The 101,545-nt window shown below is 45.7% G+C and overlaps 2 protein-coding genes, 1 long non-coding RNA gene and 1 pseudogene across 3 annotated transcripts; 2 read left to right on the forward strand and 2 right to left on the reverse strand.

The window, feature by feature from the left end:
- Positions 1-14,140: 14,140 nt before the first annotated feature.
- On the forward strand, positions 14,141-15,797 carry LOC144129620 (uncharacterized). The gene is made up of 2 exons (XM_077663740.1): positions 14,141-14,590; positions 15,165-15,797. The coding sequence occupies exons 1-2, from the start codon at positions 14,198-14,200 to the stop codon at positions 15,795-15,797; spliced, it is 1,026 nt and encodes a 341-aa protein (XP_077519866.1). The 5' UTR covers positions 14,141-14,197.
- Positions 15,798-21,540: 5,743 nt separating this feature from the next.
- On the reverse strand, positions 21,541-23,268 carry LOC144129621 (uncharacterized; annotated as a pseudogene).
- A 21,672-nt stretch (positions 23,269-44,940) lies between these two features.
- On the forward strand, positions 44,941-59,553 carry LOC144129622 (uncharacterized). The gene is made up of 6 exons (XM_077663742.1): positions 44,941-44,959; positions 45,252-45,515; positions 46,184-46,260; positions 49,548-49,669; positions 52,057-52,138; positions 59,467-59,553. The coding sequence occupies exons 1-6, from the start codon at positions 44,941-44,943 to the stop codon at positions 59,551-59,553; spliced, it is 651 nt and encodes a 216-aa protein (XP_077519868.1).
- Positions 59,554-61,626: 2,073 nt separating this feature from the next.
- Positions 61,627-75,122, reverse strand: LOC144128105 (uncharacterized). The gene is made up of 2 exons (XR_013313689.1): positions 74,938-75,122; positions 61,627-62,121 (listed from the first exon to the last, which is right to left on the reverse strand). It is a non-coding gene; the product is annotated as an uncharacterized LOC144128105 (long non-coding RNA).
- Positions 75,123-101,545: the final 26,423 nt, after the last annotated feature.

Consider the following 101,545-nt stretch of genomic DNA (forward strand, 5'->3'; position numbering starts at 1 on the left):
TAATTGACGTTCACAGAATCAAAATCTGCAAGTACAACAAAGAAATAGATACTAAACACATGGTCCTTACATTTAACTCCAGCACCTTGCTCGAAAATATCGAAGTTGGATATCCCCCGCAAGGGCGCCTGCAGCTTGCAGGCGTTGGTGAGTGGCGACACCACGGGTTGTTCCCGAGCATCCGCAGGGACATCTCCCACCAGGGGGATGATGGTGAACAGTCTTTACTTGAGTGCAGTGGTATAAGCAATAACAAACTACACGAATTATGAAAAGAATACACTGGAATGTTTGTGACAAGTAGAGACAGGATGCATGCACGCTTGTGCTTCCCACCTTTGAAAAACTACATCCATTTTCCCTTTGACTATTTTGAACAGGAATCCGTTCACTGCTGAAAAGAAAGTATTTCCTCATCCGTGCCCTACAAAATGCACAAAAGGCCGTGAAGTATTCATTATTTAGTTATAGTAAGGTAATGTGCAGTCTAATAGCTAGCTGACAATTGAGACAAAAAGAATGAAACATTCTGAGTAAGAAATATCCTGCCATTTCTTCCATGCTGAGCGTTTCTGTTGCAGCTGCCATCCTTAGTTTCCTCAGAATTGAAGTGTGTGAGCAGGTACAACACAGAAATGAATACATAGCGATAAAAATACATGTATGTTCATTACAGCTGGCAAAAAAAATAATACATCAAACTAATAGTGCCTTGCCTGCAGGAAGAGTATTCAGTATGTTAAGTGTCGGTACAGAAAATATTTAAAGCTGCAAAATTGTTGCATAGTGGTGAAATAGCTAAGCGCAGAAGCACACCTTGCCATTCGCTTAAAACGGCATGTGCGATTGGGTTACTGCTGCTACGGGCTGTTTAAAGTATTGTATGCCTGCCACAACAGTGAACATCATGCTCATTGAAATTTCAGGCATGCTTGTAATATATTTCTGTTGCAGAACTATATTGACAAAAGCTAAAAGCACATCTTAAGCGTTGTGCAGGGTTCATTGCTTTTTACTGAAGGGCACACTGGAGAGAGCGTAAAATTTAATGAGATAAGATACACTTCAAAAGAAAAAGCACTGTGTACACTACAAAAGAAAAAGCACTGTGTATTTTAAACAAATCTGTGCTATTTTACTGAGGTGTCGTCATGTGATGGTGTGCACTAATAATGACAGTTTCATAGCAAGATGGCACACCAGTTTGTTTTATGTGATTTTCAATGCCAAGTTCAAATTATAGACAGTCATTTCTTCGATATTGCAGTGGTCAATCTTTACAATATGAGGCACGATCTTTTCATTTCTGGCATAATCTCATGACACGTTTTGGCCACTGGTTGGTCCTTTTAAGATCCGATTAGTTTTGGTAATCTCTGAAGTGTGAACAGCCCAAGACATGATAGTTGTGATACAAAGTGGGAAATACTTGTATCGCCAAGCCACTGGTTGTGAAGGATCTTTGTTAAAGTATGAAGTCGGCAAGGTGTGCGATGTTCTTGATATGCATGTCCTTATCAGCCAGTAAACATTGTTTTGAAGGGTTCTTGTCATCGGTGCAGGTATTTTGCAGCACACTACATAATATTGCCAGAAAACACATTAATGTGCAGAGGAACAGAGGGAGGTGAGCCACTGATGTACTGCCTTTGCCAAATGTTAAGAGGCCAAGCAGTTTACTCCTTAGCTGCCCAACGGGTCTTGTAGCAATTGCGGAAATAATTCCCCGTGGGCAAGGGTGATGGTGCCTGCCTCCTTCGCGAGGTTTGGAGCACCACCGCAGCGGTGGCCAAGTGATTGAGCATGCGGCTCGCATGCAGGAGGTGCGGTGTTTGATCCCCAATGCCGCCGGGTACCCACCAGTGAAACAATGGGTACAAGCTTCCCCCTGGTCTGGTGCTCGGCTTATTTAGGGTGAAATGCTTGGGAAACGGGTCTTTGACCCTACCTTGAGAAATCGAAAATACCTTGTGTCATGGCGCTCTTTGGCCATAGATGCCCTTGCGCCATAAAAATCTATAATCATCATTGTTTGGAGCACTGCAGATTCATGCCTCTCAGCATATCCCAACACAAACCCCTTGGGCTCTTTAAAACTTTTGACAAAGGCTGTGCCACGGAGCAATATAGATAGGAGTGCTGACACCGCTCATAAGAGGTGCTCAGTTTTGCTACATCGGAGAGAGCTCGGTGTGGCATCTGATAGATGGTGCTCAGATTTGGCATTGGGGCTGGTCCAGCACTCCCCGTGCCACTGCTCTGGCGGCGCCGGGGTGTGGACGCATAGTGGTGTGGCATGTATTGTTGTTGTCTGCTTCATGGCGCAGCACTGGGGCCGCCACCTGCGTTGCAGCGTCTGTCGCCTGCTTTTGCATGCTTCATACACCTCACCTGCCATGTTGCGCTGGGTCCTATATATGCGCACTCCCCATGCAGACGAGTTTCTCGTCTGTTCTTTCAGTCTTTTCGCTTGCATTCCATAGACAGCCTTGTAAGTATTATTACTGCATCAGGAAAAGGGTAAATTATGTTAGGTTGAACGTCTGGCACCTGCAAATGAGCTAATGAGAAAGTGTAGTGAAGGGCTCTGGATTAATTTCGGCCACATTTGGTTCTTTAATGTGTGCTGACGTCGCACAGCACCCAGATACTGTGCATATTAAGGAAATTTCCGTAACTCAGCTTTGTAGATGCATCATCGCTTGCAGAATGGCTCTTCTTTGCTGCATGAACAACTTTCCTATATCCTGGTTTATAGCCGACAAAACAGCTCGTCTACCCTCACACACACATCACTAGTATTGAAATAACACTGCACAGCGTGCACTTCTCACGTTTGCGTGGTCGTCTGTGTACTAGCAACCTCGTGGGCTCATTTGTCACCTGCGTGCCCCTGTGGGTTCATGTTCATGGGTACACACAGATGGCACAGCAAAACAATGCGGGCGGTACGCAGACAATCTGGCATCAAATGAGAGTAGGTTCAATTGTGGCAGTGGCGGCCATATTTTGTTGGAGGTGAAACACAAAACTGGCCATGTGCTGTGTCATGTAAGCGCAAGTTAACAGATCCCGAGGTGGTCTACATTAATCCAGAGCTGATGATGATAGTGGATTTTTATGATGCAAGGGCATCTGTGGCCAAGCAGCGCCATGGCACAAGGTATTTTCATTTGCTCAAGGTGGGGTCAAAGACCCATTTCCCAAGCACTTCACCCTGAATAAGCCGAGCACCCACAGTGGAACTCTCCACCGTGGCGTTCCTCACAGTCCATGCATTGCTTCAGGATGTTAGACCCCACAGTTTGAAATTTCAAAAAAGTATGCCAAGTTCAGTCGCTGGAGGTACTGTGAAGTGTAGAGAGTACTTTTGTCAGTATTCACATTAGGGGGTAGGTTGGAAAGAATTTTCAAGCAAGAACATTAGGCTCAAGGTCAAGTTATAATGCAACTTGTGCGGTAAAGACCAGTGTTGTATACTTCGTGAAACAATGAAACTATTTTTAAAGATGTGAAAAATGCAGCTGTCCAATGAGGAATGATCATGATCAGGAATGGCATTAAGTTTGGGGCTAAATGATACTAGTAGTGTCCCGTGCGTGCATCACGTGCGGCTATGACCATGAAAGAAGTTTCATTCCAGTCATATTTTATGCGCTCTAAAATTATCGCACAATACTATTTTCTATCTGGCCACAAGACGATTTCATCCATGTGCAGAAAACAACACGGTAGGAGATCTCAATGCACAAAGCATATCGTTAGTTAAGCCGAACTGTCATTTATGACCCTGTGCCACACAGGTTTTATCGCTTTCGTCATATTGTTGATCAAATTTTTTCATTGCATGGTGAAGCAGTGCTGGGACTGAACCGTTAGAAGCACTGGGTTATAGCGTACTTATGCAAATGCAGTACTTGTACAAAACCTGACTGTTAATGAAATTGTAAGCTATTTTAGAGTGTCATGTCTATTACATTCAAGGCACAGCTCATCATATGCAGAAATGAGATGAAGAGACCAGCTCAGCTACCCACATTAAGTCACCGCATTGGTTTTACATGCCAGTAAAAATAATACATTTGCTACGTTGGTACACCGGCCTCCATCTAGGAGGACTGAGTATTCTCCTTTAGTGTCCCTTAAAGATGGCCCAGGTGGGGTGTTCTAATTTGATGTGATGATATCTTTTTGTAGACTCTGGACTTATTAATGGTTTGAAAAATCTTCCTTTTCCTGTCCACAGCACTCAAAGTCTGGAAGGATGGCGAGGAAGCCCGAGAGACAGCCCATTTTATCACTTCTGGTGGGCCAAAACGGTCAACCGCAGGAGCGACAAAGAATATCCTTGTTTGCCATGGCTCTGGCTTCTATGAGAAAAAGGGGCTAGGTAAACGACAGGCCAAGTCGTAGGGCAGTGTGAAGTGCAACAATCACTGTTACCACAGCTAACGATGAGGTAACGGTGGTGTAACTGGCAATGCAGCCACGAAATATGGCCAGAAATTTGAAGCAGTGGCTCATGCACAATTTGTAAAAAAAACAGGGCACAGTGTGACACGGTGCGGCACAATATTATGTCCGGATATGCCCTGGCTCTCTGCGTCTCCCGATGGCCTCCTTGAGGCAGCTGCCGCAGTGCTAGAAATAAATTGTCCGCATGTGATGAACTGTCTGGACCTTGTGCGTTCTGGAAGGCACGACGTTAAGGTTGATGGAAAGTACATGCAGTCTGAAAATGGGCCGAACGGTTATCTTGGCCAAGTGCAGCTGTAGGTGCTGTGCACAGGCAGCGGACGCAGCGGACCGAGCACACGCTCATTTTCTGCTTGTTTCGCAGGCGCACGTGAACACATACGCCTCATATCAAGTGCAAGCCAGCGGGAACCAAAACAGCTGATACTGACGAACTGGTGCGACTGTGCTGGACGCCGGAGACGCCCCCTACGTCTGACCACGTGACCATCGTCTTCACCCGAGGCTGTGAAAAGGACGACGCAGCGGCTTCGAGAGACACTTGGCAGCGGACGCAGCGGACCGAGCACACGCTCATTTTCTGCTTGTTTCGCAGGCGCACGTGAACACATACGCCTCATATCAAGTGCAAGCCAGCGGGAACCAAAACAGCTGATACTGACGAACTGGTGCGACTGTGCTGGACGCCGGAGACGCCCCCTACGTCTGACCACGTGACCATCGTCTTCACCCGAGGCTGTGAAAAGGACGACGCAGCGGCTTCGAGAGACACTTGGCAGCGGACGCAGCGGACCGAGCACACGCTCATTTTCTGCTTGTTTCGCAGGTTGGAATTCTCACAACTTTGTTGCATTACTATTTCTAAGTCTTTCCCGTTGCTTCTGCTGCCAGTTGCTATTGCCAGTTGCTATTACCTACGACCAGTGTAAACGTGTTTGTTGTTCATCATGGGAACTGAGATAGCTGATTTCAAGCGTGAAATGCGCAAAGAAATAAGGGAACTGAAGGCTAGTCTAGAGCACATGAACAAAGATGTCGAGGACTTTCGTAGAGACTGTGCTGATCTGAAAAAAGAGAATGCCGCTCTGAAAGTGACAAATGAGGAGCTGATCAAAGAACTTGAACAACTAAAAAAGATGGCAAATGAAAACTCGGTGCGGATCACCGCACAGGATCAGTACTCGAGGAAAAAAAACCTTGAGATTAAAGGCATTCCTGAGAACAAAAACGAAAATTTGATTGATGTTCTTGGCAGGCTTGGTGACGCACTTGGCGAATCTATAACGCAAGAAGATGTTGAAATCTGCCACCGGGTACCTGTGCGAAGCACTGCCGCTGACCAGAAAGACGGCGACGACGATACTGTCGAAGAAAGACCGCAGCAAAACACGAATAGAAACAACAACATTGTAGTAGCATTCAACAACCGCGCTAAGCGCGATGCCATTCTTCAGAAAGCACGGAGAATTCGGTTCGGTGCAGATGAACTAGGTTTCTCAGAGAAACAGTCTGTCTTTGTTAATGAGCATCGGTGCCCAAAAATGAAAAAGTTGCTTGGGATGACAATTGGCAGGAAACGGGAGGTGGGCTGGCGTTACGCATGGGTAAAGAACGGCAGGGTTTACGCACGGAAAACGGAAACGTCCCGAGTTATCCGAATTGATTGTGAGTCCGACCTGGATAAGTTGCGCAGCGCAACCGCCTCTCCCAATGCAACCGCCTCTCCCTGAGTGCCTACGGCCTGCTCTTTTTGTACTTGTCTGATTATTTTTGATGGCTGCTCCTAACGATGTTACCTGTCCTTCTGGCAACAGTTATATCAGTGTTCTGCATTGCAACGCCCAAAGTGCGCGAAAGAAAAACGACGAACTGGTTATTTTTCTTGCCGAATTCCGTTTCAAGTTTCAAGTTATTATGGTTACCGAAACGTGGTATTCTTCTACAGCTGATGTTTTGAATCTCCCGGGATACGATAGTTTTTTTCTGAATAGGTCCCACCGACGTGGTGGCGGTGTACTACAGCTGGTATCAAAACAGTTCGCATGTGTTGTACAGCCAGACTTTTCTGAAATTAATGCTGATTACGAGGTTATAACAACTCAAAGTGAAAATAAGTTGTTTGCTGTCATTTACCGACCACCTAATGGGAACATAAACCGCTTTTTTAAGTTTTTAGAAACGCTCTTGAATTTCACAATTACAAATAAGCTGCAAATCATTATAGGTGGTGACTGTAACATTAATCTGTTGGGTAACACTGCTGCCTCGCGTGAATTTCAAATTTTGCTTACTTCTTTATCTTGTGGCAATGTCATAACAGAGCCAACACGAATCACCGATCATTCAGAGAGCCTTTTAGATGTATTGTGACTAATAATATGAGTGACTGTGTTAAGTCGGGCCGAATAATCACGGGACTAAGTGATCACTTTCCTATATACATGATCTACAAATGTAATACATTTCTTAAGAGAAAGATTAGCCACTCCGATTCGTACACTGTCAGAGATATAAGTTCCAGGACCCTAGAGGTGTTTAAGAATGAAATAAGCAGTATAAAATGGAGTCCGGTTTTTGCGTGCCAAAATGCTCAGCAAGCATATGAAATATTTCTCTCATTATTTAAGTCATGCTATCACACATGTTTTAGGCTGAAAACTGTAAACAAATCTAAAAAGTTACGCAAGCCTTGGATGACAGATGAGTGCTTTAAAATGATTAAGAGAAAGGAACAACTATACGCAAAGTTCGTGAAGACAAGGAGCTTAGATGACCTCTCAGCTTTCAAAAAATACAGAAATTCTGTCACAACCACGTTGCGTAAAACGAAAAATGCGTATTTTGAAAACTTATTTAACAATTCAACTAGTCAGACTGATGTTTTATGGCGCGAACTTAACAAAATATTGAATACTGGTACACGCAACAATCAAGTACTTCAACTAACTGTAAATGCTAAAACACTAGAAGGGAAGGACCTAGCGGACGAGTTTAACAAATACTTTACAAATCTTTCCTCGGGAACACTTATACAAGACAGCGCTGAAATTAAAAAATATTTAGGTGCACCCAATCCTAAATCTGCCTTTTTTGAACCGACTACTGATGAAGAAATTTACTCTACCTTTATGTCCTTAAAGAATAGTAAAGCCCGGGACATTGATGATCTTGAAATTAAACTCGTTAAATACGTCTTAGACCTGCTGACTCCAGCTCTTTGTCACATTTACAATATGTGTTTACATACTGGTACCTTTCCAGATATTATGCAGTGTGCAAGAGTAGGAGTGATATATAAATCAGGCGATCAAAATAACTTTTCAAATTATCGACCGATCTCAGTGTTACCCGTTTTGTCCAAAGGTCTAGAAAAAATAATATGCAAGCGAATCACCAGTTTCTGTGATAAGCACAAGCTTTTATCTCCACAGCAATTCGGGTTCCGTCGAGGTATGTCCACTGAATTAGCTTTGTTGACGCAGAAGGAATTAATACTTAGAGGGTTTGAAAATAACAAAATGACCCTAGGTATTCTGATCGATTTCTCGAAAGCATTTGACAGAATTGACCACAAAATTTTATCTACAAAGTTAGAGCATTATGGATTTCGAGGAGTTTCTGGTAACCTTCTCAAGTCATATTTAAACCACCGTAAACAATGCGTCGTGATTAACAAAGCATACTCTTCCCTATTAAATGTCACTTCAGGTGTGCCGCAAGGCAGTATACTCAGACCGGTTTTATTTAATATTTACATAAATGATATAGTAAACACCAGCACACTTGCATCTTACATCATTTATGCAGACGACACAAGCATTTTTTTCCAGTCAGCCAGTATTGAAGAACTCACTGATTTCGCAAATGTTACACTTGAAAAATTCTCTCAATGGACTCAAATAAATAGTTTACAAATTAACGTTGCTAAAACAAGAGCCATATTATTTACTCCTGTACAAAAGGTTATCAGTCGGGATATCGACATAAAACTCGGTTCCGAACAAATAAAAGTCGTTAAAGAAATACAAACATTGGGTGTGACGTTCAATCAACATCTAAACTGGAATGCCCACGTGGAACGCGTGGCGGGAAACCTGGCAAGAGCTTGTGGCGTACTGTGTAAGTTTAGAACGATGCTTCCGACTAAAATTAAGTTAGTCCTTTATAATTCAATTTTCGCTCCCCATATTAACTACTGCAGTCTTGTATGGACGGACACAACTCAATCCAACCTTACCAAATTGATGCTATTACAAAAGAAAGCAATTCGTCATGTAGCAAATGCCTCATATGACGCCCATACAAGAGAACTTTTTGCTTCGTTTAATGTACTCCCCATACACCACATACATAAACTTAACCTCATTATGAAGTACAAACACAGTGTTCAAACTAACAACGAAACTTTCCTCAACTTATGTAATTTACATCGACCTTTAGAAGTGCCCTACATATTCAGAAACAGAGAACACTGGTCTATACCTTCTTCCCGCACTAATCAGGGTCGGCACATGCTGCAGTACCACATGCCTACATATTTGAATTTCCTACAAAATAAAAATATAGATATACATAACCTTAGCAAATACAAGTGGCAGAAATACCTTATTCTTGAAGACATATGAGTTTAATTATGTTTCTCCGACACAAACTGCTTTTGTATTGCGGATGTATTGTATCTTTTTATCATCGTCTATTTTCCTGCTTCTATTATGTGAACTTGTGTACACCCGATTATATTTGACCCTTTGGAGCTGTTGACGCGATTTTTTTTGTTTTCCTGCTAGATATGTTTCTTTCATTTTCTGTGCGTTGAATTGTAATCTTCATATGTATAAATAGTCTGCGACGAGTTAACACAGATACATGTTCATTTCTCACATCAAAACTATTTCAGATATAGCACCTGTCTTACTGCACATTCCACTGCATACTTTTTTTTTCTTCGCTGGTTCTAAGTCCTGCATGTATATATATATATATGTGTGTGTGTATGTGTGTGTGTGTATATATATATGTAATAACGTGACAGTCTGTTGGCCTTGTCAATTAGGGGTGGGAGCCTCGTCAAGCTACTGAGTTTGTGGCTTTTTGCTCCTACCCTAGCATTTTTTTCTGCTCTTCAGGATAAAAAATGCTGAATAAAGTTGATTGATTGATTGATTATTTTTACATGCGGAGTAAAGAAGCTGAAATTGTTGTTGAAGTGCCTTTTGCACCGATGTTTGTGAAATCAAACTTGCCACGACTCCAACAGTTTTACTTCCGTGACCTCCTGCCAGAACTGGAAAGGCGCCATGTGTCTGGACGGCTTATTATTTCCGCAGAATACTCAAGGTTCTGTGAACTTGGTGTTTGAAATGGGAGTGCTACTGGAATAAATATTCTTGAGTATTATCCAGTACCTCCTTTAAAGTGCGAGATACTGTATATCTGAAATGTGCTTGCACAGTAGGCAACCCTGCAATTCGGAGGCGAAATTCTAGAAGCCCGTGTACTGTGCGATGTCAGTGCACGTTAAAGAACCCCAGGTGGCCGAAATTTCCGGAGCCCTTCACTACGGCGTTTCTCATAGCCTGAGTCGCTTTGGGACGTTAGACCCCCATAAACCATAAACAAACCCTGCAATTCATGAATTGATTCCAGGTTCAAGACAGGTATTCAACAAGTTGTGGCCTAATTGTTGCTCTGTGTGATCTATAGAGCGTCAGATCTGCTCAGTGCCAAAACCATTGTTATAATCCATATCTCTATGACCAATGCACTGTTACGTGTAATGATGTCGAGTTTCCACTTGTTTCGTGTGTGCATTGCTTATGGCCATTGTGTTCACCATTTGGGATATATGTGCAAATAAGTGCACATTGCATTGCTTGCACAAATGGCACAATGTTATTAGAAAGTGACCAAACCCATTTCAGTGAGTGTAGCACCATAATAAGGCCTTTTAATTACAGATGCATCCATTTAGTTCCACAGTTATTGTGCATTCATAAACTGGAAAACTGTGTGTGTGAAACACCTCAAGTTCAAATACCTTGCAGTCCAGTCAGCTGGGACAAGTGTTGACATTGGCTGCAAGCAGTACCAATCTAGAAAATGATGTGAAGTAAGGCCACGTGCACGTGTGCAGTGTCCCCACATTTGCATTGCCGGTTCTTTGCTTCATATGCACATTGGGGATTAGAATGACCTCTTCTTTAAGGTATTAGTGACAAATTTTGAGTACGTGTAAGGTGCAATTTTTGAAATGCCAGCCACGTCATTGCTTTGAAATGAGGTCCTTTCCAACTTTCAGTTTGGAAGGCTACTGCAACATGGCTCCAGCCATATGGTATGGCTACTTTATTTCATCCACTTTCCACACATACTCTTGTACTTGGTAGTGGCATAGCCAGAAATTTTGTTCCGGGGGGGGGGGGGGGGGGGGAGGGGGGCTCATGTTGCAGTGCGGCCTCCTCACAGAATTTGTGGAAGAATCAAATGCAACAATAACTGTATTGCCATTGACAATGCTATTGTGTATTAGATAACGCTCATTGCAGCTGGAGGAAAAAACTTGTCTGAAAGAAGCACCCTCTGGTGAGTTAACTACGCCGAAACATAATACCAGCACAGTCTAGTATGTAAATTATGCACCCATGTACAGGAGAGGAAGAGAACATTTTTCAGGGCATTCACTTAATGCTGCACGTGCACTTATAAACTCTTCTGCCCATGAGGTAGAGGCCTTTCAATGGTACTTGTCTGGCTATGAAACAGTGCAAAAAAAAAAAACGGCAGGTAATTTCCGAAGCACATGAAAAAGTAAAGTAACGTGCATCTGGTTTCGACGATTCGCGATGTCGCTCAACCGCGCAAGCTCCAAAACCTAAACGAGCATGCCATTCTCTCTCTTGATTATTTCGTTGCGCCTGCACTGTAACAGTCAGAAGATAATAAACTTACTAAATCTGGACACGCTTGCGCGCCAACGTCAGTTATCTGTCCAGCTTCGCTGCACAACCCCGTCTTGGCGCCAGTCGATCTCCGCATCTACAAAGTGGCACGGGCTGTCACACTTTCAAAATGTACGTGAAACATCAAAGCGTACCTTCTTCGGTTGCGGTGTGTACGTCTGTCTGACTAGGCGGCGGCGTCCAACAACCACCTGAAAAAAATATGCTGGTAAATCGTCGTAGCAGAAGCGTGTGCGCTCATCTGGGTCGCGAGCGAAAGACGACGGAAACTTACTTCCTTCTCGTAGCCCATATCCAGCATGGGGACAGCGTTTTCCTCCGTCTTCTTTCCTCCGACGAAGTGTCGCGAGCACACACGGGAGGCTTCTGTCGCGTCAAAGTTCTTCCTGTTGACGGCAGCGATCCACTGCTGCCGCAGTGCAGGCGACGTGGGGAAACGATGCAAAGTAAACATATCACATCGACACTCCTCTCGCGGAACGCTGTGCTGTGGGCACACGATGATGCCTAGAATGTTTCTTTTGCGCTGGTTGTTAGTGCAGCCGTACACAGCGCAGTTCTGGCCAGATGATTTTCGATTACAGTACGACATAGTAGAAGCACGCCGCTTCGAAAACCACACACAGGGCCGTGGAACCGCTAGGCGAGTCGGCGATGTCACAGCTCGGAGAGAGGTGACTACTATGGTAGGATACCCTCAACACCAGGGACGCCAGCGCCGGCGCGCTGGTTCAAGGGTAGGCCGTGAATGAAATTTTGCACACAGCCTCTTCAAAGTGTGTAGAATGTTGTTATCTATCTGATTAAAAATATCTCTTCAACATTTTTTGAAAAAAATTCAGAATATTGACACATGGTGCCCAAAATATACACTTTGGTGTTCCTGAATTTTTTTTGCAATTATGGACTAAAATGAATAAATTTGAAGTAGGTTTCAACATACTAAATTACCAAAGCAACACAATGAGCTACTGCAAGCGGCTCTTAACATATATTTCATTATCAAAAACGTGTGCACAAGATGCCCTATATTGTGCTTGTGTGGACCCTTTTACATAAAAACTAATATATGTATGCTGAAACTAAATACATATTTCGAATTAGCATTAAAAACTCTATCAGTGGCCAGAGTTTCATAACCTTAGGTTCAATATTAAAGAAAAAATGTTTTCAATGAGAATGTCCCCTTAAGCCGGACGACGTGCACAATTTCAGGGCGCGGGGAACGACGAGATGACGGTCGCATTCCTTCTGGCAGCACCTCGTAGTTCAGGTCACTGATGCAGTGATGTGATAGCTGCGCCAATTGTGCCAAAGTGCGCCAAAAGGCAAAACGTGCTACATCCTGCTACATTTTTGCTATTCTGCGCCAAACGCGTATTTTCACATTCCAAAAGCGAAACTAAATCTCGAGGTCGAAACGTCGATACGTCGATGCGCCCCACAATTGCGAGCGACATCAATCCTCACGTCGACATCGATCTTCATCGCCATTGCGCACTTCGCCCGTAAAGCAATGAAAACGTGAGCGCGTGTGTAGGTCAAGTTGAACTACCGGACAATGACGTGCTTGGACTGCTGCAGCACAACTCATCATTGAAATGGCGCCTTCGAAGCTTAAGCGTGAGTGCACGGAACTTTCTTAATACAGTCGACGATTTTTTAGACCCTCTAGGGACCGCGAAAACGACCGAAAAAAAAAATCAGGCAGTCCGGAAAATCAATTTTCACCGAAAAAATCACGAACTTATTGCTATTATGCTGGAGGAAGAGGTCAGTTGTGTTGCACACAATCTAAAGCCTAATGACTAAATTTTGAGGCACGACACGTGCGCAGGCGACGGGCGGCGACCGCTTTCACGAGCTCGGCCTGGCTGTGCTGCCCTCGGCATGTCACTGATGAATGCACGGGTTTGGACAAAGCCTAAACGGGAAAGCGAACACGCCGCTGCGGGAGCTGCATTGCGCCCGCAGTACGATAGGCCTGAAACGAGAACACGAAGCTGGAGAAACAATCATAACCGAGAAACGGCCGAAGCAAGCGCTCCGTCGGCGTTGGTCACCGTCATTAGGCCTAGCGACTAGAGCAGAAATCGGCATCGTATATCCGGCGATATGCACTCTGCGGTTGCTTGCGTATAACGAGGGGCGTCTTGCCTGTCATCGAAACGCCACTTGTTTAAGGTTTTACGACAGAAAAGTCAGGGTTGCGGCGCGTTTTGCCGCGGGTACGCTGACCTCGCTTTAAAATGCACCACCATTTCCTCCCGCGCTCGCCGTCTCCGTGAAGCCGTATGCCTATCACGCGCTTCGCTCCTACCTCTTTCCGTATTCGAAACGAAAGACTCGGCATAGATGAGTTCCGCGAACTCTGACTGCTTTTAAAAAGTTCGTGCGGCGGAAGACGCTCAAGAACCGTACGAATTCAAAACCACGCGGGCGCACTGTGCCGACTCGCGCAGAATTTCAGTCTCGCAAGAGGCCCCCTGTAAGCTTGAATTTCGTTTTATTTGATCAAGTTTTCGATCTCTCCTGCAGTTTGAAGTAATGAGGTTCCACTGTACACATTATATAGCGGCTTGGGTATTGGCGGCGAGTGCGAACGAGGTCCGAAATGTCGAGCAGTCAGTTGCGGTGCGTCCGAAATTTCAGGCGCTGTTATACATCGCTTGCACGTGACGTCACATCCGCCTGCTCGTTGACCCGGCGACCATGCTTGTGACCCAGTCGCTCAGTCTTCGTTCAGTGCTGTGCTGCCGCGGATGCTTTCAAATTCGTGGCACCGGCACCGTTCACAGCTCTTCTTCATCCGATTTGTGCCTGCTATGGCGCCGCATGAACCTTTAAACGCGGGTTATTACTCTGAACTCATCGGCAGTATTCGCCTTCGTTACGAAGACAAGTTGAAACTGTGCGATGATATCGATCCATACACGCTGCGGCCCGGAGTGGACACAAGTGCCGATGTGAGTGGCTTCCCCGAGATTTCGCACGGCGACATCGTCACGTATCTTGTGTTTTCCGCGAACTTTGTGACTTTGGAAAACATGGAAGCGTACAAAGCTTTGGAGTCCCACAATTATTTTACAAGCGGCTGGGTGAAGCACCTTTCTGCCAAGGAATTCCAGGACGGCAAAGTTGTCCTGCTCGGCGAGGTAAGCATTACGAATCCATTTGATGATTGCAAACCTTGTTAATCTGTATGAGCAAAGCTGTGACGAATGGTCCGTACGCCGTTTGCGCTAAGCGCTCTGTGCGGCGCATCTGAAGCGCGACATTCGGTTATGTATGTACGCGAGCACGTGAAGTGCCCGCAAAGCGTGAAAGGAGGCGGAAAAACCTTATCGGTTCCAAAAAACAAACAGAAAAACGGAACTTGAGGTCAAATCTAGGTGATCAGAATACTTTGCTTCGTGATGACCTCGGTGGCTCGCTCGAGGACCCGGCGTTGAACAGCTTATTTCGAGCTGGGCAGCGCAGTCTCCCACAGATTAAAAGAACCGAGTTGCAGCTCCCATTATGTGCCTTTGTTTTTATTTTGCACAGTCTGAATGGCATTGCAAATGAGCAGGTTCAGACAGACAAGTTCGTGCACCGCAACTCTGAAAAAAAAAAACGGCTGAAATGTTTTGTTTTAAGACGACATCCCTAGGCAAAGTGCAACTGAAACGCAGCAATTTTGAAACGATAGGTCAGTAAAGCCGACGTTTTTTCTCGTTGTCTTCGCAGGTGAACCACTCACAGAGGCTGGGGCACAAACCTCTCCAAGTGTGGATTTTGTGCAAGAAGGATGGCGCTGTGATCACTGTGCACTGCACATGTATGGCTGGAGCAGGGGAAGCATGCTCCCATGTTGGAGCCTGTTTGTTTGCAGTTGAGACCGGCATCAAAATGATGAAGTCAAGAAGTTGCACCCAGAAGGATAATATGTGGCTGCCCGCTTATGTCGAAAAAGTACAATATAAGCGACTCAAGGACATAAACTTCACATCATCTAAAGGGAAAAAGCGGCAGCTTGATAGCAATTCCTTTGAGGCAGGTCCAGTCAAGGAGCGGGCTCATGTCCCGCCACTTTCAGAGCAGGAGCGTACCAAGCTTTACGGCTCAATTCAGGATGCCGGCATTGTTCCTTCAATTTTTTCAGTCCTCCCCGGATATGATGGACACTTTCAAAATCCTGTACCGATGCAAGATGCCCGTTTGAGAAACCTCTACTCCGAAGAAATGTTGGCGCATGATTTGGATGTTTTGGTTAAGAAAGCCAATGATGTCATGCCATCAATAATTATAAGTGAAGAGACCGTAAAGGCCGTTGAAGCTTTGACAAGGCAACAGAGCAGCTCGTCTAATTGGTTTTTGTAATGCTATCCTGAAAAGCGGTCGCTGAAGACGCCTGCCATCACATGGGGAGTGAAAAATGAGCCCCGTGCCTTCAGGGCATACCAAACCAGTGAAGCCGAGAAGCACGACATGTTCAAGTGCTCCAAGTCGGGGCTGCACCTGAGTACAAGATATCCGTTTGTTGGAGCAACACCAGACGGTCTTGTTTGTTGCGCATGCTGTGGGAAGGGGGTTGAACTTAAGTGCCCATTTTCGCTCAGGGAAGTGAAGGACGTTGCAGAGATGGCTACTGCAGGTTCCTGCCTGGAGACTGTCAATGGTGTAGTCCAGCTACGGCGACAACACGGACATTTCTACCAAATGCAGACACAAATGGCTGTATGTGATGTTCAGTAGTGCGACTTCGTGGTGTGGACACCTAATTTGTTGCACGTGGAGAGAATACAAAAAGACAGGCACTTTTGTGAGGAAATTCTGGCTGCTGGAAGAAAATTCTTCATTCATGCAATCCTGCCTGAGCTTTTCAGCACCTACTTCACCAGGCAGCATGCTGGTCCAGTGGTAAACTCTCCCAGTGATCTCTACTGTTTTTGCCGTGGACCAGAAACTGGAAAGATGGTTGCTTGCGACAATGCATCCTGCCACTACAAATGGTTCCACTTTTCATGCGTGGCACTCAAGCGAGCACCAAAAACTACACTGTGGTTTTGTCCAGAGTGCAAAGGACCCAAAGGCTAAACAACCTGTAACACAACTTGGACAGCTGCCTCATGTTTCAACCTTGGAAGTGCGTCTTGAGGCTGGAACACACGTGGCCCATATGGGACACACTGAAATCTGGCGTTGAGAAATGACAATGCCATCAGCAGATTCTGAGTTTGCTTTATTCAGACATGCAGGAGCAGGACTCACAATCACTTATCCACTGAGGCCGAAGCCTGCTGTCCAGTGCTTTATTCAGACATTCTGAAGCAGGATTCACAATCACTCATCCACTGAAGCTGAAGCCTGCTGTCCAGTGGCGTCCTTTGGTGCAGCAACAATTGATGCACACAAGTTAGATAGCACACAACACAGTTACAATTTTGTCGAGTGGTGCGACTTCATCTCCTGGCCGGCACACAACGTAATCGATTGGCACGACAGACTTCAGAAAAATAAACTTATTCCTAATGAGTCCAATTACTCTTTCCACGCGTATTCGCACGTTTGCGAGCTTTCTTGTGCTCTGCACATCTTCTGCTGAAAGTTGTTTCTTTCCCCTGGTAAACGCTGGCACGTGAAGCTTTGCGCAGTAGAAACCAACGCTTTCGCTGATGTTAAAACCCCTGTCTGCGAGTACGTCTCCAGGCACCAAGTTTTCCAAAAACCCACAGTGTTCGGTGATATGTTTGTCACTTGCCCTGCCTCCCCAACCTTCGGATATATATGTAACACCTTGTGGAGCAATCCCAATCAGGAACTTGGCTGTATTGCCACCTTTATACTGGGACCATGTTTCACATCTTGGAAGATACAATGATGGCCTTTCTATCTTGATTTCGAAGCAATCGATGATGACTGCTACATTGGCACCAAACGAGTCGTAGAATGCCTGTGGCATTGTCTTTTGCAAAGCATCTCGTGTGGGCCAGATTATTTCATCTTTAAGTCTGCAATACGCCACGTGCAGCCACTTGTCGAAAATGCGCGATACTGTAGCCTCTGAAATATTGAACCGAAATGCAAGGTCAGCGTTTTGCAGATTTACTTTTCGCTTCATCATGAACAGAACGAATTCTTAAAATTTTGTGAACTTATTGTTGACATTGTGTGAAATGAAGCTTGCTAGTGCTTCGAACACAGCAAATAAAACAGCAAAGTTTGGCATCCCAGTGTACAGTCGCACCTTTGCTTCACAACTTTTCAGTGAGTCTTCTGCCACCTTGAGCTGCTCTTTCTGCAATGTGTACAGATGTTCATTCAGCACTACAGAATGCTGCTCCAGTGCCTGTATGTCTTGCATGGTCATGTCGGTGTGAACAGCGATTCCTGTATAAAAAAAAAAGTTTATAAGCTCGTAAACTAGAGTGGCAGCCAGCGAAACTGCATGCTGGCTAGGCATCACAAGCACTAGGTAAGCGGACCGACGCACCAAAGGCCTTGGAATGCATCGTAAGCAAAAACAAATGACCATGCATTACTATGAAAAAAAAATGCCTACTGACCTGTCTCATTTTCATCGGCGCTGACTTCCTCGGCTTGCGGTGGCTGTGGGGAATCGGGACAGGCACGCGGCGACGCCTCCGATGCCATTGCTGTCGCTTCAACATCGGCCCGTCGCTTTTGAGCGAGTCTTTTTGCTCTGCGATCGTGCCGCGTGGAATCAGCATGCCTGGTCCCGTGGCCGAGACTGAGAGACGGGGCCCAGTCTGGATTTGTCTCGTCGAACAGGTTGGACGGTTCTCCTGCGGACGCAAAGCTGTTTTCAAAGCGTTCCACGTAGTCGTGTTGGCTTTTTTTTTCTATAAAACGGAGATACATACAGTGGGCTCACCTTTTATGAAATGCACACCGCAGACGCGCACATTGGGGCTTTCGTGGTTGAAATTAGCACGTTTTATGCGTGCTAACCACAAGCTGCGGCGCTTCACACTCAGAGTCTTGGTTCGCTCGCACTGGTTTTCGATCACTTTCGGCAGAGAGAAAAACCTCGCGCTAGTTGGCCTTTTCTTTCTCCCTGTAACGTCGCTGCGATTGGAGCAGCCCACAACGGCACAGTTGACCATGCTGAGACTGCAACGCTTACGCACACGCGGAAAACAACACGAGCTGGCACTACCGCGACCACTCCAGTGCGCACGGAGCGGCGGTGGGTCATGAATATGGCGGCCGCGTATCCCAGCATTCCTGTTGATGACGTCGGTGCAAGCCATGTATACGTTGACTCTATGGGCCATGTCGAGGTGCCATGAAAAAGTCTGAATAATCTCAAGCATGTCCGAAAAATCAGACGTCCGAATTTTCCGTCGCTGACTGTAGAGCGTTATGAAAAAGCACTGCACTGGTATAGGCACCCTGCATCCGCCAGGCGCCACCACTTTCGGTTGTCGTGAAGCGCCACCGCGTAGCCGCTTTTGCGTTTGCCGGGGGATAGCTGCAGCAGACGACACGCCTCACGCGGTGCAGCGGTGTGGCGGTAAACGGCGTGCCCCTTGTTTTATCGACGGGTTTCCTTGAACTTCAAGACGTTGACGCTTTTTTTCGTGGTGCAAACCTAAAAAAGGGTCAACTACTACTGCAAGTGGGCCACGTCTACGACGTCAGTGAAGCTGTGCTTGTTGCTGGCTCCGAAATCGTGGGAAAATGCATACCGCAGACAAGAATAAACGCAGCGACAAAATGCGTGACGCTTGAGGTAAGTTTCGTTTCTTCGAAAGCACTGTACAAGTGCTCTAAACAAATGTGAGATTCCAGATGCCGACTTACAATTTTTTATCGCTGTACTGGTGCTTTAGATCGACGGAAGCCGAAGAATCCGCAGAGCTAGCTGTGACTGCCGCGCTGGCGTGGCGGGAAAATGTAAGCACACGGCGGGCCGTTGCTCTCTGCATTCAACAGTACAAATGTAGCTCCTGCACGAGCCAACCGCGAGCCTGGGGCCTTCCGTCATCGCGCAAAACTTACCCGAAACTGTCCAAAGTTCATGGGCCGAGAAAGGAAAACGGTAACTTGTTTTGGTCACGCTTTCAAATGCAATCACCCCACTCGTTCCGAAAGCAAGATCCCTTAATGATATTTGTGAATGCACATTAATGTAATCTTATTTTACTTTTCAGTGCGTGCGAAAAACATTGATGTCGGCCATGTGATAAGGTTTTTCGCGGACATCAAATGTCCGTTGACTGACATGCTTCGCGCAGAGGCACTACCCAACGACGAAGTCGCCCCAGCGGCTTCCGAATGCTCTGAAAAGGAACTAGAACTTTTTGGATGGCCCAGAAAAGGAGAAAGCTTTCACTGTTATCAATTACAAGCGGAGCCAGAATGATTTTCAAACGACAACGTTCCCGAGAGGTTTGAGTAATTTATATTCTTTATTCAGCATGTCATTAATTAGGAATTAAGGAAACAATTTTTCAAAGACCAAATTAATATTTAATGATCTTGTATGATGATACCCTTTATCTAAATCATGCAGGATCTTAGGCGTTGAGCAAGGAATATATCACCAGCGCGTGATGCTGGATGCAAAGGACGTGAAAGAGTTATGCTCCAGAACAAAGACAGACAGACGCCTTTGGAGCGATGAAAGATTCTGGAGAATCAGCCACAAAGGTATATCAGTAGTGCTTCTTTTCTTTTGCGCAGCACAGAACATCTTCTGGTGTTCATGTGCATGTGCCAGTGCTAAAACAGCGCTATTTTCTTCTGCAGGCACACAGGGTACTGACCTGCAGCGAAGAGCTCCTCTATGACCGTGCTAAACGCATTGTCTCAGAAACACAGTTCACTGGTCCTGCGTTAGAATATGGTTTGGCACAGGAGCCAGAAGCGAGAAAAAAAATTTGAGGCTGAACATGGTACAAGGGTCTCTCAATTTGGTCTTGTGGAATGCTCAGACGATCCGTGGCTGGCGTGCTCTCCGGATGGGATTTTCAAATAAGCAGTTGCATAAACATGTTTTGTCGTTCACTGAACAAAATGTGATTTCAGGGATCAAGACGGTGAAACAGTTCTGCTGGATATAAAATGTCCCTACACCAGAGACAGAGAGGCCCTTGCTAAAGTACCTGTGTGGCGACAAAGACTTGAATTTAAGATGCAGTCACCCATATTACACACAGATACAAGTTAGCTTGCATGTTCTTGGCCTGGAAAAGTGCTACTTCTATGTATATTCAAGTCTGGACTCCCTCACGATTCCTGTTGTAAGGGACAATAGGTTCCCGTCTTCGGCAGTCCCAAAGCTGCGTCAGTTTTATTTTCAACATTCTTTGAAGGCAATATTCGAAAGCAGAAAAATGTAATATTCCACACTAAACAGCGCTTTCACTGGCCATAAGGCTGAGCAGTCGTTTATTACATGTGGATGCAGTACATTTTATTTATACTATTTACAATGGCTCCACTGCAGTCATTTTAGACAGTTGCATGTGTAGTACCACATTCTATTCTGTAATAGTCTGTCAGTGCAATAAACAGTTGAAATCAAGTGCAATACTGCGTTGTGTTTACTGTCTGTCTTGCAGCCTTTCCAGCAAGCTGAAGCTAACAGTTTGAGTTCATTGCAGCTTTTGACAATACAGCGCAGCATTGCCACGGTGCCGGGCAAAAAGGAAGACATAAATCTTATTTCTAGGCCCCTAGCACCACACAGGTGTCAAAACACAAGCAACGGTACAGGAGTTTTGCTCATTGCAACAGCAAACACATAACATAAGAGTTCTGCTTTGGAAAAAGAAAGAAACGAGAAAAATAGAAAGATAATGCATTGATCACAAAACACACCGACAGCGCAGTAATGAAAAAAACAGGAAAGAACGGATTGGCTTTTGCTGTGCATGGAAGGTAACGAATATCGACTCACTGCTGGGACAGAAAAAATAGCTTTGATTGTTTTTGAAGCAGAGACAGGCTGGGATACCGTTACATTATTTCAATTAATGAAGGATGGCGTTTCAAAGCTCAGGGACTTGCCATGATGGTAAAATTGTGTAATAGGTCGTCCTAATTTTTGTTTTCCTGAATATGTGTTGGGGCACTTCAATATTGGTTCAACGCATTAGTCACTGCAGTCATTCTTTGCGAAGATTCCAGGCTTAACATTAGTAATAACAGCAACCACGTGAAGGATGTCGTCAACTTATCCAGCCAATTCATGAGGAATCCTGTTAGTTAAAATTTGAAATATCTTCAGCCGTTGTATCACGCGCTCTACATGAATGCGTACCGATGCTGTTTCATAAGTAGCATCCACCTCTTACTCGGTAAACTGAGGACTTGTTGCAAAGGGTGGCATTACCAAAGTTGCTTGCTGTGCGCCAACCCCAGTCCTAATGCCTGGAAAGCCCTTGTCGGCCAATATAACGTCACCGGGTTCCAGAAGAGACAATAATTTGCCCTGAGTGGTTATTACTGCGTCTGTGGTCCTGCCCCCAAAGCCCTCAGAAATGAATGTTACCAACCCGTTAGGAGCTATGCCAATTAGATATTTCAGTGTATATCGTCCCTTGTAGTTAGAAAACCACAGGATACGCTTCTCAATGCCCGGTGGCATTTCTGTTTCAAGTTCTGTGCAGTCAATAATAACTCTACACATGGGGTAGTGCTCACGAAAGCTAGCTGGCATTGTTCGTTGTATAACTAACCGTGACAGCCAGTATATCCAGGTCTTTGTAGCTAATTTCAGGTTTGCAAAAACTGATTTGAAAATTCGGGAAGCTGTCGTGCTGTGAATGGAGAATAATGTTGCTAGAAAGGAAAATGGAAGGCCATGTTTTAACTTGATCAAAAACAAAAGGAGTTTGTCTTCAAGGGAAAGTTCATTCACCCGTTGTGTTGAGGCAGGAAGAACACTAAGCAGAAGGGCAAAAATTTGAAAAGACACTGCCGTTAATGACTGCACTGTAGAATCATCGTTACACAGTGCTTTAAACCCACCGAAGTAGGGCTGCTTATGCACTGGGCCAATGGCCTTGTCACAAAAATCGATATCACACAGTTCCTCGCTCCACTGTAGATGATGTCTTGTGGGATACAAAGCAGCTTGCAGTGCAATTAGAAGTCACTGAGAGAAAGATAAGCTCTCCAGTAAAGCACTCTGGTTGATCTTCTGTCATTGTAGATGCCTGCATTACAGAAATACCGATAAACCACATTTTCATTAGTGTGGAAGTCCAAGACGTATAATTCATCACTCGAGCAAAAGAAACATCTTACATCAATTAGGCTACATTCCATAGGTGCAATTTCATTAGCTTGTTCTGCGGAGTAATCAATGGCAAGGACAGGTGAATCCAGGTGCGGGGCAGGATCCCGATACCTTCCTGCAGCTTTTTTCTTTTCCCTTTCCATTTGCCTACAAACAGCATGCGACAATAAAAATCACAATGACCATCCGCAGCCTGCCTTTAACTGAAAGGCATTTAACACTCTACGGTTTAGAGGAGCACACGTGTACCTTTCACATCGTCTGCTTGAGCCAGGGGTTTGTTTCCTCTTGTAAACAGACGGGAAGATGCTTGGATGATATGAAGGATGACCTACTTCGTTGGCCTTGACATTGCCGACAAAATGCTTACTGCATATCCTTGAGTTATTCGATGGAAGCCAACCCGTGATAAACTTAAGCCACCTCGGCGCGCAAGTCTTCTGGCACAACAACAAACCGTGACTTCGGGCTGCTGTCAAAGTTCTGCTTGTACAATACGCCGTGCAGAATCTGGAATGTCCGCAGAATACGCAGGAAAACGCGGGGCACCACGTCATCGTGGCGTTCCAGGTGTGCCATCGGCTGACGAATCCGAGGATCAATGCGTTGCCGAGTAGCCATACTTGCCATGTCCAATGCCCAAAGGAAGCCGTCGTCCTCGTCGGCATTATCGCCCCCTGGCGCCAGATTCACGGGAGCTCGAGACAGTCAACATTATGTTTGCGGCCATAATTTGTAGATGATGGTGACGTCGTACTCCTGTAGCCGCCACCGAGCAAGGCGGCCTGCAGGATCTTTGAGATTGGCGAGCCAGCACAGCGAATGGTGGTCAGTAACGACGCAAAAAGGGCGACCGTACAGATAGAGCTGGAATTTGGTGATGGCCCAGATGACAGCGAGACACTCTTTTCCAGTTGTCGAGTAATTGCCCTTCGCCTTGAAACAGGTCGGCTGGCGTAGGCAATAACCCACTAGGCGCCGTCCTGGAATTGCACAAGAACTGACCCTAGTCCTTGGTTGCTGGCGTTCGTGTGGAGTTCAGTGTCGGCGTCTTGATGAAATGGCCTAGTACGGGAGGCGCTGCAAGGGCGTGCTTTAATTGGCGGAATGCTGACTGCTGCTCCTCGGTCCACTCAAAGGCGACGCCATCGTTACGTAAGGCAGTAAAGTGGCGATGCGACATGGGCGAAGTTGCGATCGAAACGTCTGAAGTACGCGCAGCAAATGCCGAGGAAGCTGCGGCCAGTCTTCTTGTCGGATAGTGGAGGGAAGGACTCTACGGCAGCCGTTTTCTCTGGATCTGGCTTCGCACCCATTTGGTTGACGACATGGCCTAGGAACTTCAGCTCACCCTATGTGAAGCGGCACTTCGAAGGCTTGAGCGTGAGTCCGGTGGTCAGAAGAGCTTGAAGAACCGCTTCAAGGCGCACAAGATGGCCAGCGAAAGTGCTGGTGAAGATGATGTCATCCAGATACACGAGACACGTCTGCCACTTCAGTCCGGCGAGCACAGTATCCATGACTCGTTGAAATGTCCCGGCTTGTTTGACGTAGAGGCCGGCGGCGAGCACAGGTGGTGATAGCAGGAGCACAAGAACACAGGAACAGGTAGGTCTGCCAGCAGCAGCGGCGGCGGCACGTGGCAATCACGCTTCAACTTTCTCTTCGCTGCAGTATATTCTTTCCTGGAACATATTTGGTGGAGGTACGGCTGGGTTACGATAAAGTGAAACCAACAAGAAATGATTGCTCCAGCCTTCAAACGTATAGACGATAAAGGACATGAAATAGGAGCACCAGGGAGAAGTCGCATGCAGAATGTAGATGTCACAAACAAAGTGAAAGCCATCAAGTTCATTTACACAATGGCCAAAGAGGTCTACGGAAGCTTCGACATCCCACTCCCTAGCATGAGGACTCACAATGCCATGTTGGATGTGGCAATCAGCCACATGATCTAAAACTTACACCAAGCTAAGAGGCAGGAGATGAGTGCTGGTGCCAAAGCAGCCAAGGCCAAATTCGACTGGAATGTGGGGGTAACAATCACACTTCATGGAACCGCCAAGATTTCCACCATCCCTAATCTCAAGGCTATGTATCAAAGAGCCATGAATGCAGTCAGTTACTCAAGTGCCAATATTACGCTTATTGGGGAGGCAATGTGCAAACAATCCTGACCTTGCTAGTATGCTTTGGTGAGAGGCTCTGCGAATGCAGGATCATGCCTGTGGGTATAGTGGCCAGCAAGAGAACTGTAGACTGCATTGTCGAAACATATGTCATAGACTTCAGGAAAGTGGGAATCTGCCCGCAACTGCGGCAGCTGTGCTCAGGGGCTTTTTTTAAGCCTTTTGTGAAAAGCGGACTTGCTCAGTCACTCAGATGCATGACTAAAGTGGCAATGCTTTCACTAGCTGGGGACAAGTACGCCGACAAATGGATCTCCGCTGTGTGCAGATCATTCTCGTACGTGGCTGAAATCGAGCCCATTGCGCGCATACAGAAGGCCAACGAACCGGGCCAGAACCATGGTATAGTGAGTCACCTGGCCAACATTGCCATGGCTGCCGCAGGGCATGAGCAACGAAGGATGACCCCGCCACTGTCAGCTTACATGCACGCTATGACGGCTTAACATCCACAAACCAACGCGCTTACGGAACGGTTTAACCACACGCTCACCGACATGCTAGCAATGTACGTCTCGCCAGACCACCAAGATTGGGACGCAGCCTTGCCTTATGTGACGTTTGCGTATAACTCTTCACGGCATGACACATCTAACTTTTGTTTGGTAGGCACCCCACCTTGCCTTTGGACACACTCATGCTGCCTTCTTCAGTCCCCACAACTGCTTACGCTCAGGACGCCATCGCCTCAGGCCACGCTGGCGTGCCAAATAGCCCCTAGTCGGCTCCGTGCCTCTCAAGCTTCTCAGAAGTCCGCCTACGACCGTCGTCATCGGGCCATCGAATATAACTCCGGATCACTCGTCCTTCTCTGGATGCCGTCACGCAGCGTCGGTCTCTCCGAGAAGCTCCTTTCTCACTACCGTGGCCCTTAACGTGTGGTGCGCCATGTCACCGATGTGAACTATGAAATTGCTCTCATTGCATCCTCGCCATCGTCGTATGGCCCCACCACCGACATCGTCCACGTAGGCCGCCTTAAACCTTATCACGACGCTCATACGTCGCCACCCTAATGCCAAAAGTGTTTCATCAGCAAGGGGCTCCTAAGCGGCGGGTAGTCAACAACGAAGTTCTGGCTATGTTCTCAGTGCCGCTCGCAGCTGTTCCTTCGCTTGTGCAAATAACTGTAAATATATTCTTTCCCGCAACAATATCATAATTATTTTAGTTAATTGCATAGTAGATGGCTTTATGTATATAACTGCAAGAGGAATTTTCCTTGTGGTGAGGTATATATGAGTTATGATTGCGGGCGTGGGATGCATTATTAGTACATTGTTCGACAATTTTTTTTAATTTGTGTGTTTCAACACTCTGATTAGAAGACAATAAGGCAATCTTTAATAAAGATCACTAATTTTCTCTTTGTATTCGATGCCAATATTTTTTTTCTGAAAAGTGGCCCCTCATACCTTAAATGGAATACGCCGACCTTAAAGGTTTATAGACACCTAAATTTTGGGTGCGTGTTTTCTTGTTTGTAATGATGCGTAAGGCATTATCATACATGGATTACCGAGTGGTATTCTCCCACGACCGCTGAATAATTTAGAATAGAATTTCTGTCTCCTGCTGTTTCAATTTCGGTTTCAACACCCGCTCAATGACAGACATGAACGTGCGATTATGGTCATGTGAGGCATGAAAAAACTGCGATATAATCATTGCTTCGTTTTAATTTACTACAATGGAAAACCAGCCTGCTTCAAGAGCCGGATTAACAACAAATGTAGAAGCAACGATTATATTGCAGTTTTTTTGTGTTTCATGTGGCCTAAAACCCCACTTTGACGTCGCAGTCATAGCTCGGCTATTGAAACCGAAAGAGCATGACAGAAAAATTCGGTTATAAATTATTTCGCGGTCACAGGCAAATACAACATGGTGATTCATGCATAGCAGTGCCTTCCACATCATTATAGAGAAGAAAACAACACCAAAATGCGTCTATACTCCTCTAAAATTAAGCTTTATGGGCACCTTTCCTTGGAGGCACATGCACTTCACACAGGTAGCTCATCACCTGGAAATGCGGCCATGGGATGCCCCATCCTAGACTGGAAGTATGTGGCCTCATTTCTAGGCTCATGACTGCTGTGCATGCAAGAAATTCTCTAGTCACGTACTGTTTCCATCAAATATAAGTAAGCTTCAATTTTTTTCGAAAAAGTCGATTTTCTGTTTTCATGCGTTTTGTATCCCTCCAAGCCTCTTCTTCATGTATCAAAAAATCAAAGCAGAGAATAAACGGGATGTTAGTAAAAAACACAATTGAAGCGTTCGCGGTGGATAGTGAAAACGCAAATCTGACCGAATTTCAGGCTTGCGGCATTTCAACCCATGGCGTCGTCCACTCTTGAATTTTCGTGGGGAAGTAGGCATAACCCTCTTCCCCCAGAAGCTACTTCGGGTGTGGCGCATTCTTGATAAAAGTACGAAAAGAAAAGCATTGTTTCCCGTCAAAATTGAATGCCACGACTGGCCTTTTAAATCACGTGGTAAGATCAGAGCCCTGCCATTGGCTGCGCCACATCCGAACGCGCTCCAGACATGCTCGCTCTTTCTTCTGCTGTGACCGAGACCAGAACCAACGCATCTGCCCGGGTTTGTGTGCTTTTTTCTGCCATGGGTGTCAGCAAGAAATGCGAGTTTCACACACAGAAGTTCTCGACGAGGCTTCAATAAAAAGGGATGCGTCCCAAACGCAAGCGGAGAGCAACGATGATGGCAGATTCGGCTGCTGCTAGTCCTAACCGTGGCAACGACGACGCACCCAATGCGTATTCTTTGAACTTTGTCCGGAGTGCCGACGACTTCGTCAGTGCATCAGAACGCAAGCTAAAGATGTTTGATGGCGACCGCATGCATGAAGACAAACGCAAGCGCAGTTTCTGTGAGATCAGCAAGTTGAGCAACCTCGTCAACAGCGCCGCATGCCCAACCTGCGGGCGATGTGTGAAATGGCAGACACAGAACGGAGCTGAATCACTAAACAGCAAGATATGGCTGGTGTGCCCAAAGACCAAGTTTTCATCACGAATTGTTGTCGAGACAGCCAGAGCAATAGCGGTCACCTGGGGCCGTTTTACAGAACTGTCAATTAGCAAAGTTGCCAAAAAGGTGTCAATTAGCCTCGCTCCTATTGGTCGGTTGTGGCCGGTGGCCATTTTGCTTTTCTGCGTCATGGGTGACTGCAGATTATGTCACGGATGTGGCAGAACTGGTAACGTTGCACACCTACTTATGAGTTTTTGTGACAGCCTCGAGGCAGTCACTTTGACTGCTGTTTTTTACAGAAAATGGCGATGGTGTACGCGGCGATACGAGTGAGGAGGCTGCATCGGCATGAGCAACGGCGAAGGAGAGCGCATGAAGACACATTTGATTATGTTTGACTTGCCGGACAAGCTGTTTCGACACCTTTTTTTACTGGAGAAGCAGACAATGGAGTCGCTGTGCGACGAAGTCGCCGATGAACTGGGAGGTTTGCGTGCGAGCGCACTGTTGGTGCAGCGGCAGGCGCTGTGTGCAGTGAGGTTCTTTGCTACCGGCGGCTTTCAAGCTGCTGTTGGTTACGAGGCGCACGTCGACATCGCACGATCGATGGTAAGCAACTGTATGCAGCAGGTGTTGGAGGCAACCTGCAAAGTTAGCGCGCAGAAGGGGTGGGTTCCCGAGGCCGCCTCTGTGCCACAGCTACAAATCAATAAAACACGCTTATGCTGGCAAAGCACTATTTTTCCCAGAACATGGCACTTCGTGGTCGTCTTCTGTTCCCCAAGGGGAAAGAAACAGACACACATCTCACACTGCAACAACTCACCTTTTGGCATATTTGTCATCCATCGAAAGAGCCGAACAACACAGACTTCAACAAGTTGTCTTCGTCCATTTCATACCAAGTACTTCATGCAAGTTCACTCGGCAGGCACGTAGCCTTCACTGCATTCGATCAAATTTTTCTGCGCGCTTAGGTCAACCGCACAGTAGCTTGATTTCAGACAGCACGTAAAAAACAATAACACAGTGTGGAATAGGCTGCTTTCGTGCAAAGCGGCTTGATGTTTTACCGCCGTCAGCGCATCCCCGCGGCAGCAAAAGTTACCGAGCACCAAATTTATTTGCACAACTTCGAACACTTTTTTTTGCTTAAAATTTTCCAACTTTAAACACAATGTTTTGCAAAATAAAATATCAGTTACTTTTATCCCTGCGTATTTCTTAAGTTTTTATACAAAAATTTGGCAGAAGGCCCCTCGTCCAGAAAAAACATGCTAACAGGGCACAGTTATGCTGTATTACCTGATTCCTCGTTGCGTCAAGCGATGACGTCTCTTTGTTTCGTCATTCTGACGTCACTGTCAATAACTTTTGACAGAATTTGTGACAATTATGTAATACGGCCCCTGATTTTAATAAGTGTTACCCATTTAGCAATGGTGTCATGTGCAGACCAAGATATTTGTTATGTTGTTGCGCAGGTAACCGGGACAAAGTTTAGATAGTAGACCGGCCCTCAACACTGTTCCAAAGTGCCGTTCCAGGACACAAATGACCAAAATGATGCATAAAGTGCAGACAAGACTGATGGCTTCATGCATGACAAAACCAGTAAAGCTAGTGAGCATGCTGAAGAGGAATTGCAGATGTTTGAAAAAAAAGAAAAATGAACTACAAGCTGAGCTTTCTATGCGCAGGCGGAAGACCAAAAAGCCAGAAGCACTTATGAAGAAAATCCAATTTTGCAAGGTATGCATGGTGTTGAAAACTCGAGCACTGAAGTTAATGTGCAAATACTGTTTACCAATATCAGACTCGTTTAGGAAAAAGTGGAGAAAGATTACCCTGTTACAGAAACAAATGAATGAGTTGCGCTCATGCTCAAGACGTAACGGCACTGGTAGTGCATGCAGGGACTAGTACAAACCACGCGGGAGAGACAGCGAAAGATCACCACAGTCCCTCTCTTTCCCACTTCATCCTTATTCCGGGAACGAATAGGCTCAGGGTCAGGAGGACCTCATAAAAAGGGAGCGCTCACCCGTCCGGGTCAGAACTGACCAGCTTGCTTTCAGGAGGGGAGTAGAGGCACAAACTGCCAGATTATCCGAATGAGAGCCGGCACAACCAGCAAGCCATAGAAGTGCATGTTGCTGCCACCACCGCGTGCAACAAAAGTGCAGCTTGTCCCTTATCTTATAGCCAGTTTATGTGTTGTTTGCACGTCAGATCGTGGATAACATTGCCAAGGCATGACCCACAAGGCACTGCTTCCTTGATCCAGTAGACAACCCTACTTGTTGGTAATAAAGTCTTGTGACAAGTGGTGGAGATGCACACAAGATCTCTTGCTGTGGAGAAAAAGAGCACACCAAGGGAGCGACTAAATGGCAATGTCATTGTGGAAAAATTGGGATTCGATTACATAATGTGCTTTGAAGGCAAAGAGAAAAAACATCTGGATGAACTACTCAACGACATGTTCGTGCTCTGCGAAACGACCATTATGGACACTACGAAGTAAAAAGATATCTCAAAGGGTTTTCACCCTTCACCTCACGTAAAATTGATCCTCATTTGTGAATCACCATCATCAATGCTTGTTCGTGCGTTCGTTGTTCGACGCCATTGTTGGCAGTGCCAGTAAAAGCTCGGACGCCCAGCTTAAAATACCTAGAAGAATTGTATGCCCAGGCCAAGTCTGAAACGGAGTGACATTCACTCTTAGTACCGTGCTATTCACTGCCTTTTTTCTAGTTCTTTGTTGCTTAGATGTGTCGTATTATGGTGTATTAGCTATGTGCTCTGCTTTTGCTCTTTTCTCATGCTTCGCTGCTTAGGCGTGTTAATTTGGAAGCGCTTTCTTAGTGTTTGTAGATAACTTATGAACATTAATCATCGCAACATTGTAATAAAATGCCATGTTGAAAATAAAAAAGCGCTGAGAGCATAGTGCTCTGGTGCACTGGCTAGCGAAGCTGATCTGTTCGCGTCGCCGCGGATTCGAATCCCAGTCACCGCAGTATTTATTTTATTCATTTGTTTATTTCATGCATAAGGAACTCAAAGTGCCGTCGTTGTCACTAGGCAACGGCTGAAGACCGTAATATCGCTTTACAAGATTCATGGTCGGGTTTGGTGAGCGTCTGAGTGCTTTTGCACTACAAACGCACATAGACAAGAGAACACAAGCACCCTCCCGTTGTCTTCTCTTGTGTCTTTGTGTGTGTGTGTTTTTTTTTTTAGCCATTAAATATTTACAATGCAAAACTACCAACTCGCCCTACACAAAGTAATCTTTGTGCGCCATCGCAGAGTGTGGTCCTTGTTTATGCGCATGTACCTGTGCAGCCAGCAGTGTCTTGGGATTGAAACATGGCGTGGTGTCCTTGCTCTCGGGCACAGGGCGAATAACAGAGCTGTGTCGCGCCACGCAGTCCGGGATTTACACCGCTGCTTTACAGTCACAAAATACGCACACCAGCATCGGATCAGCATTGACAAAATAGCTTCTTCTCCTGCTTTGGTCACTAAGGTCTCTTTCTCTCTCTCTCTCTGCTATTGTGCAGATGTTGAGCCTCTACGATGGCACGCTGTTTGGTTTCCTTTTACAACACCTCGAAAATGGAACCTTCGGCGAGCGGCTCGAATGGCTCTACCGGAAGCATGGCACATTCCAAATGTTCTGGAAGCACGGCAACGTGTCGAAAACATCGAAGGAGAAGGACTACGCCATGTTCATGGTGCGGCTTTATCTATGTGCACGTGTAGTGCTATGCGTGGAAAGGTAGAAAAATAATGACTGTGAATCTAACGACCACTGTAATGGCGATAACTAACGCCCACTGTAATGCCGATAACATTAACTCGTAAAATGTGTTGAACATGCACGGCTGGTACCGTACACACGATGTCCCAGCTGAGGGAAATCAGGGCTTTCAAAAAGACGGGGTGTCCTGCACGAGCGAAATTGACAGTACCGTAGGGAGTCACTTGGCCTAGCCCGCCTAATATATTTCCAGCCTACCTAGATAAGACTCATTAGCTAACTTTTCAACTCTTGTCTTCAGGAACAGAATTTCAACAGTAATTTTTAGATAACTTTGGAAAACAAGACATGCAGGATCTGCAACAAGACAGACTTTACGTAGGTCTTTTTTTTAAGGGTTTTCGAAAACCTGCGAAATACAAGCACTACCACGTGACAGCAGCGCTATCTAAATCCTTTATCTCAAAAGACACAGCGCTGTCCCCGATAGACCTTAGCGCAGGCTGTGGTCATGAGATATGCGCCAAGGTATCGCCACCAGCAACCGCTCATTTGTCTTTCAAAACCAGCGCATGTCAGTGTGTGTGTGTGTGTACGTCTATGTGTGTGCACGTGCGTGAGTGTGTGTGCGTGTACACGCACAAAGTAGTCTGCATTCTGTCTTGATTTCGTATATAGCTGAAAAGCTTCTTTAGAGAAAGGATATTTTTTCTACCAGCGGTAGACGCGTGAAGCACATTCAAGACCGCCGCTAGCCGCTGCGGTCTGACAGCAACGCGTTATGCGGGTTCATTTTCGAAACACAACTTGTCAGGAGTTGCTGGCTTATCTCCTGCGGCCACCTCAAGCTCCAACGCCCGTCGAGGACAGCCCTTCTAAGATAAAGGATCTAGATCTTTGAGAGCGCGTATGGGAGCGGTGCTGTCACGTGACGTGTTTTCGTATTTCGCAGGAGATTCTTTAAAGGCCACAAAAAAAAAGAAACACAAAGCACACGTTACTGCAAACATTCCAGCTGCTTGTTTTTCAAGGTTGTCTGCAACTTTCCTACTGCCACTTTGTTTCTGAAGCGAGTAGTTAAAATTTTAGCCAATCATTCCTAATAATTAGCTATGCTGACTAAAGAAAATAATGTGGACATGTAACAGCACTCGTTTGGATGCATTCGCGTGTAATGCTCCGTCTTTTGTTTTTAATCTTCATTGGTTTTTAGCTGGAACACCGTTTGCAAGGCTTTGCTTCCGCCCGCACAGGACCTTGTCCAAGCACGATTTTTTTTTTCTTTCAGCAGGTGCGAAAGAAAATGAAACTGCTGAGGGAGCAATCGTAAAGTAAAGCAAGCTGGGGAAGTAGTAACTGAATAAACGATTGGGCACTTGCGCCTTGCAGAACTGCAACCATTTTTTCACATCAGAGTACGAGGGCCCTGCAATGGCAGTGTTGTAAGTAGCACATGTCTTCGTCGTGGCATCACATGTATCCCATCTTGTTTCCAGGAATGGCTGAGGTACAAGCATCTCCCCACCAAATGCGGGCGAATTTATGCGAAAACATGCTTCCTTGCTGACTTGGCCAAAGTGGACCTCCACGAAGTGCACAGTTGGGGCGGCCAACCTGCAGGGAATGGCTTCCGGTACAGGTGGTTCCCGAAAGAAGTCCTAGGTGGGTGCCTCAACTATCTCCGCTTTTCCGCCAAAGCGCCGTTTCTAGCTACTCTGCCTGGACTCCATGATCATGCCACACCTAAACGTTCCAAAGTTCTATATAAACGAGGCAAGCAATATTGGATGGCGCTTATAGCCTTCCCGTCAGAGTATACAATGCGATAGCATTAGAGATCCCTCCAGCGCAAGTACTCACTTCTGTCGTAGATTCACATTTCGCGGGGAGTCTTGGTACCAGAACTCGGCAGCGGTGCAGCAATACACCACTTCCCTCGCAGGCGGCTCTTTCAAATACAGCTACCGGTGGGGCTTGTGACACCCAGGTTGTCCTGTGCAGATGGTTCTTCGGGAGGCTGTCCATCTCTCGACCAATGAACTGACGCGCAATGCCATGGTAGGCCGGTGAAAATTGAATTGAATTTATTTAAATTAATTTTCGGTGCTGCCATGGTGAGCAGATTGCCCACCATGAAATGTGGGCCACCTGCTTTTTTGTGACACAGATGGCTTTTCTTGTGAACGCGAGCTCTGATGCTATCGCATTATTTGCGTCTAATACATTTGTGAACATCGGAAGCAACCCATCGCAATGGGCAGTAACGGGGGTCCCCCTGACAGTCTTTCGCGCCTGTTTTAAAAGTGCAGCTTTGCCTTCCCCATGGCCGGCATCAAACAAGCGCTGCCGACATCTGTCTCCGTGCCGCAGGCGTGCAGCACAATGCCTGAACGCTGTGGGAAAACCGTGCGGGCACACTTAATGTGCTCAAAGTTTGCTGCCTCGTGGCAACAACCGCTCGCAGGTGGAGACCAAGTTGGCTGGAGTTTAGCCAGCGATCCAGTAGGAAGATGGGAGTACGGGAATTAGGGAAGGGTTATGGGAGTATTACAGCCATAGAGAATGTGATCTGCATCTGCACCAGTCTCCCGGATAAGGTCCCCGGGCACCTAGGACAACCCCAAGTTGCAGAGCGTTAATGGGGTGACGAAAGTGAGAGGGCAATCGTCTGGGCTTCCGTTATTAGCTCGGCTTGCAGGAACACAGGCGTACTGCCAGGCACCATTTCTATCCTTCGGGGAACGATAAAGCAATTTCTATCACAAATGGTGTCCCTTTTTTGCTATAGCCTATCGCAAGGGTTTACTGCGCCGCCCTGGTAATGTAATTTTTTTTTTCCGGAAACAGCTCTTTATGTCGCCATCTCCGATGTAATGAGCCGTGCTGACTGCAGGGCAGAGGAATCTTTCAGCTGTACTGAGCTAATAACTGAAGCTATTTTTTGTCACTTAAGTAAGACACATTTTTCTAAATAAACACACCTATACTATATTCATGGTCTAGTGGAAACAGTTTTTTTCACTGATCTTCCTACGTTGCAGCTGCGCAGGAACCACTCTCCCCATTGTAGTGCTGCGAAAAAGACAAGTTGGTGTATAGCTAATAAGAAATACGCACATCAGACTTCCGCTAGACAATGTTTTGAACGTGTACGTAAAAAACAGAAGTTGTAAAATAATGACACATATAGCTCGCGCAAGACTACAGGATGAGGATGATATCCCCCTGTGCCAGTGCAAGCCCAACAATCCTGAACAAAAAATTTTGAATGTTGAAAACTTGTTAGGTATTATGGAAATATGAAGGGTAGTGGTCAGTTCTTCCAATGTGCAGCAAAATCTTTCTTTGAAAGTTTTTATTCACTCACATCGAGCAGTTAAGACTGCCATAGAAAACCAATGGGGAATGCTTCTGACGATAGCTATAATGTTAAGAGTAAAAAAGTACAAGCTTGAGTGCGGGAGATCTGCGGATATATTGATTTTTATAATGAAATCTTACACTTTAAAAAAAAAATTCTGTTCGTAAACTTGTTCCAGTTCAAAAATGTTTTAGGCCAGAATTGTTGGGTATGCCTGGCGTAAGTCTCAAGAAGGACATTCGGCAGGCGAGCCTTTGCAGTAATTGATATAATGGTGAAAAAAAAAATTCACGCCACCTGTCGCAGCAACATTCATCGGCTGAAACTAAATGCTTGTCCCGACACCAGAATGAGCAGGTGACGTAGCACTGAGGTTCGCCAATTACAAACTTCCGGTTGACATATTGGAAAAAGGCTTGGACGAGCCGCTTAAGCCACTAAAATATCAGGACCATAGTAGTCTCGTTTCACTGCAAGTGCTGCCGACTCGTGCTGCGTGGTTATGAACGAAAAAGCAAGGGTCCGAAATAAATGGCGGAAAGGGAAGGAGGTACAAAAATTTACAGCCTCCTTGTTTCCAACTGGGCCCCGGCTCTGCCTGACATGAGCCATTAATTGCAGGAATTGTGTTTTTCCCCGCTGTGCAGAAATGCTGTTGTTGAAAACGTGCCCTGGACGTGCCGAGAATGCTTGTGTCTGAAGACGCGGCCTTCCTCGACTCGGATCAGGCCCCCCACTAGCGGGAGCTCCGAACCCTGCCATCTGGCAACGCGTTCTATGTGGTCGGCCTGCAGACGGGGTGGGAGAAGACTGAAGAGACACCCTACTACAGCTGGCCGCCGACAATGTGGAATGCTTGCTCCAGGAGATGGAATGGGGGGAGACTGCAAAGACACCCTACGCACAGCTGGCCACCGACAATGTGGAATGCTTGCTCCAGAAGGTGGAATGGGAGGAGACTGCAGACACCCTACGCACAGCTGGCCGTCGACAACGTGGAATGCTTGCTCCAGGAGGTGGCATGGGAGGAGACTGCAGAGACACCCTACGCACAGCTGGCCGCCGACAATATGGAATGCTTGTTGCTCCAGGAAGTGGAATGGGAGGAGTCTGAAGAGGCACTCTACGCACAGCTGGTCGCCGACAATGTGGAATGCTTGCTCCAGGAGGTAGAATTGGAGGAGACTGCAGACACCCTACGCACAGCTAGCCCCCAACAATGTGGAACGCTTGCCCCAGGATGTAGAATGTGAGGAGACTTCAGACACCCTACGCACAGCTGGCTGCCGACAATGTGGAATTCTTGCCCCTGGAGGTGGAATGGGGGGAGGAGACTGCAGAGACACCGTACGTACAGCTGGCCACCGGCAATGTGCCCCAGGAGGTAGAATGGCTTCAGTACCTTCCATGCAGTGACGGGGCCCTGAACATGGAGTTCGTAGCTTCTGGCTCCACCAGTGATTTTTGCCTTTTAAACGTTGGTGACGCTGATGAGGTGAAGTCCTTCGCGATCTTGAGCCCTCTTGACAATCGCTTTGACGGATTGGCCAGTTCCTTTTCAAATTAGGGCGTCGAATCTACTACCACTACGCTTACACCAAGTGCACCGTTTAACTCCGCACATGCGTTCTCCTGCCGTCTGCCTTCGATCGGTGGCGGCGATGGTGCAGGTGCGCACAAGCGACGCAAAGCTTTCGACTTTGGAGGACAAAACCAAACCTTTGGTTGCATGCTTTCTGCTTTGTGTTGATGCGTAAGTCATTAGTATAGAATTGCATCAACATGCCGTATACTCGGCCCTCCTGATTTCCGAGGTCAACGGCACGAGCCAGTCACAAACCCTTCTAAAGTTTCTACAGCGTTGGGGATTGGGACTCTGACGGACCGACGTCAGACGCAGCTTCCACATTGATGCCGCATTCCATTGAGACGGAGTGCCGCTAGCGGCAGCTTACAGCGACTGGGCTAATGCTAATTGCACGAGCCATGCCAGCTACCAAAATGCAATGATACCGCAAATCACGGGTGATTGGAAGCAAGGCTGTCGCGCAGCTAAAAGTTTTGATTTCACGTTCTTTCTGTATTGCAGTTAAGCATGTCTTATATTTGCTTTGCGTGTTTAATTGGTGACACACACCTGTTCAGTAACTGGCGCCCTTTAGCCAAGAGTGCCCAAAGGTCACCTTCTGTCAAATGGAAACGGAAGTCGTGAGCATCGACTTCGAAGCATTTAGTACAGCCAAATCCAGAAAAACGCAGTCCATGTTGTGCACACCATGCTGCGTGAGTGTATTTTGTATCGTATTGGTTGCATGTTTTTTGGCGTATCACGCATGAAAAAACTTCCTCGCGATGTTTAAGTACACATTTATGTAGCGTCGCGGTTCGCGGCCACTTAAGTTTTAATGTGTTCAAGTTTGTTCAATAAAGCATTGTTTATCTACCGAACGGCAAGCCTGTGGTCTAAATTGTAGGGCATTTTCAGGAAACCGTCACAGCGTCTGCTAAGTTTGTGATTAAGATACTCCCGTGTAGTAGTGGAGACTTGTCAGATATTCTTTTCACATCTGGTACACTCGCTATGTATGTTTCTCCTTTCCTGTGCTTCTTCACCTCGTAGCTGTTTCGCAGCAGTGAGTGTCTACACCTGCGGCACAAGGCCGCCTGCTATATGACTTGATTCGCAGATGGGATGTGCTGTGATAATATCAGCTGCACCCAAGCTTGATTGTTGACTTCTGCAACCCTCCTTCCAGTACATATGGAGCGTATTAAACTATGGCAATTCGCGCAACATTCCCACCAAGTAGGATTATTAGGGAGAGCAGCACGCTGTGGTACTTGCTGCATATTTCGCGTTGCTGGCGTTTCGAAATTTATGTCCCGTTTTAATGATAGGTAAAGACTTTGCTCATGCAGAGACAGCAGTGAGCTGATAAGGTTCTTACCTCATAACTGGAGCCAGCGGCTCGCGAACGTAAGAGCATCGGGACCGGGATTTATTCCAGTTTTAATAATTCTAGTCCAGTTGTATTATGCTCCCGTTGTCGCTTGATTAAATCATTAGAATAACGCATAATCGCAGAGGACTGCACTATACGGCTCCTGGCTTAAAGGCAAACGCCTTTTTTTTTCATTTTGAATTGATAATCACATCCCATTCATTAGAGTCCCCTCACTCGGGCTGAAAACCGCTGTTCAAAAATATAGAAGTATTTAAAAAGATCAAAGGACATGAAGCCGGAGCCGGGTTTTGACCAAACTATGGCGGCACCGATACTGTCACAGAGCCTATCGTGGGTGCGTTGATTCGCGAAACTAGCAGCAGCAAGCGAGAGCTTGGTTCATTATTTGCCTGAAATGGCCAGAAGCCAGCTCGAAATTTTTGTTCTTCAGCAAAACAGCCATTAACGATGGCCGTGCGTCCAGTGACATCACACATGCAAGGCTTCTGATATAAATCTTTCCGGTAGAGGTTGCAAAATGGGAAATTTTAAAATTCATTTTCACTCCAACAAAACACCACCCTGCTGCGAAACTTGGCACACGGGGCCAGAAAACAGTTTCAGACGAGGCAGAAAAAACGCCATATAAAAGGCAGCTATGTATGGCAACTAAGGGGTCCAGCCAGTGCGCGTTTTGTGACCAAGACTTCACACCTGAGCGAACTTCCCTGCTGTAGGGGGCGGCTTTGGTAATTTCGGCGCTGAACTGTTGGAGACAGAGGCTCTGGCACCTTCTTGTGCGAGTACTGAGCATTTGTAACATTTCTGTACCGGCCCCCAATTTGGATTGAAAATGTGCAAATCTTCTACAAGCCAGTACTTCAGTCCCATATTGTTCGAGAAAGCAAATAAATAAATTACTGAGTGATTCCTTATTTAATTTATTAATGTGCACATATTCAGCAAAATCTCAGAGGGGACAATGCATTGCTTTGGTTAACTCCAGGTGTGAAACATCGACCTCAACCTGAATCTCCAGTATGACTGTCATTGCATTCAGTGAACACTTAAGAGGTAGAGACCCCATACGGCTTTTCAGACGTCCGTTGAGTAGTGTGTAAGCAGTGGAAACAGTAGTGGAATCCATTTACAACAAACCTAAGGATCAGTGAACTTCCTGCACAGCTAGCGAAAGATATCCAACAAATACAGGATTTTCAGAGAAGATATCGCACCTTAGATATCGCATATCAAAATGGTTATGTTAGTTTTTCAAGATCCCAGAACTTGTTGGTGCGAATCAGAAGTGCGCCTTGGGACTGTTTTGCAGAACCTTCCCATTTTTGGTCCAGACGAACTCAAAACCCTTTTCCTCGCCCCTAGACCTTGCTAGTCGGAACAATTTGCGATTAACCCAAGACATGTTATCGTTAAAAAACAGCCGAGGAGATTGATCGTCTTGCACCAAATCAGGAAGGCCCTTCCGAGCCCCGAGCCACTTCTGCTTATCAGAAATTGACCAAGTTTGCACTAGAATCGGTGGAATATAGTCACCTCTGGATGGCAGCCGATGTAATGCCGAGATATCTGCTGGTTAAAAATCGATTATGTTTAGTTTGCCTGCCAAGGTACTTAAGAAAGAGTGCAGGTTTTCATCAGATTTGACAGGAAGGCCGTGAATCTCGAAGTTACAGCTTCTACTGTATAGTTAATTTATCTCCCCACTCATCCTGTCAATCACCTGTGTCTGGATAACTACTGTTGAAGAGAGCAACTGAACTTGCGTTCGAAGGTCTGAAAGTTCAGCCTGATTAGTGGTCACTGTAGCAAGCACCGAGTCATACCGTGATGAAAGGAAATCAGTAACGGACTGTATGTCCTCGACTGCCGAAGCAACCTTTTCACTAGTTTCCTTGACCAACAATAGTTCTCCAATTTTCACCATCAGTGCTGAAAACAGTTGTCAAAGAATCCACTTTCATACTCAGAGCCCACCGCTGCTGCGAGAACGAACCATCACCAAGGTTGGATGCTACGTCAGGTTGCTTAACCAAATGAACCTTACATGAAAGACACTTCCACGTTTCGCATGTTACTGTACTCATCTTCTTGTAGGCGTTATCAGTAATTGACGAGCAGTTTTTCCTAAGTGAAATTTGCCCTCAGAGGCACAAGTCATAAATTTCCCATCTTTCGGTATGGCTTTTGAGCAAGAAGGTACACAGAAGACATAGTGCAGTCAGCGGCAAAACCCGAAAAGTGATGAATTACAACAGGTGCAACGCACACTCACCTGCCAAAAGTGAAGCAAATGTTTAGTCCAGGACAAAGGTTTGCCGCTGACTGCAACGATCCACGAAGTTGAGGGCCTTTAATTAATCTGTGATCGGCGCAGGGGGACATCTTTGGCAGGTTCAGACCCAATGATGTCAAGGATGGCTTGGTATGATGAAACTGCAGGTTTCTTGAGATCCGCATGCGTAGATCAGTCACCAGAAACAGTTGCGACGGTGATAGCCATTGAAGATACGAGCGGCTTTCCAGCTGATACAGTCCCGCGGCCTGCAGAGCCTCCCAAAAGCGAAGCTAATTATGTACCGCTTCAAAGCTTGAACGGAGCTAAGATCTGGACACCACGACTGGGCAATGAGATGCGCCCAGTGGACGCCTTTCTTTATTTTTATTACATTTTTACACAAAGCTCAGGGACTGTGTCGTCCGAAGCAGCGCCTTCGTGCGTTTGTTTTCAACCAGGTCTGTGCAGAGGACGCTATATCGTGTGAAAGATGAATCTTAGAAGTGGCCGTCGCATATGCACCATGCACCCTGGGTATGTGCCATTAAGCCTGAGCACATCCTCATCATCATCACCATGCATCTTTAAAACTTTATTCATAGCATAAGATGGACCAGTGCGGTTCTTCAACTTCTCAGAAGAGCCCCCCCCCCTCCCCCTCCTTTTAAAACAGGTATAGGATTCAAAGAGGAGCCATTTCAACCGAAAAGGGCAAGGCGACTGGGCTTTCACGTGGCTGGATAACCTGCTTGTTTTTGTCACGCAGATGAGAACACGTTTCGGTAAATATCATCGCTCTAGCAGACGCTGCTTTGTCCTGCTGCCGTACCCTGAGGTGCTTCTTGAGTTAGTGTGTAGCATGCTGCATCTTGCAGATTGCTGTTGCCTGCCGGCGACATTGAAACTAATCCCGGACCAGACATAGCGGAGCTTTTGTGACAGCTATGAGAAACTGTGGAAGGCATAAAAGCAGTCAGTGAGGAACTACTCACTTCAATTGATATGAAACTAAACAACTAGTGAAACACCTCGGTGCCACCCCACTACCGATTTTCTGGCGCTGTCTCCGCGTGGCTGCTGAAACTGAAACACCACTAGAAAAAAGGTTAATCAAAGGTTTAACATGGCTAAACCTAAGCAAACAAAGCGAAAGCAGAACGTTATGCGTAGTTATACTTGGCTAAGCTCGGTCTTGCTAAGCTGTCGTGCAAAGTAGACGCGGCTTGGCGTCTGTGACATTGAGTGCGTTCCGCACACTGCATATGCAGTGCGCTCACCCTGACACCCTGGCAGGTGGCAGTTAAATTAATGGTTGATCGCGAAAGGTTGGTCACCCAATGAGCGCTGCGGCCCATTGCTGCAGTGTCGAGTGTCTGCCACAACGTTGCCAGCGCAAACGCATGCAGCCCACATCTCTCTCACCACCGCCATGTACCTCAAAGCGCGACTGAGGCGTCCACAGACCCAGGGAGCCAGCTATGCGCCCTTCATTTCCTCAAAATCATCGGAGTCTAGAACTTTGTCGACGCCAACGCCAATGAGCACAATGAACGCTGACGGGCTATAGAAACAGAGGCGAGCGGTCGGTTTCGGTGGCGGCGGCTGAGTAACGTCATAGCTGTCACGTGGTTTTTCCTTGGTTCAAGGTCGAACCCGCGCACACGGCGAAGAAGATACGGAGGGGAGTAGTAAAGCTTTCGCCTTAAAAATCATGTTATTTATCGATTGAAGGGAAATTCTACGTGAAATTTAGGTTTACTAATGTGTTGCGCATCATTCAAAAAGAACGAGCACACTATTAAAATGTGGTTTCTGTGTCCCTTCAAATTTCTCCCACGTAATAATGTGCAGGCAGAGGCGCTATTTTTATTTACTTTTAAACGCCTCATCAGGGGGAGGAAAGCGCGAGCAACTCCCGTGCCGTCTAATTGGATGTCTCTGCTAATTAAAGTAGAAAAACTTGCTAGTTCGGGTTTTTGATTCATTTGCTATAATGTAATTAAGTACTAGCACCAAAAAAAACACACAAGAGGCAGCTTAAACCTTAACTGCACCACCATCCGGTATGAGCGTAATTGAAGGATGAATTGGCACTAGCATCCGGAATAATGAACAAGATCTAATCACAAGAAGTTTCTGAAATGAGAAAAGATCTCTCTCTCTCTCTCTCTCTCTCTCTATATATATATATATATATATATATATATATATATATATATATATATATATATGATGTCCTACATCCACCGCTATGGACGAGGGTGGCGCTGGTGAACACTCAAGGTTCGCTTACACCCAGTAAACATAAATACCCATGAAAGCAGCAGATTGGACAGCCGTCACCGTAGCTCAGTTGGTAAGAGCACCGGAAAAGCAACAGTGCGTTACAAGGTAGAAACAAGTTTATCGTAGAGACCACCAATGTTGTACTTGACAGTCTAGGCTCTGCGTTGCGCGTGCGAAAGGCTGCCTACACTGAACTGTGCGAAAGGTTCGCATTCTTAAAATTGCTGACAGAAGTTGGGAGCGAGGCCTCTCTGGCACAGCAGGCTGTGAAGTTGGTGAAAACCTATAAAAATGATTCGGACCCAGCAATTTCCACTCAAATCGTTCAGTTTGCGTACTTTCTGCACAACTCTATGTGAGAGGACACGAGTCCCCTGGGAATAATGAGGTTTCTACACGAAATAGAGCTTATTGATGTGTTTCCGAACCTTTCTATTGCTTTGCGAATGTACTTAAGCATACCCTCGGCAAACTGTGAGACTTAACGATCGTTTTCCAAGTTGTCGCTGATTAAAAACGCCTTCGTTCGAGCCACCTTGACGACAAGGTGAACTCTCTACCTTGTCCATTGAAAGTGACCTCCTCCGTGATCTATCCTTCAATCAGACTATATCTAATTTCGCCATAGCGAATGAGCGAAAGATGCCATTTTAAAAGAGGACTGCTTGCGCTATACATGAATAGTTCCAATGAGTTCGCTGTGTCGCCACCTAGCCTCCACGTTGCCAATGAAATGCTGAGCTGTGTAATTCAAGACATGCAAATCTTCGTTGTTTGTCTCTTGTTTGTTCTTCTTGTGATAATTAGCGTGCTTATAAAGAACTGTATTTTTGTTGCTTTTGATAGTGCCACGTTTATTTGGCGTCGTCCTACTTGTCTTACCTTTAACGAAAATATTTGCAAATAATGTTTTGTAATTACAGTTGGTAATTTTCATCTGTATTCTAGTGCATTTTTATGTGTTTGTATTGCCTTAAGTATTGTATATATCTTTTGCATATTTATAGAATAACATGTATAATGATTAATGCAGTCTGATGCTTGAATTTTAATAAAGAATGTTTTGGATACAACCATGCGCCTCCTCACAGGATTAAACTTAGTGATGCAAACAAAGCCTAGCTTCAGAAGGATCGACATCTGAGCTCGGATGTCTTTTCCACGTTCTTGTTCTTCTTGAGTGCACTAAACTTTTCTTAAAGCCTAGCTTTTGCTGAAAACAGATAGCAGATTAATCACAAAGTGAACATATGTGTTGGTGTTTACAAAAGCACGCATTTCAAGCAAGCTTTGTTGTTTTCCTTATAATAATAGCAGTAATAATAATCCCGTTGATCGCAGATTTGCACTTCGTTCTTTTTTATTTGGTGGAATTACAATGAAACATGGCATATTTCCAGTAGCGTAGCAGGTGACAGGAGGGGGCTGTCAGTATAGGGAAAGGGGGCCTGCATGCGCATTAGCCCAGGGCCCACATTTTTCTTAATGCGACCCTGGCTTTGCTGTATGCTGACAGACAGCTACTTACAGAACAAGGCATAGGGAAGTTTAAAATGGCTCTTATGAATAGCACTCAGAGTGAATTCCTGCTTGAATATGGTAAGAAAAGTGTCTGCATAGACTAGACTCATGGCAACCAATTCTCATTGCCTCCAACTAACAACACTGCAGGCAATTAACGACGACTGGTCAGGGATTCCATGTGCCTACCTTCCCTCAAAAAGAACTACGGACAAAACTATGGTCGGTTGTTTTCAGGCAATCAAGGGCAGACTTGGTGAGGCACTTTGCACTGAGCTCTTCATGTAGGATGATGCGCCAGAATACTGCAATGCTAGGGCAAGGGTAATGGGGAGCCCCCAGAAATGCTTGCTCTGTACTTGGCATGTGAAATGTAATTGGAACTCGCATATCAGTAAACTGAATGGCAGAGAAAACCAGAAACTGGTCAAGGAAACTGCACACTTTGATGCTTTGCCCAAGCGTGCTAGAATTCGAGACTGTTCTTGCAAAATTTCTGGCGTCAAAGTCTGTGGTTGAGCTCATTGACTTAATATTGAGTACTTTAGGAGGGTGTATGCAAACCGTCCAGAGCAGTGGGCACTCTGCTATAGGAAAGGTGTGACCATTATGTTTTACTAGAGCATAGCATTCAGAAGAGGTGTCCCCAAAATGGACAAACTGCAGTACTCCCTTCCTTGCTTGTTTACCCTTTCGGCCCTGGCAGTGACAATTGACACTGTAGAGAATTGGTACACCGCCACACAAAGCAAACGAAACAAGAACTGGCAATTTTTCAACCAAAGTGAAGTCCAGGCCCACCTACTGCCATGGACATCAGTATTGTCACGTTTTCTCGAACGCTGAATTCACGACGAAGAAGCAGCAGCGAAGACATCATGGCAAACCCAGAGCCGGGTGAGTTCCAATTTTCTACAGTTGTAGCTACGCAATTCCTTTGGATTATGTGCCCAATTTTTTTTGTATGTTGTGCCTTAGTGGTACATTAATGAGAAGGCGTTCGAGTTTTTTGATTGCACTTGCACCTTTTTCGCAGTTGCTAGCTTTTGTTATGTATGATTTCGACACCATCAGGGCTCAACGGTTGCAAATGGCGGTGTCCGAGTCGATTTTCGCGCCTGTTTTAGAGGCGCGATGTCTGAATGAATGCTGACGCGGTATGTTATTTACCGTTTCTCTTTGTTCACAGGTGCGGGTACACCTGCGGCTTCACGTTATTTGTGCCACCCGACCTGTTCCACACGGCTACAAACAACCGAAGCACTGTTCCAGGAGCTCGACCACGGCAACTTCTCCGACAGGGACGGCGAATTTGATATCTTGGACGACGAGGATCTGCGGCCTTGTGCTTTTGATGAAGCTCAAACGGAGAGCGACAGTGAAAGCTCCGATGGTGAGAGTGCACTGCACATATCAGGCGGCTGGAGACGAAAATCGTTCAAGGCACCAGACTCAACATACAAAGGTGATGTCCACGAAGCATGAGGACTCAGAGAGTTGCTGTCACCCTATGAATATTTCTAAGGGTATGTGCAAAATAGTGCATTTTTGGAGCTGGCTAAAAAACGAACCAGTACTCGGTGTTTCACGAAGGCAGCTCCGTCAACACCAACGAGGCAGAGATAAGGCATCTAGTCGCACATCTCACAATGGGTGTTCTCCACTACCCGAGGCTCAGACTTTATTGGAAGCCGAACATGAAATGCGATCTCGTGGCGTCTGCAGGAATGCCGCGCAGCCGTTTCGAAAAGTTGCACAATAACGTGCACATTGTAGACGTGACTTGCCGACTCTATTGACCGTCTCTGGAAAGTGAGGCCACTGCTTGATGTTTTCCAAAGCAAGTGTAAATCACTCGTAGCAGAAGAGCACCTCTGCGTAGATGAACAGATGGTGCTCTTCAAACGGCGCTGTGACATAAAACAGTATGTCAAAGGTAAGCCGCACCCATGAGGCATCAAAATATTTATGCTCTGCGGCGAATCTGGCCTTGTATACGACTTTCTGCCCTATCAGGGGTCCACAACAAAGGTCGAAGACCACATCAAACAGCAGTACGGTGTTATAGATGCAATATTTTGCATTTAGCTCAACGACTTCCATCTGGCGTGGGACACAAGCTTTCTTCTACAACTATTTTGCGTCCCTGCCACTGCTCCGTAACATGTTGTGTAAAAAAAGTATTTCTTGCCGGCACGGTAAGATCGAACAGGTGTGAAAAGTGCCCTTTGACGACTCAAAAAGAATTGAAAAAAAGTGGCCACAGTTCTTCAGAGTGCGTTATAAGTGCTGATGGAAATATAGCCATAACAAGGTATTTGGACAATAGGACTGTGACCCTTGCATCTAATTTTATTGCTATCGAGGAGGAAGATAGTGTTCGTCGTTGGAGCAAAGCGGAAAATCGTTTTGTGGACATGAAGCGACCAGCAGTCATTGACGTATACAACCGCAGCATGGGTGGGGTCGATAAAGTAGACTTCCTGATTTCTCTTTATCGGACTACCATTCGCTCACGGAAGTCGACCTTGAGAATGACGTCTCATTTTATGCACCTCGCAGTGGTGAACGCTTGGCTCAAGTACAGGCGTGACGCGGACAAACAGAGCCTCCCTAAGCAGCTTGACCTCCTTGACTTCACTCTAAAAGTCACTGAGGCACTGTCAGCAGCTGGGTTGAAACCTATGGCACCCAAGAGGGGAAGGCCTTCACTTTCACCATTGCAGTCTTTGAAACAACCAAGAATGGCAGAAAACAGACCTGTCCAGGATGTAAGGTTTGATAAGCCACTTCACGATGACACGAGAGAAACAAAATGCAAGATGGAAGGCTGCACAGGAAGAACCCGCATAATGTACGAGAAATGCAACGTTCACTTGTGCCTAACAAAGTCGCGAAATTGCTTCAGGGATTTCCATATGCGTGTTTAAGATATCTCCCTGATCACTTTGACCATTTTGAATTGCCCTATGCCCTTTTCAATAATGCTCCTACACTTTCACTTTGCAAACATTGAGCCCTAATCTACAGTTTTGACACCATTCTTGTAACTCTGTAAGAACTGACGTCATGAAGTTGAAATTTTTTGTTATGTCCTAAACAAGAAAAAAATGCACTGAAAAAAATCTGCAAAGAAAAAAAAATCACGACTGAAAGGGTTAAAAAAAAGCGAAATCTTGGGTGTGTTAAGATGCTCCCGACTTGTGTACGCTTAATAAAACTTGAATGGTGCGACAACCTTTAAAAAGGTTGTTTACGATAGCAAACTGAAACGTATATCTGGTGCTACCAATGTGAAATGGGTTAGAATTTGTGTGCGTAGAAATGGGACTTCTCACGCAACTGGTGGAGATGAATTGAATGAGCTCCATACATGGAACAGGCATGATGTTTACAATTTAAACTCAAGTTGCATATTGGAAACGAGGAGCAAAAAGGCCCAGATGAGTTTGTCAGCATGAGGATGTGGATTGATGAGCTTCAAGAAACCTCAGCTTTGCTGTATGCTGATAGCTGCTTACAGAACAAGGCATGGGGAAGGCTCTTATGAATAGCACTCACAGGGAAATCCTGCTCGAATATGGTAAGAAAAGTCTGCATAGACTCGACTCATGGCAACCAATTCTCATTGCCTCCAACTAACAACATTGCAGGCAATTGGCGATGACTGGTCAGGGATTCCATGTGCCTACCTTCTCTCAAAAAGTACTACGGAAGAAACTATGGTCGGTTGTTTTCAGGCAATCAAGGACAGACTTGGTGAGGCACTTTGCACAGAGCACTTCATGTCGGATGATGCGCCAGCATATTGCAAAGCTTGGGGAAGGGTAATGGGAAGCCCCCAGAAACGCTTGCTCTGTACTTGGCACGTGAAATGTAATTGGAACTCGCATGTCAGTAAAGTGAGTGGCAGAGAAAACCAGAAACTGGTCAAGGAAACTCTGCACACTTTGATGCGTTGCCCAAGCATGCCAGAATTTGAGGCTGTTCTTGCAAAATTTCTATCGTCAAAGTCTGTGGATGAGCTCAGTGACTTTACTGAGTACTTTGAGAGGGTGCATGCAAAACGTCCAGGGCAGTCGGCACTATGCTATAGGGAAGGTAGCGGCCTTACTACTAACCACCATTTGGAGAGAATGCATAATGAACTGAAGGCAGCTTACTTGGAGAGGATGCAGCGCCAGCGGTTATACAAGCTGTTCATTACTTTGCAGCGGTTCACTAATGAACGGCTCCTCAAGCAGCTTGCTTCTGAGGTGAGGCCCAGGGCAGAACATTGTGCAGGTGTCGCTATATCGAAATCTGGCGTTAGCAAAGCACTTGATGGTGCCTGGCTTGTGGAGTCACAATGCTTGAAGCAACATCAGTACATGGTAGTAATGATGTTGCACACGTAACCTTCAATCATGTTTGCCAGCCTCAGGGGTTCGCAACTCCTTCTCGCCTATTTCGTCACCATGCTTGCACTTGCGAGAGTAGCCTGTAGCGAGGATGCCTGGATTTTAGTTCGTGCTCTTTTCTACCTTTACAAGAGTGTTTTCAACGAGAGTTGTGTTCTGTGATGAGGAACTGGGGCAGTATTCAGAGTTTGTATCACAATAAAAAGCGTCATAATCTGCCGCAGCAGCCACACCCGATTGGTTGAAACGGCAGAAGCGGATGTTGGCTTGAATCAGACTAAGAGCGGCGGCAGGATATCACTCCGTTGCGGCTGGCACAGAAAGCATGGTCCGCAATGTGCTCGACGTCACCGGTCCGGTTTCTTCGACACTTTTCGCTGCATCCAAACCACAACATCCGTTTCCGGCGTTTAAACCAATCAGGTGTGGCCGCTGCGGCAGATTATGACTCTCTTTATTGTAACACAAACCCTGAATCAGGACCTTAGTATTCTGTCGATACAAGCCAACTTCGATTTCTCCTCAGCGTCCTTTTAAGAATTAGTAAACTAAATATACGCAATGACCTACTAAAAAGGCTTGGTTTTGGGTGATTACATGCACTACAGCTAATAACAATAACTAATCTGTCATAACATCGGGTGTTCCTCAACAGCCTGTATCAGGACCTCTCCTCCTCATAGTCTATATTAATTACCTTCGAGCTGTCATAACATCATCTATTAGGCAAACTGTGTGCCAATGTTTGTGGCCTACTAAGACCTAAGCAGCCCATTCGATACTATTTTCCTTAAGTCTGACATAAATAACAGTTCTGCTTGGTGCGACATTTGGCTTATGAAGCTTGTTATATCGATATGTAAAGCACTTCGTGACATGAATGCCTCACGAAGCTAATATGCATTTATACATTTTTAAGGGGCTCTAGAAGAGTGCTCTCAATAAAGGTGCAGTATACCTTGGATGTTAAAGGTCGCCAATCAACGAATATCCAGCAGTTAAAGTTTCGAATTCTGTGCTGCCATATGGCCATGCTAGGCTGCATGGGGCCGCATACAAGAACAGTTCTTGCATTGACATTGCAGGCTGAAGCCGACTTTATGGCCACATCAGTTGTCGAGAAGGCATTCACTTACCACTTCGTACATCCACTGAAGCTATATGAATCAGCCTGTTTCCACCGCAGATGGAACAACTGGACAACAGAGTTTGTTCTTTTTTAACTGCTGTCCATACAATGGTTGGGCACTAAGACTACGCATCATTTGCTACTGAAGATAAGCTTGTTCCGAGATTGCTTTATCATCGGCTTGCTCGACTACAACCTTTGAGACCAGCTCTGTTGAAGCCTGAAGTTGTGCAAGGCATTTGTACAGGACACTGCTCAGTCCCATTATTTTTTAAATTGGCTTGGTGTGTGAGGGAAAACACAGAGGTCGCTTTTAATTGCAGATACCTGTAGAACTACACAGCCTACATCCTCATTTCAGGCCAGTCTCACAAGTACAAGCGCGATAACGAAATAAGCGAAAAGGAGTCGCGAATCACTGAGGCTGACAACTATGCGTGAAGGTTATGTTTTTGATAAATTTCGAAGTGCATAAGTTTTGTTCTGAAACCACTAATGCACCTTTATTATGCAGGGAAAATGGTGAAAAACACAACCTGAATGTTCTAATCCGAAGCCTGTAATTGGTTGCGCAACAGGTGGCTAGCCGAGTTTCTGTATGTTTTGGGGTCCCTAGCGGCTATGCACTTTGCACGCCCACAAGGTTTCGTTTCACATTCCTCAGTTTACAAGGATAGGGCAGCAGCAGACTTCCAACTGCCCCTCTAAGTGCTCCTTAGATGAAGTTCATGCAACATCAGGCACCTGCGACACGGAAAAGAGCTAATGTTGCACGTGGCTCCATGTTAGTAAACACACTGCTCAGCATGTCCACTTTGTCCCAGTACGTGCCAGTATTTACACATTAGTCGTGGTGGTAGTTTGGTGGTGACAGTGCCGCTACCGAGGAAGCTTAGAATGCCATTGCTAAGCTACTTGGGACTGCCCGTTAGATGACACCCACCCTGCTTTGTTGCTATCTAATGTCTGATTGAAGGCCATCGTTCCACTCTGTCTTTCAACTGTACGGCTCCAAGGGATGCAACACCTACTCGCTCTGGTGATCATTACGTTTTACTAGGGCATAGCATTCAGAAGAGGTGTCCCTGAAATGGACAAACTGCAGTACTCCTTTGCTTGCTTGTTTAAAAAAAAGCAAAATATTGGGTGTGGTAAGATGTTCCCGGCTTGTGTACGCTTAGTAAAACATGAATGGTTTGACATCCTTTAAAAAGGTTATTTATGATAGTAAACTGAAACGTGTGCTGGGTGCTACCAATGTGAAATGGGTTAGAATTTGTGTGCATAGAAATGGAACTTCTCACGCAACTGGGGGAATGAATTGAATGAGCTCCATACATGGAACAGGCATGATTTTTACAATTTAAACGCAAGTTGCATATTGGAAACGAGGAGCAAAAAGGCCCAGATGAGTTTGTCAGCATGAGGATGTGGATTGATGAGCTTCAAGAAACCTCAGCTTTGCTGTATGCTGATAGCTGCTTACAGAACAAGGCATGGAGAAGGCTCTTATGAATAGCACTCAGAGGGAAATCCTGCTCGAATATGGTAAGAAAAGTGTGTGCATAGACTCGACTCATGGCAACCAATTATCATTGCCTCCAACTAACAACATCGCAGGGAATTGGCGACGACTGGTCAGGGATTCCATGTGCCTACCTTCTCTCAAATCTCAAAAAGTACTACGGAAGAAACTACGGTTGGTTTTTTTTTTAGGAAATCAACGACAGACTTAGTGAAGCACTTTGCACAGAGCACTTCATGTCGGATGATGCGCCAGCATATTGCAAAGCTTGGGCAAGGGTAATGGGAAGCCCCCAGAAACGCTTGCTCTGCACTTGGCACGTGAAATGTAATTGGAACTCGCATGTCAGCAAAGTGAGTGGCAGAGAAAACGAGACACTGGTCAAGGAAACTGCACACTTTGATGCTTTGCCCAAGCGTGCCAGAATTTGAGGCTGTTCTTGCAAAATTTCTAGCGTCAAAGTCTGTGGTTGAGCACAGTGACTTTACTGAGTACTTTGAGAAGGTGTATGCAAAACGTCCAGAGCAGTGGGCACTCTGCTATAGGGAAGGTTTTCATTTTATTTTCTTTTGTATTTTTTTCCACTTTTCACTGTATACTTTGGCCCTTCTCTCTTCCTCCGCTGCCCCCTCCTCCCCCCTTTCATTCTCGCCCTCCGTTTGTTACCGTGCTACTTTCATACATGGCCTTGCTGCTCTTCACTATACGATAGCTCTGACAGTTACGGCGGCGGCGCGTAAGCCAGGAAAGTGCGCCTAAGAGCTGCGCTCTGAGTTTTCCATCCATCCTTAGTCGCGCCAGGCAATGACTCAGAAATATGCCGCTGTAGGGAAGTGGTATGTCGGGCATATCGCTTAGTTCCTCACAAATATGTAATCTCGTCGCACTATATACGTTAAGAGTTTGTGCATCATGACACAGGGATGTCATTTGTGTGCAGCCCGGACTCTGGGAGCGATGGCCTTGTGCCAAACGAAAACAAGGGTGGAGGCGAGCAGCGGCCGGAGCAGCACCGGGCACAGGCGAGCAGATCGAATGGAGGAACCGGGGTCCAAGCATCGTGGCGTCAACGCATCTATCGTCGGCGCCAGCACGCCCAGGCACTTCGCTGGCGCTTCAGGGCGCTTCGCTTGTCGGTGGCTCTCAGCGGCCCCCCAAGGAGGCATGCAACCGTGGTGTTTTCTCCCGAGTTCGAGATATAAATATTGATGAATAAATCAATGGAGACGGTTGTCTTTGCCGGCAAGTTTCCGGAAATGTGGCATTTGTCTGACAGGTGTGTGTTCATTACATAATACAAGCACACTAAAAAAAAGACAAGAAAAGCGCGTAGCGTTCTTGTGTTCTGAATAATTTTTACACTCCTATAGTCGGGTACAACTTTAGAAGAGAGGAGAGGCCCGGTCCAGATGACCGAAGCGCAGCAGCCAATTGCCTCCGCGACTTTAGAAATAGTCCCGCTCAAAAAATTGTGACTGCTTCTAAAACGCGTATTTCTCTGTATAAATAAGAGTTGTGTATCTTGATGAGTGGTTTAGTAAAACTATCATGATGCAAATGCTTCAGCACATGCCGGATCGCGAGAGAAAAATAACTCCGTGCCTTCTACAACGCTGTACAACGTCTGCTACGGAGCGAGATCGACGGCGCCGGGCGTGTAATTACAAAACTGTCTGGCTCAATAGCATAGGATTCATATGTACTTTTTGTGTGTTTTCACAAGCTTATTTTTTTAATGTGTGAGGCTTACTTTTCAATTGCTACTTGTTTCTTTTTTTTGCGGTTGCGAACCTACAATCTGGTGACTTCACGCATGTTCGCGCACGGCATAGACTGCATGGGATACTATTTAGAAGGGGTGCTGCACAAATTATTTCAATGTTAAACGCATTTTCTTAATGGACTCAGTCTCCGAACGTTACGGACAAAGTTTGTAAAACTCCTCTTAAAGGGACCACGACAGCAAATTTCAAGGCCCACACTGTTAATGGCATATTGTTGCTTGTGCATTCCGCAACAGCTGTACAAAATCTGAGCGCATTTCATGCGATACATAATCATTAAATGATTTTTTTTTCGAAATAGGAAAGCGAGCGGCTTTGGTCGAGCAACACTGGTGGGCGATGATCGGGTGACAACACAGGGAGAGAGTGTGCAGTTGCTGGGCCTCCTCCGTAGAGGTTCTCCTTGTCGTAAGCTGCTAGCATTTGATCATGGCTCTTGACATTGCCAAGAGAACGAAAAAAAGGAAACCTTCGAGCACTGCGACGTGCAGAATGCCACCCCACTGCCCGTGCGTCGCTGTCGGATGTCAGAGCGAGGAAAGTGCGGCCAGCGCTGTCTTTCTTCAGATTCCCGAGGGAGCCGTTGAAAAGGAAAGCGTGGGAACAATGTGTGGGCCGAAAAAATTGGGCTGCGTCGAACGCGTTGCTGTTGTGTTCGGAGCACTTCACGGCTGACTGTTATGAGGCTGAAGTATACGTTATGAGCCAGTTAGGCATTCCCAAAAGGCGGCGACTGCGTGCAGACGCAACTCCAACAGTGTTTGCTCATCGGCCGATACTTCAAGCAAAACGGCGTGGTGCCTTCGAGAAACGTCAGAGAAAAGAGGCAAGTGCAGTACATTTGCTTGCCTGCGATGTACGAGTTATAGAATGCTCTGGGAAGTTTTCCTCGTCTTTTAAAACGGAAAATTTAGGGCATGGTGGCAGATTCCTGGCGCGCATGCAGAAGGGTTTAGCACACGCTTTCTCCTTTTGATCCGTGTCGGATCTCTTTAAAACAATCTAAGACGTGTGCAGCACAAATCAAGTAATTGTGTTTGTTTAGCTCTATCCCTGCCACCGTGAAACGGGTTTAGTTAGATGGCGATAACGGGCTTAGGTGATGGCGAAAGGAGGGCAGGCTGCTTATGAGAGAGAAACCGATTTTTTTTTCTCTCGCAGCTTATGAAAAGCGCATCGATATATGGCCACCCCGTCGCTTGTTTATTATTTTTATTTGTTCGGTTGCTGCTGCTATGGTAGAATCTGAGAGCTAACTGGGGTGCAAAAGGTATACACGGTAAGTTCTCATATTTGCTTGATGTGCACAAATTATATCACCTCGTGGGTGCTGAAGCCAATGTGCCTTTTTTGCCACTATTAGCAAGGACAGGGGTTTATGTGAATGCTTTGGAAGCCCTGTGTTATAGCCTACATATCTTGGGAGAGCGTGATTTGTGAAAAAATATATGTGCTCACAGACTCTAACTTCAGCATTCATTTCCTCCACAAATAATTGAGGCTCTGCTGAGAGATTCCAGCACTGTTGACACTCAAGAAGAGGCATCTAGCAGCTCTTCACAACCACCTGAAAGTGACAGTGTGGAGTTTTCAGACAAAAGCACCGCAGGAACACTTCCACAGGAGTCGGGCATGGCTGTGTGCTCCAATAATGTGCAACATGGCATGCCAGTATCTGACTCCTGCGACACTTGCAAGACAGCGGTATAGCAGTGCAGTTAATTTGTTCGTCGCCTTGAGAGCATCCTGTCACAGCACTGGTACCCAGACAGCACCAAAATCAGTGAGCTCAAGTAAGTGTTATGGAATCAGCTTATGTAAAAGCCTCTTATTTCATGAAGCTTCTGAATTTAATTTTTTAACAGTGATATCGTTTGATTAATTTATTATAGAAGTAAAAACATCACGTAAGGGAGAAGTTTGAAATATTTATATATTGGAGGGTATATGCTGCATCTGTTCTGGTGATAGTTGCATTAGCAAGGCCTCTGGGAATGTTGCATGTTTCAGAGAAACTCCCAAGGCGTTAAGGCGTTGCTGTCATTTTGAGTTGTCAGACCATTTGTGTTTCTGGGAAATTGGCCAGCATGAGAGGCAAATCATTGCATCAAGTCGGGGCCCAAGGAGTTGTTAAATGTTAAAAGGTATACACTGTAAGTTATCATATTTGCTTGATGTACAGAAATTATAACGTTTAACATTTCTACTTCAGGCACCCAGGCAGTTGGAGCATTTTGTGACAAGAGGAACAGCTCTGTCCAAACTGAAGGTGAAGACTTTGATGAGCACTTCGTGTGGCACTCAACGCCAAAAAAGAAACAGTTTTTCAGATGTTGAGTACATCACAGAATGTACAGACCGCACCTATGAGCCGTCCATAGCTGACTAAACTACAACGTAAGAGCATGTCACAGATTGCATGTTTTGGCTGATTTGCAGTAGAGGCAGTAACTTCTTGACAGTAGCCCTACTGCTCACATTTTACACCACAGACGACTAATTTGCTTTCATGTCTCTTCCACTGTCTTCTGGCCACTTCTGGCTACCTTACACTCTTTCATTGCAAGGTACTCGTGACACAGGACAGACATTTTTTTGTTGCTCTGATCAGCACTTGTGTTAACCAAAATGCATTGATGTGATGTACAGGTCCCCTGAAGTTGTCATCTTGCCTTGGAACTTATGTTTAGTTAAAGAAAAATAATTCTATGGTAAACTTCTTGCTATTAAATGCTGATGCTACATTATACATGAATCTTTCTTCCAGGAGTTCTGACCCCGCCAGCACACAGTACCTGAGAAAATTCATTGTTTTCGAAGATACTCCTTGAGCTGTTCCAGCGGTGCTCTGTTTGCCTCCAAAGGACAGAAAAAAGGTTGAAGTCTTTGGCTCGGCTGTTGTATTTACAACGACCTGCAGTGATGCTCACTCCTTTTGTTGGCAGAGCCAGCCGACCAATGGAGCTTATTCAGCTGGCAATATTCTGTTGGCTGCAAGCAGCCTCTTTACAGGCCTCAGCCCAGCAAAGGGACTTCGCATGCTCTTAGGGATAGGCGCGGCTACAATTTCCGAAAGGAAATTTTTTCGTTACCGGAGCTACTTCTTGCTACCATGTGTCATGAAGGTAAGGAGTATTTAAATAATGATCTGGTTGCCAGTTTTGTAGTGTTTCAGATAGTTCACATCATGCATGCTTTTCATCTCTTAATGCACTGTTATTACAAAGATTCCTTATCGTTGGCATTCGTAATTTTCTCTCTGGTATGTGACTGTTTAAGGAGCCACAACTATTGGGGAGCAGCAGCACTGCTGCAGGTTCTGTGCAGCATTGATTTTACTGGCACTGATATCAGTACACATTTGCGGAAGCCGCTGTTTTCCACCTTTCAGTTATTTCTAGATAGTCATGAAACATTAGCTTGGTATTGAGAAATGTAAAATGCGCAGCCTTAGTAATGTGATTCAGCTTTGCTATTACTTCACTAGGTGTGGAACGAGACCAAGAAAGTACTGCTGAGAGATGTAGGAGAGCAGCCTATAACAGTTGCTGGGGATGGCCGGGCGGAATTTGCCTGGGTTTTCTGCAAAATATGGCACTTACAACATGCTCGACATTGCTCGAAACAAGATTCTGCACCTAGAGCTTCTTCAGGTAAGACTTACTCCTCTGCTGACATGCAGCCTTGCATCCCCTACTACCAAAAATACATAATCGGGTAACCAGACTAATAAACAAGCTAAACGGCCGCCGCAGTGGCTCAGTGGTTATGGCGCTCGGCTGCAGACTCGAAAGACGCGGGTTCGATCCCGGCTGCGGTGGTCGAATTTTGATGGAGGCAAAATTCTAGAGGCCCATGTACTGTGCAATGTCAGTGCACGTTAAAGAACCCCAGGTGGTTGAATTTCCGTAGCCCTTCACTACGGTGTCTTTCATAGCCTGAGTCACTTAGGAACGTTAAAACCCTATTAACCAACCAGTAAACAAGCTAAACTGCCACCGATGTCCTAGCTTGCCGTTGTGTTTTCAGCACCATCCAGTCGAGACTAGCTGCAGGTGCCATAATTTTGAACGCTTTCTTCTTCCTATTTTCCTCATAGTGGCTTTTTTTGTTTTGTTGCATATAGAATTTGGAAATTAATAATGGCAGAAACATGTTCAGCAGCTTCCATCAATTTGCTCCATTTTGCCCTTTTCCATGATCCAGTCAAATGAGGTTGGCAGCAGTGCGTATATGGAACTCGAAGCATTGAAGAGGGGCCTGCGGCACCTCGCAACACATGGGGTCACTGTGACAACCATTGTCACAGACAGGCACTGCCAGACACGTAAATTCCTAGCCGTGACACATGGTGACATTAACCATAGGTTTGATGCCTGGCATATCGCAAAAGGCAATGATTTATTTCTGCTGTTGTTTCCGCTTGCAGATGTAGCGCATTAAATTGGTGACCTGTTAACAGCTTTGTGTCAACTGAGTGGTAATTTTTTAGCAAAGTGTGCAAAGCTGTCAACATTGATAACAGGTTCGAAGGCTGAAAGAAAAACAGCAAATAAATTTTGTAATGCTTAAAGGAAGTGCAAAGTAGTGAGCTCCACAAAAAGTTGGTTAAGTATCACATTATGTCAATTTGGATAGTTGGATGGTATGTGTCATGACAGCTGAGAAAGATAGATGAGCATGCACATTCTTAGCAGTAGCCATGAGGACAAATATCAGTTAGACTGTACCTTCTTAAAAAACTCACTTCATATAGCATCCGCGGAAAATCTCATGATTTGCGTAACTCGTACCTCAGCAATAGAAGCCAGTGTGTCTGTATTAGCAGCTACCAGTCATCCTTACTTCCAATATCTTGTGGTGTACCACAGGGGAGTGTATTAGGCCCGCTTCTGTTTAACTAATACATAAATGACATAGCTCATATTGACAACAGTGTACAATTCATTATATATGCTGATGACAGTACTGTGCTTATTTCTGGTAATGATCCCAATGCCCTTGTGTCACATTCTAATGATGTACTTGAAAAATTGTCTGTCCGGTCCCAATTAAATCGCATAGAAATAAACACCCAGAAAACGAAAGCTATTTTATTTCGAGCCAGAAATAAGAAATTCATTCTAGAAAAAAATATTGACCTTGTCGATACTCACAAAATTCTCAGTGTCTATTTTTCGTGCCATTTGAGTTGGGACACTCATGTCAACTATGTTTCAAGGAAAATCTCCTCAGTGACTGGAGCTATGTCGCGATGTCGTACTGTTCTGCCGCAAGAAGTTAAACTTCAGTTATATAACACATCATTTGCCCCGCACATGAGCTACTGCAGTTTGGTGTGGGCAAGCGCCACAAGGGCAAATATTGAAAAGATAATAGTTCTGCAAAAAAGGTACCTCCGCTACTTAGTCAATATTGATCATGACTCTACGACAAGACATCTCTTTGCAAAATACAATTTTATTAGTTTTGACTATCACTATGAACACCGATTGCTACATGCTTTCTATTTTTCTCAGCACGACAGCCAGAGTTTCCTTCGTTCGATGGCATTGCTGCAACCTAGAGCTACTCTTTTTTAACTCGAATTTCCGAACCCTGGTAGTCCCATACTTTCGCACTCAGTACAAATCGGAATCATTAAAACACAATCTGCCGGTCTTATTAAATCAACATAAACAGATAGCCTTCAAGTCCCCAAAAGAGCCACGAGTACACTTTTCTCAATTGTAATTGATAAGAACCTATTGTTGTGATAAATCTTGCAGTAGGTCTGTATTTTCTGATTCCTTCTACTACTCAGTGTTTGTAATTAATGTTAGCGTACTCTGCCACCAATGTCTGCTAGCGCTTTGTAAACGGCTCCAGGGCCCCAATCAAGTTGTAGGCAGCGACTTTTAGCCCTGGAGACCGTCCAGTTTTCTCGTGAATAAAGAATTGAATTGAATTGATAAAGGTCTGCATTCTGATCGCAAAGAGACCAGTGTAGCCGAAAATGAATGTTTACGAGTTGGAAAAAATAAACAACATACAGGTCGCCACCGATTTTTAGGCACAAATTCCAGAGGCTAGGCTACACTGCCATTTACTTCGAAATGTCGCAACCCGTCCTTTTTGGTAAGGGCGTCGTCAGTTTGAATTGACTGGGGGTGAGATTTTTAAGCCCAAATTTCTAGGCTGGAACTGTGTCTTTATATTGCTGCAGAAACGTCAACATGGCCATAAAGAGCCATGTAATTAATTTCACTGTAAGTAGTATTTGAAGAGTGGTCCTTAGTGCCTGCCCGAGTCATGCCTGCATTGACACAAATGAGAGTTAAAATTATATTAATCGGAGTGGCAAGTTTTGGTCATGCTAAGGCATTTTAACCTCTTTAGAAATTTGTAAAGAAATTTTTTTGTGTATCTAATTTTCCTTCTAAATGAGAGGGCGAATAATTAGTTTTCATATTATTGTAAATTTGCAGGCATAAAAAAGGCTTCTGGCAGCAGCTAAACGGAAGGACTACAGAGTGATTGAACCATGGGTGAAATCGATTGTTTCCCCTTTATACTACTGTGCACAGTCTGGCCACGATGATGGAGACGTGATAGTGGCCAAGTGGACGTCGATTCTGAACCACATTCCAGATATCCACAAAGGCCTCATGTAAGCATCCTCATGTAAGCATCCAAGTCATCTGCGGAAGAAGTGGATAAAGTTAAGCAACTGCTGTTTCAGGTAATCTAAACATTTTGTTTCATTGTCATCACAGTAATGAGTAGCGTTAGGACAGCAAGTGCTTGTAGGCTCCATTGTAGTTCAGATGTGTTTTTTAAAGAATGCATGACCTGGTTGCCTCACTTTGCAATTCTTAGACTACCTTTCTGGATTATGCTTGCATTTCATGAAGGCTGAAAGTGACTGTACTGTTTCACACATCAGGTGCAACACTGTGAAAGGCAAGGAAGTAGCCCGCATGAAAAAAGAAAGCATATTATCTCTCCCCCTATCCTTTCATCCTGTCCCCTCACCTCTTTCATATAATTTCTCCGTTTTTCCTGCTATCCTTTATTTCCGCTGCCCCAGCTCAGCTGCTTCAGTATCGATGGCACAGGCGGAGCTAGCGAAAATATTTTCCTTCCTTTATATTACTATTTTAATAAACCACTTACTATTACTACTGTTATTATGTGCTTGTTCGGTGGCGAAGTGGTCTGAGGCATGAGAAAATGACAGTGTGCTGTTAGCAATAACAGCGCATTTAATCAAGTTCGTGACAAATGTATCATGCAATAAGCCTGCAGGCGAAGCATTTATTACTTTTTCGCTGACCACAAGGAACGTACTGTTTTTTGGTTGCAGATGTAGGCAGCGCAAATAAGTTCTAGCTTTAAAAGGGTTGCACCTGATGTATGAAATGGAGTATAGTGTATACAGGGTGTCCAAGCTAACTATAGCCAAGGGTTAAAAAATAAGATATTTGAGGTAGGCCAGGGAAACCACTTACATACACCTACCAACTGGCTGGCGCATCATGGGAAATTTTTGCACTTAATTTGCAATTAAGATCATTTTTCTAAATGCATAAGTATTGACAATATGCAACAAATGTGAATGGCAAAGTTAGAGAGCACCTTCAGAAAGCCCCATTCTATTTATTTGTGAGGAAGGAAGCCTCACGTGTATCCTTTTTCTGAGCTGCAAAGAAAGCCTGCGAAACACACAAAAACTCACGGGACTAGCACAATCGTGGCGCACGAATGCAAAACAAAAAATTGCCTATGATGCGCAAGCCAGTTGGTAGGTGTATGTAAGTGGTTTCCCTAGCCTACCACAAATATTTTACCATTTAACCCTTGGCTGAAGTTAGCCTGTACACCCTGTATAATGTTAGCATAAAGCATGCGAGGAATTCTGAAAAAAGAAAATATTACAGCATTTCGGAACTGATCACCAGCTGTTTACATAACGCTATGTGTAATGTGCACCTTAACTTGTACCAAACTTTTTAGTCAGTTGTGCTCACTGGCAATTAGGTTGTTCGTACATAGGTAACAGGGTTTTGATAACCAGCATTATGTGGAGAAGTGTTTCAGCAGGGCAGATGTAAAATTAAATGACCAGGTATTACTGCTGCACTGTGTGTGTGCTGAATACCATTATGCAGTATAGCTACATTATTATTTTCGGCACAGATGCACATGACCAGATAGCTGGAATTGTCACTTGTCCAAGGCTCCTGAAGGACATGAAGCAGCTCTCGGGGAAGGCACAAACCTACAATGTGCAGACATTTCATGCCTGTCATCCATTTTGCACCAAAGTGCACATCATTCTCTTATGTGTCATGGCTGCCAGGTAATGTGATAATTATAGGCCTCGATCAGTTACCACACTGGCGTGATCAGTTGTCACTGTTATTGCTAAATTGGTGTTTCTTACAGGTCGTACATTGCTGCGTTACACTTTAATGAAAACAGCCAGACGAGTTAGCGCAGGACAGCTGCAGGAAGTCTACTATGGAAGCGAAAGCATCCGAAGGCACGAGGTGGCGAGCCTGTGGTCCTGCCTTTGAAAGAAGACCCTACTTATGGTATGTTTTTGAATTCTGATGTCTTAGCTTGGAGGCGGATATGCCTTGAGTCTATCTGATTTTCAGAAGGGGATAGAGGCCTGTGCAAATACTCGATTAGTTCAAATATTCGGCAAAATAGTAAAGTATTCAATATTTGATTACATTGAAATGTTTTGTACTTGAACTCTCGGAGTATTTGTCGCAAGCAAGTAACGTTTTTGGAGCGCTTGCTTCGTGTGGCTTGGCTTCAGCATACCACCTCCAGGATGGCACTGTGGTGGGCTCGCGGGCAAAGCCCCGACGCCATGGACGTGTGCAGGTCGCCTAGGAAGGCGACTGCGCGCACGGCCACATTTATTGAGGGCTGCCAAAGAGTAGACAGTAGCGAACTGTTGGAGGCAGCGTCCAGCCTTGGCCAAGGTTGCGAGTGTTCTCTCGAGCATGTGCTGGGGAACATCGGCCTCTTCGGCATTTCGCTAGTGCCTGCTGCATGGGTCGCTACAGACACTTTCTAGGCGTATGCGCCGTGAGCATGACAGGGAGCTAGAATGATGCATATGTAGATGGCGCGCCCCTCTTCAGACACCTGATGCGTGGGGGCACACAGGCGCACAGTGCTTACACTTAGCAGGTGTCCATTGAGTTGCCGCTGAAAATCAGAACCTGCGCAACAACACAATAATAGTTAGGACCAGAAGTTGGAGGTTCCACAAATACGTCCCACAACCCACAAATACGTCAGCTGTGCATGTACAAGTAGGTCAACTCCCTCAATTTTCAACGGCATTTTTTGCAGAAAAGTCGACACAGCTTCAATGAGGGACGTAGCTTCAATGCAGTGTTTCTTCTTTTTCATGTAATAGCCTTGAATACATGATTTTGAAAATGCCTGTTTTGCCATTCAACCTTTTTATGGCAGACACATTTCGAAATATTCACTTCTAACCAAAGAACCTCTGTCCATACAGGTCTAGCAAGATGCATTTCATCTGCATTGCAATCAGATTGCAATGACGTTTTGAATTAGTGTACTGCTCAAAACACGATGCAGATGAAAATCTGCTGTGTGTGTTCTTTACAATGTTGAGATATAGCGAAGGGAAGTGAGTATGGAACTGGCGTCTTAAAATTTGGGTGCTGTAATCTGAAGTAAGGTCCTGAAGCATGTTGTGCTAATCAATACTGCACAGCTTATGATAATGAATAGGTGGTGTAATCACATGCATGTTCGTAGTTAACATTTAGTATTTTATTTCAGTCTGCATGAAGCACAGTGAGGTCATGAAGTCTGTATTTTCTTTGACAGTCTGCCTGCCATATAGAAAAAGACTTGCCCCATTTATCATCTCAACCAGATATGCTCTCGCACACTGTCTCTAATTTTGCAGGCTATGTGAGCAGTCTCCCAGTTGCCGTCATCGACACTGTGGAAAGACTTGCGCCAATTGTTGTGATGAGATCCCCACCACCACCTCGCAGAAAGAGCTATCCTCAAGTGCCAACTCAAGACCTCGTTCAAAAACTCAGGCATTGGTATAGCTTAGGGTAGTCGCCACTATCTTGCCTACTAAAGGCAGTTCTGTCTTCACCCCACTAGCAAAAATGTTGAGCAGCTTGCCGCGTCAATCAGTGTGAGGATGACATGAAGGAAGCATCGGCTGATTTATTGGCAGTTGTACGATGGTTGGATGCGCTGCCTTGAGCCAGCCACAATAGACTCGCACCAAGCACCAGCGCGAGGCAGGAGTTCAACTCTAATGCTCTTCGGTGTCGTCGTCATTGGCAGCTGGCTCTGCTGCTACTAACTCCTTGTGGTCATGTCTGGAATCCATCGCTGGCCGAATCCATCGCAGCAGCCTGTGCCTTGTGTTTCTTGTACGCCTTGTGCTTGTGCCTTGTGTTGTGTTTTTCTACGTGCGGTGACCGTCTTTTGCCCCGTAACGATATTGCCACGGATATTCTTAGTGAAGACGGGGTGAACGATGTGTCTCGGTGGTTCGCGTGTTCTGGGCTTGGGCGCCCTGTGGTCTGTGCGGGCCCTATGCTCTCGGCCTGTGCGCTGTGCTCGGGTCGTTCTTGCGGCGTCCTCGCCTTGGGCCATGTAGCATCTTTGCTGGAGGTGCCGATTTTACGCTCAGCACGCCACGCAGCTTCGGAGTGGTCGTCACCACCATCCGGGTCTACCACCATGCCTCAACCTGGCGAGTCAAGGAGCCCTACTACCGCTCCTTTCGTGGTCGTGGCTCCTCCTCGCGACCTCGGCACCTTGTCCGGCACGGATGTATAAAACTGGCCTAGGCTCTACGAACGCGTCAGCACCTGTAACAGGTGGGACCCTACATTAATGCTCGCCAACACCATATTTTGCCTCAATGGCACGTCCCGAGTGTGGTACGAAACCCACGAGGACGACCTGACAAGCTGGGACACCTTCAAAGAAAAGTTGAAGCTGCTGTTTGGTAGGCCGGATGATCGGCAGCTCGCCGCCAAGAAACAGCTTGCGTCTCGAGCCCACTCTTCGACAGAAGGCTACATGGCCTACAGCCAGGACATCTTGGCTCTTTGCCACAAGGTCGACGCTGCCATAAGTTAGACAGACAAGGTGGGCCACGTGCTAAAGGCATATTGCAGACGATGCTTTCAATTTGCTTGTTTGCAAAGAATGCATCACTGTTGACTCCATCATTAAAGATTGCCATCGCTTTGAAGAAGTGAAAGGCCGCCGCATTCCGTAGCCATTTTCCCGCCTTCCTAAGATGGCCGCGACACCTTCCTGCGAGGACCAGCGACCTCCTCTCGCGTGCCCTCGGACGCGCTTCCCATCACCAAATCAGTTACGCGGATAGTCCAACTAAACTGGAGGCCCTCGCACTTGTGATCTCCCCACCACACGTCCCTGATACGATGCTGCCCATCGTGTCGCTAATTCAGGCTGTCATGGAGCAAGAACTGCCAAACATGGATCTTTCTCCACAGGTGTGTTCCATTGGTGGCCACCCAGCCGTCCGCCAGCCACCTCCCCCTGCTTTCCGCCCAACCTACTACTCCATGCTCCGTTACCGCAATCTGACGGAATTGCACACGGCTGACGACAGACCCATCTCCTTTCAGTGTTCCTGCGTTGGCCATATTTCATGTCATTGCCGCAGCCCATGGTTTCCGCCTCCCCGTAACGGCTTCTCCAACTACCGACCTGACCCTCAGCGCCGTTTCTCGCCACGCTTCCAGCCAGACTATCCTGCACCCTCCTTCCACAATTCCCGCTCTCTGTCACCTCAAGGCCACCGCTCACCACCCCGTCTTTCAGCAGCTGCCCCCCACGTCCGCTCCACTTTGGAAAACTAGCTGATGCAGTTCCCGGAGGTGACGCTGCATCAATGACCCCTGACCAGAAATTCTCTGTTGACCACCCGACCGAATTTACTGGACATCACAGTCGACGGTTTTCTTGTGTGCACCCTCATTTCACACCGGTGCGCACGTATCTGTCAGGAGTTCTGCCCTTCGCCGTCCGTCGCCCCCGCAAAGTGCTCACACCTGCAAGGTCCCTCGTGCGCGTTTCAGATGGAGGCGCACCTGCTGTCGACAGACTATGTACTGCTCGCATCACTGTTGCCAGCGACAGTACCCGGTTCAGTTCATCATTTTGTCCACCTGCGCCCACGACCTCATTCTCAGCATGAATTTCCTCTTCGACCATTCAGCTCAGATCTACTGCTCGCATGGTGTCTTCCAACTCGAGCTCCCCCAACTCGGTTCCGAGCACGTAGATCCCTCTATCTGATTGTCCGGTGCAGACTATGCTCGCTTGCCATCTCAAGGCGCCTCCTTCGCTGCATTGACACCCTCTTCCCCAGTTCCCGATGGCAACTACTTCGTTGCGCCTAGTACCGACCTCCTGTTAACCCGAAACATTGCCCTGCCCTATACCATCATCTCCGTCAAGGTGAACGCACTGTCTCTGCCATTCCTCAACTTTGGCTTCTCTCCTCAAATTCTCCCATCCGGCATTTACGTTGCTATGATCTCCCCCCTGGCACTGTGCTAAGTCGCTACATTCGACACCGCCCCTTCTCATGACCCCGCAGCCCATCCCCAGCCTATTTCTCTTTTTACGGACGTCTTTGCGACCATGATGCCCTCCCACCTGTGTCCCTCCAAGACTGCACAGCTTCGAGGCCTTCTCGAAACTTTTTCAGACATTTTCGATCATAATAAAAGCCCGCTGGGCCAAGCTCTCGCTGTGAAGCACCGCATCAACACCGGGGATGCTTCTATCTGTCGTCGACCATACCAAGTCTCCCACACTGTGTCAGGTCATCAACGAGGTGGTTACGAAGACGCTTGTTAAAAACATTAACGAACCCTCTTACAGCCCCTGGGCCTCGCCAGTCGTTCTTGTGATGAAAAAAGATGGCTCATGGCATTTTAGCGTTGACTATCGTCACCTGAACAAGATAACCAAAAAGAACGTGTACGCCCTCCCGCGCATCAGCGACATCCTTGATTGCCTGTACAGTGCAAAATGCTTCTCCTCTATAGATCTTCGCTCTGACTATTAACAGATAGCAGTGAATGATCAGGACCGTGAGAAGACCGCGTTTGTGAAACTTGATGGGCTTTATCAATTATGCCTTTTGGCTTATGTAACGCACCGGCTGCCTTCGGGCGTATGATGGACGCCCTTCTGCACGATTCAAATGGTGCACATGCCTCTGCTACCTTGACGACGTTTTTGTCGTCTCCCCAAGCTTCTCCTCTCACCTCGATGACCTTTTCAAGATTCTTTCACTTTTCCGTCATGCCAGCCTGCAGCTCAACTCTTCCAAATGCCATTTCTTGCGTCATCAGATCACAATTTTGGGCCATGTCGATGCCATGGGTGTTCATCCTGATCCAGCTAAGATCTGCGCCGTGCAAGACTTCCCGATGCCAAGTTCCTGCAACGACGTGCGAGGCTTCCTGGGGCTGTGCTTCTACTTCTGTCGATTCGTGCCAGGCTTTGCAGACAGTGCCGACCGACCCCCTCAGTGATCTGCTGGAAAAGGACATGACTTTCACATGGGAACCTTTCAAGAAAACGCCTTTGCACCACTAGTCTCGAAGCCCACCACCTCTCCAGTCTTGGCACACTTCGACGTGGCCGCTTCCATTGAAGTCCGCACTGACGCCAGCAGTGATGGAATCGTCGCTGTCCTTTCTCAATGCCAATCTGAGTCTGACCTTGTCATCATCTATGCCAGCCGCCTCCTCTCTACACCAGAGCGCAATTACTCCGTCACGGAATGCAAGTGCTTAGCCCTCGTGTGGGTCGTTGGAAAATTTCGCTCGTATTTATACAGCCGCCCTTTTACGTTTGTCACAGACCACAGTGCACTGCTGGTTCACCTCTCTGAAATATCCTACTTGCTGGCTAGGTCGCTGGGCCTTACGCCTAGAATACTGCGAGTACACAGTGGCCTATTAGTCCGGTCGGCTACATACCGATGCTGATTGCCTCTCCCGATATCCCTTTACCCTTCTGACCATCCAGGCACTACCTGCGCCGCCGACCTGTTCTCGGTGTCTGCTATTGCTCACGTTGGTGATGAGCACAGACGGAATCGCGAGCTGCACTCTATTATTGACCACCTTCAATCCTACCCATGTGACTCTGCTCTGTGCCGGTTTGGGCTGCATCACGACACACTATACCGCCGAAGCCTCAACCCCACTGGCCGCGACCTCCTGCTCGTTGTGCCCAAACACCTGCACACCGATGTACTCCACGAGCTCCATGACCTCCCCACTGCTAGACATCTTGGTGTCTCGCGTACTTACGCCCGCGTGCGTTGTCCCTTCTTTTGGTCCCGCCTTTGCTAGTCTGTACGCCGCTATGTTTATTGCCTGCGACCAGTGCCAGTGCCCGAGTCCACTTCCGGAAACTAATGGGTTGCAGTTGCTATGGACTATGCCACTCGCTCTGCAATCACGCTGGCCCTCCCCACCTGTACTGCTACCGATGTTGCTGACTTTCTTCTGTACGACCTCATCCTACGTAATGGTGCACCCGGCCAACTTCTCACCGACCGCTGCCGCTGCTTTCTGTCTAAAGTTGTCGACGACATTCTCCATTCCTGCTCAACTAAACATAAGCTGACCACTGCCAATCATCCCCAAACAAACGGTCTCACAGAGCGCCTCAACCGCACTCTCACGGATATGCTCGCAGTGTACGTTTCCGCTATCCATCGGGACTGGGATATCGGCCTTCCATACATGACTTTCGCCTACAACTCTTCCCGTCATGACACTGCCGGTTACTCACCGTGCTGTCTTTTGTACGGCCGCGAGCCGCAATTACCTTTGGACACGCTGCTTCCGCATATTCTTCTCCCACTTCTCAATATGCACATGACGCATTTGCTCGGGGCGACCGTGCCCGCCAACTGGCGCGATCCCGACTACTAGCATCGCAGGCCTCGCAGCAGGACCACTACGACCGCCGTCATCGCATGGTCACTTTCACCCCTGGCGCCATCTCGCCGCTTCGGGCTTTGCAAAAAACTTCTGTCCCCGTATGTTGGCCAATACCGTGTGCTCCGCCATTTAACCGCGGTGGCCTACGAGATCGCCCCGGCCTTCCCGGGGAACACCTCCCGCGCAGCTCAGTGCCTCCATATCTCTTGCCTCAAGCTATACCTCTCGCCATCCCCTGACACGCCCTAATGAACACCGACACGGTGTTTTTGCGACCGGGGCCATTCCACGGATATTCTTCGTGAAGACGAAATGAACGAAGTGTCTCGGTGGTGCTCGTGCTCTGGGCTTGGGTGTTCTGTGGTCTGTGCGGGCCCTGTGCTCTCGGCCTGTGTGCTGTGCTTGGGTCGTACTTGCGGCGTCTTCGCCTTGGGCCTCGTAACAATATGTACGTTTGAGCATTTTTCTGTGTTTATTCCATGCGCATCATTTATTGAATGAATTCCGGTTGTGCTGCCGTACTGTACCTTGCAAGCCTAAAAGAAGGAATGTACGATGGCTAGTTATGACATGATTTTAAAAACACAAACTGCGCGGGGGATAAGACACAGAAAAGAAGCAGATGGGACGAGCACGCTTTGGACAAGTGTAACCCTCGCTACGTTTCTTGAGGGCGAAACCCAGTTTTAAATGATCTCACAGCCTCATAAAGGTGTTTCTTCGCATGAGACGCACACATACTTTCTCTCTTGGGACACTGCGTTAGCAGAGGAACCAAAAAAATCCGCACGAAGCAGATTTGAGTAATGCCATGGTGAAACAAATCACTGACCCATCGACGCAGAGGTTTGGTCTGAGATCATTTTCTCAAGGAAGGAATGCAGGCCACTGTAGTGTGCTTCCATACTGCCCAGCCCTGCCAGGCACCACACCATCATTGCCTTCGGGTTGTCCCATCAAGTAGCGTTTCAAGCGACAGCCCGATCCTCCCAATTTCTTATTAAGCAGCTTGCTTTTGTGCCGGCCTTGGTTGCCCAAGACAACCTGTGCTTCTGTGTTCTTGCCAACTGCTTCTTTTCTTTATCTTGTCCCCTGCACAGTTTCCTATTGCTAAAAGCTCCCCATTTATTTCTGAAGGCAGTAACAAGGGCTGCGAACAAAAATAATGCATAACACCTGTTTCCATATGCAAAGATGGATAAAAAAGAGTAGCATTATAGATATTTACTGCAGGGTTATTACTGTACATATTTTGTTGTGGCATGCAGGGCCTATTATGCATATGACAACTTCTGGTAATGTTGCATGCAGACAAAGCTGACAACTGCCTGTTCCCCAATAAAGAGCATTAAATGTACTAGGTCTCACTTAGTGTTTATTCTTCTTGTATTGCCACTGTGCTATTTGATTTTCAAATTTTCAAGAAAGCAATACTGTACTGCAGTAGCGAGAACTCGTGAGGGGTCGACATACTTCAGGCAGCAGGACCGACATGGCATAAGATAGGAAGGAAAGCATGCTGCACGATGCTGTGTTCCTTTCAACAAAAACCTACTAGGGTCTTTGTATTTTCTTGAACCATTTCCTTGCTGTTGCAAGTTATTTCTTCTCTGCTGACCAAGGAATCTGTAAAACCTCACTTGCTCAGCAAAAGCAGCCTATTGAAGACATCTGTTCGAAACATGCAGTGCTTTCATCACATCTCTTCTACACCATGTATGCCATTTCACTCCATCTTAACAATGTAGATAATTAACCTTGACTTTCGTTGAATCTGTGATCAAGCCTTTTTGTAATTATAATGAGTAGCAGTGTAGTTTTTGGACAAACATTTACCATAGACTTGTCATTGTAAACGGTACTGTAAATTCTGGCCACAGTGATTGTGTGTACTGTGGAGGGATTACTTTTATCATGTGCTGGTTCACTCAATAGTGACCTCTTGTGGTGTACTCACACTTGTAGTGCTTTTCCATGTGTGACATCCCAGCAAACGACGTACCTTCCCAGAAGCTCCCAGAAAGGATGGAATGTCCCTGTCCCAGTACAACATTTATCGAACATTTCCAGGCCGTAGAGGCAGGACATAGAAACGCAAGCAAAAGGGAAGTGCGCCCACTAATGTCCTAGAAACGTTTTTTCAAGGGTCTTAAGCAGAAACAAAAACAAATCATAGCATTTTGGTCCCAGGAAAGGTAACCGGGAGAACGTTTTTGGGACCAATGCTGTTTAACAAAAAATACAAATGGACTCCTCGCTCCCTTTTCTCTCTTCCTCGTGCCAAAAGCTAAGGGGAGAGAAGGTTTTGCACTTGCACTCGCCATTTTGAGAGATCAGACAGTTTTGTTCGAATAGCCGAAGGAAGAGCAGTTCACTCCGCATCTCTCTCGTGGGCCGTCGGCTCCATGCTGCAGGCAGGCAGGCGACGGTGGTCTGCCTTTTCATCGCATCGCCGGGAGCGGCGGTCACCAACGTGGCCGTCTTCAATAGTGTTTGCAACTTCAGCACTGTGCGGCGGTCCCTGCAGGCATCTCCAACTACCAGCAGTCCTCGTTGCGCCACTGTCTAGCAGAGGCGCAGTAATGGGCCTGCCGTCGCTCGCCCGGCTTCCTCGCTGGACGGAAGCCATCTTGCACACACGTATTCGCGCAGCCCCTAGCCGCTCGCGCGCAAGCCCCAGCGCGCAGCAGCTCTTGCTCTCATCACTGGGCTGTCGTGAACTTCGTAGCTGCGGATTCATGGCAGCTTTCCCGCGCACCTCGGCGTGCCCACATAATTCCTTTTGGAACTGGTGCAGCGGTGCGCGGCGCATCGCAAGTATTTTGCGCAGCTTCACGGCCATACACCATAATGGCGCTCTTACAGGGTCTTTCGCGGCAGCGGATTTCAAGGCAATGGACGACTCCTAGCGCGCACTCTGCATCCCTCAGCGCCTCCGACGACTGTGGCGTGTTGTTGGTGGCAGCGTGGCCATCCACTGCGGTCATAGGCGGGAGAGATCTTCGGAAGCCCACCAGACTCTTGCTGCGAGTTCCCATGGATTAAGGTTTGAAGGTTTATTTATTTCCGCAACTAGGTGTTGCGAGGACAGCCAGGAAAAAAGCTGTATAGACAGCTTGAAAGGTCCTGGCTTCCTCTTACAGTGCAGCATTGACGGCGGCAGTAAAGGACATCAAACAAAATGTAAGGAAAAAAAAAACACGTATGTTCAGTACATAGAAGGACACATGTACGTTCAGTATGCAGTACATTCTGCATGTAAAGGAAAAAAGAACTACTTTAGGTCCAAGAGCCTATAAAGGCAAACGCAGAGAGGAGAAAATAAGGGACAGCAAAAATTGACACATCCACTCAAAATGGTAATAGCAAGAAAAAAGAACTACAGGAACAATTGGGGCAATTCTTTGAGAGAAATATTGGAGACATCAAGATTCTTGTGGCAGTACAACTGGTTCAGAAGTGTATTAACATTCCAAAGCTCTGCTGCGCGGGTATCATACACAGTTCTGCTTTGCTCTAACCCAGCAAGTGTAAGTAAGGAGTCATCATTTTTCATTATGGCGAGTTTATATTTATGGCACAGCCTATATTTATACATGGATTTCATTGGAATAACGTTGTGTCGGTGGAAAAGCTCGCAGTGTGGAAGAAATACGGCACTTTACATGCAATGCGTATAATACGTTTTTGTAAGACTGAGTTTGTTAATATTTTCGGCTGTTGTTGCCCACACCATACATCCGTATTTGGCTATGGAAAAGAACAGAGAGTGATAAAGTAACATGTTGACTGACGTAGGAAAATTAAAGCAATGGCGGCGCATGATACCAACTGTTCTGGAAAGTTTCTTAACGACGTAATTAATATGGTCATTCCACGACATATCTGCTGCAAAGTAAACGCCTAGAGTTTTCACAGTCTGCACAAATTCTATTCTGGTATTGTTTAATTCAATTAGAGGAAGTTCAAAGTGTTTGTGACGTGGGTGAAACATAACGGCTGCAGTTTTACTAACCTTAATTCTTAAGTGATTATCAGCAGTCCAAGTATTTATTTCTTTTAAGGTTTTATTAGCTTGATTTGCGAGATCAACCGTTGAAGTACCCGAAAAAAACACACTAGTGTCATCTGCGTAAATTATGTACTTAGCAGTGCTATCGATGCGAACAATATCATTGATATAGAGAACAAAAAGAAACGGACCCAAAATGCTCCCTTGTGGAACACCAGAAGCTACCGCTTTCAACTGGGAGCATTCACCGGCAATACTAACAGAGATCTATGTCGGAAGTATGAGGAAATCAGCATATGGGCTATGCCTCTAATGCCGTAGTGATCTAATTTTTTGAGCAGCACAGAGTGATTAACAAGGTCAAATGCCTTTGAAAAATCTAAAAATAATCCAAGTACCATGGTTTTGCTTCAAAATGTTTTAGTATGAATTCTTTCTGAGCAAGGAGAGCTAACTCAGTCGATCTATATTTACGAAACCCATATTGAGTGGTAGTGATAATGTTACATCTTTCAGTGAAGCAGGATAGCCGTTTAAGAATAACTTTTTCGAGGCATTTAGAAAACACAAGTAAGATTGATATCGGGCGATAGTTTCCCATTTCATTTTGGTTTCCTTTTTTATACACTACTGTCACTTTTGCCCTTTGCATAAGACGCGGAAAAACACCGGAAACCAAGGATAGGTTGAAGATATGGGTGAGGCAAGGTGCAAGAATGTCGATGGTAAATTTTATGGGCTGTATCTGAAAACCTGACGCATCTGTGGCTTTACTATTATTAAGCGCTAACAATTCTGTAATTACTTCATTTACTGTAACCGGTGTTAGAAATATTGTTTCACCATTTCGGGCACTCATATAGGACAGATTTACGTCGCCGCTTGACGTGTCGGCAAAGGAAAGGAAATAGTCATTAAAGGCATCTGCTAGATCAGAACCTTTTAATTCAATCCCTTCATGAATACTTTTTGTGGTCGGCTCGGAAGAATTACTGAAGATAGATTTTAAAACCTTCCAAACTTTTTCAGACTGTCCACCAGTTGAATTAAATCGGTTATAAATATATTGCTTTTTAGCAACGCGAAGTTGCTTTGTGACGAAGTTCCTAAATTTTTTGAATGTTTTCGGCGCTTCAGGACATCTATTTTGTAAAAACAGTCTGTAAAGTTTATCTCGTTTTCTTATCAACTGCAACATGTCCTCGTCGACCCATGGTTTCTTACTTTTCTTTGACTGGGAGAATTTCTTCAGCGGAAAGGAAGCATTATAAATGTCAGTAAGAATCTCTAAAAAAATTTTCGTATGCTTCGTCAGGGTCGCTTTCCTCAAAAACATGTTCCCAGTTAACAATAGATAAGCGTTCCTTGAACTCGCATAACGTGTGATGATTTATAACGCGATAAAATGACATTTGGTCGGGTTGTCGTTGAGAATTCGGAGAGAGATTAACAGATATGAATATTGGCACGTGATCACTCAGAGCATAAGCAATGGTGCCTGATTTCAAGCTTTCTGTTTTGGAGTTTGTTATGAAAAGATCTAAAAGTGTTTCTGATTCTGCCGTAATCCGTGTAGGTGACATAATGACATTTACACAGGAGTGAACGTTAAGTAAAGTATTGAACTCGATTGTTGTGTTATTGTTGGCCAGCATGTCAATGTTAAAATCGCCACCTAAAATTAACTCATATTGGTTCACGTTAACAAATTCTAGGAATGAATCAAGAAATAAAAAGAGCTCAGCAGAACTGCTACCCGGTGGACGATAGCAGACACAAAATATCCTTGTGCCAGACTTGACTGCCAGGACTTCGTAATGGGGTGTAATAGAACAAAATTCAGGCAACATTTCTGATTCCATTAGATTCGAAACTAACATTGAAACACCACCTCCCCTTCTTATGGATCGGTTCATATAGAAACACTTGTATGTCGGAATCACATAGACGTCACCTTCACAAGTAAACCATGTTTCAGAAAACATAACATTAAAACAAGTTTCCACTTCTCTGAAAAAACAGTCAAGTTCTTCTTGCTTATTTCGACCAGATCTGAGATTAACATGAATGCAAGAGCAACAATGAAGATTATCAGGCTTAATGAAACTATTGATGTCAGAAAGATTAACTAGATCAGTAGAAAGAGCCATTGGAAAAAGAGTGCCGCGTATTGCCACACATTACTGGCTTTACAACTGGTCCAAATCTGCTGGACAATGAATGACAATCGCAGGATCATGTTGTTTCCTTCTAACGAACACTTTCCCATTCCGGTGCCAAGCGTACTGGTAATCATTTTCACCTGCCCAAGCCTTTGCATAGTGCAACAGCTCACGGCTTTGACGCGACATGTTTTCGCTGACAGATACATCCGAGTGAGCATCTCTTAAAGCTGTACGCTTCTGAAACCACATGTCACGAGTTGAGAGCTTTGAGAACCGTACAATGATCCCAGGCACCTTTCCTGGCTTTGAAGGAAGTCTGTGCACAACATTGACGTCATTCAAAGTAAGCTCTGGCAAATCCGCAGATTTTGCTACGTCATTTACCTTTTCCATCAGATTCTCATCATTTGTCACCGGTATGCCGTGCACCTCAAGGTTCAGCTTTCTGTTTCGCCACTCAAGGTCGTTTACAGTCATTTTCAATGACTCAACATCACCAGCGTCGACTCTGGTCTCAAGTGCACTGACACGTTTCTTTAAGGTACAGATTTCTTTCTCATGTTTTACCTGTTGCTCAAGTATATCATCGCGTTTTTTTTACATTAGTTCAATAGACTTCTTCACTTCATCGACTTGGTCAGGCAGGCCAGCAAGAGCATCAAGTTTTTTACATGCCTGCTAAACAGCCAGTAAGGTCAGGCTGCGTACTGGGTGTGCCCGAGCTTCCTGCGTTTGTTTTGCGACAGTCTGGACATCGCCACGTTTTGCGACCTTTCTCGCCTTTTCCCTTATATGTTGACGCAGAAACACCAGAGCAATTGCCAAGATGGTAGGTGTACTCACATTCGGCGCACTTGATGGCGAGTCCGTCATTTGGCAGACATTCTTCGCAGGAAGGGCATGTCTCCGGCATGTTAGCCTTGGTATAGCTTGTGCAGCATACAGGCTTAAATTCGGAAAATCTTTCTCCTAACACTACAACTGATAGCACGGTAGAAAACAAGGCAGCAGCGAGCAACAAGGCAGCGGCAAGCAACAAGGCAGCAGTGAGCAACACGGCAGCAGCAGCGGTGGTGAAAGAAAAAATGGCAAGTAGAAAAGTAGATTTTTCACCAACCTGTAAGGCGAAAACAAAGCAGATAAGGGGGCGTCCGATCACCACCGTCGCTGCCGTCCGTGTGACCCGTTTACAGCCGGTAGAAGCGCGGGGGCGCAAAAGTCTGTGACGTCACACTTAGTGCTGTCTTGAGGCCAGCGCAGCAGGGTTCGTCGTTGAAATCTGTAAGGCGAAAACAAAGCAGATAAGGGGGCGTCCGATCACCACCGTCGCTTCCGTCCTGCTCTACCTTCATTGCCGTCCTGTCGCAGCGGTATAGTTTGTGTTGTGTTCGCGTCGCTGACTCCCAACCCACCCCCACCGGATTACTTGTGCCTTGATCACCTTGATCTCGCCTCCAACGCCGTATTGTGCCGCACGCGTGGTCTGCTCTACCATGGGTGCGGCGAGCCAGGGCTCCTACCTCAAGACGTCCTCCTTTCCATCCGGCTCCAAGCAGTCTTATCTCCACACTTAGGCGCAAAAAAATAAAATAAAACGGGGGTTTAACGAGGATGTAATGCGTATGTTTGAGCGTTCGCTGTGCCGTGAGAAGGCGCCGGGCAGAAGGCTGCGTTGAACTCATATATATAGTTGCAGCATTTTATTTCATTCCCGGGTTTCTGTTGGCAACGTCGTCAAGGTATGTGGTATCTGCTCGTTTTTATTTTCGGCTAGTATAATTAATTTTTTTCTTGTTTTGATAACACGCTCAAGATTACTCCGATTCTCTTGCGAGAGGGAGGTTTCACCCTGAAGAATATCCGTAACCTGAAACCGCGTATCTGTATCGTACGCCCATATCGTCTTTTCTTTTGGCGCCCAGGTTGCTCTTTACATGCGTTTGCTTTTGTGTGTGCATATATGCTTTTGTACCCTTTAGTATGTTTGCTTAAGGTGCATCAACTTTCAGCCTGTATTATGTTTTTATTGCTCCATTTTTTTTCAGATTTCTCAGAGCTATAGAAAATTTTGGCCATTATTATTTGCTGGTGTCATAGTGCTCCGTACATTGTGTACGTGTTAAATGGTGCATACATATGCGCTCCTGTTTGTATTCATTTAAATGCAAAGAGCACATCTAATAAACTGAAATTACATCTGTATTGCGCTGCTATTTCCTGTTATATGGGAGGGATCGGGCGACTTCTTGAATTAATATTTCCTTTGTGCGTAAAATTCTAGCACATTTCATGTTCTTGTGGCGGGAGCAGTGCAGCACCAAAGAAGAGGGAGGCGGGAATCAACGCTGACTAACAACCAGATTTTTAATCCACGTTCGATCGAATATATACATCTCGCTCGAGCAATAAGTGAATGACAGAAGCATGACAAATGCCTAAGATGCACAGTCATAAAATTTATGAGCGTGAACACGGGAAAGCGTGCCGAACTGTGCAATCAGCGCAGTCTAGCGCACGCTGGCAGTAACTTCGCGAACGAGATATTCGCGGCTAAGGCTGTTAGATCAGCGGATGCACTCCCAGCCAGCTCCCGCTCACTGTCTACTTCGCACAGCGATAACGTATAACTGATAACAAAGGCGCGGGCACTAAGCGGCTGTCACTTTCCCAAAGCGATAATCTGATGCGGGTTCCCAGCCGCTAAAGCAACATGTGTTCCTTTCCAAAAGGAGTGCCTGGATCTTGGACGTGCGAATTTGTAACCAATGGCAAGGAAACCTATGCATACTGTCATTTTGATGTTATTACCATTTCAACGCCGCTCAGATATTCTCAACAGTGGAGTACGGTACCGTATAATTGCAGATCGACTTTCCGGGTGCGAAAAGAAAATAATAAAATTACGTTTTAAAATAACCTTTACCAGTGGTTTCATCGAGGTGGCGCCTTCAACAGTCATGCACTACTACAACTAAAGATACGTTTTGACATCTCGAGGAATGCCATTGCTGCTTCTCTCAATATTTCGCATTCTAGTGGCCTCAGTTGTGTGAAAAATTGACCATAAGCTAAGTCTGCAAAGACGCTCACGTTTTTCGTTCTCTTATGTGTGAATATATTTTATATATACAGATATGTTTTCAAGTAAAACACTACTGACTGTATGTCAAAGACAAAACACAAGCACTGCACAGTTTGCGGTTTGGAGAATCATTTTATTGAGAGTGGAGGAGAAAGAAGAATTTAGCAAAAATCAATCCATTGAACATTTTTGGCTGTATTGTCGCCGATTCAACTCACTGAGAAAAAGGTTGCTGGAGGAGCCCTTGCAGCATCTTGGCCTTAGTTTGAGCAGCCCGCTCTTGCTGTCATTTGGCGCCACCACATTTGGGTTCAGCCACAGATCTGTTTGCACCGCTGTTCAAAATTTCCTGATAGAATCTCACCGACTGCCTTGCTAAGTGTTTCAACCTTTTCTTTTCTATCAATTATTACATTTTGACTAAATCAGTAATATTTAATCACTCTATTATTATTCTTCAAATTTTAAAATCAAAACACTCACCCCTTTTCTGTTCATGACGAAAAATTCACCGGTGTTATGCTCCCACGTGCTTTTCCTTTTTGTTAACTGAGTTCAGTTGAATAGCCACCCGATTCTTGGCCGATCCCCCAGTGTGGGTATGTGCCATCTTTTGATAGGCTAACAACAACAACAACAACAACTGCTACTCGCACTACAGTGAGAACGGTGGAAAGCATCCTGCACTTAAGGTAACTGAACATTTTCGCCTGCTTCTAGTAGCGAGTAGCACAGCCTTTTAGGCGAATGACATCAGCCATCCTCTTCGGTAAAGAAGAGTAGAGGGAGGCAACAAATGCGCCATCTTCACGGAGCCGCTCCCATTCTTCTTGCACCGCTTGCCAAAGGCCGTCAGCATTCGTAGTACTTTGAAGTGGACGCCGCACCAAGCGTTGCTTCATCCGCCCCCAAACATTCTCTATAATATTCAGGTCAGGACTTTTTGGAGCCCACTGCAGGACCTCTACACTTTCGTCTTCCAGCAGCTCCTTGACACGGCGAGACGTGTGTATAGGGGAAAGGTCCTGTTGAAAGATGAAACTGCCGTTGGGAAAGGGTCCTTGGCGAGCGTAAGGCAACATAACGTCCTTTAGAAGTTCGCTGTAACGGGCGGATGTCAAGTGGCCCTCGATACGGACCAGCGGCCCCAGTCCGAGATGCGAGAAGGCTCCCCAGGTATTTACTGTTGTGCGGCCGCTTGCGGCTACGCTTTGAATATTGGTCGGATGGTGCCTGCAAATAAAGAGTGCGCGCACGGACAATAAGCACAAATGTGCAAAGAGGATATAAAGCTTCTTGAATGAGACTGGCGAAGACTAACCTCATTCTAGCATTTGCAGCCGAAGATTTCAATTTCGAGCTGCAGTCGACATCGTTAATTAAGAAGCCATTGATTGCGTGAAGCTTTTCTCCTCTTCCTCCTCCTACATTTAGGATAATTCTATTGAGACTACTCAACGGGAAATAAAATACAAATGCAAGCATCACCTCTCGTTTTCTAGCCGCCAGACTCTTCCTTTGGGCTTGTTTGGTGGAAAAGGTGGATTCATCTGTAAATATTACTCTTTTCCACTCCTCAGACGTCCAGGACGCGTGTTGTTCTGCAAACTGGAGTCGCTTGGTCTTGTGCGTACTGTTGAGGAAGGGCTTCTGTGCGGCGACGCGACTGTGCAAGCCCGCTTCTTTCAGCCGGTTCCGCACAGTGGCTGGGTGGGCATTGACTCCGGTATTTTCCATGATTTCATTCGCTGTCTGGAAAGGATCGTCTGCCACAGCCGCAATGATCAATTGATCTTCCTCTTCCGTCGTTGCTCTTGGTCGGCGCCGGTGTGGAGCATCGCCGATTCTTCCTTCTGTCTTATAGGCTTGACATATTCCGTTGACAGTCTTGAGCGGTCGGCCGGTCATGGCCGCAATAGACCGTTGGCTGTATTCTTTCAACGCTAGGTCAATGATGTGCCGTCGCTCTTCGTCGGGTACACGCGCCATGGTGTGGCTCCCGAAGAAGTGAAAGAAAACCGCTCAAGGAATGTTTTTATACGCAAAACTGTATCAGCGTTATCAAAGCATGTGTGTTTTATTTTATGATCAAGAAATTCAACCAATCACAAACGTCTCAACCAGCGAGCGACGCAGAGCTCTTCTTTCGGCCGTTTTTAGCTGCACGGGCCCTTTCGCTCGGTTACACCGGGAACGCCGACGGCGGCGCGGTTAAACCAAAGGACGGGCGCATAAGAGCTGCGCTGTAAACAAAAGCACAAAAACTCCAGAGTTGGACAGCACGTCAGTATTCTTATCGTTACGCGCTCGGCATGTAGGATTCATATCAGTGCGCCTTTCTTGACCTTTTATCACCACGTATTGCAGATAGCTAACGCAGCAGATTGCGGGTCTAGAAGGGACAACAGACCGCATTGGTGGCAGGGAGTGCATCCGCTAATCTAACAGCCTTAGCCGCGAATATCTCGTTCGCGAAATTACTGCCAGCGTGCGCTAGACTGCGCTGATTGTACAGTTCGGCACGCTTTCCCGTGTTCACGCTCATAAATTTTATGACTGTACACATGGTGAAAGATTAGGACAACGCACGCAGATAACCAATTTCCCTATCACGAAACGCTATCGAAAGTATGCTGACGCATATACGTCGCTCTTTTGCCCGATGTTGAAGGCTTCTTCAATCTCCCTGGGCCGTTGATTAAAATACGACGGGATGACCATTGTGTTGATAAACTGCGGAGCGCATTCATGCTCTCTGCAATGTTTTGCTAATTCACTGCTCATGGCGCCCTTTAGGAACATTTTGTGCTCTCGACGCCATTCATTCAAACAGTGCCCTGTTTGACCAATATAGGTGCGTCCGCATGACAGACGTATTTTCTAAACCCCGCTATTCAGACATTTCACATTTTCTTTTCCAGTGCTTTTTATTGCATTGATTTTTCTTTGCTCACTGTTGACTTTGGCGCACAGGCTTCTTAATTTGTTGGGTGCTGACATGAGCACTTTTACACCAGCTCTTGCGCTTACCTTTTTGAGACTGTGGGAAATGCCATTAATGTAACGAATGACCTCGTACGGCTTCCTTTCTTCTGATGTGGTGTGACATATTTTCTGCCTCTTAAGTGCTTGCAGAATCCCATCTGCGACACTGGATAGCAGTGCCGCCGGGTAAACTGCTGCTTTCAGCCGACTGTTCTGGGCGTCAAAACTTCCTAGAACTTCATGATGACAGGATCTCGTCAATGCGGCTCTCATTGCTACTTTTGCTAAGGACTAGAAGAACTAGGACTAGAAATAACAAGTGAACTCCCAGAAAACAACGTTATGTGATATCTTGACGACGCTAGCCTTTCTAGGCGCTCACATATGCTGGCGGTACGGACCACGAAGCTAGAACGGACTGCTCTCCTACACATTTGCGTACTCCAAGATCATCAAGCGGGGGTAGAAAAAAAAACAGCAATGAGAGCCGCATTGACGAGATCCTGTCATCATGAGGTTCAAGGCAGTTTTGACACCCAGAACCGTCGGCTGAAAGCAGCAGGTTGCCCGACGAGACTGCTATCCAGTGTCGCAGAAGGGATTCTGCAAGCACCAAGAGGCAGAAAATATGTCACAACCACATCAGAATAAAGAAAGCCGTACGCGGTCATTGCTTGCATTAATGGCATTTCCCACAGTCTCAAAAGGGTAAGAGCAAAAGCTGGTGTAAAAGTGCTCATGTCAGCACCCAACAAGTTAAGAAGCCTGTGCGCCAAAGTCAACAACGAGCAAAGAAAAAAATCAATGCAAGAAAAAACACCCGAAAAAACATGTGAAATGTGTGAAAAGCGGGGTTTATGAAATACCTCTGTCATGCGGACGCACATACATTGGTCAAACAGGGCGCTGTTTGAATAAACGGCTTCCAGAGCACAAAAGATCCCTAAAGGGAGCCATATGCAGTGAGTTAGCAAAATATTGCAGAGAGCATGAATGCGCTCCGCAGCTTATCAACACAATGGTCATCCCGTCGTATTTTGATCAATGGACCAGGGAGATGAAGAAGCCTTCAAAATCCGACCAAAGAGCGACCTATGCGTCTGCATACCTTCAATAGCGCTTCGTGACAGAGAAATTGATTATCTGCGTGCGATGTCTTAATATTTCACCACGTGTACATCTTATGTGTTTTTCATGCTTTTTTTTCCTTCTTATACGAGCGAGATTCGACGAACGTGCATTAAAAATCTGGTTGTTATTCAGCGTCGTGTCTTTGTCTCGTGCTGCGCTACTCCCGTCACAAGATCATGCACGTACCAACCAGCCCAAATTTTTACCTTGTTAAAGCACATTTCATGTAAACAGGTAAGTCTGAATGGCCTAGCCAGCAAGCATTCACGCGAGTTGACAAATGTATTACACCGCCTGTAACGTAAGCATGTGCCTGAAATTTGGCACATATGTGCGCTTAGATGCCTGAAGTCTGCATGAAAAAGAAGAAATAATTTTATTGAGCCAGAACCCAGAAATCTAGCATTAACCTTTTGGGGCTGTCCCTGGGACGCACAACTTTTTGGACACGGCTATTTGTGGGGACGTTTTTTGGACGTCTTTGGGAAAAATGAGAACCTCCTGGGGACATTCCAAATGTCCTGATTGGATATTTCTGGGAGATTTTGAGGTGGTTTCGTGTTTTTTGGGATCAGAGTTGGCTATCAGTGAAGTGTTGAATTTTTCTTTTTTGGCAGTCTGGCAGCTATGGTCATATCATGGAACATTATGTACCCTACTAGGAAGTATTTCTCGTGGTTTGCTTTCACTGTACCACTGCGTGTGCAATGCTCAATACCTGCTACCTTGTCAACATGTCAGAATATATGTATACTGCTGTTCACTGGTTTTGAGTTTGTGGCTTGCTTTATTTTCTTTAGAATTCAGCATATCTGAAGCCTGTATAATGCTCCGAAGGGAAGGAACTTCTAATTTTCAGTACCACACAACTTGGTAGAGGTTTTCGGTTCCTCTTGCCCAGTGGTATTCAGTGTTCCTGTACTTCCTGCAAAGAAAACGCAACAGAAAGCAAATATATGTAAATGCAGGCTATTTGTACCGCACAGGGAATTTATGCATCTGTTGCATGACTTACCGGCGTATATCTGCTGTATAGTTCAGTGCACGGTTGAGGCGCATCATACTGAGGTATGCAATTTCCAGAGCACGCTTGCTTATACATCCTCTTAGAAAAGTGGGGTGGCTGGCGACGCAGCGTCTGCCCTCCAGCTTTAGGCGCACGGTTACACTGTGGCAGCAAACATTTTCTACAGCCGTTTGCATTAAACGACAGTTGCCACAGTGACACCTGCTGCAAAATAGTACATGATGGTTAGGAATCCAAGCAGCACAACGCAGCATAATTTTAAATGTATGCTTGATGCATTATCAAAGTAAAGAAGTTTGCGGAGCGTGGGTACGCGTGTATTGTGCTGTGTCGTGGAAGAGTTGCATATATGTTATTGACACTTGCGCTTAAAGCGTTCGTAATTCGCACTGATTTGATGACCTCGCAATCACTTGTTCACGCATACTTGATTTCCGCAAAGAGGCCCCTGACGGCACATTCACTTCTACTGTACTAAGATAAATGGGCGTCAGGTTATGTTTGTCTATCAACGAGGCATATGCCGCGATTCGGCGGTCGATTGCATGCTATTATCACGCACTTCGCACGGACATGCGAAGGCATGACTCGATGTGCGAAGCGGATATCAAACTGCAGCCTGGGCCGCATGCACGAAAACTGCGTGTGGCACGCACAAAACTTCGCAGCAGTACAGAGTGGTAAACGTAGGGTGCTTCGATGTTCCTGCCCGCGCTAATATAACGTGCAGAGAATTGTGACAACAGTGTTCGAACAGTTGCATTTGTCCACGAGGCGAACACGGTCGGGCACGTTGGAGACTATAACTCGTGTTAAACACACGAGGGCTTGCTACTAATTTGTAACCGGCCAGCGGCACAAATTATGATCGCGCTGCGATATATTTCGATAGCCGTTACACTCACCATAGCGGAGGAACTTCCACGGCGTCTCTCGCGAGGCCAAGGTCGTTGCGAACATCATTGTCTGCATCGCTCTCTTGTTGGTCGTGGTCGTCGCTCGATTCCGACGCACTCGGATCGAAATCGAATTGTGGCGCCTATCTCGGGGTTGCGGTCTCACTCTGCGAGTCATCAAGAGACTGGTCGGATTACGACATTCTGACTGCTTTGTCCGATGACAACTGCAAGGTTCCTGGCGGCGCGCCGTCCTCACGTGGTATGCAAGCAGGACGCGGAAACTTGTAGCACACGGCGCAGCGGCCTCTCTTCTCTTCTGACGTCACTGAATGCATTTCAAAATGGCGGTCGCCGCTGGTGGGCGGAGCTTGAAGCCCACGATTTTAATTCATTATATTTGCTTTAAATTATGCGTTTACTGCGCTTAATTTTGTTTAGAACAGGTAGAGGAACCGTCTGACTATAGGATAGAGCACAAAAAGGAAATACCGTGAGGTAACCTGTCGTGGCCCCTTTAAGACAATTTTAGGCGCTATACATCACTTGAAGGCATTGCACCAGATATTTAGGAACCCTCTTCAAACACGGTAATCATGCACTTGCTCACTACTCTTAGGCCCTATACACGTGGTTTTGATTTTATCATCTGTACCTATTTTAGCTTGAGTCGACCAAAAACCGTGTTTTGCGCTCTATGGCCTTACGTGCACTTGCGCCATAAAAACCTAGCATCATTTTCAGGAAGCGGTTAACATTGCCCCGCGTCAGCTGAATATTCTATGACTCAAGCTTCCAGCGCGTGCGCGGCTCAGTGTCCAGCGCAATAGTTCCCTCGAAGAAAAAATTGCTACATGGCAGCGATAGTGTTGCGGCGGAGCGAGTTAACGCTGCGGCCGCTGCGATAAAACACTGTTTACATGGGCGCAGTGCTGCCACATTTTTCATAAGCTTTTCCCGCTTCTGAATTCAAAATTTCCCTTTTTTTTACAAAATATTTCTTTTGCAAAAGAAGAGGTTTAGAGTGACTACCACTGAGGAAATCAAGATAAAAAATGAATCCAATTAAATTAAATACAAAGCTCATGAATAACGAAATTCACAGACATATTTTTCCACCTCCACAGTAAAGCTTTCTCTGCAGTCAGCTTTACAGCAGAAACGCTAGCTGCCTTCGCTACCCTCCGACAAAAATCTGTTGTGCTGCGGTTCATCATATCGTCATCGCCGTTTCGTTTTGATAAGATTGAGATGAGATTGGCGCATGCGCGACTTCCGTTTAGGAGCTTCAAATTAATACCCCTGTGACACGGGCGCATTTAGTGTCACTTCCAACAAGTGACATTCGCCTAAAGTGTCATTCGCGTAGTGTCACAGGATTAGCTTTAGCGACACTCGCTGCAGAACTTTCCCCGTAGTGAGTTTGGTGAACTCGCTCCACTTTGTCCGACAAGGCTAGGCAAGACGAGTGTGTATTCTCAACAGCAGTGCGCCGAGGCTCAAAAAATTATTTTCAGAATTAAATGTTCTTAAAACTTCTATCTTATTTTATTGATTGTGCCTTTTAATGAGAACTTGTTCTAAATAATCAGTAACTAAAAATAATGCGCACACTTGATCACCCACTCTCGCTCTCCAAGTGATGACGATCCCTGTCCCCGATAGGCCTATGAGTCCGCAGTGTCCGTGCGTTAAATTTCGGTGATTGCGGAGAAAATTCACAGGGTTTAGCGAACCCAAATGGACAATTAGTGTAGTTTCGACAAAATTGACCTGAAATCGATTATTGCTGACATTACAGGACGCGCGAGGACTGAACGAGAAGTGCCGGTGGGACCCAGACTGGCGCTCAGTGCTTTGCAGCCAGCATCAGTCGTCGCAGTCGCTTGCGGATAACGGTTCCCGAGCATCAGCAGAGACATCCCCGAAGGGGGATGATAGTGAGCAGTATGTGAAGACGGACCCGAGCTCCCGCGCTTAGCTGTGCGTGGCATCGCTGTGTCCACGCAAAAAGGTGTAAGAAGGGGGTAAGGGAGGGTTATCTTCGAATTTTACCCCTTCTCGGCAGGCTTGGAATAACTTTGCAGCCTTGAAATACCTGCTGCGAGACGTTTAGTATGTTTCGTCAAAGTGGTACCTTTTTTACTTTTTTTTGTCAGTGATAAGAAGTGTGTTTCGTTTTTTATGCCAAATATGGCGGAAAAAATGTTTCCCGGGATTTCTCCTAGAGAGAACTTTGGGTTCAGTAATTGAAATGTTGGAGGCCAAAAGAATAGTGCGGCATTGTTTGCACTTGCGCAATATGTCCATACTAGCGGTTTTTTTTTGTACTGAAAAATGCAGTTTTCTTTTTTCTTAAGATGTAAACTCTGAACCGTGGCAGTTCTAGTTGATCAAAAAGACATCTTTTTTCTATGTGTAAGTTACAACCAGATGTCTTATAAAAAGAAAAAGCTCTTTATGGAAGCTTTCCTGTTTATATCCTCCCACAGTTGCTGATCATAACTTGCACGGATCAAGCTTTTTGTGTTTCTTCATTGCTCAAATACGAGGTGGCACATTATTTTACTTACAGCCTTAAGATGGCCGGTGCCGTGACGAACGTTGTTTGTAAAGCACGTCGGATGAGGGCAGTTGTATGAGCGCGTCCTTGAAGCAAGTTGTTTTTAATCGGTGAGCACCCTCAGCGATGTCAAGCTGGACCCTCGCGGTAGTACGCGGGACGCCTTTATACTCCGACGTAACGCGCGCGCGCGCTACGGCGACGTCACGTTGGCCATAGCGATACCCTCTACACTCCAACGGCGCGTTACCGCCGACGCGTTCGGCGGCTTCGGCGCACCCCGACCACGCCAGCGGCAACTTGTAGCGTGTGTCGATTTCGCTCCGAGCGCGTCAGCCTCCGCCGGCCCGGCCAGACCGGTTGCGCCTCTCCTCGCGGCGGTGTTTTCCCGTTTTCCAAAACTGATGGGAATCGTCTTGAGTTCACGTTTTGCAAAGATTAAGGTGAATACCCCTCTGCATTTCTGAAAGGATTACAATGGTGGGCGACTGACTAATCTCTCTTCACGCTAACCCCGGTTGTGGATAGAGCAGGAAGTGAAAATCAGTGTGCGAACGAGGGTGTTTGTCGGAAAGCAACTTCTTGTAAGTCAGTTTTTCTGGAATTTTGAAAGTTGAAACCAATAATTCTTCACAGACAGCCTTTTAATTTCCTGCTCTGCCAACAAAAGGAATGTGAGGAAATCGCCTTCCATTCTATTCTTTTTATTAAAGAAGAGAAGGTGATGCCCCTTAATTTCAGTGAACCTGAAGCCCCAGAGGCTACCACCAACTTTCAGGAACGAGTGCAAAGGGCAGCTGCCGAAGAGTCCTTTGGTGCACCATTTTACCTGTCTCGACCTGTTCCTCGCATTCACAGCCATGCTCTGCCCACAATGGGAGAGATCATCATCATCAGCCTTACTACACCCACTGCAGGGCAAAGGCCTCTCCCATGTCTCTCCAATTAACCCTATCCTTTGCCAGCTGCATCCACCCTTTGCCTGCAAACTTCTTAATCTCATCCGCCCACCTAACTTTCTGCCGCCCCCTGCTACGCTTACTTTCTCTTGGAATCCACTCCGTTACCCTTAAGGACCAGCGGTTATCTTGCCTTCGCATTACATGCCCTGCCCAAGCCCATTTCTTTCTCTTGATTTCGATTAGGATGTCATTAACCCGTGTTTGTTCCCTCACCCACTCTGCCCGCTTCCGATCTCTTAACGTTACACCTATCATTTTTCTTTCCATGGCTCGCTGCGTTGTACTTAACTTAAGCTGAACTCTTTTCGTTAGCCTCCACGTTTCTGCCCCGTAGGTGAGTGCCGGTAAGATTATGCTGTTGTACACTTTCCTCTTGAGGGAAATTGGTAAACTGCCACTCATGATCTGCGAGAATTTGCCATATGCGCTCCACCCCATTCTTATCCTTCTAGTTATCTCCCTCTCATGATCCGGATCAGCTGTCACTACCTGCCCTAAGTAGACGTATTCCGTCACTATTTCTAGGCTCTCGCTGCCAATTGTAAACTGTTGTTCCCTTGCTAGGCTGTTGAACATTACCTTGGTTTTCTGCATGTTAATTTTTAGACCCATCGATCTGCTCTGCCTGTCTAACTCATTGATCAGGATTTGCAGTTCACCTCCTGAGTGACTCAGCAAGGCAATGTCATCAGCAAATCGCAGATTATTTAGGTATTCTCCATTTATTCTTATTCCCAACTGTTCCCAATTCAGGCCTCGAAATACCTCCTGTAAACATGTGGTGAACAGCATTGGCGAGATCGTGTCTCCTTGCCTGACGCCCTTCCTTATTGGAATTTTATTGCTGACTTTATGGAGGACTATAGTAGCTGTGCAGTTGCTATATATATCTTCCAGTATTTGGACATAAGGCTCTTCTACCCCCTGATTACGCAATGCCTGTATGACTGCTGAGGTTTCCACTGAGTCGAATGCTTTCTCGTAATCAATGAAAGTTATATATAGAGGTTGGTTATATTCTGCGCATTTCTCTATCACCTGATTGATAGTGTGAATATGATCTATTGTGGAATATCCTTTACGAAAGCCTGCCTGATCATTTGGTTGATTAAAGTCTAACGTTGCCCTGACTCTATTAGCGATTACCTTAGTAAATACTTTGTAGGCAACGGATAGTAAGCTGATCGGCCTGTAATTTTTCAAGTCCTTGGCGTCTCCCTTCTTATGAATTAAGATGTTTGCATTCTTCCAAGCTTCTGGTACAGTCGAGGTCGTAAGGCATTGCATATACAGGGCGGCTAGTTTTTCAAGCACGATGTCCCCTCCATCCTTCAACAGATCTGCTGTTACCTTATCTTCCCTAGCTGCTTTACCCCTTTTCATTGCTTCTAAGGCTTTCTTTACTTCATCTTTCGTTACTGGCTGGATGACGCATTGCTGTGCACTGCTGTCTTTCTCATTAGCGCTCTGATTACATTGGCTACTGTACAGGTCTGTGTAGAACTCTTCGGCTACATTAACTATCTTATCCATATTGTTAATGACATTGCCCTGCTTGTCTCTTAATGTATACATCTGGTTTTTACCTATGCCTAGTTTCCTCTTCACTGTTTTTATGCTACCTCCGTTCTTTATAGCATGCTCGATTCTCTCCATAATAAACTTCCTTATGTCGGCTACATTGCGCTTTGATATCTCCGTTAGTTCTATTCTATCGGTAGGGTTAGATGCCCTCATGTTTTGGCGCTTCTTCATCAGATCTTTCGTCACCTGAGATAGCTTCCCGGTATCCTTTCGAACTGTCCTACCGCCTACTTCTACTGCGCACTCCGTAATTATTGATGTCAGATTATCGTGCATTGAATGAACATCAAGATCATCTTCCTCAGTTAAAGCCGAATATCGGTTTTGCAGCGCTATCCTAACCTCCTGTGCGTTCCCTCTTACGGCTAACTCATTAATGGTCTTCCTCTTCACTAGCTTCTTTTGTTCCCTCTTCAAGTCTAAGCTAATTCTAGACTTTACCATTCTGTGGTCGCTACAACGCACCTTTCCGAGGACGGCCACATCCTGAATGATGCCAGGTTTAGCGCATAGTATGAAGTCGATTTCATTTTTAATCTCACCATTGGGGCTCTTCCAGGTCCATTTCCTGTTTTCTCGTTTGCGGAAGAAGGTATTCATGATCCTTAAATTATTTCTATCCGCGAATTCGACTAACAACTTTCCCCTGCTATTTCTAGAGCCTATCCCATAGTCACCTACCGCGTGGTCGTCAGCATGCTTCTTGCCCACCTTCGCATTGAAGTCGCCCATCAGTACAGTGTACTGCGATTTTACTTTATTCATTGCCGATTCTACGTCCTCATAGAAACTTTCAACGGTCTGGTTATCATGGCTGGATGTGGGTGCGTAGGCCTGCACCACTTTCAGCTTGTAACTCCTATTCAGCCTAATTACTATAGCTGCTACCCTCTCTTTAATACTGTAGAACTCCTCTACGTTGCCAGCTATATCCTTATTAATGAGGAATCCCACACCTAGTTCTCGTATATCCTCTAACCCGCGATAGCACAGTATGTGTCCGTCCTTTAGTGCTGTATACGCCTCACCTGTCCTCCTAACTTCGCTAAGCCCTATCACATCCCATTTAATTCCCGCTAGTTCCTCAAACAGCACTGCTAGGCTAGCCTCACTAGCTAAAGTTCTAGCGTTAAACGTTGCCAGGTTCAGATTCCAATGGCGGCCTGTCCGGAGCCAGAGATTCTTAGCACCCTCCGCTGCGTCACAGGTCTGACCGCCGCCGTGGTCAGTTGCTCTGCAGCCGCTGGGGACTGATGGCCGAGGGTTAATTGGTTTTATCATAGAAGGTTGTGGCCATGTACTACACCAGGGTGGCCAAATCCTGCTCTGGTGAGAGAATGCGTTGTCGGTTCTGGTCACCGAGATCAGGCCGCACTCCAGGCCTGGTTATGCAATTCCATCGACACGCGGATTTTTTTTTAACCCGGTGGAGAATTGCGCGGCACCAGGATTTGAACCCCGGTCCTCTTGCACGCGAGGCGGATGTTCTACCAGGGCTTGTACAGGAGGAAGAGGAGAGTCAGTCGAAATTTTGGATTCGCTTGAACTTTTGGCTATTCATTGTGTCCTTTCAACAACTTACCTCTCATTCAGATAAGAAACCATCTTCGCTCTTGCTTTTCGAACGAGAATGCGGAAATGTGAAGAAGGGTTTTCGTTTGAAAAATATGTGCTATATTGCAGAGGGTGCTATTATTCTGCAAGTTGTCAACTGAGCACTTGCGGATACCAGTAAGTCATCTTTTCCGGAAAGCTTGTTTTCCAACTAAAAGGTCTCGAACGCAAACGACACCTCAAATTCTTCTTGAGAAGGAAAACCCCGGATCGTCGCCCGCTGTCTGCAGCAGAGGCTAGGCAAGAAGAGGAAGAGGATTTCTTCGCCGTTCCGTGGTGTGTGGGTTGTTCATTGTTCGGGCTACAGGTGCAGAGGTGTGAATGGAGGAAGTTAGAGCGCCGGAAGTGAAAGCGCAGGTGGGATGAATTTTAGCGCCAGCTACAAAAAGCAGCCCAGCCAGCAATATGGCGGTACGTGGAAACGTGTTTAGCAAGAAGGAAAAGAGAAAGAAGGCCTTTAGGAGGAGAGAAAAATCATGAATTAGAAGTGTACCCTTCCTTGCTTCTGAAAAGCACCTCTCCTATTGCCGACATGCTGACTTGGAATGCCCTTGGAATGCAGCCCTTTTGGAATGTGCTGATTTTATGGACGCTCCTCTCCCGATCTTTTCACACCGCACTCCTCTCTGGGGGGGGGGGGGGGGGGGGGGTAAGAGACGACTTGGTACCTGCTAAGTGGCTTTGTCCTGTGTCTCGCTGCATGTTTGATTAGCTTGCAGTTCCGTAGTATTCTTCGGCCGCCACCTCTGGGGCTAGGTTACGGCGGCGAAAGGCAATACGTTTTCCGGAATCCGCTTATCGCCAAACCTTTTTCCGCGTACGCAGCCGAAGCTAGCCTGTGCGACCAAAAATGACTCCCGTGACGTTACGGCTTCTTAGAAAAACAAAATGAGGCTCTTTGTTCACATGTAATAAACTGCTTTCAGTCTTGCGAACGCCTGTATTCTTGTAACGGTTATTTCTACTAATATTGAACCATATTTCCTTGCTTTTCATAATCTCGTCCAAGCTGATGTCAATGGAAACCACTTTACAAGTAACTACATCACGAGAGCTTCACCAACACATTGAGACGCTGTTGAAGCATATCAAAGCGTTGTTCAATAGAGCTGGCCCTCTTTGCAGAAACTGCTTTATCTTCATAAAAGTGGTGAACACGAATTAAAAGAACATTGACGCGACGCTATTTTTTTCGTTACTGTCCATTGCGTTTGCGAGATGCCTTCAGAGCGATGGATTCGGATAGAGTAGGAGATCGTGACAGTTTGAGTAGCCTCCGATTTGCTGGGGACATAACTCAGGGCCTAGAGAGGAATGGCCCATGGTTGAACGACCGTATAAGCACTCAACAGAGAAGGTTCGGAGCAAAACTAGATGAGTATAAAACTTGTTTACTGGCCGGGAAGTGTAGAATAGTTGTCACGGAATACACGGTTGCAGGTCCGGACCACAGGCATGAAATCGCTAGGAGAATATGAATGAGGGAGCTGGAGAGCACTGACAGGCACTCTAAGGTTATGTCCTGACCTGGAAACAAATCTTGCCAGACATCGATCAAAAACTTCGAAGTTAACGAAAAGGCTTCAAATTAAATTGTGGAAAACAAAGATGTCCGTTTGAGTGTTTTAAATGACGCGGCAATCTGGACACCTTTACTAGACATATAGTATCCTCTATGCATACCTGCATGTTCTGCACAATGATATGCAGCTAGTTAGAACAGCCACTCATTTTTTTAGCACAGCTGCGTCAAACCTTCACTCTGAGAACGCTTTGTGGTTCGTCCCGTGTAATATTGGTGCCCTCGTCTGAAGCAAGGCAGCCGGAATCGAGACGGGCTCCCTAGGCACCATTATGTAACGTTCAAACACGCACGGACCGTTTCCAGTAATGGCAGTGTTATTACGTGCAAGCCCGCTGGTGCGTTTTTTAACTGCGTAAAATTTCGGGCTGATGTTTTTTTACTTAAAACAGCGTTTAAAACACCAGTTTTCGAATCCCCACATGCATTCTTCCAGCTGAAGCACGAGCCATCAAATAACATGGAATCAATTTTAACGCAGTAGCACCTCTCCCATCTTCGGCACACGCAACCAGCTTTCAGGCGCCCTCTACAATATGCTGGGCGATAACTAGTTTCACATCAAAACAAATCGGAAACATGTTTTAGCAACGATGGCCGTCACATGGTACTATTTTAAATTATATATTTCAGGGCACTTAAAAATGATGAGCACTTTTCTACTCCTATTTTTATTTCGCAGCTATATTGTAATGTCCGAAAATGACAATATTTATGCCATTTCCCTGACCCTGCTATCTTTATTGGCCGGAGCACGCGGTGAACAGCGTAGACTAATAGTGTAAAGCTGAAGCTGTTAATAGCGCAGATTTGTAGTTTTCCAGAGTTGGAACGTTAAAAGCCTGTTCCGACTGTGGCTTTGCGGCGTCTGTAAATACCGGAAGTATACCTTGGGCATCGTTTCATCGAATGACATATATATCATAGAATTCGCATATCTAACCGAACTTCATTTACTGAAACGATCGCAACTACACCAAATAAATCTATTTGCTACTTTTGTCACGAAACACAGATCGGTAGCAGATAGCCTAAGCCATGTTAGATTATTCATGCTTACGGCAGGCTAATATGCGAAATAAAGTGAAAAACTAACTTAAGTTAGACTCGAACTAGTTAAAAAGGACTTAGAATCTAGCTAGCTTCCACGCAGTTTCACTCGCCCACGTGATCTGTGCATATAAGCGTTGCATTAATTGCTTTAGAACCTCGGGCCCCCTATGGCACCGAAATTAAACTGCAGTTGTTATAATTGCGTTTTACCTGTGTTTCTCATTTTCTGGTCCATGTTCCTTTTTTGTATGTATGTTCTGTGCATGTGTGTCTCGAGGGCGGGGGGGGGGGGGGCAGGGGAGGGGGGGAGTATGCATGCTTTTTCCAATAAGAATAAAATTGTCGCTGAAATTTTCTTTTCTTTCACTGTAATTCCTCATATGACATCGAGCCGGCGCTTTCCAAGAAGTAGTACCGAGCCACCAGCATCGCTGAATTGTTCAAAACCAACATAAGCAGCCCACCGTTGTATAGAGGCAAAGTTTGAAGGGAAGAAAGGTAGGAGTTGGAGGAAGAGTGATTAATTAATAGAGGAGGTAAGTCTATCGCAGCGGCGAAGCGCTAGGACCGAAATGGTCCGCCTTCAGCACCGAAATGAAGAGAATGATGGAGACTGCGATTTTCAGAAGAAAACGGAAATACGAAGTGAGCGTTGGAAGCGCTAGAAACCAGTTATGGAGAGCCCTCCTGTTCGTGATTATTTTGTTGTGCTCGTCAAAAAAAAAATTCTTTTGGGCTATTTTCCTGATACATGACATTTTCACATTTGCCTACATTTCGGCTACTTTTTCACTCTCTTTGGCGTTTAGTGCTCGGACCCATTTGACGGCCCTGCTTGAGGCGCATCCACATGCTTAGCCACGTGCACCTCAGGATAAAAATTCTCTCGGGACTATGCCACCGCCTGTGTCGCAATACAAACGCGGACTCCCTGTTCTTGCCCTGTGGGTGTTGCAACCTTTTCTTTCGAAGCAACCTCGGTACCGGTATTTGGGTTTGAAGGGGGCTTGCAAGCAAGTGTTATTTACTTTTTCAGGCACACACACAGCACACGCACATTGATCCTTAACACCCCTCCCCCCCCCCCCTTCCCCCCTAGAAAAAAGACCGGAGCTGCATGAGTCTCTTCGAAACACGTAAGCGTGGTTTAGCCAGCCACGTGGTTTCAGTAAAGCTGCGTTTACCTGAAAAATACAAGCCAGCTGAAACATATCAAGTAAACAAGTTGTGCCTCGTTAATACAACTCCCATTAATATGGACAACTCGAATTAGGGACAATTTAACAAAGCTAGCCGTCGCTGCAAAATAAATGTCACGACATCTGACGCGAAGGCAGCCAAAGGCCTGTGCTCGTCTGCTGACGGAATTTCCTAAATCACACATAAAAAAAGGAGGCAAATTTGGCGTCGTTCCTTTCTTCCCCTGTGCAAAGCCTGCGGGAAGGTAGCGCCTACGGGCCGACGTGGCCTTGAAAACAACCCAGCAAGCCGGCCGGTACACCGTTTACTCCATTTTTCTTTCGCCGCGTGGGCGCGGACAGCTGCGGGCACTGCTAAAAAAAATAGCAAAGAAAATAAAACATTTTATTTTTCGTCACGTGACCGAAGAAGCTGCATTTTGGCGGCATTGGAAGCCGAAGCCGGAGGCAATCTTTGCCGCCCGCATGGCCGCGGTATGTTTGGACGTTGGGCACAATTATCCTTCATGTCAGGCACAATTCAGCGTTTGCACGGACGTTTGTCTGCTGCCTGTAGCTCCTTCTAGTCCTATCGGGTCTTTTTCTACTTTTCCCTCTGTGGCGCAAGTGTTAAGTTCAGGCTGCTTGCTGCGAAGACGGATTTCGGTTGCAACGATTTGGCATGTGCGACTTCGTGAGGCCACCAGCGAGGGCGGATCGAGCACGCGAGAAGAGTGGAGAGTTGCTTCCATCTTGACTTTGCATCGATACATGTAAGTCATCAAGCAGTGAATGCACAAGCGTAGAAAGTTGAGCTTGTTTACGTGAGTTCGTCTTGAAAACAGCGCTAAAGATGGACCACACGAGCGCCTCCGTCTTTCTCGTGCCGTTCAACAAGGCGGAAATTTTAGCGAGTTGGTAAGTACTCATCACTTTTGCACACAGTGCAACAAGAACGGGAGACTAAAGACAAACACAAACACGCGTTTACTATCAACTGTTTTTTTTTATTGGACGAAATGGGTATATATACAGACAATGAACGACTTATCAAGACAAAAATTATCTGGAAGGCACGTGAGAGATCAGATAATTAAATTCCCTCTCGGATAATGTACATATACGCCTTTCGGTCTTCAATAAAAAACCTGTTGATAGTCAGCGCTTGTTTGTGTTTGTCTTTCGTCTCATATCCCATTCTTGGTGCGCTGGGAGCAAGAATGATGAATATTGCTCGTCCTGTCTTTCCCACAGTTATCAAGGCGAAGCTGGGTGATTCCACGCGAGATCTAACTGCCTAAATATATCAAATTTTAAGTTTTCTTGATTCAGTAGGCCAACAGTGAATTTCGTTTTGTGAAAGTGCTAATATTTAAGAACAAAAATTATAAACGACGCCGTGAGAGAGGCAGCGTTTTCAAGCACAGCTCATTTTCGCAAATTTGCCTTGACGTAAGAATCTAGATATAAAAGGCATGATGGATATATTTCTCGTTCTAGATGTACAGGTGAGAAGGAATATATGAGGCTTATTTCCGCAATTGCTAGGATGTTGTTTGGTGGAAAAAATTTCGAAAACAACACGTCTCGAAAGGAGACTATTTTCAAGAATATTTTTCCCCGCAATATTAAGCACGTTTCCGTCAAATTTGTACAATAGATAAGCATTGAGGTGCTAAAAGGGTGTACCGACTTTCATTGTTATATAATTTAGGGAAGTGCAAGAAATATTGCCATAAATTTGGCATTTCTGAACATAGTGTTCTTCAGAAATCTGAGTACAAAAAACCGCATCTCCAATTCTTCTTTAAACTGGAAACAAGTCTCTAGAAGGAGGTGAAAAAATGAAAGAACATGGTGTATTATTTTGTTTCCAAGAATGTTATCGAAGCTCAAACTTGTAGTTTTTTTAGCATCGGCAGGAGCGCCTAAAAAAGGGGCCGGAAGCTGCAAACACGCCCTCCGCTGCTCTAAATTTTCCCCAGATCCCAGCACTGAGGCCTTTTCCATCAAGAGAGAGCATACCTTATACTTTTTGTGGACAGGCACTGATCTGTGACGTAAGGAGAACTCGGTAGTGCCGTTATTGTCGGGTGCAGGTAACAACTGGGAGTGCGGCCCATAGGAATGCATCTAAAGAATAGTTTTGTATCTAATTCTATTACCGCACAGTGCACGTATGAAGCTGTGTGTGTCCCCAGGCCCTCGCTTTGTCGTTTGACTCCAGGCATACTGTGGCTAATTTTCTTTTCTAATTCGCGTTTGATTTTAATAATACATTTTGCCTTCTTTTTTAGCAGCTGTTAACTTATTTTGATTGGTTATGCTGGTATATCCTGGATTGGTGATAGCTATCCTGCAGTAGACATTCAAATTATGTACAATTTTCTTTAAGCTTTTGTTTATCACAGAGCCTCCAAAATTACTATGGTAAAAGCCTCTGGTACAGAATGTGGATTTGTAAAGCACCTCTGGCAAGCACATATCGGGATGCTTTAAAAAAAAACTGACTTTGAAATGATGTTGTATACTTCCACGTTCATTTCTACTATGTAGTTGGCTTTTTTTTAATGAAAGACAACCTTATAGGTGCAGTGCGCATACAGGAAATTACATTGAGAACTTTTGTTTACCTGCACTCAGCGATAGCGGTGCTACTGAATTCTTTTTCCATTACAGATCCTTATCAGTCCACAAAAAGTATTAGGTATGCTCTCTCTTGATGGAAAAGGCCTCAGTCTTGGGATATCGGGAAAATTTAGAGCAGCGGAGAGCGTTTGCTGCTTCCACGCCCTCATTTAGGCGATCTGGGTGATGCTAAAAAACTACAAATTTGAGCTTGGATAACATTGTTTGAAATAAAATAAGGGAACACGTTCTTTAGTACACTTTTTTCCTCCTTTTAGAGGCTTGTTTCATGACTTTTAACAATAAATACAGATGGGTTGTTTTTTTCCTTCGATTTTCGAAAACACTACTGTATTCAAAAATGCCAGATTTAGGGCAATACTTCTTGCACTTCCCAATATTATGTAACAATGAAAGTCGGTATATTTTTTTAGCGCCTCGGTAGTAATTAATTGTTCAAATTTGAAGGATATGTGTTATAGATATGTGGAGAAAAAAAGAAAATAACCTCGTTTCAGACTTGTGTCATTTTCAAAATTATTTCCAGTAAGCGGCAACTTCTTCAAAATGGCGGGAATAAGTCCGACATATTTTTTCTCAACTGTACATTTAGCACGAATAATACATATGTCATGCCTTTCATATCTAGATATTTACGTCATGGCAAATTAGGAAAATTGAGCTGTGCTTGAAAATGCTGCCTCTGCCATGATATCGTTTATAATTTTTTCTCCTCAACTGTTAGCATTTTCACAAAACGAAACTCACTGTTTACCTACTTAATAATGTTTGCATAATAAGTAAAATAATTGAGAAAATTAAAAACGAAGCGTTAGGCAGTTTGATGTCTCATGGAATCACCCAGCTGTCAGAAGTGATAAGATATGCGTCTAAAGTTATAAATATATGACCCTTTCAGCGCTGTGATTAAGCGTCAACCGTACTCGCTGCCATAACCTGGAACCGAGAAAGCGTGAGCACTGCGTCTCATGTTTATTTGGTGTCATGTACGCTTGCAATCAACCAGGATTTTTTGTGAAGTACTGTGATGTTAAAAGTTTGTTCTTTGTTTGTACGGTTAGTTTTACTGTCAGAAACGTTATTCTTTTATATGAACTTATCGTTTATGCTTCATGGGTCTTGACGATCTAAAGCGACTCAGGCCATGTGGGACACCGTAGTGGCAGGCTCTGGAAATTTCGACCACCTTGGGTTCTTTAACGTGCACTGACATCACACAGTACACACACGCACCACTCAGTAGTCAGTGCAGATATATTTTTAAAAGTCTGTAAAGTAAAATTCTGAACACTGAATACTAAAATTTATGCCTGATGATGCAGACAGTCTGCCTTTCCAAATGTGGGGCATCAGGTAAACTTAGCACTTTTTGCTGCTAAAGCAGAGCTAGCATCACTCCTCCTCCCGCGGCAATTATTTTTGTGTGTGATGCCTCAGCATGTAGTAAAAACATTCATTAAAGTAAAAACATCTAAGTATTCATCGAGGGTAAATCCAACTGCTTTCGCGTAATTGTGGAATCAGATGTCTGATTGTACCGTAATTTTTCATATGCAGTTCAATTTAAATGCAGTGCTCTACACATGGTACGCCCAAGAAATCAAGGAAATAAAGAAAGAGCTGAAGTTTGGTTTATTAAAAGTGCACTAAGCAGTGTTTAACACTGGCAAAATTAAGATTTCCACCTTCAAGACTTTGGGTGCTAGCGTGGCTTACACATTTCGAAAAAAATGCAAGCGTGCTGTGGAATTAAATGCTGCAACCCCAGCTTCAACTTGCTCGCAGTGGTCCTGGCATCCAGGCTATATCTTCTACTGTCTTTTAATGTGGCCCAGGATATGAAGTACACTGTAGGAAAGCAATTTCAACAGGCGAACGCATTCATTAAAGACTGTTGCCTATTCATGCTCTGTGATGCCTAGTGGGCTGAACCGCCGCTCTGCAGTATGAAAGAAGCAGCGCTTCTGGTGGCTTTCCCGAGCGTAACGGGATGCCGGAAAGGTAGACGCGCCATCCGGTCGAGCCACTGTAATTTATTCCAGTTCACTATAATGATGTCATTGTAGATTTTACAATGCTGCCTGTGAAATAAAATGCTGTGGCTTCCTAGGCAGTACTTCTGTGCAGTAAATTTATATGGGCAGGCCTCATTTTATGGATAGGTCATTGAATTGTTCCTTTATATTCATTCTCAGACAAAGTTTACTGCTATTTTATTCCTTTGCGTGCTCATCTCTTCAGTGTCTCTGACTGCCCCTGCTAAAAACAATCGCTCCAAAATGTGGAGCTATTCTAAGGATTTCTTTAGAATAATACTGCAGCCAATTAGACTTTAGATATCCACAGTGGACAACAATAGATTACTATGCAAGAGCAATAAATTACAAAGCAACATTGTTCCTATTACTGAATGCTTGCACTACGATGCACGGCACTTTTTTCAGCCGAGTGCAGGTTTTGATGCCCTTTTAGTTAGACTACGGATGTGTTTACTTTTTGGTGTTCACATGCAACTGCCTCCAGACAACCAGTTCTTCTGGACAACGGCCACATCATTGTCTACTTGGGGAAATTTTAAAATGATGTAGAGACTGCCTTAAAAGACAGGAAATATGCATTTATGCGGGCACACATTCACAAAACCAAAACAGACAAAGTAAAACACGTGAGCACAGGCAAATCATGCTAATATTCTGCATATCGTGGACACAAAAAGAAATAATTCATACAAACAGTAAATGCTTGCACATGAGTAAAGTGTTGATAATTTAGCTCAGTCGATCATTTCGGAACCTATTTGCTCCCTTCCTCTCTCCCTCTTTACATTTCTGTTTTCGTAAAAGGACAGAAATGTACACTTGCTGGGAAACTAGTTGGTGCATATTTTCGCAACAGGACTTAGCGCCAAAACAGACAGCACACCGTAAGAGAGAAAATACAAGCGCTTGTCTCGTCGCTCTTATACTGTGTTGTCTGTTTTGGCGCTAAGTCATTTCACCAAAACAGAAATGTAAAGATAGAGGGGGGATTAGGTTGCGAAATGATCGACTTATCAGTTTAGTTATGGATGCTTGTTTGCCTTTCCTTCCGACATATACACTTTACTTATGTTCAAGCATTTATTGTTTTTATGAATTATTTCTTTTTTGATCCACGACATGCAGAATATTAGCATGATTTGCCTGTCCTCACATTTTTTACTATGTCTGTTTTGATTCTTTGAATGTATGTCCGCATGATTGCATATTTCCTGTAATTTAGGGTGGCGTCTATGCCATTGTAAAATTACCTTGAAAGGCATTGATGTGGCAATTGTGCGGAATAACTGGTTGTCTGGAGGAACCTGCTTGTGGTTATCAAAAAGAAAAGGCATCCGGAATCTAACTTTAAAAAAGGGCAGCAAACCTGCACTCGACTGGAAAAAAAAGCCGCGCACCATAGTGCCAGAGCTCGGTAGTAGGAACAATGTTGCTTTGTTATTTATTTCTTTTGAATATTAATCTATTGTTGTCCACTGTGGATATCTAAAGTCTAACAGGCTGCAGTATAATTCTAATGAAATCATTAGAAGAACACCTGAACATTTAGGAGCGATTGTTTATAGCAGGGACAGTCAGGGACACCAAGGAAAAATAATAGCAGTAAACTTTGCCTCAGAATAAATATTTAGGAACAATTCAATGACATCAATTAAAGGAGAATAAAGGTAAATATCTCAAAAGCAGTATCAGCAGTACCCGCCGCAGTGGCTCAGTGGTTCGATGGAGGCGAAACGCAAAAGGCACCCGTGTGCTGTCCGATGTCAGTGCACCTTAAAGATCCCCAGCTTGTCGAGATTAATCTGGAGCCCTCCACTAGGGCACCTCTTTCTTCCAATCTTCTGTCATTCCCTCCTTTAAACAGAAGCGGTGGCCTAGTCCTTCGATCATCCGCCTCGCATGCGAGAGGTACGGGGCTCGATCCCCAGTGCCGCCTGGTACCCAACGGTGATACAATGGGCACAAGCTTTCCCCTGGCCTGGTGCTCGGATCATTTAGTGTGAAATGCTTGGGAAATAGGTCTTTTACCCCACCTTTAGTAAAAAGAATACCTTGTTCCATGGCGCTCTTTGGCCAAAGATGCCCTTGCGCAATAAAAATCCATAATTATCATCATCATTCCCTCCTTCATCTAGTGGAAGAGTGGACCACGTTTATTGATGTAGCCCCATGATGCTTGCTGGAGAAAACGGAGACCAGCTTACAGACCCATCAGCTCTGCGAGGCAGCTATGGACGTTCTCTGGAAGCACTCCACTCCATCGTCTTCTACACGCTGGCACGTGAGGGGGCGCTGGAGGGCATCCCTCTTAGACCTTTGGTCGGTAAAAATAAAGCTAGAGATGCAACAAATGGCAAGGGGGGCGGGAATGAGAGTGATGGAGGCACTAGCACTACTTACACGTGTGTGCAGTAAGTCCGCGTTCATATCGTAGTCCGATAGAAGAAAAGTGAGACAAGAAAAAACATTTTTGTTCGTTTTGAGCATCGCACTAAACGGGACAAGGTTCTGCAGAAATTCAGGAATAAGCGGCTGACCACTAAGGACATTGACTTCGGCGAGGAAAGCAACCCTGTGTTCGTTAATGAGCATTTAACGGGGTCAAACAAAAAGCTCCTGGGCGCTGCGACTGCCCGAAAGAAAGCAATGGGATGGGAGTTCGTTTGGACCTCCCACGGAAAAATCTATGTACGCAGGGACGAGACTGCAGATGTTATCAGAATAGCCAATGTGTCGGATGTGGAAAGAATTGCCACATAATAGACACTAGCAGGAATGTTTCTAACGCTTATTGAACCCTTGCAATGGACATAGCTGGATGTTGCTATTATGACTATGCAACTTTCAATAAAACATATAAGTCTAGTGTACGACAGCTTACAACTATGCATTTAAACATGCGCAGCATAAAAAACAAGGTCGATGATCTAGTAATATTGCTTCAGTCCCTGACTATTAAATTTAAAACCCTAGTTCTAACAGAAACCTGGTTAACAAAGGAGGACATACCACCTTACCTGCCAGGTTATAGGTGTGAAAGCATATGCAGGGAAGCAAAAAAGGAGGCGCAATTGCCATATATCTTGAGCAAAATATGTGTTACGAA

This window comes from Amblyomma americanum, chromosome 4 (genome assembly GCF_052857255.1).
Source record: "Amblyomma americanum isolate KBUSLIRL-KWMA chromosome 4, ASM5285725v1, whole genome shotgun sequence".
Classification (NCBI taxonomy): domain Eukaryota; kingdom Metazoa; phylum Arthropoda; class Arachnida; order Ixodida; family Ixodidae; genus Amblyomma; species Amblyomma americanum.

Excerpts from the sequence above, each read along its gene's own strand:
- LOC144129620 (XM_077663740.1), top strand. The coding sequence starts at position 14,198 with ATGCTTTCAAATTCGTGGCACCGGCACCGTTCACAGCTCTTCTTCATC. Across the intron at positions 14,591-15,164 it reads AAGTTGTCCTGCTCGGCGAG|GTGAACCACTCACAGAGGCT; the intron begins GTAAGCATTACG and ends TTGTCTTCGCAG.
- LOC144129622 (XM_077663742.1), top strand. Across the intron at positions 45,516-46,183 it reads ATCGTTCAAGGCACCAGACT|TTTCTTCTACAACTATTTTG; the intron begins CAACATACAAAG and ends TGGGACACAAGC. Across the intron at positions 49,670-52,056 it reads TGGAACAACTGGACAACAGA|CCCGGACTCTGGGAGCGATG; the intron begins GTTTGTTCTTTT and ends ATTTGTGTGCAG.